At 38.0% G+C, this 110692-nt stretch overlaps 2 protein-coding genes, 1 long non-coding RNA gene and 1 other non-coding gene across 6 annotated transcripts; 2 read left to right on the top strand and 2 right to left on the bottom strand.

The window, feature by feature from the left end:
- Positions 1–7625: 7625 nt before the first annotated feature.
- Positions 7626–43834, top strand: SGPP1 (sphingosine-1-phosphate phosphatase 1). Its single transcript, XM_067733801.1, has 3 exons — positions 7626–8483; positions 34506–34595; positions 41378–43834. Exons 1-3 carry the CDS (start codon positions 7788–7790, stop codon positions 41927–41929), a joined length of 1338 nt encoding a protein of 445 aa, XP_067589902.1. The 5' UTR covers positions 7626–7787; the 3' UTR covers positions 41930–43834.
- LOC137207990 (small nucleolar RNA SNORA61) lies at positions 29908–30033 on the bottom strand. Its single transcript, XR_010935422.1, has one exon. It is a non-coding gene; the product is annotated as a small nucleolar RNA SNORA61 (small nucleolar RNA).
- On the bottom strand, positions 31693–75330 carry LOC137222498 (uncharacterized). Its single transcript, XR_010942473.1, has 3 exons — positions 73951–75330; positions 34209–34373; positions 31693–32454 (listed from the first exon to the last, which is right to left on the bottom strand). It is a non-coding gene; the product is annotated as an uncharacterized lncRNA (long non-coding RNA).
- Positions 74354–109694, top strand: WDR89 (WD repeat domain 89). Of its 3 annotated transcripts, none has more exons than XM_067733815.1 (3): positions 74354–74476; positions 86146–86274; positions 107471–109694. In XM_067733815.1, the coding sequence occupies exon 3, from the start codon at positions 107501–107503 to the stop codon at positions 108659–108661; it is 1161 nt and encodes a 386-aa protein (XP_067589916.1). In that variant the 5' UTR covers positions 74354–74476; positions 86146–86274; positions 107471–107500; the 3' UTR covers positions 108662–109694. The 3 variants fall into 3 exon arrangements, with proteins under 3 accessions (XP_067589916.1, XP_067589932.1, XP_067589924.1); XM_067733831.1 differs by having other exon boundaries at positions 74370–74457; XM_067733823.1 differs by lacking the exon at positions 74354–74476 and adding an exon at positions 76289–76372.
- The last annotated feature ends 998 nt before the right edge of the window (positions 109695–110692 follow it).

Below are 110692 nucleotides of genomic sequence, written 5' to 3' on the forward strand. Positions count from 1 at the left end.
GAAATCAAAAGCTTTACAGACGAGCAAAAGCTAAGAGAATTCAGCACCACCAAACCAGCTCTACAAGAAATGCTAAAGGAACTTCTCTAAGTGGGAAACACAAGAGAAGAAAGGAACCTACAAACACAAACCCAAAACAATTAAGAAAATGGTCATAGGAACATACATATTGATAATTACCTTAAACGTGAATGGATTAAATGCTACAACCAAAAGACACAGGCTTGCTGAATGGATACAAAAACAAGACCCATATATATGCTGTCTACAAGAGACCCACTTCAGACCTAGGGACACATAGAGACAAAGTGAGGGCATGGAAAAAGATATTCCATGAAAATGGAAATCAAAAGAAAGGTGGAGCACCAATACTCATATCAGATAAAATAGACTTTAAAATAAAGAATGTTACAAGAGACAAGGAAGGACACTATATAATGATCAAGGGATCAATCCAAGAAGAAGATATAGCAATTGTAAATGTATATGCAACTAACATAGGAGCACCTCAATACATAAGGCAACTGCTAACAGCTCTAAAAGAGGAAATTGAAAGTAACACAATAATAGTGGGGGACTTCAACACCTGACTAACACCAATGGACAGATCATCCAAAATGAAAATAAAAAAGAAAACAGAAGCTTTAAATGACACAATAGACAGATAGATTTCATTGATATTTATAGTACATTCCATCCAGAAACAGCAGATTACACTTTCTTCTCAACTATGCATGGAACATTCTCCAGGATAGATCATATCTTGGGTCACAAATCAAGCCACAGTATATTTAAGAAAACTGGAATCATATCAAGCATCTTTTCTGACCACAACGCTATGAGATTAGAAATGAATTACAGGGGAAAAAATGTAAATAACACAAACACATGGAGGCTAAACAATACATTACTAAATAACCAAAAGATCACTGAAGAAATCCAAGAGGAAATCAAAAAATACCTAGAGACAAATGACAATGAAAACACGATGATCCAAAACCCATGGGATACAGCAAAAGCAGTTCTAAGAGGGAAGTTTATAGCTATACAAGCCTACCTCAAGAAACAAGAAAAATCTCAAATAAACAATCTAACCTTACACCTAAAGGAACTAGAGAAAGCAGAACAAACAAAACCCAAAGTTAGCAGAAGGAAAGAAATCATAAAGATCAGAGCAGAAATAAATGAAATAGAAACAAAGAAAACAATAGCAAGGATCAATAAAACTAAAAGCGGGTTCTTTGAGAAGATAAACAAAATTGATAAACCATTAGCCAGACTCATCAAGAAAAAAAGGGAGAGGACTCAAATCAATAAAATTAGAAATGAAAAAGGAGAAGTTACAACAGACAACGCAGAAATACAAAGCATCCTAAGAGACTACTGCAAGCAACTCTATGCCAATAAAATGGACAACCTGGAAGAAATGGACAAATTCTTAGAAACATATAACCTTCCAAGACTGAACGAGGAAGAAATAGAAAATATGAACAGACAAATCACAAGTAATGAAATTGAAACTGTGATTAAAAATCTTCCCACAAACAAAAGTCCAAGACCAGATGGCTTCACAGGTGAATTCCATCAAACATTTAGAGAAGAGCTAACACCCATCCTTCTCAAACTCCTCCAAAAAATTGCAGAGGAAGGAACACTCCCCAACTCATTCTATGAGGCCACCATCACCCTGATACCAAACAAGACAAAGATACTACAAAAAAAAGAAAATTACAGACCAATATCACTGATGACTATAGATGCAAAAATCCTCAACAAAATACTAGCAAACAGAATCCAGCAACACATTAAAAGGATCATACACCACGATCAAGTGGGATTTATCCCAGGGATGCAAGGATTCTTCAATATACGTTAGTCAATCAATGTGATAAACCATATTAACAAATTGAAGAATAAAAACCATATGATCATCTCAATAGATGCAGAAAAAGCTTTTGACAAAATTCAACACCCATTTATGATAAAAACTCTCCAGAAAGTGGGCATAGAGGGAACCTATCACGACATAATAAAGGCCATATACAACAAAATCACAGCAAACATCATCCTCAATGGTGAAAAACTGAAAGCATTTCCTCTAAGATCAGGCACAAGAGAAGGATGTTCACTCTCACCACTATTATTCAACATAGTTTTGGAAGTCCTAGCCATGAGAATCAGAGAAGAAAAAGAAATAAAAGGAATACAAATTGGAAAAGAAGTAAAACTGTCAGTGTTTGCAGATGACATGATAGTATACAGAGAAAATCCTAAAGATGCCACCAGAAAACTACTAGAGCTAATCAATGAATTTGGTAAAGTAGCAGGATACAAAATTAATGCACAGAAATCTCTTGCATTCCTATACACTAATGATGACAAATCTGAAAGAGAAATTATGGAAACACTCCCATTTACCATTGCAACAAAAATAAAATACCTAGGAATAAACCTACCTAGGGAGACAAAAGACCTGTATGCAGAAAACTATAAGACACTGATGAAAGAAATTAAAGATGACACCAACAGATGGAGAGATATATCATGTTCTTGGATTGGAAGAATCAGTATTGTGAAAATGACTCTACTACCCAAAGCAATCTACAGATTTAATGCAATCTCTATCAAATTACCAATGGCATTTTTTACAGAACTAGAACAAAAAATCTTAAAATTTGTATGGAGACACAAAAGACCCCAAATAGCCAAAGCAGTCTTGAGGGGAAAAAATGGAGCTGGAGGAATCACACTCCCTGACTTCAGACTATACTACAAAGCTACAGTAATCAAGACAATATGGTACTGGAACAAAAACAGAAACATAGATCAATGGAGTAAGATAGAAAGCCCAGAGATAAACTCACACACCTATGGTCAACTAATCCATGACAAAGGAGGCAAGGATATACAGTGGAGAAATGACAGTCTCTTCAATAAGTGGTGCTGGGACAACTGGACAGCTACATGTAAAAGAATGAAATTAGAACACTCCCTAACACCATACACAAAAACAAACTCAAACTGGATTAGAGACCTAAATGTAAGACCTGACACTATAAAACTCTTAGAGGAAAACATAGGAAGAACACTCTTTGACATAAATCACAGCAAGATCTTTTTTGATCCACTTCTTAGAGTAATGGAAATAAAAACCAAAATAAACAAATGGGACCTAATGAAACTTAAAAGCTTTTGCACAGCAAAGGAAACCATAAACAAGACAAAAAGACAACCCTTAGAATAGGAGAAAATATTTGCAAATGAATCAACAAAGGATTAATCTCCAAAATATATAAACAGCTCATGCAGCTCAATATTAAAGAAACAAACAACCCAATTCAAAAATGGGCAGAAGACCTAAATAGACATTTCTCTGAAGAAGATATACGGATGGCCAAGAAGCACATGAAAAGCTGCTCAACATCACTAATTATTACAGAAATGCAAATCAAAACGACAATGTGGTATCACCTCACACCACTTAGAATGGGCATCATTAGAAAATCTACAAATAATAAATGCTGGAGAGGGTGTGGAGAAAAGGGAACCCTCCTGCACTGTTGGTGGGAATGTAAATTGATACAGTCACTATGGAGAACAGTATGGAGGTTCCTTAAAAAACTAAAAATAGAATTACCATATGATCCAGCAATCCCACAACTGGGCATATGCCCAGAGAAACCAATAATTCAAAGAGACACATGCACCCCAATGTTCATTGCAGCACTATTTACAATAGCCAGGTCATGGAAGCAACCTAAATGCCCATCGACAGACGAATGGATAAAGAGGATGTGTTACATATATACAATGGAATATTACTCAGCCATTAAAAGGAACGAAATTGGGTCATTTGTAGAGATGTGGATGGATCTAGAGACTGTCATACAGAGTGAAGTAAGTCAGAAAGAGAAAAACAAATATCGTATATTAATGCATATATGTGGAACCTAGAAAAATGGTACAGATGAACCGGTTTGCAGGGCAGAAATTGAGACACAGATGTAGAGAACAAACGAATGGACACCAAGGGGGGAAAGCAGGGCGTGTGGGGGTGGTGGTGTGATGAATTGGGTGATTGGGATTGACATGTATACATTACTGTGTATAAAATTGATGACTAATAAGGACCTGCTGTATAAAAAAATAAATAAAATAAAATTCAAAACAAAAATTATGTTTCAATATTGCATAAAGTTAAACTGAAGTACAGAGGGAGAGGGATATAACAAAATTTGTTTAACATGTTGATTGTGGGACATGGATTAAGACATTTTTGGCCTTGCAGGCAAGACACTGAATCACACCCATATAGTCATATCCTTACTTGGGAGCAATATTTTTTTCTTTTAAAAAATGTTTATGCTTTATTATAAAAATGCTTGCCACAGAATGTTTAAGTTTGAATCTTTTGATATAGTTAAATTTCTGTTAAGTTTTAAGATATTCTATTATAAAAAGTTCAGACTGAATGTGAATAGCATCCACCAAAACTACTATTCTTTCCAGTGTGGTGTTTTGGTTTCCAGCTTAGACTTTGTCCTTATCATTAACAGATTTATTGCACCAGCAGGACAGTGTTAGCCTCTTAACAACTTGCATTCTTTTTCCTCTTTAGTGCAGTCGTAGGCCAAATTCCCATTTCCCCATCATTTTTGTCTCCATTGCCTTTAAAGGGAATATTGCATTCTGATAAAATCTGCCAGCGCTGAAGGAGTCATAATTTGGCCATGGAATACACAGACAGTCCCCAGTATGTGATGGTTCGATTTAAGATTTTTTGACTTTATGATGGTGCAAAATATTACACATTCAGTAGACACCATACCTCAAATTTGAATTTGATCTTTTCCAGGGCTAGGGATATGCAGTACAAAAGGCGGGGCAGGGCAGGGAGCTGCAGCTCCCAGTCAGCCACTAGATCATAAGGGTAAACAGCTGAGACACTTATAACCATTCTGTATCCAGCCATTCTGATTTTCACTTTCACTACAGTATACAATAAATTACATGAGATATTCAACACTTTATTATAAGATAGGCTTTGTGTTAGGTGATTTGGGCCAACTGTAGGCTAAAGTAAGTGTTCTGAGCACGTTTAAAGGTAGGCTAGGCTAAGCTAAGATGATGGGTAGGTTAGGTGTATTAAATGCATTTTTGACTTACGATATTTTCAATTTATGATGGGTTTATCAGGACCCCCACCTCAAATAGAGTAAGATCTGTAAAGATCACCTTCTACTTTGTTTTATATATTTTCCTCTTTTTCTGCTATCTTTAGACTAATGCCCAGAATAAAAATTTCTTGGATAAATCTGAATAATTCCCCTACAAACAAATTATTTTCACAGAAAAGCACGTGTAAAGTGCCTCACTGAGACTGTTCGACATTTCTTTCTACGAACACAGTTGCTCCTTGACTATGTCTGTTTCACAGAACCAGTCACAGCTAACCCAATGCCGCCTCTCTGCCTCTCACTCCACATAGTGATTGCTTGTATCTCACTTCCTAGAACTGTTTATTATGCCTGGCTTTACATCTTTGAATATACTTGCATGTTTTCTCATGTTTTGTCTTCCTCACTAGATTAGAAATGTCTCAATATTAGACACAATAATTTCCAATCAGGGATGGACTATTATTTGCCTGCAGATCTCTGAATTCAAATGAAATCCTTTCAAATCCCTTCCTTCCAATTCCCAGAACCCGATTCTAGTTCAGGCACTCATTCTCTCGCCTGATTACTGTAATCATCTTCTAATGATTTACCTGGCCTTTGGTCTCTAACCTCTGGCAATTCATTGCTGATTTCCTTCCTAGTCATCTTTCTAAAGCACAGTTCTGCTGGTGTCACTGCCTAGCTTAAAGGCCTTTGATGGCTCCCCACTGCTTACAAAATAAAATCCCCAGCCTTTACAATCTGGTCCTATCTTCCGTTTCTAACCCCATTCCAGCCACTTACCCTTCCTACTCTGTATTCTATGAGCTATTAATTGTTTACCAAATACATCTTTGCACATTTCCATCCCCTGTCTTTATTCATTTTCTCTCTTCCTCAGATGGACTTCTCCACTTATTCATATCTTGCTCTTCAATTATGATCCAGCTCAATTGGATCACCTCTTAACACCTTTCTTGCTGTCACTAGTCAACTTGTTTCTTCTTTCCAGAGCATGTTGTTTATGACTCAGTTGTAGCACTTACCATCTGCTCTGTACTCCAGAGGTGGATCTATCTCTGTCTCCCATTTATACTGTGAGCAACTTGAGCGCACGGTTGATGATTTATTCATCTTTCCATGGCCACGGCCTGGCAAGTGGAGTGGGAGAAGGAGAATAATTCTCCCTGGGAAAGAAGAAAATATTTCTAATGACATAAGGGAGGGGAAGTTTCCAGCCTGTTTCTTGGAAGAAGTTCAAATTTTAAAATTATAGACATTCACTGTACCTGAAATAACTTCCTGGAATTAGAGTTCAGAGCCCTTCTGATAAAAAACCATTCTTTCTAGAAGTCAAGTTTGTAACTTGTGAAACATGAAAGTTAAGTCTCTCAACCAGCCTTATCAAACTCAAAAATCTACACCCTGTGTTCAGCCACCAATTATGTATCTTCTGTGCAACCCTGCTAGCTATTAGAATTTACTAAAAGGAAATTCTATATGTAAATCAATCATAACTGTGATCTCTTAAAACCAAACAAAGGCCAGTCTTGAAAATTCCCTGGGCAGACAAAACCAATTTAGTCATTTCTTGCTTATGCCTTTGGAAATTATAAACAAAACTTGAACTGTTTCTCACGGTTGATATGAGGTAACCACTGAAAATTCTACTATTTTAACCAATCACTATGAAGAAGAAACAGTCACGGCCTTTTCACTATATAAGCTGCTTTATAACAATATATCCCTGAGCCTCACTCCATGTTTTGGTTTGAGTGATTCTAGTTTACAAACTGTTTTTTGGTGTGTGCACAATACCCTTTCACTAATTACTACTTCAGTGATTTATTGGTTTTACTTCAGCTGTTTGTGAACTTTTGACAATCAATGACACGCTATTGTCCTGGGATCTATATCTACTCTTGTCACCACTAGTCAACTGGCACGTGGCTTTCAGGACACCAACCGTCAGGGACAGCTCCGTAATTACTTGTTATTCCTTGAGTCGAACGATTCCGGGCGCATGGTGGTTACTTAGCCTTCATTCACCATTTGATTCTGTGCCAACAGGTCGTCCGGGTGCTTGGCCACTGGCACCGCCGAACCTGGCACCAGGATCGTGGCCTCTCCCAGTCAACGCTGGACCGAGAGAAGCCAGCAACCCCAGCTGGCGGGGAACGAGGGCTGAAGCTGGAGAAGGAGGACGCGCAAAGTCCCGCCCGCCGAGCGCCGCGACGCCTGGTGGGTATTAATAAGGAGAACCTCAAGGCCGCGGCCCCGCCGAGCCTCAGGCGCCCTGACGCCGCCCGTGCGAGCTCGGGGCGGACCCAAGCGGCCGGGCCCCCTTCCATAGTGGCCATGGGGGCGGGGCGGGGCGCGGCGCGCGCCGGCGCGTGGAGGCCGCGGGCAGTGGCGGAGCGCGCGGCAAAGGAGGGGCGCGCGGGGCGGGGACGCGCGGGGCGGGGGCGCGCGGCCGCTGAGGCCTGTGGCGCCGTCACCCGGCAGACTCGAGCGGGTGGAGGGAGGCGCCGCCGGCGAGGCGCGCAGAGACAGATCGGGGCTGCACCGGCGGCCGGTCCACCCTCCCGCCGCCGTCCTCCGGCCCGCGGACCGCGCGGTCCCGTTATCATGTCGTTGAGGCAGCGGCTGGTCCAGCTGGTCGGCAGTTTGCAGGACCCTCAGAAAGTGGCTCGTTTCCAACGGCTGTGCGGGGTGGAAGCGCCGGTGAGCCGCACCGCCACAGCTGCCGCCGACCCGAGGGAGGATGAGAAGGCGGAGGCGCCCCTCGCCGGAGAATCCAGGCGCCGAGAGCGGCAGCTGGGGGCGTCCGGAGGCCCCCCGCCGCCCGGGAGCGACCGCAATCAGTGCCCAGCCAAGCCAGACGGCGGCGGCGCCCCCAACGGCGTGCGGAACGGGCGGGCGACCGAGCTGGGCCCGGCCTCGCAGCGCCGCGCGGGGGTCCTGCGCCGCAACTCGCTGACGGGCGAGGAGGGCCAGCTGGCCCACGTGAGCAACATGCCTCTCTACTACCTGTTCTGCTTCGGCACGGAGCTGGGCAATGAACTCTTTTACATCCTGTTCTTCCCCTTCTGGATCTGGAACCTGGACGCCCTAGTGGGCCGGAGGCTCGTGGTCATCTGGGTGCTGGCCATGTACCTGGGCCAGTGCACCAAGGACATCATCCGCTGGCCGCGGCCCGCCTCGCCGCCCGTGGTCAAGTTGGAGGTTTTCTACAACTCAGAGTACAGCATGCCCTCCACCCATGCCATGTCCGGCACCGCCATACCCATCTCCATGATCCTCCTCACCTATGGCCGCTGGCAGGTAAGGGTCCCTGTCCTCGCCCGGCTCAGCCTAGGGGAGTTAAAGGACTCCGAGCCGTTGTTGCTGTCTGCAGTTATTTGAATTTGGCCGTTCCCCTCCCAAACCTCTCTTCCCACAGGTTTTCACAGTACCCGCAAACAGGCCCTTTTTAGCTTTTAAAAAAATAATGAAACAATGGGGGAAACCTTCAGACTTAGTCGTCAAACTCTATTTTAATAGTAATACCTTTCTTGGAACCTAAAGTAAACACTATTCGTGGAGTAATACATTATCATCGGGCTTTGGTTGAGTTTCTAAGCGATTTTAATGTGATGCACAGAATATAATTATGATTACTTAATGTAATGTCCTTATAATTAATAGTTGGGTGACTAAGATTCACCCGTTTTATATGGTGCCTTTCGCCAGACTGATTTCTGTTTCAGGCGTAGGTAAAGTCATTGGCTTTATCCCGAGACAATGTTTATGAAACAAACATGGTCGTTCAAGCAGTGAAGTAATGAATTTTAAATGAAAGCTACCCTTTGTGGAAGTTAATGGAGCACCGCCTGACTGCTCTTTTAAAGGGGTGTGGTTGCTAATTTGCTGATAGACACAGTTTAATTAGCTTTTGGATCACTGATCTGAACTATCACTTTGAGCTACAGTATTATTGTTGAATTAGCTTTACAAATGGTTTTAAAGTTATTCTTAAAATTAGGGTTCTTGGTCAGACTAGTGGGTTTGTAAAAATGGTAAATATGACAGCAAGATCGGCCTGACAGCTGGGGATGAGTTTTTAACAGTAAACTTTTATATTTTGCCTACTTCTTCTGGCCTCCCATTTTTCAGTTTTTCATGGTCTGTAAATGTTACTTAGATTTAAAAGCTAATTCTTTTTTTATATAGAAGCAAAATTTATTCTTAGACTGATTTTTTATCTGTCTTTCTAAAATTCTTATTTTAAAAAGTATAGTTGGTTTACAATGTTGTGTTAGTTATCTGCCTTTTAAATTGTAAGGAGGTTTGTTCATTCTGCAGACCAGTCCCTTAATTTAAGAATAAAGTTAATAACTATGAAGAATCTAAAGAATCAGACTTCCTTGATTTTTTTTCCATTACAGCACAAAATCATCTCACACTGAGAAATACACATTCTGTATAAAACTCCATTATGGTAAGCTTACTTATCTCAGGCTTAATTTCAGTATAGATAAACCCTTGTCCTCATGGACATTTCTGTGCAGTGCATCTCTCTTACAGGAACATGGAAAGTATGTAATGTATATAGTAAGAATGGCAGAATTATGAGGGAAGAGTACCATGAACAGTTTTTTTTTCCTGTTTAACCTAAGGAGATACACAGTAATATTCAGATTGTAAATTAGTGCTGCCTGTTTTGCATAATAGATAAATATCTCAAGTTTATTTAATCTAAATGCTTCAGAATTTAAGACTGTCATTGACTTATCATATTAACTGGTTAGCTAATGATGTTTCTCTTATTTTTATGGATTTTCCAGATTCCATAATGATAGAGCCTTTTGTAACTCCTCGTTGAGTAGCTATGTTGCAAGCTATTAATATTAGCAGTCCAAGAAAGAGAAAGTAGTTGTCGCTCATCATTCATTCAGAACACATGCTAACCGGAAGTCTGAAAACAGTACTGCTGGATTGTTTATGGGATGCAGCTATCAATATTTTAACACTTCAGGGTTATTTGAATTATCAGAATATGCTTACATTACAGTTTTTGAACAACCTAGTATATTTAATTCAAAGTTTGAGGAATTTATATATCTTACAGTTTTAGAATTTGAGCTAGACAGGACTTTAAAAATCACCTAGTCTCAAACTGTCATTTTACAGATGTGGAAACTGACCAGTTACATTAGAATTAATCTTGGAAAATTGTTTCTTCTTTTACGTGTCCACTCTAAGTTTGAATAAACTTCCAAAATTTGAATGATTGTCTTTGGTTAGTTGTTTTTTTTTTGCGGTACGCGGGCCTCCCACCGCTGCGGCCTCTCCCGTTGCGGAGCACAGGCTCCGGACGCGCAGGCTCAGCGGCCATGGCTCACGGGCCCAGCCGCTCCGCGGCATGTGGGATCCCCCCAGACCGGGGCACGAACCCGTGTCCCCTGCATCGGGACACTGCACCACCAGGGAAGCCCTGGTTAGTTGTTTTGAAAGAAAGACTCCTGTACATGAAAGTTCTGTGTTTATAAATGTTTGGTTGTAATAATGCAGTACAAAAAACCAAAATGACTTTTTAAACTTTTTACTTTTTAAAAAAATCCTTGTTTTGATTGAAAACAAAAGTACCTTCCTTTGCTTAAGGTGTTTTGGTCCTCTTCTCTGCCAATTAGTATTATAGTACTTAGAAGGCTTATATTTCCAGAGTGGGTAATGAAAAAAATATATATTGGAAAGTGGGATAAGAATTAAACAATGCAAGCCTAGTGTTTTTCTAATTAATAGCAGTTTTGGTTGACAGTTGTTTCCATCTGCTTGTGCTCCTACTGCTTATTCAGGACAGGTGTGTTTATTTCTAGTGCCTAGGATGCTGAAACGTCTCTGGAAACTGAGTTATCTCATATGCCATCCCTTTGGCTTGAGACAACTACTTCACTCACTCCTCACTTCATGTTCTTAACTTGAAATCTGGACAAGGTTCACTCACATGGAGCCTTTTAAATGAACCTTTTCTGTTTCATTATTCATTTGTTCTTAAAATGACAGTAAGCCAGAAAAATCACTTGGGGCTTCTGTAACGTGCAGTTTCTGCACCTTACCCCCAGAGATTCTGATCCATTAGATAAGTGAGGGGTATTGCATTTTACTGAAATTCCCCAAATATTTTTGAGGAAAAAATGTACTTTCTTCAGTCCCTTCAAAAATATCAAGGAAGTCTGATTCCTTAGATTCTTTTTTTTTTTTTAATTTTATTTATTTATTTATTTTTGGCTGCATTGGGTCTTCAGTGCTGTGCGTGGGCTTTCTCTAGTTGGAGCGAGCAGGGGCTACTCCTCGTGTGGTACGCGGGCTTCTCATTGCGGTGGCTTTTCTTGTTGCAGAGCACAGGCTCTAGGCGCCCGGGTTCAGTAGTTGTGGCACGTGGGTTCAGTAGTTGTGGCTCACGGGCTCTAGAGCACAGGCTCAGTAGTTGTGCCACATGGACCTAGTTGCTCTGCGGCATGTGGGATCTTCCTGGATCAGGGATCGAACCTGTATCCCCTGAACTGGCAGGCGGATTCCTAACCACTGCGCCACCAGGGAAGTCCCCTTAGATTCTTCAAAGTTATTAACTTTTTTCTTAAATTAAGGGACTGGTCCGCAGAACGAACAAACCAACCTCCAGCCAGTAAAATCAACTCTTGATCCTTAGAATATATTTTATATTTCTACAACATTGCTGTCTCAGTTCTTTTGCAGTTCGATTCTTTGAATCTTGTAAAGATATGTTAATAATACAAAAAGGGAGATTGAAACAGTATGGCTCCAAACAATTATTTGATATGCTGGAAGAATTTTTTCCAGTAATGCAAGATAGAAAGTGTTATGGCATTTCTCCAGGTATTAAATAGCTTGATCCATTGGCCAAGATAATGATTATTGCTCTCATATTATTTGTTGGAATTTTTTGTAGTCTGAATTGGGAAAAAAATAAGAAGTAAGGGACATCAGGTATTAAGAACATAGTCTTTTGAAGAATAATCTAAAATAAAAAATAAAGCACTCCTTTTGTATTTATGTCTGCATGTTCTTTCCAGAAATAAAAAGTCTTAATTTTTAAATAATATGGCATATAATGAGTTCTAATTATATATTTAATTTAATAACATTAAGCAAGTTTTAGATGAATTTCATTTTTAAAAAATTAGTGACATCTCACATTTTATAGGGTTACCTATAGGTAACCTATAGGTGTTACCTATAGGGTTACCATTCCCAACTAGGGCATATGCTTTCACTACTTTTAATAATAATAATAGTTATATTATTATCTTTATTGACATTTATTAAGGTCTTACTATGGGTCAGACATTGTTTGAAATGTTTATTACCTCATTTAGTCTGCTCTTAAAACATCCCAATGTTTGGTCCTACTATTAATACAAGTTTACAGATTAGGAAACTGACATAGAGGAAGGATAAATGACTTAGAGTAACATAGCTAGTGAGTCACAGGCTGTCTTTTTTTTTTTTAATTTATTTATTCATTTATTTTTTGCTGCATTGGGTCTTCATTGCTGCACGCGGGCTTCCTTTAGTTGCAGCGAGCGGGAGCTACTCTTCATTGCGGTGCGCGGGCTTCTCATTGCAGTGACTTCTCTTGTTGCGGAGCATGGGCTCTAGGCGTGCGGGCAGTAGTTGTGGTGCGAGGGCTCAGTAGTTGTGGCTCCCGGTCTCTAGAGCGCAGACTCAGTAGTTGTGGCACTCGGGCTTAGTTGTTCCGCAGCATGTGAGATCTTCCCGGACCAGGGCTCGAAGCCCTGTCCCCTGCATTGGCAGGCGGATTCTTAACCACTGCTCCACCAGGGAAGTCCCACAAGCTGTCTTTAAACTTACAGACAAACTCCAGAGCTTACAGAGAAAACTCTTTTCATATCATACTTTGTGATTTTTAAATAATCTTTGCAATAATAAAATTTTTGAAATAGATATGTGTGTTCTTAAAATACAAAAACAGCTTTTATATACCTTGAGAAAATAATGTGTACATACATGTGCAATAGTGACAAATATTTCTTTTAAACATTAAGTTGTTGACTGAAATCAAATGCTGATTTGATCACCTTTCCTTTCCTCTATCTTCCTAATATAAATAAAAAATTAAGCATAATGAAGTCTTTGGGGAAAAAAAGAACATAAGATATTCCATCATAATGTAGTTTATTGTAGATTAAAAAGGAAGATATCTGTGAGATCATGAAACAATAAAAGAAAGGCAAGACATAACAGTTAGAAAAGTAGGTCACAAATGAGAGAGACCAGAAAAGGCTTCAAGAGCCAAGGAAACTGATCATTATAGTAATTCTTGGAAGAAACACAGTTTATTAAAAAATCAAATTGGTTCGCTACTTTATTTATTTTTACCTAGTATGATACTTGTGTTTGAAATGCACATTTTCCTGATTTTGTAAGTACTTATTATTAAATCTTCATTTTAAATTAATTTATTTGAACAGGTAATAGATTGTAGAAAATTCAATATTTACATAAAAATATGAAGAGGAGAGTACAGTTTCTCTTCTTTTTCTGTTCCACAGCTATGAGAATCTCATTTCCAGAGGGATTCATTGTTAGAAGTTTCTTATTTAGTCTTATAGAGATAGTCTTTACTTTTGTAGGCATATATTTATATAGTTTATTTTTCATACAAATGGCAACATACCGTTCTGGACCTTGCTTTTTTAATGTAGAAATATATTGGGGAGATTTTCCTTTTCTTTTACCCAAAAATTAATGAATACTAATTTTGTGCTTGCGATTGTCTAAATGCCTTACATGACTTTTAATCTCCATAAAATCCCATGAGTATTGTCACTGGTTTGCAGAAGAAACTGAGGCAGAGGGAAGATAAGTAACTAGCCCAAAATGACTCTGCAAGTACCTAACAGAGCCTGGATTCAGACCCAGGCAGTTCTGCTATGAAGTGACACTATACTACTGTTATATTGCCTCTCCGTATTAGCATTTTCCATGTTTTATACAGAGAGCTATCTGATTTTTTTCACATGTGCATGATGTTCCAGTATATTAACAGCGTAATTTATTTAAAAGTTGACTATTCCAGTACTGCCAGTTCAAAGACTTTCTCTATTTTTTTTCCTATCAGATTGTTGGTATTTTACTAATTTTTAAAAACTATACCTCTTTGGTTTTCTTTTTTTTTCTTTAAGTCCTTGCTCTACCTTCAAATAATGTTACACCATTTCAAGTATAGCAACAGTATACTTCATTTTTCCCTTTTCCCAACTTTTTTTTTTTTTTTTTTTTTGCGGTACGCGGGCCTCTCACTGTTGTGGCTTCTCCCGTTGCGGACGCGCAGGCTCAGCGGCCATGGCTCACGGGCCCAGCCGCTCTGCAGCATGTGGGATCCTCCCGGACCAGGGCACGAACCCGCGTCCCCTGCATTGGCAGGCGGACTCTCAACCACTGCGCCACCAGGGAGGCCCTCCCTCCTTTGTATTATTGTTGTCGTACATTTTACATCTACATATGTTATAATACTCAGAATACATTATTATTTTTGTAGAGTGTTCCAGCATTATTTCTAGAAATATTTTTTTCTCCCTTCTTCTCTCACATCATCCCCTTCTGGAACTTCAATCTCATGTATGTTAGATTTGTTTAACACTGGTCACTTGTAAATCACTAATGCTATGATGATGATGATGACGATGATGAAGAAGATGATGATGATGATTGCAGTGTTTCTGCTCTCTGTGCTTCATTTTGGATAGTTTCTATTGCTACAACTTCAAATTCACTGGTCTTCTGCAATGCCTAGTTTTCTGGTAAACTCATCAAGTAGAATGAGATATGATTTTAGATACTATATATTTTATATCTGGAAGTTCCTATTGGGTCTTTGGTCTAGTGTACAATTAAATTACTTGTCAGTTTAATCTTTTTAGGCTTGCTAGAGTGGGTCTAGAATAACCATAGTCTAGAGCTAATTTAGCCTCACTTCTAAGGTGATAACCTTCCAAAGACTACCCAATTCCCTCAGCACTCTGCCTGGTGGGAAAGCAATTACAGGCCTGTGTAAGCTTTGGGAATTATTTGGCCTACTGCTTTCCAATAGAAAAGCCTGATGGATTTTCATCCCGTGTGTGCACAGGTTAGTACTCAGCCAGTGATTTGCAGAGACCCCTTCACCCCCACGGGGCTCTTTCTCTGTGCAGAGTCCTCTCTCCAGTACTCTCTTGAAAATTATTGCTGCTTTGACCTCTGGGAACTCCTGTTTCTCTCCCCTCAACTCAGTGAGACTGTTGGACTTTGTTTTGCTTCCTCCTCCTGTGCTACAGCCTGGAGACTGCCTCTAGCAGCAAGCCAGGGCAGTCATAGGGCTCATCTCATTTGTTTTCCCTTTTCTCATGAATCACAGTCCTGTGCTATTTGTTTTCCAGTATCTGAAAACAGTTCTTTCATATAATTTGTCTAGTTTTCTTGTTGTTTACAGTGGAATAGCTTTGTTTTCTTTTACAACAGTTAATCATTTATGGGCAGAAACAGAAATTCTCTTACCTCTACTGTTTTTTTTTTTTTAAACATATAATAGCTTACTGAGATGTAATTCATATACCATACAATTCATCCATTTAAAATATACAATTCACTGGCTTTCAGTGTATTCATAGTATTGTACAACCATCGCCACAATCAACTTTGGAACATTTTCATCATCCCCCAAAGGAACCCCATACCCATAGCAGTTGTTCTCTATTTTCCCCCAATCCCTAGGTACCCCTAGGCAACCACTAATCCACTCTAGAGATTTGCCTACTATTGTCATCTCATGCAAATGGAAGCATACATATGTAGTCTATTGTGAATAGCTTCTTTCACTTAGCATAATGTGTTAAGATTCATCCATATTATAGCATGTATCAGTAATTCATTCCTTTTTATTGCAGAGTAATATTCCATTGGATGGATATACCACATTTTATTTATGCTTTCATCTGTTGTTGGACATTTGAGTTCACTTTTTAGTTATTCTGAATAGTGTTGCCATGGATATTTTTGCGTAAGTTTTTGTGTGGACGTATTTTTTTTTCCTCTTGGGTTACTTACTAGTTTTTTTTTTCTTTTTTTGCGGTACGTGGGCCTCTCACTGCTGTGGCCTCTTCCGTTGCGGAGCACAGGCTCCGGACATGCAGGCTTAGCGGCCATGGCTCACAGGTCCAGCTGCTCCGCGGCATGTGGGATCCTCCCGGACCGGGGCACGAACCAGTGTCCCCTGCATCGGCAGGCGGACCCTCAACCACTGCGCCACCAGGGAAGCCCACTTACTAGTTTTTGAAGCCTTTTATGTAGTGGTGAAATTTGCCTTTTGACTGTGGTGTGATTTGGAAGTATGTTTCCCTAATCATTACTTCTCTTCTGACTTTTTTTCCAAGGAGAAATTTTTCTTTTTATGTATCAATCTTTTTTTTTTTTTTTTTTTTTTTATGGTACACGGGCCTCTCCCGTTGCGGAGCACAGGCTCCGGACGCACAGGCTCAGCGGCCATGGCTTACGGGCCCAGCCGCTCCGCGGCATGTGGGATCTTCCCGGACCGGGGCACGAACCCGTGTCCCCTGCATCGGCAGGCGGACTCTCAACCACTGCGCCACCAGGGAAGCCCTATGTATCAATCTTTTATTTCATAGTTTCGCAATTTTGTGTAATATTAGGATGGCTTTCTACCATGGTTTCTTTTTTTTAAATTTAATTAATTAATTTATTTTTGGCTGTGTTGGGGCTTCGTTTCTGTGTGAGGGCTTTCTCTAGTTGCGGTGAGCGGGGGCCACTCTTCATCGCGGTGCGCGGGCCTCTCACTGTCGCGGCCTCTCTTGTTGCGGAGCACAGGCTCCGGAGCGCAGGCTCAGTAGTTGTGGCGCATGGGCTTAGCTGCTCCACGGCATGTGGGATCTTCCCAGACTAGGGCTCGAACCCGTGTCCCCTGCATTGGCAGGCAGATTCTCAACCGTGCCACCAGGGAAGCCCCCTCTACCATGGTTTCTTATAGTACTTTTATGGTTTCATTTTTTATGCTTAAATTTTTGAATCATCTCTTGTTTTGAGAAAGGAATCCAACTTGATATTTCCCAATGGCACCATTTATTGAATAATCCATTTTTCCCTACTGACTTGAACTGTCACTTTTATCATATATTAAGTATAGGTATATATTTGGGTCTATGTCCATAATTTGATTTAGAATTGATATATCTAATATTTTGTGCAAGTACTATACTATTACATTTATTGTAGTTTTATAAATAGTTTTTCAGAATTCTTGCTGTTTTTATTTATCTGTCTTCGTGTACTTTCGATTCTGTCTAGTTCTAAAAGAAAAATCCTTTTGTAGTTTTTTTATTAATTGGAAAGATAAAGTTGTCCTTTCACATTTAAGTTTTTGATCCACCTTCAGTTGCCTTGTACGTGCTGTGAGGTATGGATCTGATGTAATGTTTTATATAAATAATTAACTGACCTTGTGCCATTTTTGAATAGTTTATCCTTTCTCCACTTATCTATAATGCCACTTATGTTACATATCAAGTTCCCATATATGTATGGGTCTAATTCTGGGTTCTCTGTTTTGTTTCACTGGCCTGTTTGTCTCTCTCCTTAGCAATATTATCACCTTTCTTAATTGGTATAGTTGCTTTAGAATAAGTCTTGGTATCTGTTTATGAAAGTTCTCTATCATATTCTTCAAGACTGTGTTGGCTATTTTTGAATATTTGTTTTCAATATACAGTTTAGAACCAGCCCTTTAATTTCCATGTAAAAACCTGTCTGGACTTTTACTGAAATTGCAATGAATTTATAAATTAATATGGAGTGAATTGATAGCCTGACAATTTTGAATTTTCTTATGTTTGAATATGGTAAATCTTATTTATGTTTTCTTAAATGCATTTCATGAAGTTTTGTAATTTTCTCCATATGGATCAAGCATATCTTTTGTTGGATTTATTTCTAGTTACTTTATTTATTTTTGTTACTGTTGTAAATGATATCTTGTTAAAATTCAAATATTCTAACTTTTTGTAGCTGGAATATAGAAATGCCCTTGGTTTTTATACATTGATCACATATAAACTTTGTTCAACTCGCCATTAGTTTAATAATCTGTAGGATAGTCTCATCTGTTCTCTATAGGGAAAATCATCTCAGCTGAGAATAATGACAAGTATATTAGTTCTGTTGTAGTTGTACACTTTTTTCCTTCTCATTGACTGAAAAGCTTTAATCAAGGTAATGACATTCAATTCCACAAATATGATCTCTTCACATTTCTAATAAGTACTAGGCAATAACATAAGCCCTCCAGATATCAGAGTGACTAAAACAAATATGGTCTGTTTGCTCAAGGAGATTAGATTGGTGTTTTAGAAATACTCTTGTGTCTGTAGGATGGAAAATGGACTGGAGAGAAGCAAGACTGGAGGCAGGTAAGCCAGGCCTAGTAAGAGGTTACTCTGCCAGTGTAAGGGAGAGATGATGGGGACCTAGATCAGGAGACTGCAGACAGGCCTGCTGCCTGATTTTATATGACTTGTGAACTGTGAATGGTTTTCACATTTTTAAATAGTTGAATAAAGTCGAAAGAAGAATGATATTTTGTGACACGTGTACATTATATTATTCAAAATTTTAGGGGCTATACAGTAAAGCTTTATTGGAACACAGCCGTGTTCATTCATTACATAATTGTCTGTGGTGCTTTTGTGCTACAACAGCAGAGTTGAGTAATTGTGACCTTGATTGTATAGTCCACAAAGCCCAAGATAGTTACTTTCTGGCTCTTTACAGAAAAAGACTTTGCTGGCCCCTGACCTTTAGGTGGCAGTAGAGAGAAATGGTGAATTTGAGAGTTATTAGGAGGTAGACTGACAAGGCATGGTGATTAACTGGGTGTGGCTGTAAAGAGGAAAAAGTGGAATAAAGGATTATTCCCAAATTTCCAGATATTTGGAAAGGTGAGAAATATTAGTTTGATTTATAGAGATAGAAGATATTGAAATCAGGTCAGATTTGTGGAAAGGGGCAGGAGCGTGGAGGAGATGAGTTCTGTTTTAGATACGTTGAATTTGACATGTCTGTAAGACAGCCATTTGCAACTATCTAGGAGGCAGCTGTATACATGAAAGAGACCTGGACAGGTTTGGTGTCAACAACATAGACGTGCAGAACAAAGTGATTAGAGTGGATGATATTGCCCTCAGTGAGGATACAGAGTAAGAAGAACAGAGGGTCTATAGGAAAAAAAAAATTAAAGACATCAATATTTAAGGAATGGATAGAGTAAAAAGAACCTGGAACAGAATCTGACAAGTAGCAGTTCGAGAGGTTAAGAGGATATCTTAGGGATTGTCTAACTAAGGCAGCGTGTGTGTGAGTGTGTGTGTGTGAGTGTGTGTGTGTGTGTGTGTTGTGGGGGTGCAGTGTTCTAGTAACCCATTTGAACTAGCTTAAGCAAGCAAACAAACAAACAAAAAAACCAAAAAACGTTATTTGAAGGCTAGGGGGGGCTGTCTCGTGGAAGTCAAGGATAAGAAAGTGCTACCAGGTCTCATGAGGGATTGGAGCTAGGCTCTGGAATGCTATCAGAACTAAAGGCATGCCATCCATCTTTGTTTCTTGAGGTTGCATGGTCTCTCATTTCTGCTTCTTTCTTTTCTGTCTGTACTTTGGCATGTGTATGTCAGCCTCACCCCTAGTTCTATGTCATTTCCAAATTCAAGCACGTAACAGAGACTGACTGACTTTCTGACTTTATTACTATTAGGAAAAAGAATCTGATCGGCTCAGCCCAGCCAATGGATTTGCTTCCCTAGAGCCAAGTGTCTGATTCAGGGGCTGTGGTCAAGAGAGCAGGATCACACAGTATGAGCATGTCTCCAGGGCCACACTGCTGGGTCTAAGTGGGGATGTTTGCAGAAGAGAGGCATATAGATTGGACAGTATCATAAAAAGAATATACTATAAACTACAAGTGAAAGAAAGAGAGGGTATTCTGGAAAAGGAAAGTAGTTAATATTGTTAAATGCTACTAAAGATAAACGGGATAAGTACTGAACCTTATAGAAGGCTTGGAAAATAGAAGAATAGGAAAAAGCTAGTGTTAACTTTATTTCCTTACAATTTTGAAATAATTGGGACCATATTGTATGCGGACTTTATTCTTTTTTTATTTAATATAATGTGATGGTAAATTTTGAGTCAACTTGGTTAGGCCACAGTACGCAGATTTTTGGTCAAACACTATTCTAGATGTTTCTGTGAGGATATTTTTAAAAGACACTAACATTTAAATCAGTAGATTTTGGATAAAGTAGATTACCTTCCATAATGTGGGTGGAGCTTTATCCAATCAGTTGAAGGCCTTAAGAGAAAAAAGACTGTCCTCCCCCAAGGAGGAAGGGATTCTGCTAGCAGACTGCCTTTGGACTTGAGCTACGTCAAGTCTTCCCTGGGTCTCCAGGCTGCTTTCATACCCTGAAGATTTTGGATTTGCCAACCTCCATAATCCTTAAAATAAATCCAATATAAAGCCAATTCTTTATAATAAATCTCTCAATATATATGTATACATATACATCCTATTGGTTCTTTTTCTCTAAAGAATTCTGAGTAATACATTATGTCATAAATTTTCTATCAGTAAAAATTCCTAGAAAACTATTAATGAATGAAATCTTTTCATATTCCTGCAAAATACTTTTTATACTATAGGGTTGTCCTTACTGTTGATATTATTATCTTTATAAACAAGGAAACTGCATTGCAAAGAGACTATAAAACTAGCCCATGGTCCCACACCTGAAGAAGTAGGCACCTTTCGGAGTCTGCCGAGTTCCCAGCCCTCTGAAGGTTCCCTCACCTATAGGGCTGCCATATTTTCTCTACGTGTTCTTGCCCATCAGGAACTGAGAAGAGTACTGTTTGGGCAGGTTCCTCAATGAAGAAGTAGTGAATTCAGAAAGCTTTATCTACCATGTGGACTGAAGAACAGAGAAACTAGTCTGCAGAAAAAGAAGAATGAAGTGGATATGTAAAGAGAAGAGATGGTCCTGTGACCGTCCAGTTTATAATTCCAGTTTCTTCTTGAAGCTTAGCCTCATTCTGCCATAGGGTCCTGTGAGATGCTCTGTATCTTTACAGATACATCTCTTTTTTTCCCTTCAAGATAATTTAATATCTGTTATTTACATTTTTAGAGTCCCAATAAATGCATGTAGTAAGTGGCTAGATCCAGGTCTGTGTAGCTCCAAAAACTGATATTTTATTTTATTTTTTTGGCTTCGCTGCGTGGCTTATGGGGTCTTAGTTCCCTGACCAGGGATTGAACCAGGCCCTCGGAAGTGAAAGCACCGAGTCCTAACCACTGGACTGCCAGGGAATTCCCAAAAACTGATATTTTAAGCACTACTTTATTATCAATAAATGTTGATTTATTCATTGTTGTATGGTATATATAATTTTATTATAAACATATTTATATATAATCCTTGCCCTCATTTCTATTTCTTTAGTGAAGAATTCTAGGAGAGAGGTTACTGATTCAATGTATATGAACATTTATAGCTCATTGTGTATTGACAAAATGCTTTCCAGAAAGGTTGCCTCAATTTTTACTCCACTAGCAGTGTATGAGAACAATGCAGGATATATCATTAATGTGTTCTTCCTGTCCTTTGTTGTTCATCTAAACACTGTCCATTCCTCAAATGGAAAATATAATATTTTTTCTTGGTGCTTGCCTTTGTCCCATGTTTAAGTTACTTTAAAATTTTTTGACTTCTACTAAGAACAGTCTTTGTAACTGCTTTTTTTTTAATTTAATTTTTTTTTTTTTTGGCTGCTTTGGGTCTTTGTTGCTGCGCGCGGGCTCGCCCTAGCTGCGGCGAGTGGGGGCTACTCTTTGTTGCGGTGCGCGGGCTTCTCATTGCGGTGGCTTCTCTTGTTGTGGAGCACGGGCTCTAGGCGCGTGGGCCTCAGCAGTTGTGGCTCGCAGGCTCAGTAGTTGTGGCTCGCAGGCTCTAGAGCGCAGGCTGAGTAGTTGTGGCGCACAGGCTTAGTTGCTCCGCGGCATGTGGGAATCTTCCCAGACCAGGGTTTGAACCTGTGTCCCCTGCATTGGCAGGCGGATTCTTTTTTTTTTTTTTTTTTTTGCGGTACGCGGGCCTCTCACTGTTGTGGCCTCTCCCGTTGCGGAGCACAGGCTCCGGATGCGCAGGCTCAGCGGCCGTGGCTCACGGGCCTAGCTGCTCCGCAGCATGTGGGATCTTCCCGGACAGGGGCACGAACCCGTGTCCCCTGCATCGGCAGGCAGACTCTCAACCACTGCGCCACCAGGGAAGCCCGGCAGGCGGATTCTTAACCAGTGTGCCAGCAGGGCAGCCCTATAACTGCTTTAATTGTAAGTAATTTTATTAACTTACTGACATCAGTGAGTGTGAATGGAAAATGTCCTAATATAAAACATAATTCCAATTATGAGTGATAAATATTTAAGGAAAGCATATCAGTAAAAGTAAAAACATTTGGTAGAATAACTGAAGGAAATGTTTAGATAAGTGTTCTGTGATAGGATTTGCAATGAAAAGATTAGATAGTGGCATGAAATTAAAAACATCTAGGAGGTCATGTAATCTGTTTTGGGTTTGGTAATTTTTTATTGATTTGAAAATAGGAAGGATTTGTACATTTTTCTTTCATCTTTTTGCTGTTGTTGTTGTTATTTTGCTTTTTTCTTTGGCCGCCCAGCTTGCAGGATCCCCAACCAGGGATCGAACCCGCAGTCTCAGCAGTGAAAGTGAGGAGTCGTAACCACTAGACTGCCAGGGAATTCCCTCTTTCATCCTTTTTGATAAGATCTAAAGACTTAAGTAAAAACATTCTTTTTAGAGGAAATAACATAAATTCAGCAGATAAAGCTCAACATTCTCTAAGAAAAAGAAAATAGAAGCTAGGAACCCTTACCAAACTCAAAATTATAACTTATTTGTGTAGTGATAAAAGTGTAAAGTAATAAGCATGGTAAATTGGAAAAATCATCAGAATAGGCCACTAGAATATAATACTAAATGTTATTTAGCATTGCTGGGTCTGTTTCTTATTTTGTAAAGAGAGGGGAGAGGAATTAGTGTACGATCCTTTGTACTTGCAATTAAGTGAAGTTTGTACCTAGCCTCCATTCTAAGAAAAACTAAGTAAAATGTATCTGTGGTATTTTTGATCCTAGGGATACAAGGAATTAAACAAATAATACACTTTATACAGCTTAGTATAGTGGTTAAGAGCTCAGACTTGGGAATCAGACTTCCAGTGTTTGAATCTCATCTCTGTAACTTAATACCTGTTTGATTTTGGGCCTCTCTCTGCCTGTGTCATTTAAATTAGAACACCTACCCCTTAGGGTTGTTCTGATGATTAAATGAGCTAATATTTGTAAAGCTCTTAGAATAGTGCCTGTACATGGTAAATTGTACGTTAAATTATTTAATCTATTAACATCTCAGTAGAAAACAAACTCACACACATTTCTTCTAACATCTGCCTAGAATTGAATTTGGGGTATAAAAAAATCCAGTTGGAGTTTTCTATTGCAATGCCTTTTGCATTTTGAAAATTACTGTACTTAATTGCCTTTATTCCACTTACTCTCCCAAGTGCTGAGGCAGCTCCAGAAGAGCTGTTGTCATCCCAGACTAGATTTGCTCCCAACCCTAGAGATTTGAATTAGGAATTTAAAAAAAAAAAAAGTCTCTACAGAATCTGTACTAGACACTGGAGAGATTTTCTGGGACCTTGTGAGCAAATAGGCTATATTATCCAAGAGACAATTAGATTAAAAATGATTTGACAGGTTACAATCATAATGAATTAATGAATTGGATACTGCCTGGAAGACGGGATTTACTAAATTTCTTTTGTTTCTACTCTGGTTTCTGCAGAGGGAATTAAGAATTTGTTGTTCACCTTAACTATCTGGAAAGCTGTGGGCTTTAGAGCTTCCTTTAGCAGCTCTAAAATGATGCAATCTATGTAATATTACATGTAGCCCGTATCTTTTTTCCTCACAAATCCCTTCCCTGTAATAGGAATTGGGAAATGGACTTATTTTGTTAACATAAGGTCACATCAACTAGTTTGCTAATAAATAGTATGTCCTTATTGTGGTTTGTAATATAAAAGACATTTAAAATTATAATTAAGTTCTATTGATGAGTTCTTTTGCTAAATTGTGATATAAAAGTTTGACAGTGAAACAGTAACTAAGATGACAACAAATGTGTATAGGTCAAAACAGTAGATTGAGTTGAAAATGTTTTAGTACACATTTTTATTAATATGTACATTAAATGACCGTATATGGGTCAGATTTTGTTTTACCTATTTGAACCGACATATTACTCTACATTAGTCTACTGGTGTGGAAAGTACCATGAAGGAAAACATGCTATTTTGATTAAATTTTTTTGATTATTTATTTTTGCTTTTAGTGTAGAAAATATAGTTCATATTGTGTTGTTGAATGAAGTGGCTTTTATATTTCTATGCAACTTGAGTTACTTTGTTTTAGAAAGTGTAGATTACTTTTAAAAGCTTAAGCTACAGAATCCTTACCTAATAATGTTTGTTCTAAAACAAGTATTGGAAGTTCCCTTTCCTAGTTTACTCAACAGGATTTTCAGATTGCAGTTTATCATGGTGAATTCCAGAGATGCTCTTAGAACTAAAGTTTAACGTAGCCCAGGTTTGAGGCCAGGAGTTGAATGATACCATGGCTTTTGACCCCAAGTTATCTTGAATGAGTTACTGTAAGACTGATGTTCTTAGTGGCTAAAGGCTTACATTTACTTCATTCAACAAGTATTTATTGACTGCCTACTATATGCAGACACTAGACAATAATTAAAATAAATACTATTATTTTACGTACATATAAGTATTTGTAATATATATGTACATATAGAATATACATAAAATATATCCTAATGCATAAATATATCCTGTCAAAGGTAAGGGTGTTTAATTTCTTTTATTAATGTTTTGTAGTTTTCAGTTTAACTTCTTTTATTAATGTTTTGTAGTTTTCAGTATACCATTCTTTTATTTATCTGGCTAAATTTGTTCCTAGGTATTTTATTCTTTTGGGTGCTATTGTAAATTGAATTGTTTTTTTAATTTCCTTTTCAGATCACTCATCACTGGTGTATAGAAACAAAACTTATTTTTGTGCATTGATCCTGTACCCTGCAACTTGCTGAATTCATTTCTTAACTCTAGTAGTTTTTTGTGGATTCTTTGGGATTTTCTGCTTTTAACATCATGTCATCTGTGAATAGAGATAGTTTTACTTCCTAATTTAGATGTTTTTTATTTCTTTTCCTTGCCTAATTGCTCTGGCTAGAACTTACAATACAGTGTTAGATAGCAATGGTGAGAGGTAGACATCCTTGTCTTGTTCCTAATCTTGGAAAGCAGGGTGGGAGGAACCTTTCAGTCTTTCAACCATTGAACATAATAGTGTCTGTAGATATTTCATAAATGCCCTTTATCACGTTAAGGAAGTTCCCTTCTATTCCAAGGTTTTGAGAGCTTTTATTAGGAAGGAGTGCTGGATTTTGTCAAATGCTTTTTCTGCACCAATTGAGATGATCATGTGATTTTTTTGTTTTGCTTTGTTTTGTTTTTTGCGGTAAGCGGGCCTCTTACTGTTGTGGCCTCTCCCTTTGCGGAGCTCAGGCTCCGGACACGCAGGCTCAGCGGTCATGGCTCACGGGCCCAGCCGCTCCGTGGCATGTGGGATCCTCACGGACTGGGGCACGAACCCGTGTCCCCTGCATCGGTAGGCGGACTCCCAACCACTGTGCCACCAGGGAAGCCCGTGTGTTTTGTTTTGTTTTTACTTCATTCTATTCATGTGGTGTATTACATTGATTGATTTTTCTTTGTTGAACCACCCTTGTATTTCTGGGATAAATACCACTTGATCGTGGTGTATAATACTTTTAATGTGCTGTTGGATTTTGTTTGCTAATACTTTGTAGAAGATTTTTGCATCAGTATTCACAAGGGATATTGGCCTGTAGTTTTCTTGTGATGACTTTGTCTGGTTTTGATATCAGGGTAATAACGGCCTCACAGAATGAGTTAGGAAGTGTTCCCTCTGCTTCTGTTTTTTGGAAGAGCTTGGGAAATACTGACATTAAATCTTCCTTAAATGTTTGGTGGAATTCACCAGTGAAGCTGTCTGGACTCAGGTTTTTCTTTGGAGGTTTTTTTTTTTTTTTTACATCTTTATTGGAGTATAATTGCTTTACAATGGTGTGTTAGTTTCTGCTTCATAACAAAGTGAATCAGTTATACATATACATATGTTCCCATATCTCTTCCCTCTTGCGTCTCCCTCCCTCCCACCCTCTCTATCCCACCCCTCTAGGTGGTCACAAAGCACCGAGCTGATCGCCCTGTGCCATGCAGCTGCTTCCCACTAGCTATCTACTTCACATTTCATAGTGTATATATGGCCATGCCACTCTCTCACTTTGTCACAGCTTACCCTTCCTCCTCTCCATATCCTCAAGTCCATTCTCTAGTACTTTGGAGGTTTTTGATTACTTACTCACTTTCTTTACTTGTAAGTCTGTTTAAACTATATTTCTTCTTGAGTCAGTTTTGGTAATTTGTGTTTTTCCAGGAATTTGTGTATTTCATCTAGGTTATCTAATTTGTTAGCATATAATTGTTCATAGTTTTCTCTTATAATCCTTTTTTAAAAAAATAAATTTATTTATTTATTTTTGGCTGTGTTGGGTCTTCGTTGCTGTGTGCAGGCTTTCTGTAGTTACGGCGAGCGGGAGCAACTCTTCATTGCGGTGCGCGGCCTTCTCATTGCGGTGGCTTGTCTTGTTGTGGAGCACAGGCTCTAGGTGTGAGGGCTTCAGTAGTTGTGGCACGTGGGTTCAGTAGTTGTGGCTTGCGGGCTCTAGAGCGTAAGCTCAGTAGTTGTGGCAAACAGGCTTAGTTGCTCCTCGGCGTGTGGGATCTTCCTGGACCAGGGCTTGAACCTGTGTCCCCTGCACTGGCAGGCAGATTCTTAACCACTGCGCCACCAGGGAAGTCCGTCTTGTAATCCCTTTTATTTCTGTAAGATCAATAGTAATGTTTCCACTTTCGTTTCTGATTTTAGTTATTTGCATCCTCTTCTTCTTTTTTTTTTTTTTTTGTCAGCCAGGCTGTAGATTTATTAGTCTTGTTGTTGTTCTTTTTTTTTTTTTTTTCTGCGGTATGCGGGCCTCTCACTGTTGTGGCCTCTCCCGTTGCGTAGCACAGGCTCCGGACACGCAGGCTCAGCGGCCATGGCTCACGGGCCCAGCCGCTCCGTGGCATGTGGGATCTTCCCGGACCGGGGCACGAACCCATGTCCCCTGCATCGCCAGGTGGACTCTCAACCACTGTGCCACCAGGGAAGCCCTTGTTGTTCTTTTTAAAGAAATAACTTTTAGTTGTGTTGCTTCTCTTGTTTTTCTATTCTGTATTTCATTTTTCTCCACTCTTATCATTTTGTTATTTCCCTCAGTTGCTAGCTTTGCATTTAGTTTGCTCTTCTTTTTCTAGTCTTCAAGGTACAGAGTTGTGACTGATTTCTTTCTTTTTAACGTAGGGCTCCACTGTTATACACTTCCCTCTGAGTGCTGCTTTTATTGTATTACATGATTTTTATTATGTTGTGTTTTGTTTTTACTTGTCTCTATTTTATAACTTCCCTGTGATTTTATCTTTGGCCTATGGTTATTTAAGCGTAGTGTAATTTCGGGACCTCCCTGGTGGTCCAGTGGTTAAGAATCGGTCTTCTGGGCTTCCCTGGTAGTGCAGTGGTTGAGAGTCCACCTGCCGATGCAGGGGACACGGGTTTGTGCCCTGGTCCCGTGCCCTGGTCCGGGAAGATCCCACATGCCACGGAGCGGCTAGGGCCGTGAGCCATGGCTGCTAAGCCTGCGTGTCCGGAGCCTGTTCTCCGCAACGGAAGAGGCCACAACAGTGAGAGGCCCGCGTACCGCAAAAAAAAAAAAAGAATCTGTCTTCTGATGCAGGGTACACGAGTTGGATCCCTGGTCAGGGAAATAAGATCCCACATGCCACGGGGCAGCTAAGCCTGCACCACAACTACTGAGCCCTTCCGCTCTAGAGCCTGCGGGCCACAACTAGAGAGAAGCCCGTGGGCTGCAACTGGAGAAGCCCCCACACCGCAAGGAAGAGCCCTCGAGTTGCAATGCGTGCTGCAACTAAGACCCAACACAGCCAAACAACAATTAAAAAAAAAGAGTAGTTTAATTTCTACATACAGTTGATCCTCATTTTTCATGCATTGCTTGTTTGTAAGTTTACCTACTCAGTAGAATTTGTCACTCGAGAATCAGTACATTCAGACCTGGTGCAGAGTGGTGAAAAATTTGAGTCATCTGGTATACATGTTCCCAGCCAAGGCTGAGCAAGGCAATAAACTGCTTTCTTGTTTCAGCTGTTATACTGTAAACAAGAGTCCTTTTTGCAGTCTGTTCAGTACCACATTTGTCATGTCTTTGTGCTTTTTTTTTGATGGCTTTGCTGTTTAAAAGGGTCCCCAAGCTGCAGTGCTGTTTTGTGTTCCTACATACAAGAAGGCTGTGATATGCTTTACAAAGGAAATATACATGTGTGAAGTAAGATTCATTCAGGCACCAGTTACAGTTCTTTTGGCCATGAGTTCAATATTAATGCATCAACAATATAGTACATCCAGAAAATGGAAGAGGAAATTCACTGATGTGTATGTAAGGCCACTCTGGAAATGCTGAAGTAGTATCTGTAGTGTCTGATGAAGCTATGGAAAAGATGGAAAAGTGTCTGACTTTGTGGATTCATGAGATGATAACCAATTAAAAAAAAGAAAGCATAGTGGACAGCATCATTATGAAGCTGAAAGCCAATGAAATCATGTTACCCAGAGTAAGGAAAATATTAAATTCTTCTCTTGTAGTACTGACTGGCCTGCACATTTCAAAAGACTATACAGCATGAAAAATGTTAAACTTGCAATAATCCTGAGTCAAGATCAAGAGGCTGTGGGAGAATCTTTAGGTTGTCTGCTAAGTGTTATTTAGGAAAAAGGCTATGTGGAAAAGCAGGTTTTCAATGCTGATGAGACTGGCTTATAGAACTATTTCTCCAGTTCTGTCAATGTTTGCTTCAGTTATTTTTGGGCTTTGTTTGGTGCAAATGTGTTTATAATCATTATATCTTCTTAAAGAATTGATCCTTTTATCAATACATATTGTCCTTTGTCTTTGGTAACAATTTTTGACCTGAAGTCTGTTTTGTCTGATTTTAGTAGTGCCACATAGTACTCTCTGTTGGTTACTATTTGCATGAAATATGTTTTTCCATTTGTTCACATTCAACCTATTTGTGTCTTTGGACCCAAAGTGAGTCTCTTTAGGCAGCATATAGTTGGATTGTGCTTTCTTATCCATTCTACCAATCTCTGCCTTTCATTGGAGAGTTTAAACCATTTCCATCTAAAGTAATTACTGATAAGGAATGACTTTTGACATTTTGCTATTTGTTTTCTGTGTGTCTTATGCGTTTTTTACTTCTAATTTCCTACATTGCTGTTTTCTTTTGTGTTTGAGTTTTTTATAGTGTACCTTTTTTTTTTTTTTTTTTACCTTGTTTTAAACTAGCCCACATGCTATATAACAGACACTATGAACACAGCTTCAGAATTACTATTCCTCCTTTTACGACCACTGAGACCAGGGTTCAGATCCAATGGGAAAGGGAACTGGAGGGTTATAGCATACCATTTTGATTCCCTTCTTATTTCCTTTTGTGTATATTTTTTAGATACTTTCTTTGTGGTTACCATGGGGATTAAAATTAATAACTAGATATATTTTGAAGGTATATCTGACACTTTTAATGGATTGGATGATGGGTATGAATGAGGAAGTCAAGGTTAACAACAAGGTATTTGGCCTGAGGAATGGAACAGTGGAGAAGTCATTTATTAGGAAGGAGATAACCATAGGAATTTAAGTTGGTCAGATGTGGAGACGGCAGAGAAATCAGGAGTTCAGATTTAGTCATGTTACATTTGAGATGCCTGTTAGACATTGATCACGTAGGCAGTTGGATAATAAAAGTCTGAGATTCAGGAGACGTGTCCTGGCTAGAGATGGAAGTTTGAGTCATGAACAAATGGATTGTATATAAATCCTTGGGACTGGATGAGATCACTAAGGGAGTGAGTGTAGATTGGGAAATGGGCACACTAATACTAAAGAGCTGTGAATAAAGGGGGGAACTAACAAAAATGACTGAAAAGGAGTGGTCTATGTATATTTTATATATTTGTAATAGATTCTGTCATTTCTTAGGAAAGGATAATTCCACATAAATCTGTTTTCTTTCCAGCAATGTCTAAATGAGGACAGTGGTCCTAAATATTAGTGGTCCTAAATTTTAGAGACAGTTTAACATAAAACAAAAAGGTAGTTATAATTTGGATATTCTTAAATATAAAATAAGTGTGCCAGATGAATTGGTTATTATGCATAATCTTCCTCCCCCAACATGATCCCACTTTAGGAATATTACTTTATCCAGTTTTTCTAGGTGGTTTTACTTTTTTTTTTTTTTTTTTGGCGGTACGCGGGCCTCTCACAGTTGTGGCCTCTCCCGTTGCGGAGCACAGGCTCTGGACGTGCAGGCTTAGTGGCCGCGGCTCACGGGCCTAGCCACTTCGCGGTATGTGGGATCTCCCCGGACCGGGGCGTGAACCCGTGTCCCCTGCATCGGCAGGCAGACTCTCAACCACTGCGCCACCAGGGAAGCCCGGTTTTACTTTTTATAGTCATTAAAATCTGTGATCTTTTTTATCTGCTTAAAAGATTGCTTGATAAAATACTTCTTTGCTTTGATACTGTAATTATACTGAATTCTGTTCTGCGGGGAGCGAATGTGAAAGTTATGTAGTCAGAACTGAATCAGGTCTTCCCCCAAATGTGTTTCTTTCCACAAAAAAAATCTAGGGAAAATATTGTGAAGGTAGAGACTAATTGCTTAAAAAAATCAAACATCAATGAAAAAAAAATGACTTGTTCTTTTCCCAAGTAGTCATCTTACCCCAGTGAGATCTAAAGGTGCTCTGGAATAGGGGAAAAGCTTCCACATCTAGCTTGTTTGCATTCCTAACTCTCCCATTTAAACACCTTGGAGTTAGTAAACCTGAATAAAGGTGGATTAAGTTAAGTTAAATTCAGTTAACTTAAAATGCTTCTTTTTGCCTACCTTCAGTCCTAGCTTTTGAGACTTAATAAATGAATTTTTCTTCTATCTATTGTGTAAGAGAATTCCCACCAATAACTTTGTACTTTTTTACTTCCTTATGGGGTCTAAGCGAAAAAAGAGAAAGAAGAAAGACGCATAGGAGACTTTTTTGGTGGTGGTGGTAGTTTTTACTTCTTTGCCTCTCCCTTGCTATTAACAGTTTAAAAAAAAATGAACAGAAAAATTGAAAATACCTGAGTGCCTGCTACAGAGACAAAAGCCACTGTTATCATCTCTCACCTAGATTGTAACAGCAGCCTCCTAACTGGTCTTCCTGCTTCCACCCTTGCTCCCTTATTGTCTAATCCCATGACACTGCTCTGCTCAAAACCCTGCAATGGCTCCCCATTTGATTCCCCACAAAATCAGATTTCTTACGGAGGGCTCTCAGGCTCTGGTTGCCATGACCTCTCTCACCTCTCCTCCTACCTGCTCTCTCTGTTCCAGCCACACTAGCTTCCTTGCCAGTCACATTTCCTCATTAAAGACTTTGCTCTACCTGATCCCACTCCCTCATATAGGTTCTTTCCTCAGATACCTGGTTGGCTAATTCTCTCACTTCCATCCAGTCTTGCCTTAAATCTCAGCTTGTCAATATAAAGCCTCCACTGACTATCTTTTAATACTTTAACCTGCCCCACTCACACTCCCATACTCCTAATCCTATTTCTGTTACAGTTTTAATTATGATAGGTGTGGTTATGCTCTGGTAATGACTTAACCCTGAAAACAGCTTAACAACGAAAGCTTATTTCTCATTTGTGTTTCATATCCATTATGGGTTAGCAAACGACTCTGTTCCACTTAGAACCTCAGGGACCCAGGCTGATGGAAGTTTGCCCATCTTGTGATGCATCTCAACATGCAGCTTCCAGCGTCCCATCTGTAGGGAAGAGAGAGTTCATAGAATGATTGAAAGGGGCAGAAGTCACCTTTTTCCCAGTTCATTGTCAGAAGCAGTCACATGGCCCCAATCTAACTGCAAAAGGAGCACAAGGAATATTTGGTGAACATTACTGTTTCAACACCTGTTCTCTTTTTATTTCTCCATAGTACTTTATCATGTTTTATTGTATAATTTGTATATTTTATATAAAATGTCATTTATATATTTACATATTGTATAATTTGCATATTTTGTTTTTATTATTTAGTGCCTTTCCTCAGCAAGAATTTAAAACTTATTCTCCTAGAAAACCTCACTACTTACAGCTTCTTGGACACAAGCATTTCTTCATTTGCTCCTGCTGTTTGTAATGTCCTCTATCTTTTTTGCCCTGTGCTCCTTTTTCCTCTAAAGAGTAAATCCGACTTATCTTTTGGGACAATTTGAATCTTAATCTGGGAGACTCAACTAACATCCTTAAACTAAGTTAAAGGCCCATCCCTTAGACTCCCTCTGAATTTTTATTATACTCCTATCATAGCCCTTAACCTCCTTATAGGGTTACATGTCTGTCTGCCCCATTAACCAAGTTCCTCATGCATATGGAAGAATGTCTGGAGAAATACATGGGGCCTAGAAAAGAAACTATGAGGATCCGAATAAGGACAGTATAAGTAGGGTGAAGAGATGACAGAATCAAGAAATATTTAGAAAGTAAAATCAGCAAGACTTGCTTATTGGTTGAATATGAGGGATAAGGGAGAAATCAAGGATAATTCATACTTCTCATTTAGATTATGATACTTCCAAGTGACATAGGGAATATGAGAGGAGGAACAAGTCTAGGTGGTAGGATGATGAGTTGGGTTTGAGGTATAGTATGTTTAACTCCATAAGGATCTCAAGATGGAGATATGTGCAGGGGTTGGCTAAATGGTTCTTAATCCAAGGACATGGATAGGTGTTCAGCATGCTAAGTAGTAGTTAAAAGATAAGAAAAGGTGAGACTGCCAATAACTACTAAGGGCAGAACCCTTAGTTAAACTAACGTTTAAGGAACAATTAGAGGAATACATGCTCTTGTGCAGAAAACACAGAAAAAAATAGGTGGTGAAAGGGGAACCACGAGAGTGTGATGCTGTAGAAATCAAGGTATTTAGACTTTCAGGAAGAAATATGTGGGCCATGTTAAAAGCAGTAGAGAAGTCAAATCAAAACAACTGTGTACTAAATCTTGACCACTCTTCTTGCAACGTTACTTAACTCTTTCAACTCCACTTCTTATTGAACCACCTTGAATTCTTATTGAATTGAACTATCTCGGCTTCAATTTCATTGAGAAATTTGAAGTTATCAGGCACATGCCCATCCATCAATCATTTCCTCCTTCCGTTTAATATCAGGAGCTTCAAAGCCAAGTCTAATACCAGTGCCATTAATACTAAGAGTTGTCTACATTTTAAGTTTTTTCCCAATTTATGGCTTTCTGCTCCCAGTATCCCACCAAAATTTTTTGCAATAAGGTTGCCATTTGAAATTTTAGTGGAGGGGCAAAAATGGACAACAAATTACGTGATGCTGAATATCAAAAGGAAGATGTGGAAATGGCAAATAGCAGTCAGTCACTGACGGAAGTGAGAGGGAGAGAATGCCTCCTCCCCAAGGGAGCAATGATATTCACCTGGACCAGATTCAGGTGTTATCCCAGAGGCACTTTCATTTTGGAGCTGCAGTAAAAGTATGTCTCTTACCTGTTTTTCTTCTGTAGCATACCAGTGATTGCATCTTTACTGTAGAAGCAAAAATGAGCCAATTCCCACAACGAAGATTGTAGAAGCATTCCGTTTGATTCATTTGTTCATTCATGTAAAAGTATTTCCTGAATGTCTGCTATGTGCCATGCTTATGGTTAGGTGCTGGGAATACAACGGAGAGTAAAAATCACATAGTTCTTGTTCTCCTGGAGTTTGGTAGTATAGTGATTTTTTATTTGCTTGTTTATATTTAACCTAATTTATTTAACTAATTTTACTTTTTTTTCCCTTTAGTATCCTCTTATATATGGACTGATTCTTATTCCCTGCTGGTGTTCTCTAGTTTGCCTAAGTAGAATTTACATGGGCATGCACTCCATTCTGGTAAGGAAAACATTGTGTTCATAGAGCTTTATTTTTTTCTAAAATCGACAGGCAATTGTATAATTTTTACTCATTTTCAAACTTACTGGAAACCTAAATGAGAAAATATAGTTACTGTAAATCATCTTTGTTTTGCAAAAATAGAAACAGGATGCTTTGTAAAGTTTTAATGTAGTTATCACGTATTTCATACAAACAGTTCCCACAATAACCAAGTATTATACTCAGGATAACATTTCTCCCTCCTTCCATTTTCACTTTTCTTTTCTTTCTCATTCTCTTCTATGCCTTTCCTACCACTGAGTCAAAACCAACAATGTAAATACAGACACCAAGGAGCTCTACTTATAAGTGAGGACCCAGTGACTAGAAGCTAAATGAACTTAAAACTGTCCTGGTGCCACTTGTATTTGAATATTAAACTCTAGTTTTCTTCTCTTTCCCGACAGTATTTTAGGGCTTACATCAGATATTTTATTTTGAGAATGCAATTCAGTTTCAAAAGCAGCAGCACAGAGACCCTGTGCTCTTTCAGCCAGCCACGCCTACTCACTTCCCTTCCCCTCCATCCCATTGACATTTCCTAGTTCTGGCCTGTACCATCTCTTAACCAGATTACTGCAGCAACTTCTTAATTAGCAGCCCCACTTCCAATAAGACACTGCTCCGTACAGTGTTTAGCCTCCTGTTGTAGTTTACTGTCCAAAACACAAGTATGATGCCATACTGAATGACTTATGTTTCCTCAAATGCAAAGGGTGTTTCATATCCCAATACCATTAGGAATGCCTTAACCGCCACATGGAATGCCCTTTCCCTTTTCTTTGCCTAACGGACTATCCTCTCCTGTTCTTCACGACACACAAAAAAACATTATCTCCTAAAGCCTCATTACCTTCCCCATCTTTCCTTTCTCAAGACTGGTTAGGTAGCCTTTCTCCCAGAGCATATTGAACATAATTCTGGCATAGCACTTATGCTAAATTGCTATTGCTTTTTTCTTTATCTTTCATCCCCACTAGATAATAAGCAACATGAGAAAAGTAACCCTCTATCCCTTGCATTTAGTGTGGTGTCTCTTATGACACTCTGTGAATGTATTATGTATTATCTTGTAGATAAAGGATCAGAAGAAAGATGGAGAGATAGAAATGAATTCATGGAATCCAAAAGTTTATAATAGGTTATATAAAATTTTTCTTGTCCTTAACAAGTTCACATTTTTAGACTTTTCTACTCATAAAAGTGTCTCATTAGCTTATTTCGCAGCTGTGGAAGTATTGGGTTTCTACTTCTTCCTCAGATTGCTTGCTTCCAGCAGCTGCCCCTTCACTAGTAAATTACCAGAAGTGCCAAATGCTATGTTAAGAAGCAAGCTATTTGTGTTTTATTTTTTATAATTATTTATATTAATGCAAATTATGAATTGGCGTATAATTCTGTCTTTCTGACTAATCTCTACTAGTTTTATAATAGACTAAGTATCACATTTTTATATCAAATCTAATATTAGTCACAAGAAAATGTTTTCCATCTCTGTGCCATGTTACAGTTATTCCCTTCCACTACCAATTAGCAATATTGCACCTAAAAAACTAACAAAAGGTTATGCATCTATGAATGATAATATTATCCCTAGATTCATTATCATCATAAAAGAGGAATAAGAATCTTAATATATTGAATATGTAATCTCAACCATGCTCTTCTTAAAAAAAAGGAAATGTATAGTGAATTAATTAAATATTTAAGCTGAGTTCAGTTCATGTTTAGATACTGGATAACATCTGTTCTTGAATCAGCTGAAGTAAAAACAATATTGAGGCATTATTTTTCAAATCATGAGTCTGACAACCAAATCATGAGTCTGATAACCCTCGGTCTTTTTTTTTGGCCGCACTGTGAGGCGTGTGGGATCTTAGTTCCCAGACCAGAGATTGAACCCGGGCCCCAGCAATGAGAACACCAAGTCCTAACCACTGGACCACCAGGGAATTCCCCAGCCCATCTTTTAATTATTCAAAAACGATCTTGTCCCATAAAATGTCTTTATCAGTTTTATTCTGACTAGCTACTGAATTTTACTATGTATAGCATTGCAAGTTGTTTTCCTTTTAAAAGTAAAATCACAGATGACTTGCAAGCATCGTAAATTATGTTTCTGTATTATAAGCACAATTATTCCTAATCAATAATATATTGGTTTTATCATTTGATAATTGATATATGAAATTATAGTCATAATGAACCCCCCCTTTTTACATTATGGATCTAATGTATTCCCACAATTTTCACTTTTTCCTATATTTTAATGCTTCAGTAGTTACCTGCATTTTGAACTATTTTCTTAATCATAATTTGTATCTTCATTGTTTATTGTGAAATTACTATGGAACTATAGGCAGAGTATGCCCTAGAAGTTGCTAATAGGTGCTTAGCTGCCATATTATCTAAGCAGATGTCTTTATTAACATTAAGAAGAAAGTTCTAATAATGTAGTCTAAATAATTTATATTAACGAGCACTTTGTTGAGTATTTTCCATATGCTTTGTTTTTATTGTTATAACACAAAGAGCAACACTTAAGTTTATTTTTAACATTTGCCTACCTTCCTAGATTTTCTTAATCCCCAGAAAAGTAGAGGAGTTACCACATCCATTTTTCCTCTATTTATTTGTGTATGTATTTGTTTATTTGTTTATTTATTTGGCCGTGCCATGCGGCATGTGGGATCTTAGTTCCCCAACCGGGGTCGAACGCATTGGGAGTGCAGAGTCGTAACTTAATGGGGAAGTCCCCATTTTTCCTTTATTCATCATCAAACCTAGCTCTAAAAATTTCTTGAAACACAAGCCATTTTTAAATTACTAGATTAAGTACTTGACAAATTACTGTTTTGTTTCTACATTAGTAAAATTATGAATATGTTATAATTACATTTACCCAAAATTGTACTAAAAGTTTATTTTTCTATATGTGGAAAGTCTTTTTAGAAAGGTATTATGAGATCATAAAGTAGAATGTACCTCTCAAACCCATTTTTATAACAAGACATAAAAATCAAACTAACCAAACAACAGGAAAAATCCTGAAATCATGTTATAGAGAAAGATCCAGAACAGTAAACACTAAGAGTTTTAATAGTGGTTATTTCTGGGTAATAATTACTTGTTATTGTTTATCCATATTTTCTAGTTTTTCTGTACTGAACGTGTATTAAATTCGAATTTTAATTAAAGATAAAAATTTCAAAATCCATCCCTAATAATGCCTTTATAATCAAGAATTGCATTCCAATAATACATTTTGTTAGAAACACTGTTGGCATCACTGACATGTTGAATTAGAAGCAGAACACCTGAAATATGTTACAATTAAAAAGAAAAAACCCTAGGAGCCAGCAGAAGTCTTGAATTCTAGCCTCAGCGAATCACTAGCCTCTCTAGTTTTATTTACTGATTGGAAGAAATGAAAAGGAGACAATTTCAGATTTAAAACATAAGAAATCTTTATTGAATTTATGGTATTTGATATCTTCTACCATAAATTTGATAACCATGAACATTCCATTCAAATGTGTAATTATTAACTTTTATGGCATATATGTTATCTATAATTAATAAGTATCTAAAATTATTTCCTGTTTCTTTTTGGAAAATTTCCTACTTTGAGTTCTTTATGCTACCTTTAACATCAGCTTTTCTTTATTGCATACTTTGTGCTGTAATGCTTAAAACCACTTACACATTTTAATATTGTACATTAAATTGATATTACAGTGATAGCCACCATGTTTATGTCCTGAATTCAATCATTCTTCCTTCTGGTTCTGTAGCATGGAAATTAAATGTGCCTTTTTATCCAGGATAATATTATAAATAATTAATAATTCAATCAGAAAAGGAGGCAGATTTGTATAGAGACTTGTAGTAATCTAAGTTTATTATTCATAGAGCTATAAAAGAAAAGCAGAGGACAACAAATATTGGATGTTTTCTGTCATACTGAAATATACATCTAAAAATATAATTGATGTGTTATCATATATATATATATATATATATAAAACCATGTAAATCAGTAAGAAGAAGAAAATCCAAAGGAATAGTTGCCTTAAAGACACAAATATACATTGTATAGAAAAGGAACAGTCCATAAACATATGAAATAATGCTTAATTAATTATCAGGGAAATGCAAATAAAACATCAAGAAATACCAACAACTGATGGGATATAAATTTCTGTAAACATTTTGGAAATTTTTTATTGTCTTGTAAAATTGAACGTGCACATATACTATGATTCTGCCATTACATTCCTAGGCATATGTCCTGGAGAAACTTTCATAGACCCATATGGGAACATAAAAAGAAAGAACATAGAGGCATTGTTTATAATGCTGCTTGGTTTAAGAATATATACCAATTAAGAAAGCTCAACCATAACCAATGAACTAATCCAAAAGCTGAAAACATCCTAAGTGACCATCAGTGGGAAAATAGATAAATTGTATAACCACACAATAACATATTACATGGTTGTGACAGTGAATGACCTATAACTAACTACGTATGATGAATGAATCTTAAAAACTTAATGTTAAGTGTAAAAAGCAAATCAAAAGAGACTGCATACTGCCTAACATTATTATAAAGCTCAGGAAGAAGCAAAACTAGGTAATGTTTTGTTTGGAGATATGTGATAAAACAGTTTTTAAAAGCAGGTATTTATTCAGCTAATACTCAGGCTTATGCAGAGTGATAGAACTAGGAAACAACATACCAATAGATTCAAAGTACTGGTAATATTATAGTTCTTTTTGGGGGCAGTGATTTCATAGATATTCTTTTTGTAATTTCACATATACTTTACGTATCTTATTCTATGTACTAACTATTACATAATAAAAATCTTAGGACAGAAAAACATTAAGCACCTACTCTGCTGCTTAACTGTACTGAATGCTGTTGAGAAGTAACCATTGTTTTGGGCAGCATAAAGGTCACTAGTATCCATGAAAAGAGTGGTTTCAATGCAGTGATGAGTTTAGGAAAAAATAAGAAGTGAGAAGGTGGAGGCAGTGAATATAAGCAACTCTTCCGATAAATTTTTCAGTGATACTAGATCCCAGGGTTTCGTTTGGTTTGTTTTAAGGTGGAAATTCTGAAACAGTTTTGTTCATGTCAGGAATGATTCAGAAAGGAAAGTTCTTTTAATAATAGTGTTATTTCCTCCAATAAACCATCTTCTATTTTCTACCCAGTTGTTTGTACCTAAAAGTAGGAGTAGGAGTCATTTTTGATCCCTTTTTCTTTTGCTTCTCTCTTACATTCAGATCATCACCAAGTTGAAGTTCGTCAACTCTAATTTTAAAATATTTTACTAAATCCATCTATGTACGTCTCTTTATATGGACCATATCTAGAGTGAACCACTACAGTAGCCTCCCACTAGTGTCTCCTGTCTTCCATACTTTACCCCTATAATATATTCTCTACACAGCAGATGGAATGTTCTTCTATAAATATCCATCAGATTTTATTACACTCCTACTTGGGAATCTTTCAGGCTCCCTATCACTTTTGAAATAAAATCTGAACTTCTTACCTAGCCCACAAGGGCCCTATCTACATGATTTGACATCTGCCTGTCTCTTGGATCTCATATCACATCACTCTTCTCACTATTTGAGCCACACGGAATTTCTCTCAGTTCCTTGAACTCACTAGGTTCTTTTCTGCCTCAAGGCCTTGGCACTTGGTATTCCCTCTACCTGGGACACTTCTTAGATCTAAAGATAGGGCTGACTCTTTTTTGGAATCAAATTTCTGCTCAAGGGTCACCTCCTCAGACAGGTTTCCCTAATCACTCTAATAGGGTCTTTCATCATTCTATCCCATTGTCTTGTTTTAATTTCTTTATAACAATCTGAAATTGTAATATTTATCTATTTTTTACTCACATGGTTATTGTCAGTCATCCCCACTAAAATGTAAGCTCTATGGCGTAGGAATCTTTTCATTTATTAAGCAGTGTATCCTCAGCCCCTAAAATAGCGTCAGGCACATGTAGGTACTCAATAAGTATTTGTTCAGTGAATAAATGAATGAATGGGAAAAGGAAAAATAGGCTTTGTATCCTCTTTAGTCATGGAAATAATTATGTATTTAAATGTGTGATTATTATATTAAATGCATGAAGATGAAGTCTTTGAAAAATAAGTACAGTTGATCCTTGGACAACGCAGAGGTCAGCACAATCAAAAATCCACCTATCATTACAGAGTGCCCTTCATAAACTTGGTTCCTCTGTATCTGCAGTTCCTTTGTATCAGGGGTTCTGCATCCTCAGATTCAACCAACGGGGATCATGTAGGACTGTACTACTGTTTACTATTGAAAAAAATCAGCAGTTAAGTGGATCCACACAATTCAAACTCATGTTGTTTAAGGGTCAGCTGTATATTGTTTTCCCCAGAAATCACTACATACGTTAAGCATAGTTTATTGTTCATTTGAATATACATTTGTATATAGCATATATGTATTAATTTGTAAAAGGGCAGAGCTATAAAAGCATAATCATTTTATTATCATCAGTGAATCTTTTTAGTATTATTAAAACAGCTTTTAGTACCTATTATATAAAGTTTACTTTAAGAATGTGACATATTTAAAAATGTACATTTATTAACATTGAAATGTGAAATATATATATATATATTTCCTTAAATGCCAAAAAAGTATTATACTAAACAACTCTACCTTCTTCTTTTCTCAGGATGTTATTGCTGGATTCATATATACCATTTTAATCTTAGCTATCTTCTATCCATTTGTGGACCTGATTGACAACTTCAACCAAACTCACAAATATGCTCCATTAATCATCATCGGGCTTCATCTAGCCTTGGGGATCTTTTCTTTCACTCTAGACACTTGGAGTACATCCCGGGGAGACACAGCTGAGATTCTAGGAAGTGGTGCTGGGATTGCATGTGGATCTCATTTTACCTATAAAATGGGTCTAATATTAGATCCTCCTCTGGATATATTACCTTTACCTAGGCCCCCCATTTCAGTGACTCTGTTTGGAAAAGCCATATTGCGGATTCTCGTAGGGATGTTGTTTGTACTAGTAGTCAGAGATATAATGAAAAGGATCACTATTCCTTTAGCCTGTAAAATCTTCAATATACCATGTGATGATGTTCGAAAAGCAAGACAGCACATGGAAGTTGAACTTCCTTATCGGTATATTACCTATGGAATGGTTGGTTTCTCGATCACATTTTTTGTTCCTTACATATTTTTCTTTATTGGTATCTCTTGATGGAGAAATACTGTTTACGATAAGAAAGGAGGGTATCAGTTACTGATATCTAAAACCATATTCTAGTTAAAAGCCAAATCAGAGTTAGGCTTTTGCAGGAATTTAACTTAAATAATTATTTAAGTAAATTCATAGGAGTCAGTGCATTTTATCATTGCACATCCAGTTATTGTTTTAGGTGAGCTGAGCTATTTCAACATTGAGAAAATGATAAGTATCCATTTGGAATGTTCATGTAATATTTGGAGAGTTTTATGCTGTTATGGATTCAAGTTATATATAATATATATTAAGGAACATAATATATAATTATGTATCTAATATATGTTATATATAAAATAATATACCTAAGTTTTTTTTAAAACCATGGGGGTGTATTATAAAATCAATAATAATATGCAAACAGTTGTGCCTGTGTATTTGGACTTAATACAGGTATGTTGTTATTAACAGATATATTTAATGTTTATTTACTATGGGAGCCATTTCCTAATCAAATTGCATAATTACTAGACCAGAATTCGTATGCTACCACATATTGGTTTCCTGCCTCTTTTTATACTGCCATCACCTTTCATGTTACTCATGATGTTGAACATAGGAGGCATTTTTAATGGACCAAATTTTCAGAAAAATTAGTTTTTGAATTCCTTTTTTTTTGTTTCCCAGTTCTGTACACTGTGTTGAATGTACTTTATTTGCACTTGTTCTGGACATTAGTTTAATAATTCAGGTACTGAATTTTATTGCTTGCTAATTGTGCCTTTCTGTTGCTGAATTAAGAAATGCCATGTATACTGTGATATAAAAATAAGACTAACTTTATCTTAAGTTACATATAATCAGACAAATATTTTAAAAAATATCTGTCAAGCTAACAGGGCTAGCAGTAAACCACCTTCAGTTCTTCAGCCTTTGTTTAGAAAGAAATGTGGAATGGACTAAACTTTCTCACTAATTTATTGGGAACCTAAATGGATAAATATTTCCATTTTTGTAGGTATTTTTCTGTGCATTGTAAGTTATAGGAACAAGATATATTTTTTGTACATTGTCTTGATCGTTTATACTACAGGTAGATATTTCCAGTGAATGGAACTGTAATTGAACTTTATAGGTGGGACAATGCACATTTCATATGTAAACAAACCATTTTTCTAAATTATTTGGAAACGATTGGGTTTAGCAGTGTTAACTTTTAATACCATTTATTAGCTACTGTGGTAAATTATAAAATTTTAAAGTATCAGTATTTTAGGTCCTATTATTTTTTTCAACCTTTTGTTATTTTCATGGTGGAATATTTGAGTATAAATATTAAACTATTCTTTATGCTGTTCGTGCCTTTATATTTTGAAGTGTAATTGTAATTAGGTTAACATTAAGTTTATTTGTAGTAAGTTTTTCATAAAGAAGAGAATTAACTTTCCATGTAAATGAGCATCAGGTATGGAGTTACTGACTTAGTGCAATATCTGTCTGATTATCCAGAGGTATCAACTTAAGATGTTTCTATTTTGGGCAGCATAACTATTTGAGCTCATATTTTTATAATTATGATTGAGAATTTAGGGACATGGTAATTTTTGCCAATAGTGAATCTGATAATTGTAAGTAAAACAACTAAATTTTCGACATTTACCTATTAGTTAACAGAAAACCAAGGCACTTAGGAACATATCGGTACGTTGGAAAATGTGCAAAGAACTTTTCTTTCAAAATGTGTTCACTTAATCAAATTTTAGGGACTATTTCCCATAATTTGAGTATACGCTATCTTATTAATTTTTATATCTAGCTTAAAAGGTATTCAAAAATATTCCATTTCTTTGTGATTTATTATTTTCTGTCCTATGATAGTTCTATGCTAAATGTATTTTAAAATAAAAGCCAAATTCAAGATTGGAGGGTGTTTTGTTTGCCTTCTATGCATTTGTTTCTGTATTGTCTGGTAGAGATTTATAAAATATATCTAGTATTTTCATTCTAGCAGTCTTTTCCTGTGAAGCGTTTTATTCAATATAAGTACTGTTTTTAGAAATAGAAGACATTGAAGAAATTCTTTAAGGTTCAAACTGCTTTGGACTCTATATATGATCATTCTGACACTGTACTTTTAGTGAAAAGTTTCATAACTTTATTTTTAAAACTTATGCATAAAACATGTTTCAGTAAAATCCACGACTGAGTATTGTAGGTAGTTGGCTGTTAATCCATTAATCCAGGAATTAATCATAATACAAAGAACAGGTACTTTTACAAGCAAAATAAACATATGGACATTTCATTTTGTAATTATAAAGTACCATGACATGTGAACTGCAAACACTAGGGCTTCCTGAAAGTCATTATAAGACCTAATATAAAGCAATGCTACTATAGTAGATTTATGTGATTTAATTTTATCTACTAGCTTTCTTTACAAGTAATGTTTATTAAATGTGTCTTTCAAAGACAACATAAAAATTAATTCAGTGATATGAGTATAATTTAAAGGCAGATTTTCATAAAATGTTTGATAAAGATGAGTAAATGTTAAAATGTTTTTATTTTGAGTAAAATTGTGTATAATCACACAATTTTATATGCAAAGATTTTTTTATTGCCAAAGCAATTTCATTCTTGTTAATGAAGAATGTTTACTCTAGATTTAAAACCAAACTGTTTAATCTGGACATCAGTAAGGCCCAGTTTTTAAAATGCAACTTTATAGCTGAATTAGTTTTTCCGAAGGGAGTTTTTGTTGTTTACTGTGGAGATTATTTTGAGAAAGGGAAGAGGCAATAGTTTGAGAAAGTAATTTGATGTAGTGGATGTTACTACGCTATTATTTTGTCAAGTTTTGGTCATGTTCTTCCAGTTTTTGCTGTTATATACATAAGTTAAAAAGAAAACTTTTAGGGCTTCCCTGGTGGCGCAGTGGTTGGGAGTCCGCCTGCCGGTGCAGGGGATTCAGGTTCGTGCCCCGGTCAGGGGGGATCCCGCGTGCCGCGGAGCGGCTGGGCTCGTGGGCCATGGCCGCTGAGCCTGCGCGTCCGGAGCCAGTGCTCCGCAGCGGGAGAGGCCACAGCAGTGAGAGGCCCGCGTACGGCAAAAAAAAAAAAAAGAAAACTTTAAAACTTGAATTTTAAATAACTTTTACACTTGGATTTTAATGGTGGTTACATAGACTATAAATAGCACAATAAAAATAAGTTTTAACATGCTAATTACAAAGGACATTTTAGAAAGTTCTTCATTTTTAAGCACACCAGACCACTACAAATCTTTATAAACAAAGCATGCCATGCCTTCCTTGTGAGACACACAGGAGGGAAAATTCAAAGAAAAATAAAAGAAATATATTTTTTAAATAAAAATGTTTACAGAAATAAACACTAACTTTTTAACCTCAACTATCTGGTATCTGCTAATTTGTCCTTTTTTCCTTTCTTCATGTTTAGTCTTGGTGCACTTTCCATGGATGTCTAAAAAGCCTAGCTCCTAGTACTGTAAGTGACAGGATATGACAGAAATCTAAAGTGTGTTTTTAAAGGGTATTTTCCTGTCATTTTCTAAAAGCCAAGTGAATTTTAAAATAGCTTTATGATGTATACTATATCATGATGTCTACAACATCATTGGGTTTATTTCAACCTTAAATGTCATAAAGTCCATTATCTCAGGTTTTAAAAGTTCATACACTTACCTATTATGCTGTTTGCAAAATATTTGGTTTAATACATATTTTTAAAGTTTCCTTTGTTACATAATGACATTTTCTTATGGGATGTAAAATGGATTCTCTTTTTAAAAAATAGTTACTACGGTAATATTACCTCTTCAGATTTGAGGTTTGTCCCTTGTCCTAAATTAGGGGTTCTCATAACTGAAATCCATTGTAGCACATATCACAACCTGTGATTATTTATGTATTATTTTCTTAGATTTTCTGTCTTCATCTCCATGATGTAAGCTCTATGAGGAAAAGTGGCTTGTGCCTCTATTTACTTCTGGATCCCTGGGACAGAGCATGCATAATAATATATATTGAATGAATACCCAGTCCCTAGACAGGCTTCAGTATGTGTATTTATCTGGGTGAAAAATTCTACAATTTTCATCAGCTTCTCAGAGAGATCGGTCTTCTAAAAAAGTTTAAAATTCTGTAATAGTCTACATTTTACTTCTTGTTCTAGCTGTTTTAAAGGTTTAGATTGTAAATAAACGCATCCAATTCATCTAGTAAAAATTTTGTCACTTTTCATGCAAATATTTAAAGGATAATCGTTTAGATTCTTGAAATGTTTTACATGTAATTACTATAATACCCCATTGTATAGAATGATTTGTATCCAAATAAGTTTTAAGATGTTATTTTCTTTGGAATTAAAATAAAATCTGAGAAGAAAATATTCTGCATATATGGGGATATAACTTTAGTTTCTAGTAATAAGCTATATAAATATGTTCTTGAGAATATTACTTTGTACAGTTTGATCTTCAATCTTTCACATAACCAGCTACTTCACAATCTGTGATTTTTATAATTAAAGTGATATTTATAATTAAAATGTAGATGAGATATAGTCAGGGCTTAAATATCCATTTTTTTACTTAAGCACAAAGACTCCCCTGGATTCCAAATGTCTCCAGGCCCAGACTTGTGGGACTCAACTGGGGTTGGTGACAATAAAGTGGATTCTAATTCCCCTAATATTTAAAGTTCCCCCAGTGTCCCCCTTCCTGCTTTTATCTGGGCTGACTTAAGGGACAAAATTCACCAAACTCATTTTAATGGTGGTGTTACTTTTGCTAATTTCTGATTGAAATGCTGTGATGACAAACTTGAAAAAGTAAAAGAAAAAAAAGAAAGAAAAAAAAGTAAAAGAAAAAAAAGAAGTTATAGTCCCTCAACATTTCCACTCTGCAAAATGTTTCAAGTAGCTTTACAAAATAAATATTTTAAAAATATTTCTTTCTCTTGGCAGTATATTCCCAAAATCTTATTTAAATTATTCATGGATACAAGCTGTAAATTTTTTAAATTAACATATAACTTAATTTATAAATATCATTAATTAATTATAACCCAAACATGACATTTATATCTGAAATATTTTTCTTCCTTTTCTAAAAATAAGTTGTCTACATTTTCCAACTATGTTATATATGTTAAGGCTAATCGTAGATTTACAAAAGTGACTCCGTTTATATATATATATATATATATGTGTGTATATATACATACACATTCTTTTTCATATTCTTTTCCATTATGGTTTATCACAGGATACTCAATATAGTTCCCTGTGCTATACAGTAGGACCTTGTTGTTTATCCATTCTATATATAACAATTTGCACTGCTAATCCCAAACTCCCACTCCTACCCTCTCCCACCCCCCTCCCCCTTGGCAACCACCAGTCTATTCAAAGGTCCCTGATTTTGTTTCTGTTTCATAGATATGTTCATTTGTGTCATATTTTAGACTCCACATATAAGTGATATATGGTATTTGTCTTTGTCTTTCTGACTTCACTTAGTATGATAATCTCTTTGCAGCATCCATGTTGCTGCAAATGGCATTATTTTGTTCTCTTTTTTATGTCTGAATAGTATTCTACTGTATATATGTACCACATCGTCTTTATCCATTCATCTGTCAGTGAACATTTAGGTGGTTTCCATGTCTTGGCTATTGTGAATAGTACTGCTATGAACATAGGGGTGCATGTATCTCTTTGAATCATAGTTTTGTCTGGATAATATGCCCAGGAGTGGGATTGCTGGGTCATATGGTAAGAATTACAAAATACTTTAGATGTATCTGGCATCTTAGAGCTCATATATGGCAATTTCTTACCAAGTGCATAAATCTATAATATTATTAGCAGATAATCATGTGCAGGCTTCTTAAATACTTAGGCAGATTGTAACTTTATGATGCATTGTTGAAATAAATGAACGAATGAAATAAGTGAAATAAAATTTCAATGGGCTAAGAGCAGTGTGGTGGGACAGAGGATACATTTTAGGTAGAAGCAACCGGATGAACCAAAACATGGAAATGGGATGTATTAGACCTGTTTGGCAAACAAATGGATTGCAGTTTGTCTGGAGCATCAAGGTACCTGGAAGGGAGTGGTAGAATGTAAAGCTGAGAAGTTTGTTAAATTATTCAGTAAACAATGGTAATAGTGGATGTTGCCTTTCTTTACCAGTAGAAGAGCTGCACTATTTATTGCTTGTGGATGAAATTACACCCAACTTGAAGGTAATCAAAACTATTGTTTGTTCAATAAATAAGGATATATTTTTAATCTGTGATAAAGGAAGAGAGTTGTGTGTTTAGCTTTAAGTCTTATTTACTTATTGAGAAGAGAAGTAAGGCAATTTTTTATTATTAATCCTGGATTTTATATGAAGAAGCCCAAGGCCTTGAAGTTTGGTGACATGAGATCATGACTGCTACAGTTGCAGTTATTTAAAGGAGCCCCAAGTGACTTAGGAGAACTTTGAATGTGAAGTTACACGCCCCCAACCTTCCACCCTCACTAGAGGGTTGTAAAGCAAATAATGGCACACCAAGAACCCCGTGAATGACCCTAAGGAATGCAGCATGAGGACTGCAGAGTTTGCAGGCCTTTCATGTGTTCCACGACAAGGACTACCTCCCAGGGGATGCACTGGGATTTCTAGACATGCTCTGGGAGTAATGTTGGTGTTCTTCAATTTATCTCCTATCCCACCATACTTGAGACTGAACTTTCTTCTTTGGTTTGAAGTCAGAACCTATCACACATCTGATCAATCCCAACTGCTTGAGACATGGATTGTGGGGTGAGTGTAGGAAGGATGTTTGCTAGTAGAATCACAGAGACACCATAAATATGTTCTATATATGTCAGATAATCCACAGTACACCCATGAGCACCTGATTTTTCTGATTCAACATTATTGTTCAGGAGGGCTCTTAGCTTCCTCATTAGAGGTGTGTATGTGTGTCTATTACCTATTTTAAAAGGACATAATAACTATATTGTCTTATATTTACCTTCCAGTTAGCCCTCAAACATGTTACTAGACAGTGCAGATCTGCAAGTTTAGCCATTCCATATCATTCACTTGAAACTCTCATTCAAAGAACCATTTGGCGACTTTTCCATGAGATGGTTTTGTAAGTAGAACAGAAAGATCATAGAATTTTGTTTTGGGGGACTTTAAGGTGTTCCGTGTCATAATATGTTACATTCTTATTCTTGCCCTTGCAAGTCTATCATAAAGCTGACTTCAGATTCCCAGCTCGCAAGCAGTGGTTTCTCTCAAATCCTGACCCTGATAAAGAACTCTTCATTTTTTACAGAACTTTTGTGAAAATTTTTGTGTATGAATTGCATTCTGCATGAAGATGCTGGTGCCAAACTGGTATTGACTTTTATGTTCCCATTCTGTGTCTGTTTTCTCCAGTAAATACAACAAAACAAGTATGTTGAATAAAAGAAACAGACTCAAGCCAGTATGTTACAGATGACGTCAGAAGAGCAGAATTTTTGTTTTGACTTTGTTTTGTCTTTGACTATAATTTGCTGTATACCTTTAGGCACTAGCTCCGTCTTCGTGAAACACCATGTCCTCACATATAAAATGAAGACATTGGACTTGATGTTCTCTAAGATCCCTTTCAACACTAAAATTTAATAAACTGTACTAGACGAAGCATGCAAAAGCAAAAGGAATATTTCTATTGGTTTTATGAGGATACTGAAATTTAACGGAAAAAATTTTACTCCCTTTTCACTGAGGGAATAGAGTCGAAGGAGCCTATCTTGTCCTGTCCGTAAAAGGTTTGTAGGCACCCGTTTAAGAAAGTTTCAAGTTTCTCCAAAGAGAAACAATGAGTTAATAGCTTTAGAAGGGTCATAATAAGAGGTTATAAGTCTCCGTTATAATTCTTGTTTGAATCACAAGGTTTAAAGTGACCACTAGGCATTACCTAATCCAGCCTACTATCCAAATAGCTGTGAACTGTAGTCACCCTAAACAGATGGTTCTTTAAAAAATAAAGGGAGAGGGGCAAGGACAGGATAGACGCCCAAGACCTCAGTAATTCTATAATTCATTCAACAAATCTTGCTAGCTATGGAGATGAACAGTGAATGAAAAAGAGAGAGAAAGAGAAAGAAGAAAATTCCCTTTGGGAATCTCAATCAGAACTAAAAGAAAAAACAGAAGAGAATGCTTGATAAAGAATGTAAAACTATCTCATTACAAGCATAAATCTCGTATGAACATTGAAGATTCATGTTGTATTTTAGAAAATAAGACCCTTGTAATAAATTCAAGACATTTAAAAATTGCAGAGCACATTATCAAGTTATATTTTGTAAAAATAAAATAAGCAGAACATAAAATCACTACCTTTGTTCATGAGAACATTTCTAAAATTTCAACAGTGCTCATTGCAGTAAGGCATTTAAAAAATGTTTCAAAAGTTCTGTTAGAAAACATGAGGTTATTGAATGTCAGTCAGCTGTTTTCTTACAGTGAAATTTTTTCACAGAAATGGGAAGTTAACTTGCCACAAAAAATTACATGAGATATATATGGATACATTGGTGGTGTAAAAAAATTCAAATACAAGAAAAGCAGAAGTCCTATTTGACCATTATAACAATTGCATTCTCCTCCCAGAAGTAACCAGTGTTGCCATTTGGAGGGTTTTTTTTTTCTTTTGTATGTATATATTCACACGTGTTGAAATACATAATTGTGTTTTATAAAAGTTGGGTTTTCTAAACAAAAGCAGGATGTTGTACATATTGTTCTGCAAATTGCTCCCCTCTTTTTTGTCCAGTTAATGATATATATTGGAGTTCATAAAGAATTTCTCTCCTGGAGTTATCTTTTTTATCCTGAAACATGGACTTTTCCCTATCTACTCAACTGCTGCCAGGAGCACACAAACACGGTCTGCCTCATGGCTCTGTTCTCAGCTTCTTGCGAATTGTCTGTATATTGTCTTCACTTCCTCACCACCCATTCCGTGTTTTATTTGAGAATTTATAACAATTACAGAAAAGTTAAAAGAATATAATAAATATCTATATTCCCATTACCTAGAATGAACTACCCTTGGTATTTTGTCATATTTGCTTCCAGTCTATTGTATTTTACCTTTTAAAATTGAGATATAAAATAAATAAAATTGAGATATAATTGACAAATAACATTATATTAGTTTTGAGTGTACACATGATTTGATATATGTATATATTATGAAATTATCACCATAATAAGCCTAGTTAACATCCATCACTACACAGTTACAATTCTTTTCTTATGATAATATCTTTTAAGATTTACTGTCTTAGCAACTTTCAAGTATATAATACAGTGTTATTAACCATAGTCACCATACTGTATGTTACATCCCCATGACTTATTTATTTTATAACTGGAAGTTTGTACCTTTTGGCCACCTTCACCCATTTTGACCACTCTTCTCCCCCCACCTCTGGCAACCACCAATCTATTCTCTGTATCCATGGGTTTGTATTTTTGTTTTTTAGATTCCACATATAAATGAGATCATATGATGTTCATCTTTCTCTGTCTGACTTATTTCACTTAGCATAATGCCTTTAAGCTCCATCCATGTTGTCGCAAATGCAAGATTTCATTCTTTTATATGGCTAAATAATATTTCATTGTGTGTGTACATACGTGTATTTATTTTCTTTATCCACTCATCCATTGATGGGCTTTTAGGTTGCTTCATGTCTTAACTATTATCAGTAATGCTACAATGAACATGGGGGTGCAGATACCTTTTCAAGTTAGTGTTTTTGCCTTCTTCGGGTAAATACCCAGAAGTAAAGTTGCTGGATCATACAGTAGTCCTTTTTAAAATTCTTGAGCAACTAACATACTGCTTTCTATAGTGGCTACACCAATTTACATTGCCACCAACAGTGTACAGGATTCCCTTTTCTGCATATCTTTATTTGTCTTTTTGATAATAGCCATTCTAACAGGTGTGAGGTGATATCTCATTGTGATTTTGATTTGCATTTCCCTGATGATTAGTGATTTAGTTTATTTTTAAAAAGAAGTAAAACATTACAGATGAACCTAAGCTTCTTTTAATCATTGGCATATTCCCATCTCTCATGATTTGCAGAGGCAATTATGAGTCCTTCCAGTCCATTGTTTACTTTTATGCACATATTTGTATATCCATAACCAGTGTACAATATTTTATGTGTTCTTTTAAATATACATCAATGGTATCATTCAACAATTGCTTTTCTTTGATTCAGCATTATGTTTTTGAGATATATCCCTGTTTATAATTTATAGATCTAATTCATTTGTTATCTAATGTATAGTATTTCATTATATAATTATACCACAATTTACTCCTCTAGAAGGGACAATTAAATTATCAATACGTTTCATTAAAAAATATAATAGACTTTATTTTTTAGAGCTGTTTTAGTTTCACGGTAAAATTGAGGAAAAGGATAGAGGGTTCTCACATTCCCCCACCTCTCCTCTCCCCAAACCTTACATAGCCTCTACCACCATCAACATCCTGCACCTGTGCAGTACATTTGTTACAATAGCTGAACCAACACTGACGCATCATTATTAATCAAAACCCATAGTTTACATTAGAGTTCACTCTTTGTGTTGTATACTCTATGGGCTTGACAAATATATAATGACGTGTATCCACAATTATAGCATCATACAAAATAATTTCAATGCCCTAAAAATCCCCTTGCTCTGCCTATGCCTCCCTCTTTCCCCCTAAGGCCCTGGCAACCACTGATCTTTTCACTGTCTCCATAGTTTTGCCTTTTCCAGAATGTCATATCGTTGGAATCATACAGTAATAGCCTTTTCAGATTGGCTTCTTTCACATATTAATATGCAATTTTATATTAAAATAATATTAAATATTAAATAAATTAATTAAATAATAATATTAACATAACATGCTTTGATGTACAACACAAAGAGTGAACCCTAATGTAAACTATGGACTTTAGTTAATAATAATGTATCAACGTTGGCTCCTCAATTGTAACAAATATCACACTAATGCAAAACTTAATAGGGGGAGTTGGGGAGGGGATTAGGGGGCATATCTGTATTTTGCCCCCAGTTTTTCTGTAAACCTAAACTTGCTCAAAAAAAAAATCTCAAGGTTAAAAAAAAAAAATAGACTTACAAAACTTAACTCAAAATGGATAAACTAAGAGCTAAAACTATAAAATTCTTAGAAGGAAACATAGGAATAAATCTTTGTGACTTTGGATTAGGCAATAATTTCTTATATATGACACCAAAAGCACAAACAATAAAAGAAAAAATAGATAAAATGGACCATCAAAATCAAAAACTTTTGTGCCTCAAAGGATACCATCAAAAAAGGAAACAGGACAATCCACATTTCTCCAAAAAATATATACAAGTGACCAACAAGCACATGAAAAGATGCTCAACCTCATTTGTCAATTAGAGAACTGCAAATCAAAACCACAATGAGATATCACTTCACACACTAGGATGACTGGTGGCGCAGTGGTTGAGAGTCCGCCTGCCGATACAGGGGACAAGGGTTTGTGCCCCGGTCTGGGAGGATCCCACATGCCGCGGAGTGGCTGGGCCCGTGAGCCATGGCCGCTGAGCCTGCACGTCCGGAGCCTGTGCTCCGCAACGGGAGAGGCCACAACAGTGAGAGGCCCGCGTACCGCCAAAAAAAAAAAAAAAAGACGGACAATAACAAGTGTTGGTGAGGCTATGGAGAAATTGGAATTCTCAAACATGCTAATGGGAATGTAAAATAGTGCAGTGTCTTTGGAAAACAGTTTGGCACTTCCTCAAAATATAAGCAGAGTAATTATATGACCCCGCAATTTCACTCTTAGGTATTTACCCAAGAGAATTAAAAACATATGTCCATGTCTGTGAGTTTGTTTCAGTACAGAAAACAAACTTATGGTTACCAAATGGGATAGGGAGGAAGGGAGGGACAAATTAGGAATGTGGGGTTAACAAACTACTATACATAAAATAGATAAGCAACAAGGATCTACTGTATAGCACAGGGTTAAATTATATTCAATATCTTGTAATAACCTATATGGTATATAATTTGCAAAAAAAAATCACTATGCTGTACATCTGAAACACAGTATTGTAAATCAACTATACTTCAATTAAAAAAAAACTTACATCCACACGAAAACTTAAACACAAATACTCATAGTAGCATTATTCATAATAGCCAAAAAGTGGAATCAATCCAAACGCCCATCAGTTGATGAATGGATAAACAAAATGTGGGATGTCCATGCAATGGAGTATTATTTGACCATAAAAAGTATTGATATATGCTACAAAATGGATGAAACTTTGAAATTGCATTAAGTGAAAGAAGCCAGATATAAAAGACTACATATTTGGTGAATCTGTTGCATGGAATGTTCAGAATAGGCAAATATGCACGGACAGAAAGTAGATGCCAGGGACAGGGGGAGATGGGGGAGGAGTGATTGGGGAATAACTGCTAATGGATATGGGGTTTCTTTCTGAAATGATGAAAATCTTCTAATTAGTTATTGGTGATCATTGCACAATTTTGAGAGTATACTAAAAATCACTGAATTGTACACTTTTTTAAAACTAAAATGAAAAATAAAAAGTTCTATAAAAACCTTTGTGACAATTTCCTTGTGGAAGTATGCAAGAGTTTCTCTTGGGTACATATCCGAAGTGGAAGTATTGGGTTGTGAATTATGCACATTCATAATTTTAGTAGCTACAAACAAATTGCTCTCCAAAGCAATAGTACCAATTACAATCCCAATAACAGTACTTTTTTGCTTCACATCATTGCCAACATATCCTATTTTTATGCTTTTTAGTTTTTGCTAATATATGAGTATGAAATGGTATCTTGTTGCTTTTATTTGCATCTCTACTCCTCAGTGCAATTGAATGCTTTTCCCTCTATGACCATTCGAGTTTCCTTTTGTGGTTTGCCTACTCCAGTGTTTTACCCATTTTTCTACTGGATTGTCTTTAAAAAATTGATTTGTAGGAATTCTTTTTTTTTTTTTTTTTTTGCGGTACGTGGGCCTCTCACTGTTGTGGCCTCTCCCGTTGCGGAGCACAGGCTACGGACGCGCAGGCTCAGCGGCCATGGCTCACGGGCCCAGCCGCTTCGCGGCATGTGGGATCTTCCCGGACCGGGGCACGAACCCGTGTCCCCTGCATCGGCAGGCGGACTCTCAACCACTGCGCCACCAGGGAAGCCCCTGGAGGAATTCTTTAATCTTTATCTACGTCACTTATTGAGCTGTGTTTGTTATATCTTTTGCAGTATGGAGTTTTTTTCTAGTTTAAGATAGTAAACTTATTAACCTTTTGCTTTATGGCTTATGTTTTTCTTTCTTTTTTTTTTTGGCTACGCTGAGTGGCTTCTGGGATCTTAGTTCCCCAACCAGGGATTGAACCCGGGCGCTCGGCAGTGAAAGTGCCGAGTCCTAACCATTGGACCGCCAGGGAATTCCTGGCTTACGCTTTTTAAGTTTTATTTATGAAAGCTTTCCCTACCTTGTAGCCAGAGGATATTTCCCCATGTGTTCTTCTAGTATTTATAGAATTTGTGTCCCCCACTCCCATCTGTATATAGTTACTCCATCTGGATTTTTTTTTTTTTTTCTCCATCTGGATTTTACTACCTACTTCTTTGACTTAAACTTCATCCCAGTCACAATGGCCTTTTTCTCTAACTCAAGCATCACAGCCTTTGCCATTGCCATCTCTCCCTACGTCTTCATTTGTATGGCTTCCCCTCATCATTCAGATCTCAGCTTAAATAGCACCTCCTCAATGAAGCTTTCCTTGGTCATCTTATCTAATGGGTCCCCATCTCCTACATGTTTTTCTTTATCACATTATCCTGTTGTATTTTTTTCATAGCACTGAAATTATGTTGTTTAATTGTTTGCTTGTTATATTCTTTCCCCACTAGCCTGGAAGCTCCATGAGGGCAGGAACCATATCTATCATGTTCTCTGCATTATTCCCAGCACCAACTCAATAAATGACTGAATAGATCCTATGAATGACTGAATAGATCTACCTTATTATTTTACAGTGCTGCATGGTATAATTACATAAATCTACCAGAGTTTACTTAATGCTTACTATATTCATGGACTTTCAGATTGCTGCTAATTTTTTGCTATAACAATGCTACTCTAAAGATTCCTCTATGTGTCTTTATTTATTATTATTATTATTTTGTAATTGCATGTGACTGCAAATAGGCAGGGAGCCAACAGAGGTGAATAAATAAGACTATATCCTGTCCTCTTTCCTAACAGCATTTCTATTTCCTTTTTCCACAGAGATTTAAAGAGCCCTCGTACCCAAAGTAATTTTGAAACATAAAGCAAGTTTGTTTCTTTTGATAGCTAGATCCAAAGAGAAAGTTTTTGCTTTATCATCAAGAATGTATTCTCTGTCCCAGTCTAGTTAGATCTGAAATTCTCTTATGTCTCAGAAATCACCATGGATTGTAAGAAGATAGAAGACCCTTAAAATTACCTCTACAAATAATTTTAACTTTGATCTTTCATCATCGTCATCTTATTCATCCCTGTTGGCTCCCTGCCTGTACATGTCTTCAGCAAGTTATACTAGAATGTTTAAAAGTCCAGTACCGGACATTTCGTAACTATCATTTTTAATGGATATTTATTGCTATTTGTATTCCCTTTATATTTAATAGCTGTTGGTAGACTGAAGTATATCAAAAATGTATAATTTATTTTAAGAAAATTAGTACTTAAAATCTGCTTCTGGAGGGAGTCTTTACAACACATGTTTCATCTCAAGGACAAAAACCGATCAACTAAGAGTGTTAAAGGGCTGTGTTGTGAAGAATTATTCAAATTCTGTTGATAGTGATATCTGCCAAGGGCAAGAGAAAGGGGGTGGAAGATAAGAAGTCAATGAAAAGGTCTCTAAAATCCAGACTGAAAGGGAGGAAAGGGTTCCCAGAAGAACAAAGAGATCAATAGTGTCAAATGCTAGTGGAAGGATTCAGGATAAGGGTAGAGAAAAGCCATGGGTTTCTTGTTTAACTTTAAAGAGAGCAAATTCAATAATATATGTGGTAGGATTAGTAGTCAGATTATAATGAGTTAGAGGGGGAACAAAATAACTGGGGAATGAGGCAGTAAGTATATTTCTGAAGTTTATAAATTTGTGAAATTGGTAGGTACTACACGCTAGAACTAATTTTATTATATACAGTTTTTTAAATCTACATTAAATCTAAGATTAGACTGCATATGAATCGGAAAGAATGTAAAACCTAAGGCTAAGACTATCCATCCAATGACTTTGTAGCACCTGATCTTAAGCAATAAATTTCAGTACCATTAATCCAGCTTTTATCTCACACTTGTCAAACAAAGAGAAAACATCAGGGAACCACGTCTAGGGGATTAGCTAAACTACCTGGAGCAGTGATTCTCAGTGTGCATTTCCCTGACCGGCAGCATCAGCATCACCTGGGAACTTGTTAGAAATGCATATTCCCAGGCCCCATCTAGGACTTACTGAATCAAAAAAGATTTGGAGGCTGGAACCAGCAATTTTTTTAACAAGCCCAACAGGTAATTTGGGTGTACACTTGAGTTATTATATTGTAACATATTATAATGGTACTTTCTTATTAAATAAGCCACATAGTTATTAAGTTACTGATCTACTTGGTGGACTTGGCCTAGATGCTATACTGCCAAACCCTTTCAAGGCCTCAGAGCCAACTGAAAGTCTTTTAAGGGTATTGTGGTCTATTGGCCAATTGTGATATATTAAGAAACCTCAGAGCTGGAGGAAAAATGATTACTCACATTGGGCACCAGTGATCCCACAAGTGAGAGAAGTTCCTCTCCTTAAGTCCCTGGGGCTTGAACTCAGAAGTCTCAGGTACCCAGAGCCAATTCCTGACACATCAAAACTACGTACAGTCATTTTTGACATATTTGTCTGTGAAGAACAGAACTATTTGTTGAATTTTTGCCTCACTACCCATTTGTAACATATGCCTTGCAAAAATTCTCCCCCCCCCTTTTTTTTACAAGTTTATTTGTACATCTATTACATTGCTGTATTACATATAATATTACATAATAATATATTATACTGCATTTCAAAATGATCAGATCCTTTAAAAAGATCCCTTCACGGGCTTACCTGGTGGCGCAGTGATTGAGAGTCCGCCTGCCGATGCAGGGGACACGGGTTCCTGCCCCGGTCCGGGAAGATCCCACATGCCGCGGAGCGGCTGGGCCCGTGAGCCATGGCCGCTGAGCCTGCACGTCCGGAGCCTGTGCTCCGCAACGGGAGAGGTCACAACAGTGAGAGGCCCGCGTACCGCAAGAAAAAAAAAAAAAAAAGAACCCTTCATCTAGAAAGTGTGCTTCTCCTACTGAGTTCTCCTTTCAGCCTCGCAATTATTGAAGGTCTTTACATAAAGAAATTAAAAGCTCGCTTCTTTGTATAATATCAACCCAGTGTCAGAAAATAGATGATCTAGTCAGTATTTACAGGCATAGTGTTGACTCTGCTGAACCTGTGCTCACTACCCAAGGCCCTCTCTTACTTTCTCTGACTCTGGTTTGGTCCTAGTTACCTCCGTTGGTCAATCTGTGCTATGGGCACGAGGCTTGAAGTGGCATCCTCACATTTGCCAGTGCTGTGTATGCCAGGGAAGGTCTAAGACAGAACCCCACCATTGAGATCAATAATTGTGTGATTCATATTTGTAAAACTGAGAACATTTATTTTCAGTGTTTTTTTTAAATAAAAATGGAAAATGCTCTTTACTAATCAACATTTTATTTATAGTGAAAGTTATAGCATGGGTTTAATGGATATCTACATCATCAGATTCAAAGCATTTTTTAACAATAACCTTAAGAGTGACATCTTTGTTTCTCCTTCTGAACTTTGTCCTTAATTTATCTTGTAACTATAAGAATGTCTAGACAATCTGTGCTTCAGAATTATCATGTAACCTTGAAATGATTGCTGGTGATTATGATTGTTTTAAATTCATGTATTCAACATATTTACAATTCATTAAAAAATTTTTCCAAATTGTTTTGAATTCATTGCTACCAATCAAATGCAGGTGCATTATTTTCCTGTCTTTATTAAATCCACATTTCAATTAGTACAATGGAAAATCATATATCACTAATGTTTATTAATAATCATGCAATAGCATAAACTACCATGTTTCAAATACCATCTAAACATTTATCAACATTTAAATTGACAGTATTTTGATGAAAAACTGTCAATATAAAAATAATTTCTCCTGCCTCAAAAATAATAATCCTTATAAATCATGGTTTGGTTTGAAAGAAAAGAGGAAGAACGTTTATGAAAGTTCCTATAAAAATACATCTAGTATATTCAATAATGTCTATTTAATGAACTCGGTTTCTTCTAGAGTAAGTTGAACTGAAATTTCTGACTATTGCCCTAAATTTATCCAGCTTATCAAATCAGCATTTTATTTTCTGCTATGCAAACTTTCCTTAAAATCCCAAATTTGAAATACTGCACTTAAAGACATTTCTATTGCAAGGGGGAAAAAACCCCATAAGTTAGTACCATAATAATTATAAAAGTGTAAAACAACTGCAAGAAACCCATACCTCTCATGCTACTGGAGTCCTTAACAGATGACAAGGAATGAAGACCTCCTAATTGTTAATAATTTAACTACCAGTTCACACTATAAAAGACGAATATGTGTTATTACCAGATTGGAAATTAGTCTTTGTTGCCAGACTTACACAGCTCTTCCTCTCCACTATGTTCAAAGGAGAGCAAGATGGTGATTTCCAATATTATATACCTACTAATGTATCATTAATAATATTGGTGGGACCTTAACCTACATATGCTACATTTTTCAAGGTTCTCAATATATAAATGTTTCAAATAAGTGTTCAATACAAATTCTGGTGATATAGGTTGGCATTTCTTAAAAAGGTTCTATTTCTGTAAGTGGTATTTCAAGAATAGTATTCACAATACTTTTATCTTATGAAGAGAGTGCTCCCTCGAGAATCAACATTTACATTTCAAAATTTAGTGATATGTATAACCACAGAAGAGTGGAACAGTAGTTGTGTTTTCAAGAGAAAGAACTCTATTTCTTATAGCCATTCAAAGCATATATCAGAGTTTTGCAAAATCAGGAAGTAACATTAACAACTTACTTTCGCTGTCTTTGATAGAGAAAAAGGATAAAGTGTGTTGTTTTATAGCTAAACGTCAGTTAAAAAGAAATTGACCTGAATGCTTTGAGATGAACTATTTAATTTTTAAAAAATTAGTTGTGTTTAAATGAAAGCCCTTTTTAATGAAAGTCTTTGAAAATTTACAAATAAATTACTTCCATAACTTTGTAACTACAATTTAATTCTCCTTTAACAATGGAGAGTCTAATTTTCTCCTACAGTCAATATCTGGAAGAACAAATTTTTATGTGCTATTCCAGTCTGTATAGAGACCCTGTTCTTGGAGCTTAGAGGCTGCTTTTTTCTAGAAGGGGGATTGCAGCAAAGATTTCTGAATGGGTACATGACATTTTATTTTATTTTTTATAAATTTATTTATTTATTGGCTGCATTGGGTCTTCGTTGCTATGCGCGGTCTTTCTCTAGTTGCGGCGAGCGGGGGCTACTCTTCGTTGCTGTGTGCGGGCTTCTCATTGCATGGCTTCTCTCGTTGCGGAGCATGGGCTCTAGGCGCATAGGCTTCAGTAGTTGTGGCTCGCGGGCTCTAGAGTGCAGGCTCAGTAGCTGTGGCACACAGGCTTAGCTGCCCCGCGGCATGTGGGATCTTCCCGGACCAGGGCTCGAACCCATGTCCCCTGCATTGGCAGGCAGATTCTTAACCACTGCGCCACCAGGGAAGCCCGGTACATGACATTTTAATGTAGCTATTTTATGTGGCCATTTTGGTGCACTGATATTTTTTAAAGTTTATCACAAGTTAATAAAACTTGCTCATAGTTACATAAAAAATTAAAATATAACTGAGATACAAAGGGGAGAATAAAAGTCTTCCTTTTACTCCTCAGAAGTAACCACTGTTGACCCTGTAGACTTTTAAAAAATGTATACACTAGCATAAAAATCTCTTTGAAAGTTAAATAAAAATGAGCTATATGTATGGTTCTGTACAGTTTCTTCATTTAAAAATTGTATGAAGGATCTACCTAATTTTAATGGCTGCATATTATTGTATTCTTGTAGCATAGTTTAACCAGTATTCTATTTATAAATTTAAGATATTGCTAGGTTTTTAAAAATTACAGTGATACAGAGTCTATCCTTGTATATACATTTTAATGCATTTATGCAAAGTAACTGACAAGTCAAAATTTTTGTGGATTTCATTGTTGATAGATGTCAAATTGCCCTCCAGATAGGTTATATCAATTTATAGCACCACTAATAGTATATGAAAGTACCTGCTTCCCTATTCACTTTTTAGTGTATACACTTTTGTGCTGTTTCAAGGTTTTTTGTTTTATCAAGAATGCAAATCACCTTTTCAAAGTTCATAATTTTTCTAAAGTGGTGAGATAATTTAAATTCAGTCTTTTTCTTTTATGGCTATCCTATTTTTCCAAAACTATTGTTGAATCAGCCATCTTTTACTCATTATTCTGAAATATCATCTTTATCATATACTAAATTCCCATATAAATATTAGTCTTTTTCTAGATTCTTTATTCAGCTTCGTTGATTTGTTTATCTGGTTGCAAAGAGTTTCAAGTACTGTAGCTATATAAGTTTAAAATTCTTATAAGACTAATTAATCCTCCATAACTGCTCTTTTTTAAAAAAGTTTTTTTTCCATCTATTCTCGTATTTCTAGAAGAATTTTTTTGGCCAGATTGTTTTATTGTGGTAAAATACACATAAAATTCAGCATTTTAACCATTTTTAAGTGTACAGTTGTGCACATTCACACTGTTGTGCGACTGTCACCACCATTCATCCCCAGAATCTAGATGAATTCTAGTAACACTTTGTCAAGTTCCAAAACATAATGCTGTTGATATTCTGATTATTATATTCAGTGTAGAGATTTACACAGCAATAACACTTTTACATTATTGTTTCTAACCAAGCACAATATATGTCTTTCCATCTCATTCATTCATCACTAACTTAAGAAACATCTGTTGAGTGCCTATTATACCGAGAACTCTGCTAGGCACTGGAGATATAAGTGTAACTAAAGTAGTGTATCTGTTATCATAGATTTTATGAAATCCAGTAGGGGAAATAGAGATTAAGCAAACAATTGTACATATAAACATAAAATTGTGAAGGGAGAGATACATGCTGGGCCTATATTAAGTGATTTGATCTAACCTTGGGGGTCTGGGCAGTCTTCCCTGAAGAAGTGACAACCAAGCTCACTCAAATTATACTCAAATATACTCAAATCATCTTCAGTATCCTCCAATTGGCTTCATACAGGCCCAGAACATTTCTTAGGTTTTTCCCTGAGTATATAATCTTTGAAATAGTATACGGGATCTTTTATTCATTTTATTTTCTAACTGGGTCTTTTCTCTTTATCACTTTATACAAAGTGATTGAACTTTGTATTAAATTTTTAAACAGCTACCTTTAGGATTTTTAAACTGTTTTTGAGGGAACTCATTCTCTTATTCTTGTACATTTTCCCTCAGCCATTAAGACAGGAATGTCTGCCAAAACTTGCATTCTTTGGGAAGTTTTAGGAAGATGCTGCTTTCTCCGCCTCTGTGAATGCAAGAGGGATTTATCTATTTGGTGAAATGGTGAGACAATGACATCTGTGTTGAGTAGAATTAATGTGTGAAAGGTGGCCCATCTCTCTTAGCTCTTGATAGTCAACAAGTAAGGCAGACCCCAATCCACTCTGCAGCAGGCTGGTTCACATGTTTGCTCTCTTGACATAGCTCTCCTGTTATAGAAGGATGCTTGAGTTCCACACACTACGTTACTTCATGTAAAATTGGCGAAGAAAAAATTGGAGATTATATTTTTATTCTTATATCTTGGATTTTTACCTATTTCAGAATGAAATTAAAATATTTAATTGTGGGGCTTCCCTGGTGGCACAGCGGTTGAGAGTCTGCCTGCCGATGCAGGGGACACGGGTTCGTGCCCCGGTCCGGGAGGATCCCACGTGCCGCGGAGCGGCTGGGCCCGTGAGCCATGGCCGATGAGCCTGCGCGTCCGGAGCCTGTGCTCTGCAACGGGAGAGGCCACAACAGTGAGACGCCTGCGTACCGCAGAAAAAAAAAAAAAAAAATTTAATTGTATCAGCTTGGAGAGTTTGATTAAAGAGCATTCTGTCAATGAAGTACTTACTATTCACTAGACCAGTGGTCACCAAACTTTGTTGATTGCACATTCATCATAAAAAATTTTTAATCATCTATCCCTAAACTTTACTTAATAAATTACCCACATGTACTATAATAATGTTCTTTGTATTATAATATATACATGGAATCAAAATTGTTAAAGGATGAGATTTTTAAATAATTTTTACTTATTAATCATTCTCAAATGTTTTGCTCTCAGCAATAATAATAATTACTATAATTTCATTATGTTTTAAAATCTTGGTTTAACAATTTGGATATAAAGCTTCTTGAAAGTCTGATTCTACATTCAATTTATTTCACTTCTTGGTTTTAATGTCTATAATGTATGAAAAACATACTTCAAAAAGGTACTAAGTTTCAAAGGGAAGTGGTGCAAAATCAGGATACTCATTTTTTATTATCTATATCCTAATTATGGAAATTTCTGTTGAAAATTCCACTAGAAAAGTAGAAGTTTTTGTTGAAATTCCACTAGAAATCTTCCCTAATGTCAATCAGATGGTGTATATCTAACATATGGATTAAATATCTACTGTAAGTCTTCATTGGAAAACTTTCAAACAAGTTTGACAATTCTGTTTCCCAATTTCAGCAGACTTGATTTTTTATAGATGACAAAACATCATTTTCAGCAATAAAATCACAGAATGATAGAAACATTTCCAAACGTGTTTTCAAATTGTACTTGCTTTTTTTAAAAAATGTGATGGCTACTCAGTGAATCACCTTTTTTTTAATAAAAATTTTATTTATTTAGTTTATTTATTTGGCTGCGTCGCGTCTTAGTTGCAGCACGTGGGCTCTTACATGTGGCGTGTGGGCTTCTCTCTAGTTGTGGTGTGCGGGTTTTCTCTCTCTAGTTGTGGTGTGCAGGCTCCAGGGTGTGTGGGCTCTGTATTTTTTGGCACACAGACTCTCTCTCTTTAAGTTACCCGAACTCAGTAGTTGTGGCGTGCGGGCTTAGTTGCCCCGTGTCATGTGGGATCTTAGTTCCCCGACTAGGGATCAAACCCAAGTCTCCTGCATTGGAAGGCAGATTCTTTCCCACTGGACCAACAGGGAAGTCCCTGTACTTGCTTTTGATAAGCAATTACTTTTCCATTCATTGTGAAAAGGTCGCTATTACCTTGAAGGAACAGATAAAGTGTTCCTTTTTTCTGTTCCCCAAAATATCTGCCAACATTGCATTTGCAGAGAGCCCCTTGTCAGCACAGGAAATTTGAAACACTTTCTCTTTTGTAAAGGGAAAATGTGAAACTCATCTTCATTTTGGCAGCTCTTTTAAGTACTCTGCCACAAAATATCAGTAAACCTCTCTCTGTTGTATAAAAAAATTTCATGCCCATTCTACGGCTAATTGAAAAGTATTGTAAAGAGTCTACACTAAAATTTTAAAGTCTTGTTTCCATTAAAATAGATGATATTCTGTAGAATTTCATACAGTCTGGCTCCAACTTTCCTGTCATTGTAACTTACCAATGAAGAATCCAGTGATTTGATTTCACGTGTTATTAGCACTGTAACCATGTTCCAGAGAATTCATTTATTCAAGTGAAACCAGTTGCTCCACTAAAAAAAATCAGTTTTGCTTTCCCATGCAAAATTGTTTTTATTAGCAAAGTCATTTATTACTGAAAACATAACCTCTCTGGGATATCTTTCTTTTAATGGCTCAAGAAAAATAGTTCTTCCTGTACTTCATTCTTAACTCAGAATTTAACAAATACCATAAGCTGAAACAGATGAGAAACACTTACACGTTCATCCAAATGAATAGGATGAGAACAGAGCTAATTACCTGCCTTTTCATTAACATTTACTTTTTTTTTTTTTTTTTTTTTTTTTTTGCGGTACGCGGGCCTCTAACTGTTGTGGCCTCTCCGGTTGCGGAGCACAGGCTCCGGACGCGCAGGCTCAGCGGCCATGGCTCACGGGCCCAGCCGCTCCGCGGCAGGTGGGATCCTGCCGGACCGGGGCATGAACCCGTGTCCCCTGCATCGGCAGGCAGACCCTCAACCACTGCGCCACCAGGCAAGCCCAAGATTTACATATTTTGTTCCTTAAATGGTTACTTCTTCCACCCTGCTAAATCAATTACCACCTTCTACTCAATTTCCATCTTCTAAAAATCCATTAAAATCTCTTTTCTTCCCTCTTGTTTGCTTGGTCCTTCTGGATTATTAACTTTTTTTCATTCCTTTATGATAATTTTAGAAAATAGGAGGAAGTAGAGAGAAACTGTTATGTTACTCTACCTTTTAAAACCAAAAATCCACGGAAGGTTTAAGCAGGAGAGTCAAGGATTTGCTCTCTCTACAAGGTAAAGCACTGGTGACTATGGAGAAGAGGCTGAAGGAGGGAGAAAGTAGAGGCAAAGCTGGTTTAAAGCTATTGCAAAGTCCAAGTAAACAGTAAAGAGGGTCTGAGTTAGGAAGGTAGCAGTGGGGAAAGCAGGGGTACAGGAGAATGTTTTTTTCTTCCTCCAGATGCTATCAATGTGTGACTGAATGCAAAGGGTTAAGTTGAGGGTCAAAAATTATGTAAAGGGCTTTCGTGTATGTGGTTGGCTAGGATAAGGAAGCCACTGAGAGGGGCAACACTGAAGGTGCAGACAGTTTTTTGTGGGACTTTGGGGACATTACATTTAGGAGGAGACAGAGGGACTGAAAGAGGATTAGGATGAAGGGAAATCAGGAGCCAATGGTATTTCACAAGATGCAGGGGTCAACGTTTTCAAATGTAGGTAGGTCCTGTCAGACAAAGTAGAGAAAACCCTTGGATTTGGCAATTAAGAGTTGATTTGTGACCTCTGAGAGAAGTTTTCATGGAAGCCTAGAGATGAACGCTATATTCTACCTGATCAAAGAATGAGGGTGAGATGATGAAATAGAGGCAGCATATAAGATATAGAAAATGGAATAAATCAATGGGTTCTCAGGGTCACAGGAAAGGTTTTTGTAGAATGGGACAGACTTACATATGTGTAGGAAGAAGGAAAAGGTAGAATTGAGGAAAAGGTTGAAAATAAAGTGAGGACACAATTGATGATTCAAGCCCTCAGAGGACATGTGATTAAGTGCCTCAGAAAGAAGGGCACCCCTGAGGTTCCTAGTATTTCCTTCTTGCAACCTCTGCTCCCCTTAAAACACACACAGAATACACCCACCTACAAAATTGTCTTGTACTCGGATGTCTCTATCATACCAGTTCAGTCTATAGGAAACAATTTGTCATTGTAATATATATCCCCAAATATGAATTATTCAGTCCAGGACAACACAAAGGAGGCACTATCAGAAGAGTCTAAGGTTGTCTTTGGCACTCCTAGTTTTGTTCCCACTGAAGTCTCCCCATCAGTGTGTGGTAAACAGATCTCCCATGCTCTCTGGTCATCCAGCAGATAACTGTTGTATAAAATATCCCCCCACACACACCTCCCAAAGACTCTATACTTCTCAGGAAGAATACAGAGTTAATACACAGCTATTTTATAACTCTCCACCCTCTTAGCTTGCTTTATTTTTCTTCAGAGGAGCAGGGCTGATTTTCACCTGATTTACTTTAGCAGGGCTACATCAATTGTTATAATATTGAGATACTCTACTTCTATGCTGGCAAGAAGATAGCTGCTGCCCCACATCCTGAGTGCATCCCCAGTTCTTGCTATCCTAGCATCTCCCAGACTTTCCCATGATCTGGCAACTAAAGGGATAACACCAGTCACAACTAGTCTAAGGCCTGCCCATGTTCTGAGGGGTTAGGGTGGGAGTAGGAAGGGGTATGTGGGAACATAGTTACAAGCGAAAGCTGATATACTAACACATTATTGGGAAGTTCAATGTCAAGGAAGTTGGAGTGAGCAGGAAAGGGAAGTGAGGCAGGGAAGGAAGGGAGCAAACACAGAGGAGTACAAGGGAATATGAACCCATACCAAGTATCACAAAGCTGGCCATACCAATGTTAAATATTTGACTATTCCACCCTGCATAGTACTTGTCATTAGCTGAAATTATATTATATACTTTAAAAATATACATTATATTTATATTTCTAGTGTCTTCCCACTAGAAAGTAAGCTGCATGAAGGCAGGAATTTTGTTTTGTTTAACATTGTAATGCCAGGATGTAAAATATACTGAGTACATAACAGGTGATAGATAATACTTGTTGAATGAATGAATCAACTCATATTAAGGAGAAACATTTTCCAAATAAAGCACATTTTATGTAAATTCCTGGCCATAATACATGTAGTACTTTATATTATTTTTGCAGAGTGGTTTCCATTTCTCATTTTTTATTCTCCAGCTTCCTAATCATGCCCAGAGGCCTTCTTGTACATAAGAAATGACCATATGGTAACCATTTCATGTTACAGTCATCTACCTCTGGTTCCACCATCTATCTACTCAAAGACCTGGCAAAACTCTGAAGTCCTTGATTTCCCTTATCTTAGCCCACCAAATAGGTAGTCAAGGCATCTAAAAGGGAGAAGAGGGAGATTTGTTTTCTCCTGCACAGAGCATTCTCTCAAGGGTGGGGGACAAAGGTTACAATTTAGCTCACTTAGACTTGGTATTTATGACTTTGCTCTTTGAGACAGTTCTCTTTCCTTCACTGCTCATGCTGCTCTAACTAGTACTCAAATATGTTTTTTTTTGAAATATACATTTTCTTAATGTGGAAGTTTTATAGGAAAAATTATTACATGCTACAAGTTTAAGTGGGAAATGATTATCAAAAGTAGTCAGTTTTATAGTACAACCAACAACTACCATGTTTAGATTTTCAATTTGGGAATTTAAGGGTGAGAAAATGCTAATTAATTAGATTAATATATTCATGACTGAGACAATCTACTTAACGTTCCTTTCCTCTTCTAACCTTTCACTTCATCAGCCTAAGAGCAATCATCTGTAAACATTTATAATCATCTGATTGCAAACTTATTCAAGCTGCTGACTCTCACTGTGACCCTATATTTTATCTCCATCATCACAACATATTTTTTAAAATTTTCTTTTATTTATATATTTTTCTATACACAACATATTTCTCTAAATGAAAGAAAACACGGTTTTGTTGCGATGTGATATTATTATTGCTCAGATATCAAGATGCTGGCCATCATGATCAGATTCATCTTTATAATGCTCGGCACAACTTAGGATATTGTGCCATCTGGCAAGGAAATTTATTTAATATAATGCTTAGAAAATCAAAGCCAACCTCCTACTAAATATTTTTCTAGAATAGAGGTGAGAGAGAATCACACAATATGTAAATCCAAAAAGACGTAGACAATAAGTGGGGATACCAGTGGTATTTGAGTCTGGGGGCTAAAAGTTCCAGAAATCCTACAAAAGAAAACAGAAAGGTTTCATATTTCTTTTACAGCTCAGATGAATAGTTTTGTATTATACCATCATATGGATCAACTGGAGATCACATGAAAAAAAGAAAAACCCTAAGGATATGAGATTAGTCAAGGAGTATATTTCACATAAGTTCATATCAATTATCTTATTACTGGGCTCTACTCTACTTTGCCTATAACTTTGATCTACTTCATTTAAACTTCTTAGATTCCACTTCCTGGCTGTTGTACACTCCTAGTGCTATCATTAAAGTTTTTTTCTTTTTTCAAGGATAATTTTCAACAACTAAAGGGCTCAGCAAACATCTTGGTTTTGGTCATCCTTCCTATAATCTCTCAGAGCAAGTGGTGAAAGTTGACCAAATGTTGGAATTTGAACCAACAGTTCCTGAACGTCTGCACTGTGGCATGCACTGTGCTGGGCACTTTATTTCCACTGTGTTAATCTTCATAACCCCATTGAAAGGAATATATGGTCACCTGATGAGTAATTTGAGGTTTAGAGAGATTAAACAACTTGCTCAAAATCACACACCTAGTTTTGAGTAATAGATATTATTAAAATATCTGCCTATTGTAGTTACATTTGGGGGGGGAAGTCATTACATAGAGTTACAAAGAGTACTATTTACAAGTGAAATGATGCTGGGATTTTCTTATAAATAATCAGATAGGAGATGTGGTGGGAATGTGGGTGAGAGCATAGATATAAGTAAGTTGAGCCATCAGTTAAAGTTGGGTTCATGATATTTTTTTCTACTTTTGTATACAATTGAACTTTTCCACACTGAACAGATTTTAAAAGTAAACTGGAAAGTAGAATCACGATAAAAAAGAAAGTGTAAATTGTGGTAGCGTTCATCTGAGCAATTCAATAACTCTTTCAGCTACATCCTTTTAGAGCTGATCTTGAGGAAGGACCCTGGATCAATTTCACATGCATGGGTAAATGGGCACTTTCATAACTTATCTAATAAAAAAGTGATGGGAATTCCCTGGTGGTCCAGTGGTTAGGACTGGGCGCTTTCACTGCCGGGGCCCGGGTTCAATCCCTGGTCGGGCAACTAAGATCCCACAAGCCACGCAGCACGGCCGAAAAAGAAAAACAGAAAAAAATGAATATTCATAGCAATTATTAAGATCCTAAGCTGTTCCTATTGATCCTAACCACACCTTTCTCTTTAAATAAACTATGGTCCTAATTCTTAATTAAACAGAAGACCCAAAGACCAGTTTGTCAGATAGCCTGGTCTGCCTTCTGCTCTTGACTCCATTTAGTGTGCTACTTTACTGTCTGTTCATTCTTTTTAACTGCAAAGTGGCAGGAAGAGAACAAACAGCTTAAAGCAGTTGATTCACCGCTTTTGAGCAGCCCTATGGAGAGGTTTTCTGGAGGTAGGTAGTGTTTTCGATCAACACAATTATCAGTTTCAGTACTAGCTCTGCCTCTTCCTCAACTTTCAGCTGTCTAAATTAAAAGGGGTAATAGGAAAGTCCATCTTAAAACTGAAGTAGTTAAAATACCACCACTATCTTGAAAAAATTTGGGCATGGTGACTGGTATAAACCAGCTGGCACCTGTTACAGGATGTTTTAGCCACCACTCCACCTTCTGGCTTCAAGGGCAGTGTTGCTGACATTTTCAAAAGCTTTAGAGCTGGTAGCTTACCAGGAAGTACTCCTCATATAGTAGAGGCCGGCTTGCCTACGAGTGGGCCTTATTTACTGAGAAACCTCTGTGATTGAAGAGTTGGGCAAAGTATTCCTGGTGCTAAAGAATGGAGCCAAAGACTTCAAATGTAGGCTGTGAGGCCAAGATCTTAAGGACTAGCCGGCCAAAAGAGGTAGGGAATTAGAGAGGTAGGCTGGAATGGAGTTTGAAGGTAGAGCTGTTCCTTTTAGATGTATTTTACCAGAGAGTGGAAAATGGAATTGGTTTGTACATCCTATATGCTTATACTAACCCACTTCCCCAAATACAAGACACAGTGGCAAACACGGTTCTTTGGAATGAGTTCCAAGCCTGAAACCGGACTCTCAAACGAATGATCTGAAATTCTTCATCTATGTGTTGCTGTGAAGGTATTTTGTAGATGTAATTAACATTCATAATCAGTAGACTTTAAATAAAGATTATCCTGGGCTTCCCTCGTGGCGCGGTGGTTGAGAATTCGCCTGCCGATGCAGGGGACACGGGTTCGTGCCCCGGTTCGGGAGGATCCCACGTGCCGCGGAGCGGCTGGACCCGTGAGCCGTGGCTGCTGAGCCTGTGCGTCCGGAGCCTGTGCTCCGCAACGGGAGAGGCCACAACAGTGAGAGGCCCGCGTACCGCAAAAAACAAAACAAAACAAAAAAAAATAAAAAATAAATAAATAAAGATTATCCTGGATAACCTGGGTAGGCCTGATTCAATCAGTGGAAGGGACTTAAGAGCAGAACTGAGGTACTCAGAAGAAATTCTGCCTGTGGATTGCAACTTCAGCTCATGCCTGAGAGTTCCCGCCTGCCTCTCCTGACACCCTGCTCTACAGATTTCAGACTTATCCCCTAGCCAGCCCCTACAACTGTGTAAGTCAATTCCTCGCAAAAAATTCCTTAATATGTGTCTCCTACTGATTCTGTTTCTCTGGTTGAGCCCTGGTATAGTGATTGTGCCTGAGTATTTTCAAGCAGTTATTATGTGTAATTCAGACTTCATATTTTAACAATAGCAAATACAAATATTTTTATGTATATATAGGAGTAAGAGTATGTGTGGGCTGTATATACATGTGTGCTCTTTTGACTAGGCTTGACCTTCAGCTCCCATGTCCTTCCTTGTAGCGTTTAAGAATCCTGCAGCAAGAATTCTGCTAAGGCAGCTTAACCAGAATCAGCCTCCCTCAATATCTGATTGAGTGTCTCATCCTTCATTATCCCCCAGTTGATGTGTGATTACACCCACCTACTTTTGGTAAGAATACTGTTGAGTGATGTAGCAATAATCCCCCTTATGCCTGATGTTTCTTCATAGTAATTTTCCATCCACTGACCCCCTATCCCCTATTCCTTGGCTCTAAATTCCCACTTTTCCTGTTGTATTCAGAGTTGAGTCCAATCTGTCTCCCCTATTACAAAACCCTACCACAGTAGCCCCTGTTGAATAAAGTCTGCCTTACCATCTTAAAAAGTGTCATGAATAATCTTTTCTTTAACACCTCCACACCTTTCTTGATCACATATTTCTCAATAATTTTTTTAACCATTCATATATATATAAACATATATACATATATATGGTTAGATTTCAAAGTTTATACTGTTATATCATGTTCACTATTTTTAAAAATACAGATATAAAAAGAAAAATGTTGATATTAAAAAGTAAATATTACAAATGGGGATTGTACTATTCTCTTCCTGTATCTCAAAAGTCATCTTGCATTTATCTCACCTTGAGGTCATTCTTTAAACTATTTCCCAGCAGATGGTGTACCAAGGTGATTCCTGGGTTCATATCTTAAAAAGCAGTAATGGTGCCTGTTGCAATTTCTACTTTTAAATTCTCAGTTAAACAAAAAATAACTACTGAAGTTTTTTCTCTTTAAAATGGAACACTTTGAGAGCGTACAAAAGACTGCGAAAGAGTGAGCACTTAGGACAGTTGATACAGATCAGCCAAATGTGTCTAGGAGTCAGTCACTCAGTTGATTTATCACTCTGCTGAACCCTGCTAACGACAGTAGCAGTCTTGATACCTGCAGTTTTTAATGGTTTTTATTCTTAGTCAAACGAATTTAATTAACATCTCAAATGGACCACTGATTTAAAATAGGAGTCAAAAGGAAAATTCTTTCAACATGTTAGTTAATGGAAAGCATTAAAACTAATAAATCTGCATTTTTGTCTCAGGGTGATTTTCGTATCCATATATGTCACTTAGTACATCATATCAAATATTTAAAGGAGAAATACAGTGGTGATTACACCCAATTTGGCTATTTATTGAAAATTATAAAAAAGTTATGTTTCTCATGTTTCATTTGCAAATAAAACCTGAAACCTTCTCTCATCATCTACAAACAAGACACAAAAAATTATTAAAATAATTTGATTTTTTTAAAACATAAAAGTAATTATTCCAACCATCAGTCAAAAAAGCAGTTTCTGCTTGGCTTAAATCCTCTAAAAGTGTACTTAATTTTTAGTCCAACAACAAGCCCTTTTCTTACATATATGAAAATTTGTATTACATATTAAATAGAAAAAAATTTGTTGGAAGGAAAAATTCCACTCAAAAAGTTTTGGTATTTATACATTGATTTTTACTTTTGCTGAACACAAAGTGACGAAACATTACTAAATGTGCTCACAGAAGTGAAAGGAGTTCATGATTCAATAAAGGCAGGGAAATTCTGCCTTAAACTAACATGTTTCCAATAAGACTGAAAATAGACGTGATAATACAGTCTCGAATAACATACAATGTGCGTGCCTCCTGAAACTGGTCACGTTTGACATTTTAATTACAGCATTATTTTTCTGTCAAGACAGCAGCCAGTTCTGCTTCATGTCGTATCAACACTTGATTTATGTAAGCAGCGACAAAACAGTATAGATAGCTGTTAAATTTAGGGCGCTTTTCAAATATCCTCGAATGGACACTAATATGCAAATCAAAGACCATTTTGTTGTGAAGGCAAAAGCTAAGACTTTGTATCCGCTTAGTACGTTAGTTACGAACATCTAGCAGAGAGCCAGGCACAGTAGTGGAATGTTTGAAACACTAGTATTTATCTTTACAAACATACATGAAGTCTTTCCAGTTTTCCTAAGTGTCCTCTGGCCTTAATGGTGCTGATAAGTGAAAGGATTAAAAAAGCACAACGGAACACATGAAAACCACAATAAATGTCAGCGGTTGTTAGCAACGAAGAGCTCAGAGACAACCACATTTAAAGCCATAGGATCTTTGCGCCCGATACTTGAAATCCCAAGGTTCCCTGGGGTGGAGGCGGAGTTACATTCAAATTGACAGCTTTTTCAGCCAATGACACAGCCAAGCAAGGACCGCGAGAAGCCCTAATTCTTTCACATTACAACGCTGAAATCATACGAGTTCTGAGCGTATGTGGGTGTTTCAGGGCCCGATTCGAACTACTAAGTATTTCTCACCCGCAGTTACTGTCTAGTCAACATAGCAATTCTCTACCCGAGTGTGGCTCTGTGGGAGTTCTAGTGTCTAAACGCTGAAAGAAAGTCACATCGCCCTATGTCAACGGAAGGACCCATTCGTCCGAGGAAGAGGCGGAACTCGTTTTATTCTTGCTCTTTATTGGCCACGCAGCAATGAGACCTAAGCTTTCAGCACAAACGATAAGTCGTTAAAACTTCCGCTAACGTAACGTAAAGGGCAGTGCTGTGCAGCGCTATACGGAAGCTGGGTCTACGCTGGCGCAGATATCTTGCATTCGTCCAATCCGGAGAGAGGCCACTCCCTGGAGCTTCTTCGCTCCCCCCGCCCAACCTCTTTCCCTTCCCCTGGGCTATGGCCCGCCTCTCTGCTGCTGACCAATCCTCTGCATCCTCCTTTGTGCGTTTATCCAATCAGAGAGGTGGAGGGTGGAGTTCCGGTCGACGGGTCCGCGCAGAGGCTGTGCTCCGAGTTCTCTCCTGCAGCAGGTGTGGGCTCTCTGATGAGGTATATTTCCCAGACTTGCGTTGTGCAGGTTCCTGGGATGGGCAGCTCTCTAGACGGGCAGCGACAGTGCCGGTTGACTGTAGAAAGCCGAAGCCGCTGAGCCTGCAGCACGAGGAGCAGAGGGAAATGGGGAGGAGCTGGGAGGAGAGAACCACGTGTTGGGGCTTCTGGTGCAGTTGTCGGAGCCCCTGGGTCATGCCCGTGCTGTCCCTGCCCCGCGGGCCTTCCAAGGGTTAGGTTGGTGTCGCCGAAGCCGCCCCCAGCACTCCTCTGGGTTATTTTTGAGTAAAAACAAAGCGCCTATTCGTCAAGTGTTCAAGGAGACGTAGCCAGGACCTATTTTTCCCCTACCCTCATTCCCTTCCCTCGCATTCTTATATTACCCACCTCCTGGGTTGGTTAATTTTCGGGGTCAGAAAGCAGATTTTCCTTTGGGAAGAGACGTGCTGGAGTATATAGTACGAACTCTGAGACTAGCTTTCATGATAGGCACTTTACGTGTATTATCTCATTTAATCCACACAGCAACATCTAAAGGGTTAGGTACTGTTACGGTTCTCATTTTCATGCGAAGAAACAGATATGTTAAGTTACTCGTCCACGTTTTCTCTTCAGCTTTTCTCTGACCACTTAATTGAGTGTGACATTCGGCTTCCACGCACGTAAAATTTAAATATGGTATTGCTTGTAAAATGTTGGTCTTGTTTTCTTTCCTAACTTGAAGTTATTTTAGAAGTTAATAAAACATACCTAGAAGTAAATCGATTGATGTTATCGAGGTAAAATGATCTAGTAGAAAGACATAAGAGTAGGAGCCATTTACTAACCTTTGGGCAAGTCACCTTCTCAGCCGCCGCTTCCTCCACTGCAGAATTGAAATCAATTCCAGACTTGTCTACTTCCTGGAGTCGTGAGGATTAAATGATATAATATGTATAAATTACTGATGTTAACTACATATGACAGTTTTATGCTTTTCAAATTCTTTCCTGTGGAAGCTAGACTATCATTAATATGCAATATATATTATAATTAAAGTATTCTGTATATACACACATACAGTGGATAACATGCAGCCTAGTACCACTAGAGTGTGAAATACCTTTTAAGCGTATGTGGCCCACTTATCTGCTTATCCAGGGTTCAGGATAGTATTCCCTGTGAATGCAGAAGTGGTACTTGTCTGGTTTGTATTCTTTCCTCAGACTGCTGTAGATAGCATAAAGCAAAAGTAGATCAGCTCATTTAACTGCTTTTCTGAGTTCTGATTACTTTTGGAGACTCTGAAGGGAGGTCCCATTTCCTTGCCTTTTTCAGCTTCTGGTAGCCTTTTATATTCCTTGGCTTGTGGCTCCTTCATTTTAAAAGCACATCACTTCAATCTCTGCTTCCGTAATCATATCACCTTCTCTGCTGTAGTCAAATCCGTCTACTTTCGTGTTAGTGGGGGCACTTGTGTTTATATTTAGGTCCCATCTAGATAATCCGGAATAATCTCTCCATCTCAAGATCCTTAGCTTAATTATAAAATCCTTTTTGATGTATAAGGAAACATTCATAGGTTCCAGGAATTAGAGCTTGGATGTTTTGGGGGTGCATTATTTTTAGCTTGCCACAAAGGGTATAAAGAAGCGTAAAACATATCCTATCCTAGTGCAGCTTAAAGTCTAGTAGGATATGCTGTAAGAGAAAAAAAAAATGACTTCTGGATTGCTGTGAAAAGACCCTTCTAAATTACCATAGGTTGGTACTTCAGCTTTTCCCCTGGAAAACAGAAGAGGTAAATGAATATTCCTGTGATAATGTGGATACAAATTATTAGCCACATTAGCCTGAATTAACCCCTTAGAAGAGTGAAATTTCTTTATATTCTAATCTTCTGCCTTAAGAATTCATGTGAGTATTGCATTTAATTTCATATTTGTATTTGATACTATTTTGAACTATTGCCACATCATAACATTGCTGTTCTATGGAGATAGTTTATTTTGTGGCTTCTTATAATAGCCAGTTTACTATAGTCATAGGTGTATCCCCTAGTTTAAGAAGCATGACCTCAGATGATGGGGATTTATTATAAGGAAGCCATCTATGCAACTAAATACGCTGAGTCTCATTGCTCCTAAGGCTAGAATATGCACTAGGCTTCTTGGAGAACTGGACTGATAGTCCCTCATGATTGATATCCTCTAGTCCCCCCAGCAAGGAGATAGTAGCTCTGATGACTTCAGTGTTTTGTTGTATCTTCAGAAGGAGGTAATATTCTGTTCCTCTCGTGTCTGGCTGGAATTAATAATTCTCAGGAGACAGAATCTGATGAGTTGGGTTTGTTACCATCCCACCCAGTGTGGATATGTTGGAATAAGATAAAATACGAAAGAACCCAGCTTCAAGTAGGCATTCAGTATATAAGAACTACTCTGTAACAGTCTCTGTGCTTTTTGCGTGGAGATGGAAGGGTAAAGGGCAAGGAGAAGCACATGCGGGACATTTCTGTGGGCCAGCCCTAGAAGTGACATACATTGCTTTTTCTCAGGTTCTTTTGGCTAAGACTCTGTCACATAGCCACATCTAACCAGTCTAGTTGTGCGCCTACCCTAGTGATCTGCTGATGAGTTAGCAGTCTGCTACAATGGGCAGTACCTGTAGCCAACTTCTTAAGACTTGTCCTCAGCCCTTAGTTTCCAGCCTTTAGTTTCTTCACCCTGTGAACTCTGTTGACGTCCAAATGCCTCTAGACAAACCTATTACACAAAGTTCTTTTTTTTGCTGGCTCCATACCTTTGCCATCATCAGGTCCACAAGAAAAAGTCTGACATCCTTTGCTCTATAAATAACAATGCAGTGCGATGCACCCATTTGTCCTTGTTCTGTTTGAGCAGGTATCCAGCCACAGTCTCTTGGACTTTTCCAGGCATGGCTCTTGTATCAGCAGTCTACAGGGTACCAGATCAAGGTCTGAGTTTGACTGTAATGGTCTATATGGGAAAAGAATCTAAAAAAGAGTGGATATATGTATATGTATAAAAGATTCACTTTGCTGTACAGCATAAAGTAAATCAACTCTACTCCAATAAAAAATAATAATTTTTAAAAAGAAATTTTAAAAAAACGTCTGAGTTTGAACCACTCTCATGCATGGTAAAGTGGGCCCGAGGAAAAACTTCTGTAATATTTTTCCACAAATAACTTATTCCAAAAAAATTCTTTATCAGCTTCTTTAGTGCTTTTATTCCCTCAAATTGGTGTCAAGCTAATGATTACAAGACTAGTTTTAGGCCGTCTTCTTTGCAAGTCCAATGTGGGTGGTCCACCACCTAACTTAGGGCTGTGAGGGTATAGTACACAGTTTATAGCTACAACATTTTTATTTTTGTGCACTTAAGGTACAGTTTATTGGGTGTTTTCTCGATAATTATATAACTGATAATCCAAACCTAAGCTATTTCACTTATTTGTTAAATGTTCCTATTTGGTTCACCAGCCTTCTCTGTTCCTTGGCCGGGTAGTAATTCAGGTGAAATAGATATAGAGGAATGAACATTAAAAATTTTTTTTAAAATAAATTTATTTATTTTTGGCTGCGTTGGGTCTTCATTGCTGCATGCAGGCTTCCTCTAGTTGCGGTGAGTGGGAGCTACTCTTCCTTGTGGTGCGCAGGCTTCTCATTGCGGTGGCTTCTCTTGTTGCGGAGCACGGGCTCTAGGCGTACGGGCTTCGGTAGCTGTGGCTCGCGGGCACTAGAGCGCAGGCTCAGTAGTTGTGGCGCATGAGCTTAGTTGCTCTGCGGCATGTGGGATCTTCCCGGACGAGGGCTGGAACCCACGTCCCCTGAATTGGCAGGCGGATTCTTAACCACTGCGCCACCAGGTATGTCCCGGAATGAACTTTTTTTTTTTTTTTGCGGTACGCGATACTCTCACTGTTGTGGGCCTCTTCCGCCGCGGAGGACAGGCTCCGGACGCGCAGGCCCAGCGGCCATGGCTCACGGGCCCAGCCGCTCAGCGGCTTGTGGGATCCTCCCGGACCGCGGCACGAACCCGCGTCCCCTGCATCGGCAGGCGGACTCCCAACCACTGCGCCACCAAGGAAGCCCCGGAATGAACATTTTTAAAAACTATCTTTGAAACGGATAATCTCTGGGAAGCTAGCATTTAAGTGATTGAGATGAATGGTAGTTAGAAGTGATTTTTTTTTACTACCTGAAAAATAGTATTATTGTAGAGTTACGTTATTTCACATTTATGCATTTAAAATTGGATTCAGTTACCTTGTGTGTGTGTGTGTGTGTGTGTGTGTGTGTGTGTGTAAGTAACTCCCTATCACTTAGCTTTAAATGCAGATTTTTCTTGGGTTCCAAGTTCATTTTGGCTGAATTAACTTGTTCATCATTTCAGCTAGATAACTTGTACATCATATAATAATGAGATTTTTAGCAAATCTCTTTACATTTTAACGACCATAAAACTTCATTATGTTTTCTGCTGTATATTTTCCAAATTTTCTTGGCTGTGTAACAACTTGAAAAGTATAAAGCTTAAAATTTTGGCAGCATGATGTAATAGAAGAAGCACTTGGAGTCAGAAGGTATATCTAGACCATGCAAAATATTTAAGTTTTCTGAGCTTAAGTTTCGTATTTGTAAAATAAGAATAATAGTACTTCTCCTACTTAACTCTCGGAGTTGTGAGAAACAGATGAAATAAGAAATACTGTAGTCCTTTGAAAAATGTAATTCTTTCATAAATAAAATACAAGGTTGTATTAAGTATCTGTTATACCTTAAAAGGGTTCAAATTTAGCATGAATTTTATTGTGAAATCCAGTAGTTCATGTGATTTTTTTTTTTAAGTTTTTTGCTGCTTCATAAGATGCCTGGACCAAAAAATGATAAAAATCCTGTCTATCAACTCTTTAAAATTAATATTAGTGTTAATTAATATTATTTTCCCAATTTCATTCCTTTGGTTTGCTAACAGTACAATTTCATAGGAAAATTAAAAGAAACCTCTTCTTCCAAAGACTAATAACTTTTCCTGATAGCGTAGATTAGTTTACCATATCAGTTAATATATTTCTTTTACATGTTCCTTTGCATTAGTATGTATGCTGAGGTAAGTGATGGCTCTATTCTCTTTGTGGACATTCATCCTGATCATTAGTACTTTATATTGGCCTAAAAAAAAAAGAATTTCACCATTTCTTGAATTGCAATGGAGCTAGTGGTTAAGAGCACAGATCCTTAAACCTGACGACCTGAGTTGAATACTGGCTCCAATTATAACTGCTTTGTAGGCTGTTAGGATTAAATGAGTAAATATTTGTGAAGTGCTTAAAACAGTGCCTGACAAACACTATTAAATAAATTCCTTCCTTAATGATTTTATTCAGTATCATTCATCAAGTATTAACGTGAAATAATAGCTAAAAGAGAAAAAGCTCTAGGGGATGGCTTATATTTTAAATTATATCTTGTAGCTGATACTGTAAGTCTCTAAGGCTATAAATACTTGGAAATTTACACATCCATTCAACTAAAATTTGCACTGGATTTCACATCATTGATATTATCACTGTCTTAAAAAACTTTGTTAAGGCCTTCCACATATTCATGCTTTAAATATTTTAACTTTATGTTGCTTGGTTGTATGAAGTCATTTTGATTAGTGCAAATAAGAATTATAACAGGACTTTACATTTGAATGGCCATTTAAGAATGCTTTGTAAAATATTTCCTTTATATCATTTGAGAGGCAGTATAAGAAAGTATTTAAGAGTGTGGGCTCTGAAACCAGTTTTGAGTTCCAGTCCCTGCTATGCATTTGTGAGCAAAGTGACCTCTGGTGTATCACCTACCTTTTCTAAGCTTTACTTCCTAATTATATAAAATGGGAGAAGTAAGTGTACCTATTTTGTAGGGCTGTCTGGAAGGTTAAATGAGATACAATGCATATAAGGCATTTAGAACAGTGCCTGGATTATAACAAGAGTTCATTATGTCTTAGTTACTGTTAATGTCACTGATGCATACAAAAGTATCAGTAAACAGAACAAGTGGAAATGTGAGGCAACCAAGATTCAGATTGGATCTGTGATTTACTGAAGGTCACAGGCAAAAAAAAGAAAGTAAGCCTCCTTACTTCTAGTGCAGATCTTTTCCCATAAAAACACTGCCTTCATTTCCACCTTTAACACCTTTCAGCTCACTCATATTGACTAGGTCCATCTCAGAGGCACGTTCCTTCGTTTTCCATTGTGTTTCCAATTCTTGGCTGCTTGTTAGAGTATTTTTATCTTGGTTCTAATTCTGTCAGACTGCTTCCGTTTCTTCATGAATCCTTCAGCCCTGTATTACTCAGACCTAAAGTTGTTAGCATGCATGACAGGCATCTATTTTCAAGAAAGGAAGAAAGAATAGATACTGAAGCTAAATTTTTCATAGCGGTTAGTGTTTGTTGTTGTTGTTTTTTAATTAATTAATTATTTAAATTTTGGCTGTGTTGGGTCTTCGTTGCTGTGAGCGGGCTTTCTCTAGTTGCAGTGAGCGGGGGCTACTCTTCGTTGCGGTGCATGGGCTTCTCATTGTGGTGGCTTCTCTTGTTGCGGAGCACCGGCTCTAGGCACGCGGGCTTCGGTAGTTGTGGCACGTGGGCTCAGTAGTTGTGGCTCGCGGGCTCTAGAGCGCAGGCTCAGTAGTCATGGCGCACGGGCTTAGTTGCTCCGCGGCATGTGGGATCTTCCTGGACCAGGGCTGGAACCTGTGTCCCCTACATTGGCAGGCGGATTCTTAACCACTGCGCCACTGTGATTTCATTAGCCTATCATTAATTTGTATTTAATGTAGCACTGAATTATTTTTGCAGAGCTATTTTATTCTTTCCAAACTTTCCCTTCCCCTGCCCCCACCCCACCCTGAGGTTGTAAAGTCAAATTGAAGTTATTTCTTAGGAACTAAGAAGGAAGCCTGAAAATCACACAAACACCCTGAGCCATTATAAAAATAGGAAGAATACAATTTTATGAATCACTGGGTTATTTTTTAAAATCTTTAAAGATTATAATGTGGATGTATCTTTTTGGCATCAAAAGCATGTTTGTATCATATAAGCAAAGCACAAAGTATTTAGTGCATTATACTGGAATTTTGAGTTAGTTTGATCCCGTAAAGTATTTTGTGAAAGAAGAGTTGCATTTTGAACATTCTGGTCTGAGATTTGGGTTTGCAGATCTAGTTATTAAATTGCATTCAAACCATCAGGTGTTTGTTGAATACTTTCTGCCTGTAGGGTACTGTGTAAGATGGTAAGATGATGTTCCCAAATCCTAGCCCTTTCCTTAGCTTCCTCAGTTATGCCTTCCTGGTGCTTTCTATGATGTTAGGAGGTTGAGTGAATTTACCTCTAAACTGTGGTTATGGATGTTTTATCAATATTGATAATATTACTACTATTTAATTTCTCCACAAAAGGGATAGCTGCTTCTAAAGCTTGGTGTGTGTGTGTGTGTGTGTGTGTGTGTGTGTGTGTGTGTGTTTCCTGTCTTTGACTGTCATTGTTTTACATCTATGTGTAGTTCCTTGTCTTTGCCTCCTGCCTGCCTCTATTGAGTGTGTTTTGTGTGTGTTTATATTTTTATACTCCTCTTATGGGAAGTAGCATTTCGTGAGGTAAGCTGTGGAGTTAGTCTCAGGCAGGTGGAGGATTGATATTAGAGAATTGGAAAATACGGTTCCTGTCCTTAAGAAGTTTATACTTTACACTGAGAAAGAAGCAAATATAAATATATAAAACATAACTAGAGATAAATAACACTTTAGTATATTTGGTATATGATTGCTAAATTAATAACAGTTGATCTTTTGGCATTCAGAGGAAGTAGAAACTCACTTTAGGCTGAGTTAAGAAGGATTTTGTAGTACTGGTAGAATTTGAGCTATATCTTGAAGCATGGGTATTATCTAGATAACTCAAGAAAATGATGTAGGGTTCTTGGAGAGAGTAGCAACTCTTTTGCAGTTGTATTGTGGGTAAAATATTTTGCCTAGCCTATTAAAGTATTGATGAGTCTGGGCTTGCTATAAAATATAGTGTGTAATTCACATGTTCAAACATCTGCAGTTCATGCAGAAACAACAAAAGAATGTATGTAGTACTTTATAAAAATTAAGTGTTTAGTTTATGTACTTAAGAAATGCTTGTGAAATCTATATTTGCTTTTATTTCTGATATACTGAGTGTCAATATTTTTTACAACATGAAATTGGCTTCTAAGAATAAAACTCTCACATGATATTTCTCGTGTGGGAAGTAAGAAATTTTCCCGTTCTTGACATCTTTGGCCAGGAATCAGATGTTAAGTCAAGTGTTTCCTGTCATGCTCTGTATCAGGCACAGAGGAGGTTATTGCAGTTGCAGGCGAGAGGTAATGGAAAACAGGAGGATAGTGGCAGGACAAACAGTGAGGAGATGGATGTAATGGGTGATTTTCAAGGTAGGCTTTATTAGCGAGGAGAATCTTGTCGTTTGCCTCCTTTTAATCAAAGGTAATTCTGAGATTTTGAGCCTTGGTGACTGAGAAGATTGTGCAGTTAACAGAGATGAGGAATATATGTTTGAGTTACATTTTGAGTATATTTAATTTGAAGTTTTGGCAGCACGTTCGAGGGTAGAGGTCTAGGCGGACATTAGAAATATGGGATTGGAATTTTGAAGAGAGATCAGGGTTGAGGATAAAATCTAGGAGTTCACATAGAGGTAGGAATTTATATTGCTAGGTGAAGAGGAAAAAACAACTTAAGAAAATCTCAGTTATCCTGGGTAACAGTGGAAATTTATTCTGTTTAGAGACTTTGTAATTAAGTCCTGAATGATGTTTTTTGTCATTCTCTAATTTTTGCACCTGTTGCTCGATGGCAGTAGTCATCAGTGCCATGAGCAAAGAAGGCAAGTATTAAAAAAGAATTTGGTAGCTTAAGTCTTCATGTTTAGTAAAGTTAAACTTGACAGTACAATATTTCCAGTCCTTTTTATCCTTCACATCAGATCTATACAGTAAGTGTGGAATTTTTTTTTCCTCTTAATATCCGGCTTTTGTAGCATGGTTCAAGAATTATGCCTTTTGTTGGTTATTTCTCTGATATCAGGATCTTTCACTGTGTTCAGAGGAAAGGAAATGAGTTTAGAACTTAACTAGATTCTGATCTTCCCGTGATATGGCACAAAGTGGTTAAGAGAACTGGTCTGTCCTATTGAATCTTTACACGAATATAAAGCTATAAATATTTATGTTTAAGGGTTTTTACCACTGTTTTGATTTCTATTTCAATAGATCCCTTTTGGATACTCATCTAATTTGGAGTAGTAAATAGTGAATCTATACTTCAAAATGTAAAAGAAGATATCTTTAACTATCTATTTATAAATATTTATAAACTGTTGCCTTTTGCATGAGAGATATGTGGACATGATTATAAGCTCTCCAGTATTAGGAAGCCTCATTCTGGCTTAACCTTATTTCAGGCACTGGTTAACAGTGGAAATTAAAAGAATTATTAGTATGTTAAAGTGTTAAAGCATCTTTCTGTTTGGTGACTTTTGGGGAGAACATTTCATACTGTGAATTCACTGTAGAAGTATCTAGTCTGCTTGTCTCCCTGCCCCCACTGCCCCCAGTGTATATATTCAGTTTGATGTCAGTTATCATGGTTAACAGCATGGGGGATATGTGTATATATATATATATATATATATGTAAAATCTAGTAGGTTGTTCTGCAAGTTTATCGTTTGACACTTGCATTTCTTTGAAATTCTCTGTGCTGGCACTTCCTGGTCTTTCGGGCCAGGCATCATTCTGAGCACTTAACATGTAGTAATTAGTTTATATCTTATAACAACCCTGTTAGGTTGGAACTGTTAACCTCTGTTTAAAGAATAGGAAGCTGAAACACATAACTAGTGAAGCCAGAATTTTCTTTTTTTAACATCTTTATTGGAGTATAATTGCTTTACAATGGTGTGTTACTTTCTGCTTTATAACAAAGTGAATCAGCTATACATATACATATATCCCCATATCCCCTCCCTCTTGCGTCTCCCTCCCATCCTCCCTATCCCACCCCTCTAGGTGGTCACAAAGCTCAGAGCTGATCTCCCTGTGCTATGCAGCTGGTGAAGCCAGAATTTGAACCCTGACAGTCTGGCGGTATAACCCATTCTCTTAACTACTGTGCAATACCTATTTCTCTAAGCCTCAGTTTCCTCACCTAAAAAGCAGCAATAAAAAGATTATCTTTTAGGATTATTGGTAGGGTTAAATGAAGCAATACATGTGAAGAGACTGATACAGGAACCTAGTTATTAATCAGTTAATACTAGCTGTCTATTGTTTGGACACTTTTCTGAGGTTCTTCTGGTTCTTTCTTTGTCTCCTTTATAGTTTTTATTTTTCCTCTGCCCATTCCTTTAACTGGTGTTTCAGGGTTCCATTCTTTTTTTTTTTTTTCCTAATTCATATTTATGTATGTATGTATGTATGTATGTGTGTATGTATATATGGTGGCATTGGGGCTTCGTTTCTCTGCGTGTGCTTTCTCTAGTTGTGGCGAGTGGGGACTACTCTTCGCTGCGGTGCGTGGGCTTCTCATTGCGGTGGCCTCTCTTGTTGTGGAGCATGGACTCTAGGGCGTGCAGGCTTCAGTAGTTGTGGCTCGCGGGGTCTAGAGTGCAGGCTCAGTAGTTGTGGCGCACGGGCTTAGTTAGATCCCACATGCCGCGAACTTCCCGGACCAGGGTCCGAACCCGTATCTCCTGCATTGGCAGGCGGATTCTTAACCACTGCGCCACCAGGGAAGCCCTCAGGATTCCATTCTTGACCTGTTTTCTTTGTTTGTTTGTTTGTTTGTTTTTGCGGTACGCGGGCCTCTCACTGTTGTGGCTTCTGCCGTTGCGGAGCACAGGCTCCGGACGCGCAGGCTCAGCGGCCATGGCACTCGGGCACAGCCGCTCCGTGGCATGTGGGATCTTCCCGGACCAGGGCACGAACCTCTGTCCCCTGCATTGGCAGGCGGACTCTTAACCACTGTGCCACCAGGGAAGCCCTGACCTGTTGTTTTATATCATTCTGTATAATTCCCCTTCGGGAGTTTCATCCAAGTCCCTAGTTTTTAACTACTGCCTATTTCCTATAGTCTGATGACCCAGTTTTATACTTTCCTCCTGAGCTGTAAACTGATGTATCCAAATGTCTATTTTACATCCTCCCTTGGCTACCCCCATATGTCCCTCCAGCCTGATGTGGATAAAACTGTAAAAGGATTTTAATCTAAAATGGAATTGAAAGATATGGAATGGAGAATCTCACACTTGTGCTCTCAGAACAATGAAACTTAAAGACTGAGAGACTGATTTCCCATAAATGCCTGATTTACAAAAGAGTGAAACTTAACCTCTGACCAATGAACCTCTCCCCATCTTTGAGCCAGTGAACTCTGCATGGCCCCTGATTTGGACCCTCCCCTTTTGCACTCCTTGCCCATAATTGCAACCCAGCCTAAACCTTCAGTGGACTCACCTGTAGCTTACTGCAGCATGCATGTCCTGAACTGCAATATCTCTGCTACTCCAGGATAAACTCGATTTTCGGTAACTCAGCTTACCTCTTTTCTTTTAGGTTGACATTGCATGGTGTCATAAGTGATCTGAAGGCGCCAACCACTTGAACTTCCGGGATCAAGTGAGGTTCCTGCACTTGAGTCCTTTGCACTGTTTGCTTCTGTGAGTCGCTGTAACTTTCAGTTTGGTAAGTCTCCTCTCAGATCTCAAGCTGCCTCCTTTTGGTTGAGCTGTCTTACTTTATTCAAAATCTAGATAGAGACAGATTGTCTTTCTGGTAAGTACTCTTGTTTCTGATAATTTTATCTAGTCATCTGAATGTACTAAAGGTGGCCTCCCCATTGGGGAATCCTAGCCAGTGCGGTACGCGGGCGTCTTACTGTTGCGGCCTCTCGCGTTGCAGAGCACAGGCTCCGGACGCGCAGGCTCAGCGGCTATGGCTCACGGGCCCAGCCGCTCTGCGGCATGTGGGATCTTCCCGGACCGGGGCACGAACCCGTGTCCCCTGCATTGGCAGGCGGACTCTCAACCACTGCACCACCAGAGAAGTCCCCACTCAGGTGGCTTTTAATTCCATCTGTATAAATTGCCTGCACAAGGACTTATCCTTGTTGGTCAAAAGAACCTGTATCGAATGGGAGACAGTGTTCACCCCTGACCTTGTCAATCTGCCTAGTAAATTAGCTCACACCATAGAAGGTGACTCTAGAAAAAAGACAACTAAGATTTTGAATCTACAACACCAACGGATAGAAACTCCAAAGCAAATCCGTCCTACAGGACTATGACATTATTGTAAAAAACCTGACCTTGGTAAAAGGATTGCTACAAATTGAAATCCAAGTAGTCACAACCTTCTAAGAACCCATGGCCAAACCCACCCCCAATGATGGGACTCCAAGGACACACAGGGACTGTTCCTTGTTCTGCCATTATGTAGACTGGAGGAAACTACTCTCCAGATCAGGGACAAATTCCTTACAGTATTTTTTTTAATACATTTATTTGTTTGTTTGTTTGTTTATTTATTGCTGTGTTGGGTCTTCATTGCTGCGCGCGGGCTTTCTCTAGTTGTGGCAAGCCGGGACTACTCTCTCTTGCCGTGCGTGGGCTTCTCATTGCGGTGGCTTCTCTTGTTGTGGACCATGGGCTCTAGGCACACAGGCTTCAGTAGTTGTGGCGCACAGGCTTAGATGCTCTGTGGCATGAAGAATCTTCCTAGACCAGGGCTTGAACCCATGTCCCCTGCATTGGCAGGCGGATTCTTAACCACTGCGCCACCAGGAAAGTCCCACCTTACAGTATTAATTGACACAGGAGCTACTCTTATAAGTGCTCAACCCCACTACAATTAAACAGTCCCTTTCTTGGGGTAATATGTATGTTCAAATAGTGGGAGTCGTAAAAAAACTGCAATGTGTCCATATTTCTCAGCCCATATTTTTTTGTCTGGACCTTTGCAAGATAAATGCCTGCTCCCAAACGTTTACTGGGATGAGATTTTCTGGAGAAATACAATGCTGCCTTTTTTTTTTCCTCTCAAAAGGCAGAAATATCCCTTGAGTTTGAATTCTACACTTAGGAAAATTTAACCCCTTTTGCCATTATTGGCACTCTACAAACCAAGGCAGTCCAAACTTTGTACTCATCTGTCCTATTAAACCTGGTATTCCCTAATATTTGGACAAAATTCTTAACAGAAAAAGGCACAATTCATGGTGCCCCTCCCATTATGATCCAGATTGACCACATAAAACCTCTCCTAAGAATAAACAAATATCCTGTGAATAAAGAAGGTTGACAGGGCATAAGGCCCATTATAGAGGACCATAAGGCCCAAGGGCTTATTATCCTTTGTGCTAGTCCTTGTAATACCCTTATTTTGCCTGTTAAAAAAACAGGATGGGGCTTCCCTGGTGGCGCAGTGGTTGAGAGTCCGCCTGCCGATGCAGGGGACACGGGTTCGTGCCCCGGTCTGGGAAGATCCCACGTGCCGCGGAGCAGCTGAGCCCGTGAGCCATGGCCGCTGAGCCTGTGCGTCTGGAGCCTGTGCTCTGCAGCGGGAGAGGCCACAGCAGTGAGAGACCCGCGTACCGCCAAAAAAAAAAACAGGATGAGGATGGAGATTTGTCCAAGACCGTAGGGCAATAAATAACATTGTAATTCTCTGCCGTCCTGTCTTTTCTAATCCCCACATGCTGTTGGTATCCATCCATACTGGAAGCAACTTTTACATTCTAGTCAACTTATACAGTGGGTTTTTAGTATCCCTGTTGAAAGGGGTAGTCAGCGTCTCTTTGCCTTTACCTGAAGGACAACAGTACATCTGGACAGTCATGCCTCAAGGCTTTACTGAGGCCTTCTGACTTCTCACAAGTTTGAAAGACTGATTTAAATGACATAAAATTCTCTGGAGGCTTTCTGGGACTAGCTGGTCATTGTCATAATTGGATCCCAAATTTCTCCTTAGTGGTTCAGCCCCTATATGCCTTACTAAAGAACACCAACCTGACCCCATTGTTTGGATGATCAAGATAGCTTGGCCTTTCAGATCTTGAAGGAAAGCCTAATAAATCCACCTGCCTTTGGACACCTAAATTATCAGCTACCCTTTTTCCTTTTTGTATATGAAAAGGAAGTGAATGCCCTCGGATTACTTACCCAAAAACATGGGGACTATCACTGACCTTTAGGTTTCTACAGCCAACAGTGAGATCCAGTGGCCTGAGAATAATCCACCCCCACCCCTTAGAGTGATGCCTGCTTCCACTCTTTTAGTAAAGGCTACTGAAGAGACTGTTATAGGATCCTCCTTGATCATCTTTGTACCTTAGCCTGTTGAGCCTTTCTTAAATTTTGCACCACACTCAACACCTTTCAGCGAGATGTCTCACCACCTATGAAATCCTCTTACTAACCTCCCCTCATATGACTCTTATTCATTATAACAGTCTCAACCCTGCTATCCCTCTTCCCTCTTGCACTGATGAAGTTCCCCATGTTTGTTTGACTTTGATGGATCACCTCTTGACCCCTCATGATGACTTACAAGAAACCCCCTTGGTGAATGCTGATCTGGTTACTTGATGGTTCCTGCCTAAAAAGTGAGAATGGCAAATTCTGTGCCAGGTATGCAAGGTCATTGAGGCTGCACCCTTGCCTTCGACCACTTCAGCCCAACAAGCGGACTTACGTGCTCTCACTCAAACATGTGTTTTAGCCAAAGGCAAGACGGCAAATGTCTGTACAGATAGTTGACATGCCTTTGGGATAGCCCATGACTTTGGAATGTTATGGAAACAGTGGGGTTTCCTTACTTCTAGTGGAGTTAAAATTAAGAATGGCCCTTATGTCCAAAATTTGTTGGATGCCGTACTGCTGCCAGCAGCTCTAGCTGTCATTAAAGTCCCTGGGCATTCCAAGTCTGGTTTTCTGGAAGCCAAAGGAAACCACCTCACCAGGAATCCTGCAAAAAATGCCACCCTTCTGAGATCTATAAACCAAACCTCTGTCATAGTCCGGAAGGCTACTCCCCCTGGCAAGGACCTAAGGGAACTAGCCAGGGAAGTACAACAGTTGGCCTCTGAAAGAGAAAAACAGAATTGGAAAATCAAAGGCTGTTGGTACTGTGAAGTAAAGAGACTCTGGTTTGGAAACAGTAATAAATTGGTCCTGCCAAAAAAAATCTAAAATTTCCCTTTTTAACTACCATATATGAATTAAACCATTGGTCCAGTGAGAAAATGGTAACATTTATGAATCAATATTGGTGGAGAAACGTTGGCAAGGCCACAAAAAACACATATCTTATCCTAAATTTAACCCAGAGGAGACTGTCTACACTGCCTGGGGACATTTTGATTTACCCAATAGACCATTTGAGGTCTGGCAGATGGATTTCATACAGTTGTCCCTGTCTCATGGATATAAATATATTAAACTAGTAATGGTGTGCATGTTTTCACATGGACTGAAGCATTTCCATGTAGAAAGGCAGCTGCCTCTTCTGTAGCTAAAGTCCTTTTAGAAAAGATTACTTCCATTTGAGGAACTTCCCTGGAACTCCATGGTGACTGGAGAACCCACTTTACTGGCTAAGTACTTTCACAAATCTGTGCCATCTGGCCAGTTCTACAACATTTTCATTTTGCTTATCATCCTCACTCTTCAGGACAGGTTGAACATACAAATGGAATTATCAAGATCCATTGGCTAAATTAGTTAAAAATCTCCAGATACCTCAACCAAAAATATTTCTGCTGGTTCTTCTAAATCTTGGACCCGTTCCATTCAGGATTCATAAGCTCTCACCCTTTGAAATAATTATAGGACAGCCAACGCATTTAGTCCCTGCTTCCTTTGACCTACAAATAATAAAAGGGGATATATTTCAGTTTTGCAAAGGTCTAATTAAATCCATTGACAATAATAATGCTTTGGAGGAATAATCTTTCCACAGCATGCTCCCAGGAGACAAAGATGTCAAACACCACCCTTTGCAGCCTGGTGACTTCGTCTGCTGGAGAAGACATAGCCATAAAGTTTCCCTCCAACCTTGTTGCAAGGGCCCCTACCAGCTGTTGCTGACTAACCCCTGTGTCGCTAAGCTCCAAGGGATGGACTCCTGGATTCATGCGTCTCTTCTGTAAAAAGGCCCCCAAACTTGAGTGGATCTGCAACCTAACTGGTGATTCAAAGCTAAAATTTTCTACTGAACCAGATGACATCAGAAGTAGACAGCTTTCCCAAGATATCCAGACAGGCCTGTGTCATGCTGCTTAAAGTTCTAATTGCCCTTTCTTTGGCTTTCTTGCTGCTCTCTTTAGCTTTAGCGCATCCCTTGGCGCACCTTACCAAAACTCCCTGATTCTGCCAGCCTTACTGATTGATTTGTGCCAGAGCTAATAACATTCATGATGAACCTGAACTGGTAACCTGGCCATTAACCTTAGAAGGATGGAGAAATCTGTCTGGCAGAGATGTAGGCTTTTCCTTTGGTACCTTTGAAGAGGTGCATGTTATTCCTTGCAGCAAATTGGCACCAGACATTACAGAATTCCATTGGGTGCCCCCTGCCCATAAAGGAATACCCCTTAATCAAGTCTGGACTCTTACCCAAAATCTTTCTTTGTGTTTTGAAAACATTTATGGTACTGGCAAAACTCTGGCCTCCCTCCCACTAAACGCTTGTAACTATACAATTCTATATGACTCAGATGATCGTGAATTCACTCCCTGCTGGAATCAAGAAGACTAAATGTCTCCTCCATTAATGTAGCTCTGTGGTGGGATAATGAAAATTATAATGGTACCAGGGAATGGGAAGCGGATATGCTTCCTTTCAATGGTACTTAATAGGGAATTGATCAAAAATCTGGTGAATGGTGGGAACTTAATTCGACTCACCTTCTCCCTAGAGATTCCCCAGACCTCCATGAGAAACTCACCTGCAATAATCAAACTCATCTATTATTCCAAATGTATAGAAATTTAAAATGTTCTTATAGCCATTTCCACCATGCTGACTGTCATGTGCTATGTGTAAATGACCATGTTTTTGATCCTGAGAGCTCTTCTTTTATACCCGGAAAAAAAGGGGGCCCACTTAACACCCTGTCTTTAGAAAACACTGGTTATTTCTTTCTGTGCAGAAACACTCCTCCTTAAATGGAAGGGACGTTGTGGAGTTGTTGCCCTTCCGCTGCCTATGTACCCAGTCTGGGTTCTTTCTCCTAACAACTTAAAAGAGCACGTCAAAGCTGGGATGGATATAATTTTGGATGGATGCCCACAAATAACCCCATAGTAGATAGAAAGGGGTTTGGGCGTGCCTTTGCCTGAGTCTTTTTCCCCTTGGGTTGGAGTAACGGACTTGAAAAAGCAATTTGAAACCTCTCCGTAGTCATGGCAACTACCTTTAATGCTTCTCTTAGAGCCTTTGAAAATCAACAAACCCAAACAGACAGCCTAGCGGAAGTAGTCTTACAAAACCACAGAGCACTACACCTCCTCACTGCACACTAGGGAGGAACCTGTGTCCTGCTTGGGGAAGAAGGCTGTTTTTATGTTAACAAATGGGGAAAAATAATGCAAGAAATAAAAATGATGGACAGTATCAATCTGTTAACTGAAATAGGCCAAGCTCCAGGACTTGGGACATTCTCAAACTATTAAGTATTAGGTAGCTGGGGAAACTGGTTGAGAAGTTTGTTCCAGTCAGTAACCATAACTGGACTTCTGACCCTGGGTGTCATCCTCCTAATGAAATTTCTGCTGTCTTATTTCAGTAGGCAAATGTCTTTCCCTCAGACGTATGTACAAAATAAAGTTCCTAAGGCTCATCATGAGGCTCAATTGACCATGGAAATCAACCTGACCACCTTAGAGGACTATGACTGAGATTCCCCATGTTGTTCAAATGAAGCCAAAAATCCACTTGCCATTTCCCTCTTCGGTGGAACAGAACATCTTAGAATGGTCCTCTGCAGCTCCAAGGGACACACAGCCCAACATCTAACAACATCTCTGACTAAACAAATACCCACGCAATAAGGTTGATCAGCGATACTGTTTGTGAAAGATCCTGCTCAAGCGAGGGAAGAGCGAAAGGATTTTAATCTAAAATGGAACCAAAAGATATGAAATGTAGACCCATTCATGTGCCCTCAGAAAAACAAAACTTGAAGACTGAGAGACTGATTTCCCATGAATACCCGATTTAGAGAATTATCAAATTTACAGATTTATCGAAACTTAACCTGTGACTAATGAGCATCCACCAAGAATCTCTTCCTATCTTCGAACCAGTGACTTGCTGCATGGCCCCCAACTGGACTCTGCTTTTTGGCACCGCTTGCCCATAAAAGCAACCCATCCTAAACCTTCAACAGACTTGCCTGTAACTCGTTGCAGCTTGGCTGTTGCGAATTGCAATTCCTCTGCTGTTCCCAAATAAACTTGATTTCTGGTACCTTGAGCTTCACCTCTTTTTTTTTTTTTTTTTTTTTTTTGCGGTATGTGGGCCTCTCACTGTTGTGGCCTCTCCCGTTGCGGAGCACAGGCTCTGGACGTGCAGGCTCAACGGCCATGGCTTACGGGCCCAGCCGCTCCGCAGGATGTGGGACCAGGGCACGAACCCGTGTCCCCTGCATCGGCAGGCGGACTCTCAACCACTGCGCCACCAGGGAAGCCCACCTCTTTTCTTTTAGATTGACTTTTTTCTTTTTTTGGCTGCACTGCAGCGGCATGTGGGATCTTAGTTCCCCGACCAGGGATTGAACCCGTGCCCTCTGCATTGGAACCACAGAGTCTTAACCACTGTACTGCCAGGGAAGTCCCAGAGATTGACATTTTATTTTCCTAACTGATTTTCAAAAAGCAGAGAAGTTTAAATTTTTAATTAATTCAAGTTTTTCTTTGCTGGTTTGTGCTTTTGGATTCTAAGAAGTCTTCACCTAACCCAGGGTCGTAACTTCTCTGCTTCTTTCCTAGAAGTTTTGTAGTTCTTGCCCTCACATTTAGTTCTATGATAATTTTGAGTGAATTAATAGTGCTTGTTCAGACCTCTCCTTTGTTTGATGTTAATAAGCCACTGCAGTGTTGGGCCTGGGATGCTGGAGGGCTTTCCTCATTGTTCTTCTCCACTCGCAACTTTTAGCAGGCACTGCTGGCATGTGCCAGATAGGGGATTTCTCACCATGCTGTTTCTCCTCCAGCAGTAGACTGTTGATGCTTTTTACTCAGTGTGAGAATCGTGATGGAGGCAGAGGGTCATTCTCCTCCGTGATGATTTGTTTGTTTTTTCAAATATATACATCTGTGCATAATCACGACTCACAGAGTTCTCTTGCTTTCTTCCCCAGTCCAGATTCCCCCAAAAGATAACCAGTATTCCGATTGCCACCATTGTAGATTTGTTTTACCTGTTCTTAAACTCTGTATAAGTGAAATCCTGTAGCAACCTTTTGTGTCGGGCTTCTGTCCCTAAACAGTTCTGAGATTCGTCCACCTTGTTGCATGTACCAGTGGTGTGTGGGTTTTTGTTTTGTCTTTTGCTGTGTATAATTTTATTGTATTAATATACCACGGTTTATGAAGACTGTTTAAACAATTGGATAATTGTCTAATTATCTAATTAATCATCTTGTAATTATCCTGAAAGCTTGTAATTATCCTAAAAGTAACATGCCAATGGTCTATTCACTTTGTGGCTGAGGCCAGAAACCTAAGAATCATCTTTGACAATTGTTCTCATACCCCTCTTGAAGTCTAATGAGAAAATGCTGTTTATTCCTCTTTCATAATTGTGGCCTGAATCCAGCCACTTCTCCCTACTTTCGTATCTCTTGCCCAAAATTGTGCACAAGCCTCTTTACTACTTTCATTCTTGCCCTGGGTCTGTTTTCCAGTCAGCAGCTGGAGGAATCTCTTCACAGACGTTTCTCACCTGCTGTCAACCTGCAGTGGCTTGCTTTCTCTCTTGAGAATAAAATCTGAAGTCCTTACCGTGGCCTGCAAAGCTCTTATCTGACTGCAGCTACCCCTTCAACCTTATTTCCTACACCACTTTCTTTCTCTGACTCAGTGTTAGCCGCACTGGCCCACTTGCTATTTTTCTCTGCCCAGGAGAGAAAATTATCTTCTGCCCATTTTTGGATTGGGTTGTTTGTTGTTTTTGATATTGAACTGCATGAGCCATTTATATATTTTTGAGATTAATCCCTTGTCGGTTGCTTCGTTTGCAAATATTTTCTCCCATTTCAAGGGTTGAATTTTCGTTTTGTTTATGGTTTCTTTTGCTGTGCAAAAGCTTTTAAGTTTAGTTAGGTCCCATTTGTTTATTTTTGGTTTTATTTTTGTTTCATTATTTTTCTCTTGGTTCACACGGTCCAATACTTTGCTCCCTCATTTTATTCTGGTATTGGCTCAAATCTCACCTCATGAGAGAGGCTTGCCTTTAATGACCAAATCTAAAAGGCTATTCCTGCCCCATTTCTTGCCTTACCCAATATTATTTTTTATAATACTTATCACTATTTTCATTATTATAATTAGTTGTCTATATATCTGTCTGTCTCCCCACTGCTCTTTGTTGAGAGAAGGGACTTTGCTAAATCCACTGTGTTTTAGGCCTGTCATGTTAGCCATTTGAGAATCATTTCTGAATTATTGAATAGGGATTTAATTATTTTTTAGAAATATTTATTTATTTGGCTGCACCAGGTGTTAGTTGTGGCATGCGGGATCTTTAGTTGCTCCATGTGGGATCTAGTTCCCTGACCGGGGATCAAACCTGGGCCCCCTGCATTGGGAGCATGGAGTCTTAGCCACTGGACCACCAGGGAAGTCCTAGGGATTTAATGATATTGCTTATCAGTTTTTAACTATAACATAATACTCAAGTGGATTGTTCTTTGATAATGTTAACATGATTCTATTATAGGTCACTACTCTTTATTCCCCCTCCAGTTATTACAGAGAGCATTTGCAGTTATTACAGAGTTATCGCAGTTATTACAGAGAGCATTTGCTTAGTTTTTAAAAGCATCTATTGAGAATTAGAAAAAGAAGTAGTAAACATAGAGTACCAATTCAAGAATTGGATTATTCCACATTGCTACTATCTGTTCCAAATTAAGACATCTGGTGACTGAAGAAGTTTGGTTTATTCTCTGTTTGGTTAACCAGCTGGTTGTTTTGGAAAGGCAAAGGCAGTTCATTGTTCTTGTTGAAAGAAGCTGGGTATTCATAGACTTACTATAAAGGGTGACTTTTGGGTGAAAGATTTACTTGAGAAACTGGATATCTCAAGATGTTATTGAGGAAAATGTCTTTGTTTTTTAAAGATACTTTGAATGTTATATCTGGAACCTGAAGGATAATCTCATACTGCATGAGAAAGTGTGTGTGTGTCATTCCTTCCCACCCCCTCCCTCTTTTCCTTGGTAACAAATTCCTGCACTTTAAAAACTGTGCTCTCCCTAAGCATTTTAGTGTATTTAATGCATGAAGTGCCATATGTTGCTGCAACCAGTATCTTGAACATTCGTGTGAACAAAAATAGTATATTCAGGCTCGCTAACCAGGATTAATTTACAAAGACATTGTCTCAGTCATTAATGAATATGATATTGAAAATTACATTGAAATTGTAGCAGATGTCAGTTTAGCATACCTTCCACTAAATATGCAGCACTTCTGCCCAATTTAAAACAAATTGTTCTTTGATAGATTGTTTTAAGGCCAATTATGTGTCAGTTTAAAACATACACACAAATTTCTCTAAATTTTTTTTTTTTTTTTTTTTTTTTTTGCTGTACGCGGGCCTTTCACTGTTGTGGCCTCTCCTGTTGCGGAGCACAGGCTCCGGACGCGCAGGCTCAGCAGCCATGGCTCACGGGCCCAGCCGCTCTGCAGCATGTGGGATCTTCCCGGACTGGGGCACGATCCCGTGTCCCCTGCATCGGCAGGCGGACTCTTAACTACTGTGCCACCAGGGAAGCCTTCTAAATTTTTGATATAAAAGTTTTCTCAGAAATGTTCTGCAGAAGTTAAACCAATGCATGCTTTTTATCCCAAGGTATTGATTTCTCTAGGGCATACTGGTAGTGCATATGAGGGACTGTTCTTTAATGTCCAGTATAGAACTTTTGTAGCTAACATTAGATTTTTCCCATTTGCCACTGACCTTGCCACTAGCACATGACATTAGACATTAGCAGCTACTGCTTCCAAATGCTCTGCTAACACGACATTGAAACTTGAAGAGTACTAGCCAGGTATTTGTAGATTGTCCCTCAATTGAGTTTGTTTGACGTTTTCTCAAGATTAGGCTGGGGTTATGAATTTTTGAGACGAATGCCACAGAAGTAAGCTATCTTTCTCATCACATCACATCAGAGGGCAAGTGACATCAACATGACTTACTACCAAAGATGCTGACCTTGATCAGTTGGTTAAGGTGGTGTCTTCTGATTTTCTCTAGTTGAATTTACTATCTTTTACTCTTTCAATACTCTGTTCTTTGGAAGCAAGTAATTAAGTCCAGCCTATACTCCAGAAGAGGAGAACTGAGCTCCACCTCCTAGAGGAGGTTGTATCTGCTTATATAAGTTGGAATTTTTCTGTAAGGAAGATATGTCCCTTCTCCCTCATTTATTTACTTACTCAATGATTTATTTTTATCAGTATGGATTCATGGGTATTTATTTTATTGTTTGGCTGCTTTTTTGCTCAAACTGGTCTAGAGTGACCAGTGGGAGATCTTGGCTCTTGCGTCTTTTTTTTTTTTTTTTAAGCACTTCTTTACTTTCAGGCACTATTTGATGCTGTAGGCTCATCTTGTATTTTCCCTGTCCAGACCCAATTTCAGGCCATTTGTCCAAGGAGGTCAAAAGGTAGTTTTAATTTTTTGGGGGGTATAGTTGATTTACAATGTTGTGTTAGTTTCAGGTATACAGCAAAGTGAATCCGTTATACATATACATATTTTTAGATTCAAGGGTATTTTTAATAGGGTAGATCTTAAGCCTTTCTGATTGGTACCTAACTAAAAGATAAGAATTTTGGAGTTCACTGAGAACTTGTTTCACTTCAGTGAAACTATATCATCTTCTAAAACATACTGAAGTTCATTTGCTCTTTAGAAATGTATTTTTCATTAAAAAATTAAAAATGAAATCTTAAAAAGCACCCACTCGGGCTTCCCTCGTGGCGCAGTGGTTGAGAGTCCGCCTGCCGATGCAGGGGACACGGGTTCGTGCCCCGGTCCGGGAAGATCCCACATGCCGCGGAGCGGCTGGGCCCATGAGCCATGGCCGCTGAGCCTGCGCGTCCGGAGCCTGTGCTCCACAACAGGAGAGGCCACAACAGTGAGAGGCCTGCGTACCGCAAAAAAAAAACCCAAACAAAACACCCACTCAATTTGATATGTCAGTGGTTTATTCAGAATTGAGAGTTGCTGATTTGATATTCATGTTCATGAAATTTTGCATATTGTTTCATTTTTTAAAAATAGTTTTAATATAAAAGTAACAGAATGCTTTCATTTTTAAAAGCTGTAGAATGGTATTTTTTAAAATGTGAATGTGAAATGAAATAAGGCAAATCAAATGAAGTTATTAGAAAGAAAGGAAATCAATATTTGCTTATTTTCTTTATGCCAAGAATTATGCCCACTACATCCTTCTGCTTTGTGTTCCTGTGTCATCCTCTGATTATCTCTGTCCTTGTACCATCACCCTATAGTGTAATTGTTTACTGGTCTTTCTCCTAACTTCTTGAAGACAGCAAGTATGTTTCTCACCTGAATCTCCAGCATTTAGCACTGTACTTGGCTATAAAAGGTGCTCAATATCAAGTATGTCCATTTCTATCCCCATTTTAAAGATGAAGAAACTGAGGTTGGGTTAATTTGTACAATGATGACTTTGCTAGTTTGTGGTAGAACAAGGGCTTGAAATTAGTATATTTTTATCTTAAACGTATATTGCTTTTTTATTGTACCACACTGACAGATTATTGACAAGCTGAAAATTACTTCACTGCATTATTTCCAAATTGACAATCTCTGAAAACATTCATAAGAAACTGGTAACATTTGACGACTCCTGGGAGAAGAAAGGGGCTTGAGGACAGAAATGTTCTAAGATATTAGTTTTGGAACCTTTTGAATTTTGAGCCATGGGACTATTTTAGAAATTCAAAAATATAGATAAATTTTAAAAATACACAAACTTACCAGATAGAGTTTTATATTAAGTTTTAAAATATTGTAGCATTTCAGAGGTTTGTTTGTTTTTTTGTTTTGTTGGTGTCTTTAGAATGAGGGATCCTACCATTATTACTGAGCATAGGTTTTTATAGTCTTCTGACAATTCCTTTGTGTATCATATTTTTTGGAATAGGTGGGAAAGGGGAGAGGATAGAATGTTCTAAAGGGACCAAAAGATCAAAGTCCCCATCTTTAATATGAATGACATTTGACTTTTTAAAGTATGTTCCCTAAATCTTTATTTGTAGGAGCCTCTTACATTAAGTCAGTACTTGGTGATAACACCCAAGACTTTATTTGATTATCTCTAATTAGTTAGGCTGGTTCTGGCTGCATTAACAAAAACTCCACTGCAAATTGACTTAAATAGTCAGAAAATGTTGAATCTTATACACATGGAATTAAAGTTCTTTCCATCAGTTGGATTGGGTACCCTTTAGAATTAGCATTCCACATGTGAACAGATTGTAGTTAGGAGGGGAATACATGCGTGGACTGGCAAAAATGTAAGGTTTCTGAACAATTACTGGTTTAAAAGGATGGCATTACTATGGTTAGGTTAATCAGGATCCATCCCTGGTGCTACAGGCAACTGAAACAATGTTGATGCCACATGGAGGGGGAAGAGGGGTGAGCTGGAGGGGTTCCATCATACTAGATGTCCTCTACAGTTTCTTAATTGCCCTTCAAATAAAATAAGATATATGTTTGACCCCTCCACTGCTAATAATAAGTTTTGAGGAATGTAATTGTTCGTGGTGGATAATGGGTTGCATAGGGGTTTCTTTTACTATTCTTTATTCCATACAAATTCCATAATAAAAAATGGGACACAAAAAAATTAAAAGTGATGGCTGCTTACTGTAACCTTTTTCTGTGTTTGTGTGTTTTTTCAATCATCCTGCTCCCTTTTTTTAAAAATAAATTTATTTATTTATTTATTTTTGGCTGCATTGGGTCTTCGTTGCTGTGTGCAGGCTTTCTCTAGTTGTGGTGAACGGGGCTACTGTTCGTTGCGGAGCGCGGGCTTCTCATTGTGGTGGCTTCTCTTATTGTGGAGCATGAGCTCTAGGCGCGTGGGCTCTAGAGTGCAGGCTCAGTAGTTGTGGCACACGGGCTTAGTTGCTCGGCAGCATGTGGGATCTTCCTGGACCAGGGCTCGAACCTGTGTCCCCTGCATTAGCAGGTGGATTCTTAACCATTGCTCCACCAGGGAAGCCCCCATCCTGCTCCCTTTCTTTCTCCTCTGCTTATATGTAGAATTAATATGTAATTCTTCCTCTCAAAGCCTAATAGGCATATTCCTTAATTAAAGTTGACACTAATATTTTAGTACTTACATGGAAAAGGAATAGCATAGAATTGAAATGAACACAGGTTCACAGGTTTTAAAGTTACAATTTGGGTTTCAAATCAAACTCCCCCTGTTATTACCTATGAGAGCATTGGCAAGCTAGTTTCTCTGAACTTCAGTTTCCTCTGAAAAATGGTGATAATAATACCTGTCTCATAGGGTTAAATGATTAGGGTAAAAAAATTAGATTTATCAATAAGTTTCTAGCACACCGCCTAGCATTTGTTGAACTCCAATTATGATTATTTTCTTCTCTGTGAGACTCAATCATCCTAGCCCAATTTGATAGATATGTTAGCATTATTGTAGTTAAATTATAAGTATGGATTGTGAAGTTATTAGAGCCCATTCCTGAATGACTTTTCCCATTTAGCTTCTCCCTGCATTGGGGACATTAGCCGAATCTCTGCATTGTGCAATCATCAGAGCTAGTTCCTTGCGGTCAATGGGCAGTATTAAATTTCAGCTGTGGGGAATTAGTTTTTCTGACCCAAGTCTGTTAAATTGTTTCAAAAGAAAACTAGTCCTTTATCCAATGTACAGTTCAAATACAACTCTTATTCTTTAGTTGTAAAAATGTAATAGTATTTGTTGGTTATGCTGTCAGATCTTTCAAGTATAATGAACATTTATTCATACCTGAAAGACAGAAATATATCTATTTCTAAGGATACTGCTCATTTCTGACTTCCTACAAAGTAATATGCCAAAGACTTAGTATAGTGCCTTTTGTAATCAGTAGTTTCTAAATAGGTATAAAATGTGTGTTTTCATTTAATGCATTTTTTCATCTTGTTTAAATGAGAAAGAAAGCTACTTCCTCTTCCATCATGGAATGACTTAAGCTACCTAGGCTGTCCTTCAGATTTCATATTCAAACTTGGCCAATTCAGGAATAAGAGCAACACCTAGTTGCGGCTAGATGTATTTAGGATGTACTTTATATATAGAAATAACATTTTATTGGGTTTATTTTAATAGGAAGTAAAATGAAAGAATATTTTGATTGATAAAGATAACTTAAATTTTACTAAGGCAAAAGCCACAGAAGAAATACTTATGTTTAGGGATTTTGTTATCAAGTAACTAACTCTTTATTACCTAAGGACATTTCTTCAGATTAGAGATTAGTCAGCATTTCCCTTCTAATGTGTTTCAAGGTGGCAGTTCACCAAGAAGTTAATATTTTCACCCCCTTGAAGCTTAGCCTAAGGTGTTTGTTTTAGGGTGTCTTTCTAAACATCTTCCAGCTACTGCATTATATTCAGACATGAGAATTCTGTATCCCAGTAAAGACCACAACAGCAGTGGTGGTGGCTCAATGCCAGGACACTGCTGGGGGTCTGCTATTTCCTGATCTGTACCAGGTGGGTCAAGATGAGATATTAGTAATTGTTTCAGAACAGTTAGGCCAATATTTAAATTGGGTTATGGTTGCTTGCTACATCTACTAACTCAAGGACAAGGAATTTTTTTTAATGAAAACTCTTTAGCCAAGTGAACCAACATAGCTTTTAGACTCTACTAAACTTCCTTTACCTGGACCTCTTCTTGTCTCATGTCAGTGTTGGGAAAGTAAGAACTGTAATGTGATCCAACAGGTAGTGGCGGTAACTCCATCCATTACTTTCTCTTTTCTCAGCTGTTCTCTTTTGGCTTATCTTCATTTCTCTTCTTTTCTCCTCCCTACTCTTTGCTTTAGTACTCTTTTCCGTCCCTCTCTTTTTGTCCCCTCTTTCATTTGTGTGTGTGTGTGTGTGTGTGTGTGTGTGTGTGTGTGTGTATTAATATAAGAAAGGCTCACTCTACATCCTCAGCTCTTACTAGCCTGTTGAGATCTAGAATGCTAACTAAGCTTCCTTTTATGCATCTAACAGAAATAAATAGAGAAAAGATTAAAATTATGGATAATCTTATTTGTTTTCTTTATATGTTTTTGTTAGGTTGAACTATATGAAGTTGTCAATATTGTTTTGATCTACAGAAATAGATTGAACCTTATAGTTCAATATACTCTTAGTAGCCTTCAGCAGAAGTGAGATTTAGAAATGGATTGGAAGGGAGATCAGCTCGGTGCTTTGTGACCACCGAGAGGGGGGGCGATAGGGAGGGTGGGAGGGAGACGCAAGAGGGAGGAGATATGGGGATATATGTATATGTATAGCTGATTCACTTTGTTATAAAGCAGAAACTAACACACCATTGTAAAGCAGTTATACTCCAATAAAGATGTTAAAAATGAAAAAGAAAAAGAAAAAAGAAATGGATTGGAAGAGAGCCCTGAGTAAGAGAGTTGGATGTTCCCCAGAGGTTCTGGCTTAGAGAACTGGGTGGGTCAGAGTGTTGTCATGGTGCCAATACCATTGACCAACGTGGAGAACATTGAGAAGCATATTCTGATTTTGTTTTTAAGGAGAAGGTTGGTGGGGGCATAAATGATCAGTTTTACTTTGAGGTGTAGTGGGACATGTTCGAGGAGAAATGGCTAGTAGACACTTGGAAATATGGACTTGTAAATAGATGAGCCCATTGGCACTTAGGTGGCACTTGAAAACATGAACGTCAATGAGGTTGTCTTGTGAGAATGTCAAGTGATAAGAAAAGAGAGCCTATGGCTTATCTTGAGGACTGGGAAGTGGGTCATACAAAGAAAACACAGAGAAGGGCATACATAGAAGTAAAAGGGTTTATTCATCATTTTAGAATGATCCATTAGTATATTAAATTAAAATTAACTATGTAGCCTTGGAAGTTATATTTCAAATATGATTCACTTGCATATTAATGTGTTAAAGCATAAGCCAGAGGTTTTCATCTTTTCCCTAAGAGATTAAACTATTTTACTCTTTGTATCTATGGACAAATGAATATGAACTCTACAGCATGAGAGTGTTGTAGGAGCTACCTACCTTCTAACATCTATCTTTTTTTTGAAGTACTATGCTGCATTTAAACAGTGTGTCAGATGGACAACCATTGAGATTGTTACCATTACTACTGTCTTAAAAGTGTTTGTTGTAGCGTTCCATCTGGGCCCACTCTGCCTGCCTCATCAATCCCCAGATCCTTGCAGGGATCTGTTTCCAGTGTGAAACAGACTCTCCAGGCAGCACTGTGGAGGGAAGGAGTACTGCACTACTATCCTGCTTGGGGGTAGCAGTGCATAGTCAGAGTCCTATAACTTACTATTAGCTTAAAAGTCACATTAAACTTTCTTATTGTTTAAAATCTGATATTTAATATGCAGAGATCAATATGAAGCAGCAGCAAAGAATTGTTTCTTTTGTAATCTCATTAATACTTTGACTAGTATTTCAAGAATGGGCAGTTGTTTCTATCTGGAATTAAAAAGGATTTTTCCTTGAAGTGTATAGGCAGTACACTCTTAAGTGAACACACATTTTAGGATGTATTTGAAGAGCTTGTAGTAAAAAAAAATTAAGTTAAATAAGTTTTTTTTCACAAATACAAATTCTTTTTCTATATTTCCTTTTTGTACTTTATTTAAAGTACTGCTAAAGAATGCCAGGTTTCCCTGGTGGCACAGTGGTTGAGAGTCCGCCTGCCGATGCAGGGGACGCAGGTTTGTGCCCCGGTCCGGGAAGATCCCACATGCCGCGGAGCGGCTGGGCCCGTGAGACATGGCCGCTGAGCCTGCGCGTCCGGAGCCTGTGCTCCGCAACGGGAGAGGCCACAACAGTGAGAGGCCCGCGTACAGCAAATAAAAAAGCCATTATTTTACTAATTTCCATAAGCACAGCTCCCCCTGCAAACACACAGACACATGCAATATCATTTTAGATTTATTCTGTTTCTCCTGGAAGAACTCTTCAGCTCTTAATGCATGAAAGTTGAATCAATTATTCAGTCATTTATTCAACAATCGTATTGATAACAAAAAAGCAAGAAAGAGTCAGGTAATAAGTTCACCTCACCAGTAAAATCAGGTTTTTAAAAAATATTGAGTGAAAAGAGCAAATTGCACAAAGATACATATAATTGTGATGCCACTTAAAAAATTTCTTAACCGTAGGAGTTGTGTCTATAAGGTTTCATTTCTTTAAATAAAAAACTGAGGCAAATGTGGCAAAATGTTAAATCTGGGTAATATGTACAGTACTTGGGTGTCTGTTTCCTTTTTTCTACACTTCTTTGTATATTTGAAATATTTCATAATTAAGCATTTTTAATTTTTTTATTAATAAAATGGGCAGTATGATGGGGTGACAGGCTACTTTAGATTGGTTGATCAGGGAAGCTCTCTCTGGGGAGATAACATATTGAGACCTGAATAACAGGAAGGAGTTACACAAAAAAGGTACAGAAAGTATTCCAGGCAGAGAAGCAGCTATTGCTACAGTCCTGAGACAGAAGCAAGCATGACATGTTGAAGGAGAGAAGGCCATTTTAGCCTATCTGGTTGTAAAACCAACAGTTATGCTGTAGAGGTAAATGGTCATTTAGTCTCAGAATACTTGAAGCATGCTCACCATTTTCAGACTTATTCTTGTACAGAGTTGTTCCATTTAGGGCTTACATACTAATTGTGATATTGACATATCAAAAGCACACAGAAGCTGGCTGCCTGAGGAGTTTCTCAGTGGTCAAGTTGGGGACAGTTTGAGCACCAAGAAGAATTTAAGTAAGTAATCAAACTTGTTATTGTGAGTCTCTATGATGTGATGCAATAGGAAGTACCCAGGGCTTCCCTGGTGGCGCAGTGGTTAAGAATCTGCCTGCCAGTGCAGAGGCCATGGGTTCAATCCCTGGCCCAGGAAGATCCCACATGCTGCGGAGCAACTAAGCCCATGCACCACAATTTGAGCCTGCGCTCTAGAACCCATGAGCCACAACTACTGAGCTCACGTGCCACAACTACTGAAGCCCGTGTGCCACAACTACTGAGCCTGTGTGCTGCAACTACTGAAGCCCACGTGCCTAGAGCCTGTGCACTGCAACAAGAGAACCCACCGCAATGAGAAGCCTGCGCACCGCAACGAAGAGTAGCCCCCGCTTGCTGCAACTAGAGAAAGCCCGCACACAGCAACAAAGATGCAATGCAGCCAAAAAAAAAAGTACCCAGCATCACCTAAATTTTATCCCTGATAACAATATTAAACTGGAATCTAATCATGAGGAGGAAGCAATTAGAAAAATTCAGAATATGGGACATATTATCAGACAACTGGCCTGGACTTTAAAAAAAATTCAGTGTTAAGAAAACAAAAGATTAGGGAGGTGCTCTGTGTTAAAGTATTTAGAAATGAAGTGATATTTTGTCTGCAGTTAACTTTCAAATAGTTCATCAAAAAATGTGTGTGTGTGTGTGCTTATAGAGATAGAAGAAAGCAAGTTGTTGAACCTCGGAGGTGAAAGGCTATGTGTGTGTGTGTTCGTTGTACTATTCTTTCAACTTTTTAAGTTTTTAAATAGTCAAAATTTAAAGTTGGGGAGGATGCTTATTCTTTTTTTGAAGCCCAATGCAACTTTTAAATATTTTTTGCCTTTTGGTTTAATTGTTTTGTTTGGAGCCACTCTGATAGATCCAAATTCTTCCCCACGTGGTGTTAGTGGTATTGATAATGGTAATACTGGTCATTTTTACGTAACATTTGTTGAATGTGTATCATGATATGCCAGACACGTTATTTCAGTTAATCCTTCTAACAACTCTTGAATTAGTGTTCATTTCTCCTTGTAAAGATGAAAATACAGACAGTTAAAAAGCTATCACTAAAGCAACAGAAAAAAAAGCATTTCATCTTAAGAATGAAAATGTGAATTTGTGAGGCAGGCTAGAATATTCATTGGTGAAAGCAAGATAGAAAAGTTTGTGATAAAGTCACTAGGCATGCATATTTTTCTGGCCTTGAACTTGTTCTGTATACAACCTACCATTGAGAGGCAATCTAGCGTGGTGGTTAAGAGCAGAGTCCCTGAAGCCAGAATGCCTAAGTTCAAATTGCATCTCCAACATTTACAAGCTGCTACTGCCTGAGAAGCACATCTCCAGAATTCCTACTGGGTACCTCTATTAGTTTTTTATTGCTGCTGTAACAAATTGCTGCAAACTTGGTGGCTCAAAACAACATAAATTTATTATAACTCTGGAGGTCAGAAGTCCAAAATGGGTCTCAATGGGCTAAAATCAGGGTGTTAGCAGGGCTGCACTTTCACATGGAAGCTCTAAAGGAGGCTGTTTCCTTGCCTTTTCAGCTTTCTAGAGGCCACCCAATTATTGGCCTCCTTTACCCAAACCAGCAGTGTGTCTCTCTGAACCTTTCTTCCATAGTAACATCTCCCTCTGACTCTCATATTCTGCCTGCTTCTTCTACCAGTACTTTTAAGGGCACTGGTGATTACTTTGGGCCCACCCAGATAATCTAGAATAATCTCCCTATTTTAAGGTCAACTGATTAGCAACCTTAATTCCATTTACAACCTCAATTCCTCTTTGCCATGTGACCTAACATATTCATAGGTTCCTGGGATTAAGGCATGAACATTTTTTTTTTTTATGAATTTATTTACTTCTGGCTGTGTTGGGTCTTCGTTGCTGCACGCGGGCTTTCTCTGGTTGCGGCGAGCGGGGGCTACTCTTCGTTGCAGTGCTTCTCATTGCGGTGTCTTCTCTTGTTGTGGAGCACGGGCTCTAGGTGCATGGGCTTCAGTAGTTGCGGCACGCGGGCTCAGTAATTGTGGCTCACAGGCTCTAGAGCGCAGGCTCAGTAATTGTGGTGCACGGGCTTAGTTGCTCCACGGCACGTGGGATCTTCCCAGACCAGGGATCGAACCTGTATCCCCTGCATTGGCAGGTGGATTCTCAACCACTGCGCCAGCAGGGAAGCCCCATGGCATGAACATCTTTGAGGGACCATTTTTCTGCTAACACATCTATGTTTAGATTCTATAGTTGTTAAGGCAGCTGGGGCCAGGTGAAGATGATCTCAAAGTGGAGATCCTGGCTAATGCGGAGGATTGTGCGTAGGACCAATTATTAGGTTTGAGCTGAAAGGAATTACTAAGCAAGGTATGTACATGTTTTAAAATTCTCTTACTGTCAGTAGATTCAGTATATAAAAAGTGATTTAATTAGAAGTAGGCAACTGAGTTTTAGTTACATCATGGTAGGGAAATGATTAAACTATTAGATTTTAGTTCTGTTGTTTTGTGCCAGCTCCCAGAGGGAAATGTTCTTGATTTAATCACAATGTAGAGACGCTTTGGGTTTAATTTTAATTTTTGTTTTTATTACAGATTTTTACTACCCTTGGATGCACTCCTGATATGGAGAAGATTGAGGAACAATTTGCTAATTTGAACATTGTTAAACGTTCCTCAGAAACTAAAGAGCCTACTTATCTGCTTGGCATAGACACATCAAAGACTGTACAAGCAGAAAAAGGAAGCTTGGTTGCTGTTTTATGTTCTAATGGATCAATCAGAATATATGATAAAGAAAGATTAAATGTACTGCGAGAATTTAGAGGATATCCTGGACTTAATGGAGTCAAGTTTGCAAATTCCTGTGACAGCGTGTATTCCTCATGCACTGATGGCACTGTAAAATGTTGGGATGCTCGATTAGCCAGTGAAAAACCTGTCCAGCTGTTCAAGGGTTACCCTTCCAATATTTTTATCAGTTTTGATATCAGCTGTAATGATCATGTCATTTGTGCTGGTACAGAAAAAGTTGATGATGATGCATTGTTGGTATTTTGGGATGCAAGAATTAATTCTCAGGATTTGTCTACTACTAAAGACCCACTTGGTGCATATTCAGAGACACATAGTGATGATATCACTCAGGTATGTTTCCATCCCAGCAATCCCAACATGGTAGTCTCAGGTTCAACTGACGGCCTGGTAAATGTATTTGATATTACTGTTGATAATGAAGAAGATGCACTGGTTACAACCTGTAACTCAGTTTCATCAGTAAGCTATATTGGTTGGTCTGGGAAAGATTATAAACAGATTTACTGCATGACACATGATGAAGGATTTTGCTGGTGGGATCTTAATCATCTGGATACCAATGAACCAATTACATGTTTGAACATCCCGGATGTCAGAGAAGTAATTAATGTGAAAGAAGGGATTTTGGACTATTTGATTGGCGGCCTATATCATGAAAAGACAGACAAATTGTTTGTAGTTGGAGGAACAAACACAGGAATTATTCACATAATGAGCTGTACTACATCAGGATTGGTGCATGTGACCAGGCTTCAGGGAGGGCATGCTGCTACAGTCCGTTCTTTCTGTTGGAATATGCAGGATGATTCTTTGCTAACTGGAGGAGAAGATGCACAGTTGTTACTTTGGAAACCTGGAGCAGTAGAGAAGACGCTTACAAAGAAAGACAGCATGAAAATAGCATCCTCTGTGTACCAGCGAGTTCGAGTTCATAGTAATGATTCTTATAAGAAAAGGAAAAAGCAGTGATGTTACACTGGGAGTTTACTTGACAGGTTTTATAGTTGCAAATAATTATTTCTGTGTACTAGCTGTTGTAGACGTGTTTAAAGCTCATATGTAAATAAAAACAAGCCAGTTAGCAAACAGTCCTGAAAAAATGTTGAGAATGGTTTAATTCAGGTCTTTGTGTATTCCAAAATTATTTTTTTTTTAAGTCGCCATTTGAGTATGTAATCAGTGAGTTGAAAGTAAAATTACATTCCTCATTTTAAAAACCCATCTGTTGAATTAGTAAATGTTGAGTTTGAAGAAATAGCTTTGATAAAGGCTTTTTAGAAGTAGATGGCTGGTGTGACTTTATAAAACAGGTGGTTTGCGCTGTGTTTTTTAAGCTCAATTTTTTACATTTTAAATCATCTTCATTATTTATAAAACCAAATCAGACTGTTTCTTCATTCGAGAAGCTCCTACTTGCTTAATACATATAGATTACATTGGCATATTTAAATATAAATATTCTAATGAATTTAAATAGAATTAAACCTTTTCAGAAATAGTGATTTGCATTTATTTGAGAAAAGTATATTTAGTAAATATTTGCGTCCACACTTTAATATTGTTGGTTAAACAGTAAACAGGTGTTTCACTGATGAAAAGGAAATTACCTTGCAGAATGCTTTTTGAGACTCAAAGTGAATATACAAAAACAAAAGTATTTATAATAGTAGAATGACTTTTTATTTCAAAATATTAGAATATTTTGTGATAAAATTTTCTTCTATAGTGTTTCATCCATCCATAATTTTAAACTTGAATTTTTGTTTACTGCTAATTTTTCCATCCTTCCTTTTAAATATTTCTCTAAAGAAGCTTAATTAAAAAGTTGATCCCTCTAAAGGTTTGGTATCTTATCTCTGAGACTGTAGCACTGGGGGAAATTTTTATTTTTCTATAGAACATTTGTAACTTATATTTAGATATGATTTAGCTTAACTCAAATGAGACTGAACAACAGGTAAGTTGTTGTTATATTAAATATATTAAAAATACATGTTTCTTATTTGGAGAGATTCAGCTATTCTTGGTATTGTCCAAACCATAAACCTGAGGGTAATATAGTACTTTTCCTTTTTCCCTTAACCAGTCAATCGCCAAGTCCTGTGCCATTCCACCTCCTAAAATCTGTCAGCCTGTTCTTTTGACTTTACCCCCCCACCCCCGGCACTACTGCCTTAGATAAGACTTTCATCATTTCTCTCCTAGATTACAGACTCTAATCTGCTCCAGTTCATTCTCCCTACTACTAGACTGAACATCGAAAACACAGATTTGATAATGCCTCATGCTGCTTAAAATATTTGATACATTTTGATCTTTTGATAGAGGACTGTTTAAAATGAAAAACCATGTTTTCAAGATATTTAGGATATGAGACAATGCTGACTATGTTGTAAGTGGGAAAAGTTGGTAAAAAAGACTTTCAGAGACACTGCCTTTATGCAATAACAGGAAATGCAACAGGAGTTATAAAACAGCAGAGCTCTTAAAAATATTTAAAATTCAGAAGTAATTATTAGAGCTGTAAGATGCAAGTGAGGAAATACCTCTGAAAGAGACAAAGTGAGAGAAAAGATAAAGGCCGCAGGAGGGGTCTAATATCAGACTGATGGTGTTAGAAAGTGAAAAAAAAAAAAAACTTTTTAAGGGGTAGGAAGGGATTATTAAAATGAAATAACATAAGAGCCTATCCCAGAACTTCATTCTTTAGGTTGAAAGGCCCAACAAGGGTGTCAAGTGTAATGAATGAAAAAGACCCACACCAAGGCATAGCACTGTGAAGTTTTAGAACTCTAGGAATAAAGAGAAAAATCTTAAAAGTTTTCAAAGAGAGGGTGAAAAACAATCACTTAGGAACAAGAATAACATCTGCATTAGACTCAGCAAATCTGGATGCCAAAAAATGGTAGATCAATGCCTTCAAAGTTCTGAGGACATATTCCTGCTATCTGAAATTACGCTCTCCAAATTCATGAGGGTTACAGTAGATTCAAACTATTC

This window comes from Pseudorca crassidens, chromosome 1 (assembly GCF_039906515.1).
Source record: "Pseudorca crassidens isolate mPseCra1 chromosome 1, mPseCra1.hap1, whole genome shotgun sequence".
NCBI lineage: Eukaryota > Metazoa > Chordata > Mammalia > Artiodactyla > Delphinidae > Pseudorca > Pseudorca crassidens.

Bases quoted from the DNA above. Each gene is read 5' to 3' on its own strand.
- SGPP1 (XM_067733801.1), top strand. From the start codon at position 7,788: ATGTCGTTGAGGCAGCGGCTGGTCCAGCTGGTCGGCAGTTTGCAGGAC. The intron at 8,484-34,505 runs GTAAGGGTCCCT...TTTTCCCTTTAG, and splicing joins TCACCTATGGCCGCTGGCAG to TATCCTCTTATATATGGACT. The intron at 34,596-41,377 runs GTAAGGAAAACA...TTCTTTTCTCAG, and splicing joins TGGGCATGCACTCCATTCTG to GATGTTATTGCTGGATTCAT.
- WDR89 (XM_067733815.1), top strand. From the start codon at position 107,501: ATGGAGAAGATTGAGGAACAATTTGCTAATTTGAACATTGTTAAACGT.